The sequence below is a fragment of the Mustela lutreola genome, chromosome 8 (genome assembly GCF_030435805.1).
Source record: "Mustela lutreola isolate mMusLut2 chromosome 8, mMusLut2.pri, whole genome shotgun sequence".
Taxonomy (NCBI): Eukaryota; Metazoa; Chordata; class Mammalia; order Carnivora; family Mustelidae; genus Mustela; species Mustela lutreola.
In genome coordinates this window covers 28,949,623-29,092,875 of record NC_081297.1, presented here as the reverse complement: position 1 = coordinate 29,092,875, position 143,253 = coordinate 28,949,623, and the positions used below count along the sequence as shown (strand labels likewise).

At 49.4% G+C, this 143,253-nt stretch overlaps 3 protein-coding genes across 12 annotated transcripts; 1 reads left to right on the top strand and 2 right to left on the bottom strand.

The window, feature by feature from the left end:
• Positions 1-12,751: 12,751 nt before the first annotated feature.
• LOC131839690 (nematocyst expressed protein 3-like) lies at positions 12,752-15,798 on the bottom strand. Its single transcript, XM_059187452.1, has 4 exons — positions 15,266-15,798; positions 14,276-14,465; positions 13,643-14,012; positions 12,752-12,812 (listed from the first exon to the last, which is right to left on the bottom strand). The coding sequence occupies exons 1-4, from the start codon at positions 15,275-15,277 to the stop codon at positions 12,752-12,754; spliced, it is 633 nt and encodes a 210-aa protein (XP_059043435.1). The 5' UTR covers positions 15,278-15,798.
• Positions 15,799-28,909: 13,111 nt separating this feature from the next.
• LOC131838291 (splicing factor, proline- and glutamine-rich-like) lies at positions 28,910-106,890 on the bottom strand. 5 transcript variants are annotated; one of them, XM_059184166.1, is made up of 4 exons: positions 106,289-106,890; positions 30,262-30,365; positions 29,625-29,814; positions 28,910-29,361 (listed from the first exon to the last, which is right to left on the bottom strand). In XM_059184166.1, the coding sequence occupies exons 1-4, from the start codon at positions 106,350-106,352 to the stop codon at positions 28,925-28,927; spliced, it is 795 nt and encodes a 264-aa protein (XP_059040149.1). In that variant the 5' UTR covers positions 106,353-106,890; the 3' UTR covers positions 28,910-28,924. The 5 variants fall into 5 exon arrangements, with proteins under 5 accessions (XP_059040149.1, XP_059040152.1, XP_059040148.1 ...); XM_059184169.1 differs by lacking the exon at positions 106,289-106,890 and adding an exon at positions 30,894-31,212 and having other exon boundaries at positions 29,625-29,752; XM_059184165.1 differs by lacking the exon at positions 106,289-106,890 and adding an exon at positions 30,894-31,211.
• On the top strand, positions 48,217-98,594 carry LOC131838290 (nematocyst expressed protein 3-like). Of its 6 annotated transcripts, XM_059184163.1 has the most exons (6): positions 48,217-48,619; positions 48,859-48,962; positions 49,487-49,614; positions 49,878-49,979; positions 97,778-97,879; positions 98,143-98,594. In XM_059184163.1, the coding sequence occupies exons 2-6, from the start codon at positions 48,889-48,891 to the stop codon at positions 98,577-98,579; spliced, it is 843 nt and encodes a 280-aa protein (XP_059040146.1). In that variant the 5' UTR covers positions 48,217-48,619; positions 48,859-48,888; the 3' UTR covers positions 98,580-98,594. The 6 variants fall into 6 exon arrangements, with proteins under 6 accessions (XP_059040146.1, XP_059040144.1, XP_059040145.1 ...); XM_059184161.1 differs by lacking the exon at positions 48,859-48,962 and having other exon boundaries at positions 49,425-49,614; XM_059184162.1 differs by lacking the exon at positions 48,217-48,619 and having other exon boundaries at positions 48,682-48,962.
• Positions 106,891-143,253: the final 36,363 nt, after the last annotated feature.

Here is a 143,253-nt window from a genome sequence, read left to right as displayed (position 1 = left end):
TTTAGTCCGTCTTGTAGCCTGTGTCAGAACACCCTTTGTTGTTGGGTTTTTTTGTTAAGATTTTTATTTATTTATTTATTTATTTGACAGAGAGGGAGATCACAAGTAGGCAGAGAGGCAGGCAGAGAGAGAAGAGGAAGCAGGCTCCCCAATGTGGAGCTCAATCCCAGGACCCTGAGATCATGACCTGAGCTGAAGACAGAGGCTTTAACCCACTGAGCCACCCAGGCGCCCCAGAACACCCTTTGTTTTTAAGGCTGAATCGTGTTCCAGCGTGTATAAACCACATTTTGTTTATCCATTCATCTGTCAGTCGACGCTTGGGTGGCTTCCCCCTTTTGGCTGTTGTGAGAAAAGCTTCTCTGAATATGGTTACTTGTGCTTTAAATTGTGGGGGGGCATATAGGCTGCAGTGGAATTCTGTGTCTGATATGTTGAGGAGCCACCATTTCTTTTTTTTCCCCACTAACGAACCATTTTACTCCATTCCTTCACACGGCAGAACAAGATTGCCATTTATGGATCTTCCTCCTTTTGTTTATCCTGCTCCCCATGGAGGGATGTTTGCATAGTTCCTGGGTTTTGCCCATAGTGAACATGGCTGCTGTGAGTGTTTCTGTACATTTTTGTTTGTGGGTTTGAACCAATATTTTCATTTTGGGGGGGGTGTATAACTAGGAGTGTAATTGTTGAACCATTTGGTAATTCTGCTTTGATTTATTTGAGTAAATGCCAAGCTATTTTACATGTAGACTACACCATTTTTCACAAGCGAGGTTTAAGCATTTCAGTTTCTCAACACGTTTTTGTCATTTTTAGTTTTCTTGATCATAATGATTCTAGTGTAAAAGACATCTAACTGGTTTAAATCTTCATTTCCATAAAGACTAATGATGTTTAACATCAATTCATGTGCTAGTCACCATTTGTATGATTTCTCTACAGAAAGCGCTATCCCAATCCTTCATTTTAAAAATGGGGTTGTCTTTTTGTTGAAGAGTTCTAAAAGCTCTTTACATACCGTGGGCATCAGAGTCTTATTGGATAAATAATATACGAATATTTCCTTCCATTTGGGGGCTACCTTTTCACTTTCTGGAGAGTATCTTCTGAGGTACAAAGATTTAAAAAAAATTTTTTTTACATTTCTTTTTTAAGTGAGTGAGAGAGAGTGTGCGAGTAGACAGGGTCAGAGGGAGAAGGAAAGAGAATCTTAAGCAGGCCCCACACTCGGTGTGGAGCCTGATGTGGGGCTCGATCTCATAACCCTGAGTTCATGATCTGAGCCAAAATTAAGAGTCAGACAGTTAATCAACTGAGCCACCCAGGTGCCCAGGACAGATTTTTAATTTTGAGGATATTATTTTATCTGTTTTTTTCTTTCCGTTTATGTGCTTTGATATCAGATGTAAAAGCATTGCTAAATCCAAGGTGTTGAAGATCTATCTCCATTTGTTTCTGCTAGAGTATATAATTTTACCTCTTACATTTAAGCCTTTAACTTATTTTGAGTTAATGTTTATATGTGGTGTGAGGTAAGGGTCCAGTTCCATTCCTCTGTGCGTGGATAGTCAGTTGTCTGGCACCCTTTGTTGAAAAGACAATTCTGTCCCCCCAGTGCAATGTTGACCACCCTTGTAAAATTCAGAGGACCACAGGTGAAGGGGTTTATTTCTGGGCTCTCTATTAAATCCTGCTGATCTGTATGCATACTTTTTTTTAAAAGATTTTATTTATTTATTTGACAGAGATCGATCACAAGTAGGTGAAGAGGCAGGCAGAGAGAGAGGAAGAAGAAGGCTCCCTGCTGAGTAGAGATTCCCAATTCAGGGCTCCATCCCAGGACCCTGGGATCATGACCCCACCAAAGGCAGAGGCTTTAACTCACTGAGCCACCCAGGTGCCCCTGTATGCATACTTAAAAAAAATTATTATATTTATTATTAAATTTTTCAAATTTAAATTCAATTAATTAAAATATATGTAGTATTCTTTTCAAGGGCTATGCATACCTTTAGGACAGGATCACAATGTTTTAGTTACTGTTGCTTTGTATTAAGATTCAAACATTGGAAGTATGACCTTTCGCCTTTGATTTTCTTTTTCAAGATTGTTTCGGCTGTCCTGTGGTCCCTGAAAATTCCATATGACTGTTAGGATTAGCTTGTGTGTTTCTTCCAAAAGGCCTTTGTGAAATGTCTTGGGAACACACTGAATCTCCACATTGCGTTGTGTACTGTTGCCATCTTACCAATAGTATGTCTTTCATCACCGTGGGGAGTCCTCAGACTGATGTAGGTTTTCGTTACTTTCTCTCAGCAAAGTTTAGTACTTTCCAGTGTACAAGACATGCACGTTGATTACCTCTATTCCTAAGCATTTTGTCAATGTTGGTGTTTCCTAAAATGGAATTGTTTCCTTAAATTCCATTTTGGATGATTCATTGCGTGTGTATACATATGAGAGATTTTTGTGTATTGATATTTTCTCCTGGAACTTTGTAGAATTAGGGTATAAATTACAAAGGTGGTGGGTTGTGCACAGAGCATGAAAGTTCCGGACAGTCATTGCCTTGGCGTCCATCTCGTGGGTCTTGCTGGCATCTGGGAGTGGTTATGCTGGAGGGGTCATTTTGGTGCCCGTCGGGTCTTTGACTCTTTGACTTAAGAGATGAGCCTGAAGGAGGGAGGTCATCGGTTAGGAAGGTCAGAGTGCAGGTGGGTAAAGGCCTCTTTAGTTCAGAGAGCGGGAAGCTTCAGGCCCCTGCAACACACCTTGCCCTGTTCATTGCTTCCAGGTTCCTGGTCGTGAGTTCTGGCCTTCTAATGAACTGGTGAGGTAGTCAGTAACACGTTTCCCTGAGTTCCACGAGCCGCTATTAGAGCAGACTGCGAGCAGACTCTCAGAACTTGAGTAGCAGACTCTTAGAACCTGAGTACAGACCTACGATCTGTAGCCCATAGCTCGGAAAAATGTGTGACCTCTCTGCCCTGCCACTGTCTGACCCCTAAGGTAACAGCATAGGGATCCAGTGACCCCACACATCAAAGAACACAGACTTGACAAAGATTGCTCAGAAAAGTCACTGAGCCAACAGTAGCAACTACAGCGAGCAGCCAGAAGGAGGCCTCCTGTAAGGGAGGTCTGATTTCAGAATGCTTCCATGATAATATTCATCATCACACCCTGAATTCGTCAGTAGGGCCAAGTCCCCAAGCTGGGGTTCAGGTAGATTCCAAATGTTCCACCTACCTCTCCCTGGCTCCCCCAGCCGTGCACAGCCCTGTGTTGCTTCCCAGGAGAGGGCAGATTTAACCAAGGTCCGGAAGATGGGATGGGTTTCCTGACTCCCCGTCACCACCCCCTACCCAGGGCTGCAAGAGAGGACAGTTTCCTTCAGCTTCTCTTTAGGTCCCTGGTGGGGTCTGGAAATTGACAGAGAGAAATGAACAGGAGAAAAGCAGGCAAAGCGTATTGATTTTTTTTGGAGGGAACCTCATATGAACATGGAGACCAGCAGAGGTGACTGGAGCAGGCGGCTCTTCTCCCTTTTAGACAAAGAAGCCATGGATGTGGGAAGAACTGAGAGAGACAGGGGTTGGGACTAGGGCTGGTAAATGATGAAGAGGTAACTAGGAAGATAAAGGTTCAGTTAAGCAGGTTTGTTCCTACAGCCTTTGGGGCCCTGAATTCTTCCTTGACTCTGGTGAGAAGCATGTCCTCCCTGCGGACTTCAGAGCAAGTGCCACATGGGAGTTTTCTGACCTGCTTCAGGGAAGAAGGGCTGATGGCTGGGGATCCGAGGAACTTTTCTGCTTCTGCTCAATGCAAAATTCTTTCCGTTTCTGTGTTGCCAGGTGCCATATTTGGGGTAGTGTGTCCTGACCCTCACCGGCCTGGCACTGTGCTCCTTCTCCTCCTCGTATCCAGGACATTGGATGTGCTGCTTTGGAGATGTCCCAACCCTGGGGCCGTCCCTTGTCCAGGGAGCACCTGCCTGCAGGGTTGGGGGCGTGCCTATGACTTCCCACATGGGTGCCCTGTTGCTATGGGTGGCCACCCCTCCTTGGGGAGATAGTGTGAGAGTGTGCCGATCTTACTTCAAGAAACTGAAGTGGTGGTGGGATCATACAGGAGTTCTAATGTTAGTGTCTTGGGGAAGCTCCATTTCTTCCCACCATGGCTGTACTAACCAAGGTCAATTCTGAATGATTATACCTAAAAACCAGAGATTTTTCAAGAACCTCACCAGCAGAGAACATGAGAACATTTTCAAGACCTTGCTAAGTATACTAACCACAGGAACAAACTGGTAACTCAGAAACTATTGAAATGAAGAACTGGTTCTACTTCTCCCATGTCTGGCTAGTGCGCTGCGCTCTGGCTCGATCCCACCTCAGGCAGCTGGAAGGTTGACCTCCCAGGTCGGCTCCACTGAGATGGCTACTGTTTCCAGAAATTCTTCGGGATGTGGCCGGTGTTGCCCCACCTGTGCACGGATCATGTTGGCGACCTCTGACAGTGGAGCCACAGGTCCTCCAGGCATGGTCCCTCCCCGGCCCCCAGTGGAGCCATCACACTGAGGGTTTAATGGGACAGGAGCTGCCCCCAGGCAAAACCACCCGAGATTCCCACTGTCCCTACCTGACCTCCAGATGCTACTCAGTTACTCCTGAGCTTCTGGTGTCTTCCTGGGACCCTGACCTGGTTGTTTTCAGACAGCTCGTCCAATGGTACCCTCACTTTCTGGGATGGGGATTTGCTGGAGTCTGCAGTGTGTCAGTCTGCGTACCTGGATCGCTTCTTGAAGGTACATCGTCTGGGCCATCTATGGACCCAAGACGGTGGGTCTGTGGCCTGGAGGGTTTCTGAGCAGAGCTGGTGGGATGGGAGGGCTGTAAGGCCCAAGTCAGGTTTCCAGAAAGCTGTTTGTGGTCCCTGGCATCCTACCAGTTTTGAATCAAGCCCTGAGATCTTTAAAATGTCAGCAGTATCACAGCGTGGGCCAGAAAATCACGTCTCCGAGCGCCTAACCCCACCTAAACTATTGCCACTTTTTGCACTTGAGCTGAGTACAGAGGATTTGGAGTCGGGGTTTGAAGAGAGATTGTGGGCCAGATTCTGTGTTTGGGGACACAGGCCATCCAGAAAGCTTGTGCTGAGCCTGAGGAGGGGGCCTGTGTGGAGACCCCAGCTGCAGACACTGCTGTCTGCCGATGCCCCCTCAACCTGCCCCAGGGCACGTGCTGCTGGGGGAGCACCTGGCCCTCTCTCCCGCGTCAGGGGTGCCTCCTCCCCTAACAGTCTCCACCAGCCCGCATCCTGAGAAGGTGGATACCACAATGATGTCCAGCCCTGGGGACAGATCCCCTGTGTGTGGGACATGGTGTCCCAGCAGGGCTGAGTGCCAGGCCCCCCGGTGCTCGCTCTCCTCCAGGGGGTTCACGGTGGCACATCCCCCCTCAAGCTCCCTGGGCCCAGCTCCTCCCCTGCTCAGAGACCACCCCTGGCCCAGGCTTCATGCACTGGGACTGCATCAGGTCATCTAGACCTTCTGGACTCGTGCTCCCATGGCCGTGACATGGGCACAGGCTGGCCTCACAGACTCGTCAGAGAGGACCCAGTGCAGGAAGATGCAGGCCACTGCAAGGGAGATGCCAAGTGACCCCGGAGAGAGCACACAGGCCTGCACAAAGCATGGGGCTCTTGGAGCTCAGTGTGCAATGTGGACACCCAGCCAAGGAGCACAGGAAATCCTGGTGAGGGTGTCCCGGTGGGGGTAGATAGACCTCCAAAAGGCTACAGGAGAGGCAGGAGACAAGGAACATGACAGGACAGAGCTTCCCAAGGAGGTCGGTGGAAGGATCAGAGGCTCGCAGAGACCCTGGGAACACTCGGAGGAGCTGGAGATGTTGGTTGAAACACTGTCATTTGGTCAGAAAAATTGTGTCACAAACCCACAGTCATCACTGGATGATTTACTCTTTGTTGCTTGTAGTAATCAGGGAGTATAGAGCCATTAGCACTCATGGTGCATGAAGTCTAGGATGTATTTACTTTTCATCAATCTTGGGGACTAGATTTTCCTAGAGGAAGTGCTAAGCATGGGTCTCTCCCTTGTTTTCTTTGTGCAACGGGCCTCGTTTCAGGAGCAGATTCCTGGTGCTCATCACCACGGCTAGCCCTGAGGCCTGCCCCCTGTCACCTCCCCCAGTGGACATGACCACGTGGGCTGGGGGTGCTCCCTGATGAAGCCCCAGTGCTCCTGTGGCCCCCAGATCCTCTGCTGAATGCAGGAGGGCATGAGAGAGGGAGGGGGAGAAGGGAGGGAAAGGAGATGGAGCGGGACAACAGGGAGGGGGAGAGGAGGAAGGCAGGGGAGGGGGAGGCCGAGATGGGAGGGGGGCCGCGAGGGGGAGGGCGGAAGTGGAGAGGAGGAGGACGGTAGGGTGGGGGGGAGGAGGCTTGAGAGGGAGGGAGGAGCACAAGGGAGGAGTGTCAGAGGGAGGGAGCATGAGAGGGAGGAAGAGGAAGGGGGGAGGGGGGCAGGGTGGGTGATGCAGTGGGGAAGGGGGTGGAGGGGAAGGAGCAGGGGGTGGGGGTATGGTGAATGGGGGGGGAGTAAGTGGGGGGGGAGGGAAACCCCGAAGCCAGGTGCACACATCAGGAACCATTATTTAGGGTGAGGTCGGAGGGCATCACAGTCCGGGCCGGGATGGTGGCACTGGGCACGTCCATCCGTCCTCTCGGTGCTGTGCTTCCTTCTCCTTGGCCCTTTGTCACCCTGGATCCTCTCCACTTCCTCAACAACTCCGATGTTCCCAGGAGCAGGGTGGCAGGAGGGGGTCCCAGGAGGTGCTTTCTAGATCTCGTGCCCCCGATGACTCTGGGACAGTAGCTACAGGACATTCTGCCATAAGGACTGGGACTGAGGATCCCACCATCTCCTAGGGCGTTAGCGCTGTTCCATTCCCGGTCTCTCCCCCATCATTGCGCTGAACACGCCCGATGGTACATCCGTGAAAGTCCATGCCAGAGTGGCCGGGGGTGAGTGCCAGGCTGGGCATGGCTAGGTGTGGCTGCACCTGCTGCCCGGGATAGGTGCTGCTCACTGTTCCCAGTCACCCTTCTCTCCAGGGGACCTGCATCGACCTCCGGATCTTCACCTTCTCCCCAGGGCTGCCGGTCCCCAGACCGGAGACCTGCTATTCTGAGGGTCACTGGCGCTGCCTCCATAGGGTTTCCTTTGCCCATGTCCTTCCCCGGGAGCTCCCGAATCTCCAACACATGCCCCCACGTGCTTGTTCTCCCCCCTGGACCTGCAGCATTTGGTCTCTGTCCCAGCGGACCCCGTGACTTGGAGCCTGGTTTCGACCAGAGTCAGGTGAAAGTATTATGCATACTTATTTTTTAAGATTTTATTTATTTATTTCACAGGCAGACATTGATCACAAATAGGCGAAGAGCCAGGCAGAGAGAGAGGAAGAAGCAGTCTCCCTGTTGAGCAGAGATTCCCAATTCAGGGCTCCATCCCGGGACCCTGGGATCATGACCCCACCAAAGGCAGAGGCTTTAACTCACTGAGCCACCCAGGTGCCCCTGTATGCATACTTTAAAAATTTTTTTAAATTTATTTAAAAATTTTCAAATTTAAATTTAATTTATTAACATATATGTAGTATTCTTTTCAAGGGCTATGCATACCTTTAGGACAGGATCACAATGTTTTAGTTACTGTTGCTTTGTATTAAGATTCAAACATTGGAAGTATGACCTTTCGCCTTTGATATTCTTTTTCAAGATTGTTTCGGCTTCCTGTGGTCCCTGAAAATTCCATATGACTGTTAGGATTAGCTTGTGTGTTTCTTCCAAAAGGCCTTTGTGAAATGTCTTGGGAACACACTGAATCTCCACATTGCGTTGTGTACTGTTGCCATCTTACCAATAGTATGTCTTTCATCACCGTGGGGATTCCTCAGACTGATGTAGGTTTCCGTTACTTTCTCTCAGCAAAGTTTCGTACTTTCCAGTGTACAAGACATGCACGTTGATTACTTCTATTCCTAAGCATTTTGTCACTGTTGGTGTTTCCTAAAATGGAATTGTTTCCTTAAATTCCATTTTGGATGATTCATTGTGTGTGTATAAAAATGAGAGATTTTAGTGTATTGATATTTTATCCTGGAACTTTGTAGAATTAGGGTATAAATTACAAAGGTGGTGGGTCGTGCACAGAGCATTAAAGTTCCGGACAGTCATTGCCTTGGCGTCCATCTCGTGGGTCTTGCTGGCATCTGGAAGTGGTTATGCTGGAGGGTTCATTTTGGTGCCCGCCGGGTCTTTGACTCTTTGACTTAAGAGATGAGCCTGAAGGAGGGAGGTCGTCGGTTAGGAAGGCCAGAGTGCAGGTGGGTAAAGGCCTCTTTAGCTCAGAGAGCGGGAAGCTTCAGGCCCCTGCAACACACCTTGCCCTGTTCATTGCTTCCAGCTTCCTGGTCGTGAGTTCTGGCCTTCTAATGAACTGTTGAGGTAGTCAGTAACACGTTTCCCTGAGTTCCATGAGCCGCTATTAGAGCAGACTGCGAGCAGACTCTTAGAACCTGAGTAGGAGATTGTGGGGACCTCCGATCTGTAGCCCATAGCTCAGAAAAATGTGTGACCTCTCTGCCCAGCCACTGTCTGACCCCTAAGGTAACAGCATAGGGATCCAGTGACCCCACACAGCAAAGAACACAGACTTGACAAAGATTGCTCAGAAAAGTCACTGAGCCAACAGTAGCAACTACAGCGAGCAGCCAGAAGGAGGCCTCGTGTAAGGAAGGTCTGATTTCAGAATGCTTCCATGATAATATTCATCGTCACACCCTGAACTCATCAGTAGGGCCAAGTCCTCAAGCTGGGGTTCTGGTAGCTTCCAGGTAGCTTCAGGTTGCTTCCCAGGAGAGGGGAGATTTAACCAAGGTCCAGACGATGGGATGGGTTTCCTGAGTCCCCGTCACCACCCCCTACCCAGGGCTGCAAGAGAGGATAGTTTCCTTCAGCTTCTCTTTAGGTCCCTGGTGGGGTCTGGAAATTGACAGAGAGAGATGAACAGGAGAAAAGCAGGCAAAGCGTATTGATTTTTTTTGGTGGGAACCTCATATGAACATGGAGACCAGCAGAGGTGACTGGAGCAGGCGGCTCTTCTCCCTTTTAGACAAAGAAGCCATGGATGTGGGAAGAACTGAGAGAGACAGGGGTTGGGACTAGGGCTGGTAAATGATGAAGAGGTAACTAGGAAGATAAAGGTTCAGTTAAGCAGGTTTGTTCCTACAGCCTTTGGGGCCCTGAATTCTTCCTTGACTCTGCTTAGAAGCATGTCCTCCCTGCGGTCTTCAGAGCAAGTGCCACATGGGAGTTTTCTGACCTGCTTCAGGGAAGAAGGGCTGATGGCTGGGGATCCGAGGAACTTTACTGCTTCTGCTCAATGCAAAATTCTTTCCGTTTCTGTGTTGCCAAGGTGCCATATTTGGGGTAGTGTGTCCTGACCCTCACCGGCCTGGCACTGTGCTCCTTCTCCTCCTCGTATCCAGGACATTGGATGTGCTGCTTTGGAGATGTCCCTACCCTGGGGCCGTCCCTTGTCCAGGGAGCACCTGCCTGCAGGGTTGGGGGCGTGCCTATGACTTCCCACATGCCCTGTTGCTATGGGTGGCCACCCCTCCTTGGGGAGATAGTGTGAGAGTGTGCCGATCTTACTTCAAGAAACTGAAGTGGTGGTGGGATCATACAGGAGTTCTAATGTTAGTGTCTTGGGGAAGCTCCATTTCTTCCCACCATGGCTGTACTAACCAAAGTCAATTCTCGATGATTTTACCTAAAAACCAGAGATTTTTCAAGAACCTCACCAGCAGAGAACATGAGAACATTTTCAAGACCTTGCTAAGTATACTAACCACAGGAACAAACTGGTAACTCAGAAACTATTGAAATGAAGAACTGGTTCTACTTCTCCCATGTCTGGCTAGTGCGCTGCGCTCTGGCTCGATCCCACCTCAGGCAGCTGGAAGGTTGACCTCCCAGGTCGGCTCCACTGAGAAGGCTACTGTTTCCAGAAATTCTTTGGGATGTGGCCGGTGTTGCCCACCTGTGCACGGATCATGTTGGCGACCTCTGACAGTGGAGCCACAGGTCCTCCAGGCATGGTCCCTCCCCAGCCCCTAGTGGAGCCATCACACTGAGGGTTTAATGGGACAGGAGCTGCCCCCAGGCAAAACCACCCGAGGTTCCCACTGTCCCTACCTGACCTCCAGATGCTACTCAGTTACTCCTGAGCTTCTGGTGTCTTCCTGGGACCCTGACCTGGCTGTTTTCAGACAGCTCATCCAGTGGTACCCTCACTTTCTGGGATGGGGATTTGCTGGAGTCTGCAGTGTGTCAGGCTGCCTCACCTGAATCGCTTCTTAAAGGTACATCGTCTGTGCCATCTGAGGACCCAAGACTGTTGGTCTGTGGCCTGGAGGGTTTCTGAGCAGAGCTGGTGGGATGGGAGGGCTGTAAGGCCCATGTCAGGTTTCCAGAAAGCTGTTTGTGGTCCCTGGCATCCTACCAGTTTTGAATCAAGCCCTGAGATCTTTAAAATGTTAGCAGTATCACAGCGTGGGCCAGAAAATCACGTCTCCGAGCGCCTAACCCCACCTAAACTATTGCCACTTTTTGCACTTGAGCTGAGTACAGAGGATTTGGAGTCGGGGTTTGAGGGGAGATTGTGGGCCAGATTCTGTGTTTGGGGACACAGGCCATCCAGAAAGCTTGTGCTGAGCCTGAGGAGGGGGCCTGTGTGGAGACCCCAGCTGCAGACACTGCTGTCTGCCGATGCCCCCTCAACCTGCCCCAGGGCACCTGCTGCTGGGGGAGCACCTGGCCCTCTCTCCCGCGTGAGCGGTGCCTCCTCCCCTAACAGTCACCGCCAGCCCGCATCCTGAGAAGGTGGATACCACAATGATGTCCAGCCCTGGGGACAGATCCCCTGTGTGTGGGACATGGTGTCCCAGCAGGGCTGAGTGCCAGGCCCCCCGGTGCTCGCTCTCCTCCTGGGGGTTCACGGTGGCACATCCCCCCTCAAGCTCCCTGGGCCCAACTCCTCCCCTGCTCAGAGACCACCCCTGGCCCAGGCTTCATGCACTGGGACTGCATCAGGTCATCTAGACCTTCTGGACTCGTGCTCCCAAGGCCGTGACATGGGCACAGGCTGGCCTCACAGACTCGTCAGAGAGGACCCAGTGCAGGAAGATGCAGGCCACTGCAAGGGAGATGCCAAGTGGCCCCGGAGGGAGCACACAGGCCTGCACAAAGCATGGGGCTCTTGGAGCCCAGTATGCGATGTGGGCACCCAGCCAAGGGCCACAGAAAATCCTGGCGAGGGTGTCCCGGTGGGGGGAGATAGACCACCAGAAGGTCACAGGAAAGGCAGGAGACAAGGAACATGACAGGACAGAGCTTCCCAAGGAGGTCGGTGGAAGGATCAGAGGCTTGCAGAGACCCTGGGAACACTCGGAGGTGCTGGAAACACTGTCATTTGGTCAGAAAAATTGTGTCACAAACCCACAGTCATCGCTGGATGATTTACTCTTTGTTGCTTGTAGGAATCAGGGAGTATAGAGCCATTAGCACTCATGGTGCATGAAGTCTAGGATGTATTTACTTTTCATCAATCTTGGGGACTAGATTTTCCTAGAGGAAGTGCTAGCATGGGTCTCTCCCTTGTTTTCTTTGTGCAACGGGCCTCGTTTCAGGAGCAGATTCCTGGTGCTCATCACCACGGCTAGCCCTGAGGCCTGCCCCCTGTCACCTCCCCCAGTGGACATGACCACGTGGGCTGGGGGTGCTCCCTGATGAAGCCCCAGTGCTCCTGTGGCCCCCAGATCCTCTGCTGAATGCAGGAGGGCATGAGAGAGGGAGGGGGAGAAGGGAGGGAAAGGAGATGGAGCGGGACAACAGGGAGGGGGAGAGGAGGAAGGCAGGGGAGGGGGAGGCCGAGATGGGAGGGGGGCCGCGAGGGGGAGGGCGGAAGTGGAGAGGAGGAGGACGGTAGGGTGGGGGGGAGGAGGCTTGAGAGGGATGGATGAGCACAAGGGAGGAGTGTCAGAGGGAGGGAGGGAGCATGAGAGGGAGGTAGAGGAAGGGGGGAGGGGGGCAGGGTGGGTGATGCAGTGGGGAAGGGGGTGGAGGGGAAGGAGCAGGGGGTGGGGGGATCATGAATGGGGGGGGAGTTAGTGGGGGGGGAGGGAAACCCCGAAGCCAGGTGCACACATCAGGAACCATTATTTAGGGTGAGGTCGGAGGGCATCACAGCCCGGGCCCGGGATGGTGGCACTGGGCACGTCCATCCGTCCTCTCGGTGCTGTGCTTCCTTCTCCTTGGCCCTTTGTCACCCTGGATCCTCTCCACTTCCTCAACAACTCCGATGTTCCCAGGAGCAGGGTGGCACGAGGGGGTCCCAGGAGGTGCTTTCTAGATCTCGTGCCCCCGATGACTCTGGGACAGTAGCTACAGGACATTCTGCCATAAGGACTGGGACTGAGGATCCCACCATCTCCTAGGGCGGTAGCGCTGTTCCATTCCCGGTCTCTCCCCCACCATTGCGCTGAACACTCCCGATGGTACATCCGTGAAAGACCGCGCCAGAGTGGCCGGGGGTGAGTGCCAGGCTGGGCACGGCTAGGTGTGGCTGCACCTGCTGCCCGGGATAGGTGCTGCTCACTGTTCCCAGTCACCCTTCTCTCCAGGGGACCTGCATCGACCTCCGGATCTTCACCTTCTCCCCAGGGCTGCTGGTCCCCAGACCGGAGACCCACTATTCTGAGGGTCACTGGCGCTGCCTCCATAGGGTTTCCTTTGCCCATGTCCTTCCCCGGGAGCTCCCGAATCTCCAACACATGCCCCCACGTGCCTGTTCTCCCCCCTGGACTTGCAGCATTTGGTCTCTGTCCCTGCGGACCCCGTGACTTGGAGCCTGGTTTCGACCAGAGTCAGGTGAAAGTATTATCTGGTCTTGAGTTGTGAGCTATGTGTTTGATCTCTGTGGTGTGTCTTGCAACTTTCTGTGTTTCCTGGTTTCCGTGTGAGCCACAGAGGAGCCAGCCGTGTCCTGTCTGGGGTCAGGCGGTGGTGTCCCAGCAGGAACAAGGGTCTCACCCCGAGATTGTGCCCATAATTCCTAAAGGGGCCTCTGTGATTACATCTCATCTGTAATCCATCAGGCATGTCAATATCGAATAAAGGAAAATCTATGTTAAATTAGCACAGAAAAAAAAAAAATCCCCTTTCAAAATCGGTGGGCTGACACAAAGGCACCTGTTGTGTGATTCCCCGTATAGACATGCAGAACAGGGAATGGAAGAGAGAAAGCAGCTCAGGGGTGCAAGCATCTGGGCTGGAAGAGAAATGGCCAGGTAGGGCTTTGGGTTCAGGGTCTCCTTTGGGGAAGGAGATATCCTGCAGCAATGTTCTGTCGTGTGCTGGGTAAACGCTGGGAATGTACTTAAACTCATGATGCATTGAATTGGAAACAAGTAATTTTATTTAAAACGAATGATAAATAGTATAGAGAACACGTAAAGACAAAATCAAAATCAGTATGTAGCAGAAAGGAAAAATGTACACGTCGGGTACAAAACGTTCCTGCAGGTTGCCAGGGTCGGGGGATAGAACAAAGGGTAACTGTTCTAGGATCAGGGCTGTGGGCACCAGAAGGGGCTCTGGGCGCTCCTCAGGAGGAGGAGTAGGGGGAGGAGCAGGGGCGGATTCCAGAGCAGAGGCACAGGTGTTGTCAGGGGCAGGATCCATAGCAAAGGCAGGCCCCGGGACAGGGGCAGACCCCAGCTCTTCCCGGACAAAGTCAGCCTCGCAGTGGGCCGGTGCCCAGTCACCTGCTGGCTCAGGGTCTCCTCCTGAAGTCCCTGCAGGCACCATCCCCGCCTCTGGAGCTGTGGATGCAGGTGGGGCCGGCTCTGGCTCCTCCGACGGAGCAGCTATGACAGGAGGAAAGCGCACCGGCATGCCTGTCTCTCCATGTGATTTTGCAGAGACAGAGCTCAGCCCAGGGCCTCCCGGAGAAGCCGCAGCCACGGAGGAACCCTCACCGGGACATCTCCCTGACTGCGGTCCGCCCGCTGCGAGCTCTGAGCCCAGTCCTGGCTCCTGGCCCCACATCAGCCTCTGGGGTCTCCTGCCCTTGGGGCCCGGCACCGACCCACCCGCAGACACCCACGTGCCCCAGCCCCGGCCTTCTCACCCTCAGGCTCGGCCTGCATGGGCTCCGGCTCCTGGACCACACGGTGGTGTAGGCACACAGGCAGTGTCAGCGGTCTTCCCCCGGAGTCCCCAGTCCCTGCTCCTGCAGAGCCCGGTACGGTCACTCTCCTGGTCAGGGAGATGGAGCGGGTGTCCGCCAGCCTCCTTCCTATTTCATCGTCACTAGTGCTCTGCACAGACAGACCCCGGGAGCCAGCCCCGACCGTTAGAGCCCTGCCCAGCCGTCCTCACTGTCTTCCTGCCCACCCCCCTGCCGCTCCCAGATCAGACCCAGACAGTGTGTGCACAGCGCCACACCTGGGACAGGGACCCATACCTGCAGGACACGGGATGCACCCTGGGGGGAAGCTACTGTCCCTACTCTCACAGGAGGCAGCCTCCCAGGCCCACAACCCACCCAGCCAGCCTCGACCTGGGTGTGAACATGAACTGCCCACCGGGCATCTGACCCCTTGTCAGCCTGTTCTTGAATGGGGGGGCTCACCTCACATGAGCCTTTACACACACACACACACACACACACACACACACACACACATACTCAAGCATGGGGAGGGGACCTAGGGCTGCACTGGTTGAATCAGAGCATGTGGGGCTGGGGGCTGGCTCTGGGCCTCAAGGTGTTACCTTTCTCTTCTTTTGGCCAAATGGCCAGAGCCATCGGGGAGCCTTAAGACAACATCCCCAGTGAGGGAAAGCATGTGCAGGGCATGATTTCTTCAGCTTGCAGCCTCCAGATGTAGGAACACAACAGAAGAACATGTTGCTTATTCAAAGATCCGCAACAAAATGAGCTGGGCAGGGGGCTGTCTCTGTGTGTGGGTGCCTGGTTACCTGGGTCCCCAATTGTGTTGGGCTCTATTGTGAGGAAAGTGAGGTCACCACTGCCTGGGGTCTGCTTACCAACCACTTCCTCCCACACAAGAGCCCCGCCCGGTGGGTCCCCCTCCCCCGCGTGCTCAATGCTCACCCTCTGCTCCATGCCCCGTCCATACAGTGACAGCCACACAGCCCACCCACAGCCCCTGCGAGGCCTGGGGGCAGCCAGTGTCCCCACTGTGAGGATACAGGGCTGGGTTCGGACTGGGTTCCTGCTCGTGCCCAGGGCTATGAGCCTGGACAGACCCTGTGCTTCTCAGGGCCTCCCCGGCTCCCCGCCTGCCCAGTGGGGGCTTCTGGTTTCTACTCTTAGGGACGCATTCAGGGGTAGGACCTCCAAATATGTTCTGTCCCTGCTCTCACAGGAGGCTGGTACGCACCCGTGGGAAGGCAGGGATGAGCGGGGGCTGGGCGGGGCATAGAACACAGCTCAGAGGGGCCTGGATCTGCTCTGGGGTCCAGGCAAAGCCACCCTCCTCCTGCCTGTCTCCCAGCCCTGTGGGAAGGTTGCAGTGAACTGATTCCGACCTTGTTCTCTCGTAGCACATGGCCAAGTGTTTTCCAGTTTACCAGACTGTAAGGGCATTAGGACAGAAGAGGGTTGGTCCCTGAATTCCTTAGCTCGTTAAAAACCGTCCTCTAATTTATGAGCGATCTTCTAAATCAAGTGTATCTTAACTAGATTTTAGAGTTAGGCTCAAGGTCACATTGCATGCATCAACTATGGACAGCTTTTCGAATGTCAATCTTAACTGCCTAAGGTGTTTCATAAAATGGGAAAGGATATAGTCACCAAAGCACTGAGCACATTACCTGTCGCAGGAAATAGGTAAGGAAACACAATTATTGTTTCATCTCAGCTGAGGCAAGGGGCTGGTCCTACAGGTACTTGGCAGGTAGCATGTGTGGCCAGCTGCCCATCTCCCCCGATACCCACACCCAGCTCAGCACATCCTCTGCTGTGGTCAAGGGCAGCAAACAGATGGACCAGGTGCAACTGTGACTCCCTCCTGTCAGGCATGGCTTGCTTCCGACAGGTAGAGAAGTGGAGCAGCTCACATACACATGACATGTTCTTTGGTCCTTGCTATCAGACTCCCTTTTCTTTCACCCTGGTCCCGAACCTTTAGCTCCTGTGAGAACTTGGGTTTACAGGTTTCTGGTGACATTTCAAAGCGTAGATCTGTGTTGCCTTCGTTCCCTGTCCTTGGATCAAAGATGAAGGCAGAAAAAGTCATCATACTCTGAAAGCAACATAAAGACATATCAAGTGTACTCTGTCCCCGGCACCTCGACATGAAAGCAACGGCAAACTATGGACTTCATGTTCTACACAGTGAGCTTTAGGGACTCCTGTATGCATGTAAAATGTAATTGTACTGAAAACATATCGTTACCAATCTTTAACCTTGCAGAAGACAGTTTAGGGACACTGCACCTTGCCTACCTTTTCATTTCCGCTTTGGCCAATGCCTGGTCACACTGACACATGTAGCCATACAAGGGCACATCTGTGACATCCTCTTGGTGCAATCCCAGTCCCCCCAACCCCTTGGTCTGGCCAACTCTGCACACCCCCAGTCGTCCTGAGCATCCCCTGGAGTGACACAGCTGTGATCATCCTCCTGGATCATTCCAGGTCTCCCTGCCCCCAGGTCTGGCCAATGCTGCACACTCCCAGGCCTTCCGAGTGTCCCCTGTCATGGCATCTGTCACACAAGACTGCCATTTATTTTCTCTCGGTCTGTGCTTTCTGCATGAGGTAGATCTCTCTCACAGATGCCTGTCTGCATGACAGGTGGAGGAATGCTTTCGGGATCTTTTGTCCTGGAACAGCAGGCATCTTTCAAAACCCTGATGGCCAGGGGGAGTCTCTGTCCCTCTGTGTGTCCCCAGCCTCTGTGGAACATAGCGTCCAGGATGAGGGATTTGGGAGTCCTCACAGATGAAGTTTGTTCTATGAAGGTGGCCTCCTTCTGAGATCATCATGGAACCCCATTATGTGGCTGTTCCTGTGGGACAGGAAGCACAGAAAGTACTGTACTGTGTTCTCCTTGCACACTGTGGCTAACACGGAGGAAATATACACTCACACTCACAAGTTCACACTTACACCTCCGTTTCTGAGCATCACCATCATGTAAACTACACTGAATTCCCACTGGCAGCAGACATGTGGACGTGCCACTCAAGGTATAAATACAGGAGGATGGAGATGGAGTTCTGGCTAAAAGAATGGAAGTCCTTGCCTCTGGGGATGAAGAAATTTGATTTTACCCACAAGGCGCTACATTCCACTCAAAGAAGTGACATGACCCTAGGATCTTTGGGATCAGCACAGACTTTTCTGTAAAATCTTATGTAAAGATTTTCAGGTCAGTGTTGCAATCCATGTGGTCTCTCTGACAGTGACTCCACTCTTATATTGAGGCTTGAAAGCAGTCACATACCGTCCACACCAAATGTTCCAGCCACATTTGATTGACAGAATACAGGGGGTGGTCCCATTTGGCCCTTGGGAGTAGTTTCCCACACCCCAGATTTGCAGCATGGTGGATGGTGGGGGGAGAGGGCTCTTCTTTTCCCGTGGCAGTTGGGAGTACACTGGGATCTCTCCTGGCAGACCCGGCCCCTCCACTTGAAGGGAAAAAAAAGATGATTGTGGGATTGGCTAACAAGTCCGCAGGAATTCCCCCACATTTCTCTGTAGGCCTCGCTTGCCAAAAGATGTTTGTCTGTAGGTATTGCTTCGCTAAGTATGCCCTTATTGTCTCGCGGGTATATCTGTGGGTTATATACCACACAGATGGTCATCTTGTTCAGGCCAAGACCATGAGCACATTGAGGGTTCTCCTGAGTTAGCAGAGATTCTAGCATGTGTGGGCCTCAGGACAATTCCAGTTCAGCCCTCAGCAATGTTATGGAGCCCCTGGCTTCCTGGGTCCTCGTTGGCTCTGGCACAGGCTTGGCCTAGGCCACTTCTGTAGTTGTGATGGAAAACCCCTGGTCTGGGTGGTCCACCCCATGCCTGGCTCTGCAGGCTGACACCCGAGGTCCTCCCACCTCATTGGCTTGGACCAGGTCACATGCCCGTGGATGAGCCAATCCCTGGAGCCAGGGAGTGGAGCAGTGGAGGCTGGCACATGTTGTTAGGACCTCTGTTGTAATGATTTTTCTAATGGCTGTGGTGGTGAGATCTTCTAGGATGCATCTGTTAATAAAATGATTATTAATTTCTGATAATACATGGGTCCAAGATGCTGGCTTAGCACCTCGCACCTCAGTCCCAGCACCTCAGTACTACTGTACTACACTGCAGAGGCGATGGCTGAGAATGAGCAAGGTGGTTGGAAACTGGTCTGGAGTGCACAAGGGAAGGGGGTGTGTGTGTAGGGGATTGGGGATAATAGCTCTGGCCAAGCTGTATCTCCAACTTACCTAGGTTCAAGAAGGTGCAGGGAATCCGTGGTGTTTCACCTTCCATCCTTTTGCAGATGAAGAATATGGCTTTTCCGTGGACTATGGCAGGACTTCTTCCAAGTATCTCTAGTTGATACAGAAGTCGGGGAGAGCAGACCCCTCCATCTGGTAGGATAGGCGTGAGAGGCTGTGTGCTCTCTAGAAGGGGTCTGGCTTTCGAGGGCTCACTGTGAGCCTGCATGCAGGACTAATGAGGGCATTTCATGGTTTAGTTCTAAGGATGGAGTATTGGAAGGATGTGGTGTCCCATGTAATACTGGGAAGAGGACCGGTCTGCAGTTCACTGTAGAGTTACTTCGTGGGAGTGGTGGTGATCTGCAGTATCTGCCTCATGAGATGTCTGTCCTTTATTGGGTTCTGGGTGTGCTTTCTGGAACTGTGTTCTAATGGCTGGGATTTCCAAGGAGTGGGATTTTTTGGCATCACTGCAAGAGTTGGTCCACCAGGAGTGGGCAAGTCCCTTTCTGCTGCTGAGAATTGTGTCTCTAGCGGTTGGAGTGTGTATTACAAGCCTAGAGGTCAATGGTGAGGTGGTTACAGTGGTGAGCCTGCTATTGTTATTGATGATTTTTAAGGGTGAATTCCATAGGATGAGATGTTAGATCTTATGGTTAGGGGTCCTCATTAAGTACCCAGAAAGGTGCTTTTTCAGAATTTCATATTCGATATCTTTTTATTACTTCTAATAGTCTTCCTCGTACTTGGTGTTCCAATGAGCAGTGCATTACAACATTGCCTGCATTTTACCCGTGTGTTAATGGGGATTTGAGAAAAGAAAATGTGTCAGTGATTCTACAGATTGTACACTGGAACAGCCAAATAGTGAAATTTTTTTTTTTTTCATTTTTGACACAAGGTCGGATGTATCCTGCTGGGATTCTTAGTTTAAACCAGGAGAGAGGGTCCTCTTTTGGTACTAGTTTTGAGTACCATAGGCCTTCCCAGGGAACATTATCAGATTCTGTTGGAAATTTGGTCTTTTTATTGTGGAAGAATCAGGAGTCAACCAATTTTTGTCTCCTGTTTCATTTTCTTTCTTTCTTTCTTTCTTTTTTTTTTTTTTAAAGATCTTATTTATTTATTTGACAGACAGAGATCACAAGTAGGCAGAGAGGCAGGCAGAGAGACAGAGAGAGAGAGAGGGAAGCAGGCTTCCTGCGGAGCAGGGAGCCCGATGCGGGGCTCGATCCCAGGACCCTGAGATCATGACCCGAGCCGAAGGCAGCAGCCCAAACCACTGAGCCACCCAGGCGCCCCTCCTGTTTCATTTTCCATGAACATTTCCATGATATTTGGTTTCACACCTCTACCATTATGAAGTCATCCCAGCATTGGCACCAGCTCACCCTTCTCTGCCAAGGGGATGTTTGGGCCAAGATGAAAGCCGTTTCTGGGTGACTGGTAAACTCTAGTACCAGAATTCTGTCAGTAGGGAATTTCTGGAATCCTAAGTTCCAAACCAGCTCCTGACAGCAAATGAAATATATTTCAGATTTAGACATATCAGAGAGAAATTTTGTGTTTACAGTGAAAACTGAAGAAAATGTGTCATCACTAAACCTAATGTTAACTCCTACCATTGATGCTGAAACCTAACCTGACTCTATAACCCAAACTGGAACCCTGAATCCTAAAACTGAAATTGAGCCCAAAGCCTGGACTCTGAATCTGAGTCCTGGATCCAAGCCCTGAGCCACAGACCCTAACCCTAAACTAGAACTCTGAGTCATGAACCCTGATCTGAAATCCCAGCATGAAGCCAACCCCCAAATTTGACCTTGAACTTTTTACCATAAGCCCTGAAACTTAGACCCTAAATCATAAACCTAAAGCTCTAAACACTAACTGTTCCCTTGCCCCTCACTCTAAATCCTCACCCCAATCTTAAACCCTCTCCCTGATCTAGAATTCTGACTGAAACCTGAACCTGAACCCAAATTCCAACCCTTCACCACACTTTGCTTATGCATTCGTCATTGATAGATATTTACAGTTTCTACCTTTTGATTTTTGTGAACATTGTTTAGGTTGAGGGCTAGAGTTAGGGTCTTGGATTGGGGTGAGGGCCAGGCTTGAGAGCAAGTTTAGGTCTGATTGTGGGTTTGCTTCAGGGCCAGTGTCATGTTCGGTGTCACTGTTTGAGGGACTGTTGTCATTCCATATTGTTTCCAAGTCACTGTTCCTTAGCAATTTTTGGAGAAGCTGGGGGTATATTGGGCTCCATGCAGCTTGAATTTCCGGAATGAAGTGGCTTCAGCTGGACCCTGGGAGGGAGCAGGTGCTTCCATTGAAGGGGGAGCTCCCCTAGTCCTGCACTGCCCTCCCTCGCCAGCAGAGGGCGCAAGACCCCAGCTCCTGCCCTGAGCCTGACCTGGGCAGCTGCACTAGGGACAGGAGCCCAGCCTTGTCAGGGCCTGCTGGGAGACTTCTGGAGGCACTGGAGTCGCTCCGACCCTGACAGAGGCCACTCCCGCCCTGACAGGACTCGCTGTGGAGGATGTGGGGTCGCGTCCACACTTACAGCAGTGCAGCCTCCTCAGGACCAGCCTCTGGAGGAGAAGGTGAGGAGAAGCCACCTGAGCGGAGACAGGGAAGGCGGTGCGTGGTCTCAGGCTCCCATGGAAGAAAAGGGCAAGCTGTGTACACAATGGGGCTTCCATGGTTATGTGTGCGGTGACGTGGCCTCCCGCAGTGCTATGTGCGGCTGCGGGTTCTCCCTTTTCTCAGCTTGATGTGCGCCCCGGGTCCCACCTCTGTGTTTGGGCACATGCGGATTTGGTTCCTGGGGTTCCTCAGACTACAGTCAGGGAGCGGCCTCAGTGCTCGTCGCCCCCCACCCTGCCTTGGCCGTGCGGGGTCCTTCCCATGTCCACACCCGCTTCAGGGTTGGTCCAGAGTCTGGAAGTTCAGGAGCGACAGCGTGGACTCTGTAGACAGCTTTGGGGAGAGGATGTATATTCCCGGTGTCGGTTCCTCCCTGAGCACAGAGTGTTTCCCCAACTCCGTGAGTCTCCCTCCATGTCTGTCATCAGTGTTTCACGGCTGTCAGAAGACAGGTCTGTCACCTCTTCGTTCAGGGAACTCCTGGGTATCTTGGTCTTTTGGATACAGTCGTAAATGAGATTGTTCTCCGTAGTCTCTTTCTGATGGTTCCTTTGGAGCATGTAGAAATGCATGTGATTAGTGTATATTGATTTTGTTCCTTGCAAGTGTCTGGAATTTATGAGTTCTGTTTGCCTTGAACTCAAACTGCCAGTTATTTGACCAGCAGCAGGGGTTTATTTGGGAAGAGCAGAGAATGGCAGTCTGGGCTGAGCAAGCTCCGGTCCCATCACAGGCAAGTGCAAGAAACAAAGGAGAGGAAAGTTATTTCATGGAGGAGGAGGAAGAAGTTGGGAGGGGTGCTTGGAAGGAAGGTCCACTGAAGAGAGGCGGGGGTTCGGGGTGATGGAGGATTCTCCCCGGCTGAGCTGCAGGGATGGTGATTTCTTGTAGATGAACCTCCAGCTTCCCCTGTGGGGCCTGGAAGGGATGAGTCTCTCCTGTGGGGGATTCTGATGTGGGGTCTGTGATGGGCATTGAGCGGCAAGTGCCCCCTTCCAGCCTCCCCTTCTGGAGTGCCTAGTCCGCTTTACTGAGGCTTCCCTTCATGCTAACATGTGGCCTCCTCCAAGGGTGAGTGGCCTCTGCACGGTGGGTGACCTGGATCTGGGAGGGCTTGGCCTTCATCCCGAAGTCCGATGTCCTCTCTGCTTCTGTGACTTTGTGCTAACATGGATGTTTGGGAGAGTCATTTACTCTGCGGTGAGTTCAAAGTGCAGGCATCTTGTCACAGCTGCACACATGCACTTTATAATTTTACCTCTTACATTTAAGCCTTTAACTTATTTTGAGTTAATGTTTATATGTGGTGTGAGGTAAGGGTCCAGTTCCATTCCTCTGTGTGTGGATAGTCAGTTGTCTGGCACCCTTTGTTGAAAAGACAATTCTGTCCCCCCAGTGCAAAGTTGACCACCCTTGTCAAAATTCAGAGGACCACAGGTGAAGGGGTTTATTTCTGGGCTCTCTATTAAATCCTACTGATCTGTATGCATACTTATTTTTTAAGATTTTATTTATTTATTTGACAGGCAGACATTGATCACAAATAGGCGAAGAGGCAGGCAGAGAGAGAGGAAGAAGCAGTCTCCATGTTGAGCAGAGATTCCCAATTCAGGGCTCCATCCCAGGACCCTGGGATCATGACCCCACCAAAGGCAGAGGCTTTAACTCACTGAGCCACCCAGGTGCCCCTGTATGCATACTTTAAAAAAATTTTTAAATTTATTTAAAAATTTTCAAATTTAAATTTAATTTATTAACATATATGTAGTATTCTTTTCAAGGGCTATGCATACCTTTAGGACAGGATCACAATGTTTTAGTTACTGTTGCTTTGTATTAAGATTCAAACATTGGAAGTATGACCTTTCGCCTTTGATATTCTTTTTCAAGATTGTTTCGGCTGTCCTGTGGTCCCTGAAAATTCCATATGACTGTTAGGATTAGCTTGTGTGTTTCTTCCAAAAGGCCTTTGTGAAATGTCTTGGGAACACACTGAATCTCCACATTGCGTTGTGTACTGTTGCCATCTTACCAATAGTATGTCTTTCATCACCGTGGGGATTCCTCAGACTGATGTAGGTTTCCGTTACTTTCTCTCAGCAAAGTTTCGTACTTTCCAGTGTACAAGACATGCACGTTGATTACCTCTATTCCTAAGCATTTTGTCAATGTTGGTGTTTCCTAAAATGGAATTGTTTCCTTAAATTCCATTTTGGATGATTCATTGTGTGTGTATAAAAATGAGAGATTTTAGTGTATTGATATTTTGTCCTGGAACTTTGTAGAATTAGGGTATAAATTACAAAGGTGATGGGTCGTGCACAGAGCATTAAAGTTCCGGACAGTCATTGCCTTGGCGTCCATCTCGTGGGTCTTGCTGGCATCTGGAAGTGGTTATGCTGGAGGGATCATTTTGGTGCCCGCCGGGTCTTTGACTCTTTGACTTAAGAGATGAGCCTGAAGGAGGGAGGTCGTCGGTTAGGAAGGCCAGAGTGCAGGTGGGTAAAGGCCTCTTTAGCTCAGAGAGCGGGAAGCTTCAGGCCCCTGCAACACACCTTGCCCTGTTCATTGCTTCCAGGTTCCTGGTCGTGAGTTCTGGCCTTCTAATGAACTGGTGAGGTAGTCAGTAACACGTTTCCCTGAGTTCCACGAGCCGCTATTAGAGCAGACTGCGAGCAGACTCTTAGAACCTGAGTAGGAGATTGTGGGGACCTCCGATCTGTAGCCCATAGCTCAGAAAAATGCGTGACGTCTCTGCCCAGCCACTGTCTGACCCCTAAGGTAACAGCATAGGGATCCAGTGACCCCACACAGCAAAGAACACAGACTTGACAAAGATTGCTCAGAAAAGTCACTGAGCCAACAGTAGCAACTACAGCGAGCAGCCAGAAGGAGGCCTCGTGTAAGGAAGGTCTGATTTCAGAATGCTTCCATGATAATATTCATCGTCACACCCTGAACTCATCAGTAGGGCCAAGTCCTCAAGCTGGGGTTCTGGTAGCTTCCAGGTAGCTTCAGGTTGCTTCCCAGGAGAGGGGAGATTTAACCAAGGTCCAGACGATGGGATGGGTTTCCTGAGTCCCCGTCACCACCCCCTACCCAGGGCTGCAAGAGAGGACAGTTTCCTTCAGCTTCTCTTTAGGTCCCTGGTGGGGTCTGGAAATTGACAGAGAGAGATGAACAGGAGAAAAGCAGGCAAAGCGTATTGATTTTTTTTGGTGGGAACCTCATATGAACATGGAGACCAGCAGAGGTGACTGGAGCAGGCGGCTCTTCTCCCTTTTAGACAAAGAAGCCATGGATGTGGGAAGAACTGAGAGAGACAGGGGTTGGGACTAGGGCTGGTAAATGATGAAGAGGTAACTAGGAAGATAAAGGTTCAGTTAAGCAGGTTTGTTCCTACAGCCTTTGGGGCCCTGAATTCTTCCTTGATTCTGGTGAGAAGCATGTCCTCCCTGCGGTCTTCAGAGCAAGTGCCACATGGGAGTTTTCTGACCTGCTTCAGGGAAGAAGGGCTGATGGCTGGGGATCCGAGGAACTTTTCTGCTTCTGCTCAATGCAAAATTATTTCAGTTTCTGTGTTGCCAAGGTGCCATATTTGGGGTAGTGTGTCCTGACCCTCACCGACCTGGTTCTGTGCTCCTTCTCCTCCTCGTATCCAGGACATTGGATGTGCTGCTTTGGAGATGTCCCAACCCTGGGGCCGTCCCTTGTCCAGGGAGCACCTGCCTGCAGGGTTGGGGGCGTGCCTATGACTTCCCACATGCCCTGTTGCTATGGGTGGCCACCCCTCCTTGGGGAGATAGTGTGAGAGTGTGCCGATCTTACTTCAAGAAAGTGAAGTGGTGGTGGGATCATACAGGAGTTCTAATGTTAGTGTCTTGGGGAAGCTCCATTTCTTCCCACCATGGCTGTACTAACCAAAGTCAATTCTCGATGATTTTACCTAAAAACCAGAGATTTTTCAAGAACCTCACCAGCAGAGAACATGAGAACATTTTCAAGACCTTGCTAAGTATACTAACCACAGGAACAAACTGGTAACTCAGAAACTACTGAAATGAAGAACTGGTTCTCCTTCTCCCATGTCTAGCTAGTGCGCTGCGCTCTGGCTCGATCCCACCTCAGGCAGCTGGAAGGTTGACCTCCCAGGTCGGCTCCACTGAGAAGGCTACTGTTTCCAGAAATTCTTCGGGATGTGGCCGGTGTTGCCCACCTGTGCACGGATCATGTTGGCGACCTCTGACAGTGGAGCCACAGCTCCTCCAGGCATGGTCCCTCCCCAGCCCCTAGTGGAGCCATCACACTGAGGGTTTAATGGGACAGGAGCTGCCCCCAGGCAAAACCACCCGAGATTCCCACTGTCCCTACCTGACCTCCAGATGCTACTCAGTTACTCCTGAGCTTCTGGTGTCTTCCTGGGACCCTGACCTGGCTGTTTTCAGACAGCTCGTCCAGTGGTACCCTCACTTTCTGGGATGGGGATTTGCTGGAGTCTGCAGTGTGTCAGGCTGCCTCACCTGGATCGCTTCTTAAAGGTACATCGTCTGTGCCATCTGAGGACCCAAGACTGTGGGTCTGTGGCCTGGAGGGTTTCTGAGCAGAGCTGGTGGGATGGGAGGGATGTAAGGCCCAAGTCAGGTTTCCAGAAAGCTGTTTGTGGTCCCTGGCATCCTACCACTTTTGAATCAAGCCCTGAGATCTTTAAAATGTCAGCAGTATCACAGCGTGGGCCAGAAAATCACGTCTCCGAGCGCCTAACCCCACCTAAACTATTGCCACTTTTTGCACTTGAGCTGAGTACAGAGGATTTGGAGTCGGGGTTTGAGGGGAGATTGTGGGCCAGATTCTGTGTTTGGGGACACAGGCCATCCAGAAAGCTTGTGCTGAGCCTGAGGAGGGGGCCTGTGTGGAGACCCCAGCTGCAGACACTGCTGTCTGCCGATGCCCCCTCAACCTGCCCCAGGGCACGTGCTGCTGGGGGAGCACCTGGCCCTCTCTCCCGCGTCAGGGGTGCCTCCTCCCCTAACAGTCACCGCCAGCCCGCAGCCTGAGAAGGTGGATACCACAATGATGTCCAGCCCTGGGGACAGATCCCCTGTGTGTGGGACATGGTGTCCCAGCAGGGCTGAGTGCCAGGCCCCCCGGTGCTCGCTCTCCTCCTGGGGGTTCACGGTGGCACATCCCCCCTCAAGCTCCCTGGGCCCAACTCCTCCCCTGCTCAGAGACCACCCCTGGCCCAGGCTTCATGCACTGGGACTGCATCAGGTCATCTAGACCTTCTGGACTCGTGCTCCCAAGGCCGTGACATGGGCACAGGCTGGCCTCACAGACTCGTCAGAGAGGACCCAGTGCAGGAAGATGCAGGCCACTGCAAGGGAGATGCCAAGTGGCCCCGGAGGGAGCACACAGGCCTGCACAAAGCATGGGGCTCTTGGAGCTCAGTGTGCGATGTGGGCACCCAGCCAAGGAGCACAGGAAATCCTGGTGAGGGTGTCCCGGTGGGGGGAGATAGACCACCAAAAGGCTACAGGAGAGGCAGGAGACAAGGAACATGACAGGACAGAGCTTCCCAAGGAGGTCGGTGGAAGGATCAGAGGCTTGCAGAGACCCTGGGAACACTCGGAGGCGCTGGAGATGTTGGTTGAAACACTGGCATTTGGTCAGAAAAATTGTGTCACAAACCCACAGTTTTCGCTGGATGATTTACTCTTTGTTGCTTTTAGGAATCAGGGAGTATAGAGCCATTAGCACTCATGGTGCATGAAGTCTAGGATGTATTTACTTTTCATCAATCTTGGGGACTAGATTTTCCTAGAGGAGGTGCTAAGCATGGGTCTCTCCCTTGTTTTCTTTGTGCAACGGGCCTCGCTTCAGGTGCAGATTCCTGGTGCTCATCACCATGTCTAGCCCTGAGGCCTGCGGCCTGTCACCTCCCCCAGTGGACATGACCACGTGGGCTGGGGGTGCTCCCTGATGAAGCCCCAGTGCTCCTGTGGCCCCCAGATCCTCTGCTGAATGCAGGAGGGCATGAGAGAGGGAGGGGGAGAAGGGAGGGAAAGGAGATGGAGCGGGACAACAGGGAGGGGGAGAGGAGGAAGGCAGGGGAGGGGGAGGCCGAGATGGGAGGGGGGCCGCGAGGGGGAGGGCGGAAGTGGAGAGGAGGAGGACGGTAGGGTGGGGGGGAGGAGGCTTGAGAGGGAGGGAGGAGCACAAGGGAGGAGTGTCAGAGGGAGGGAGGGAGCATGAGAGGGAGGAAGAGGAAGGGGGGAGGGGGGCAGGGTGGGTGATGCAGTGGGGAAGGGGGTGGAGGGGAAGGAGCAGGGGGTGGGGGGATCATGAATGGGGGGGGAGTTAGTGGGGGGGGAGGGAAACCCCGAAGCCAGGTGCACACATCAGGAACCATTATTTAGGGTGAGGTCGGAGGGCATCACAGCCCGGGCCCGGGATGGTGGCACTGGGCACGTCCATCCGTCCTCTCGGTGCTGTGCTTCCTTCTCCTTGGCCCTTTGTCACCCTGGATCCTCTCCACTTCCTCAACAACTCCGATGTTCCCAGGAGCAGGGTGGCAGGAGGGGGTCCCAGGAGGTGCTTTCTAGATCTCGTGCCCCCGATGACTCTGGGACAGTAGCTACAGGACATTCTGCCATAAGGACTGGGACTGAGGATCCCACCATCTCCTAGGGCGTTAGCACTGTTCCATTCCCGGTCTTTCCCCCACCATTGCGCTGAACACTCCCGATGGTACATCCGTGAAAGACCGCGCCAGAGTGGCCGGGGGTGAGTGCCAGGCTGGGCACGGCTAGGTGTGGCTGCACCTGCTGCCCGGGATAGGTGCTGCTCACTGTTCCCAGTCACCCTTCTCTCCAGGGGACCTGCATCGACTTCCGGATCTTCACCTTCTCCCCAGGGCTGCCGGTCCCCAGACCGGAGACCTGCTATTCTGAGGGTCACTGGCGCTGCCTCCATAGGGTTTCCTTTGCCCATGTCCTTCCCCGGGAGCTCCCGAATCTCCAACACATGCCCCCACGTGCCTGTTCTCCCCCCTGGACTTGCAGCATTTGGTCTCTGTCCCTGCGGACCCCGTGACTTGGAGCCTGGTTTCGACCAGAGTCAGGTGAAAGTATTATCTGGTCTTGAGTTGTGAGCTATGTGTTTGATCTCTGTGGTGTGTCTTGCAACTTTCTGTGTTTCCTGGTTTCCGTGTGAGCCACAGAGGAGCCAGCCGTGTCCTGTCTGGGGTCAGGCTGTGGTGTCCCAGCAGGAACAAGGGTCTCACCCCGAGATTGTGCCCATAATTCCTAAAGGGGCCTCTGTGATTACATCTCATCTGTAATCCATCAGGCATGTCAATATCGAATAAAGGAAAATCTATGTTAAATTAGCACAGAAAAAAATAAATCCCCTTTCAAAATCGGTGGGCTGACACAAAGGCACCTGTTGTGTGATTCCACGTATAGACATGCAGAACAGGGAATGGAAGAGAGAAAGCAGCTCAGGGGTGCAAGCATCTGGGCTGGAAGAGAAATGGCCAGGTAGGGCTTTGGGTTCAGGGTCTCCTTTGGGGAAGGAGATATCCTGCAGCAATGTTCTGTCGTGTGGTGGGTAAACACTGGGAATGTAATTATACTCATGATGCATTGAATTGGAAACAAGTATTTTATTTTTAAAACAAATGATAAATAGTATACAGAACATGTAAAGACAAAATCAAAATCAGTATGTAGCAGAAAGGAAAAATGTACACGTCGGGCACAAAACGTTCCTGCAGGTTGCCAGGGTCGGGGGATAGAACAAAGGGTAACTGTTTGTGGAGCAAGGCTGTGGGCACCAGAAGGGGCTCTGGGCGCTCCTCAGGAGGAGGAGTAGGGGCGGATTCCAGAGCAGAGGCACAGGTGTTGTCAGGGGCAGGATCCATAGCAAAGGCAGGCCCCGGGACAGGGGCAGACCCCAGCTCTTCCCGGACAGAGTCAGCCTCGCTGTGGGCAGGTGCCCAGCCACCTGCTGGCTCCGGGTCTCCTCCTGAAGTCCCTGCAGGCACCATCCCCGCCTCTGGAGCTGTGGATGCAGGTGGGGCCGGCTCTGGCTCCTCCGACGGAGCAGCTATGACAGGAGGAAAGCGCACCGGCATGCCTGTCTCTCCATGTGCTTTTGCAGAGACAGAGCTCAGCCCAGGGCCTCCTGGAGAATCCGCAGCCACGGAGGAACCCTCACCGAGACATCTCCCTGACTGCGGTCCGCCCGCTGCGAGCTCTGAGCCCAGTCCTGGCTCCTGGCCCCACACCAGCCTCTGGGGTCTCCTGCCCTTGGGGCCCGGCACCGACCCACCCGCAGACACCCACGTGCCCCAGCCCCGGCCTTCTCACCCTCAGGCTCGGCCTGCATGGGCTCCGGCTCCTGGACCACGCGGTGGTGTAGGCACGCAGTCAGTGTCAGCGGCCTTCCCCCGGAGTCCCCAGTCCCTGCTCCTGCAGAGCCCGGTACGGTCACTCTCCTGGTCAGGGAGATGGAGCGGGTGTCCGCCAGCCTCCTTCCTATTTCATCGTCACTAGTGCTCTGCACAGACAGACCCCGGGAGCCAGCCCCGACCGTTAGAGCCCTGCCCAGCCGTCCTCACTGTCTTCCTGCCCACCCCCCTGCCGCTCCCAGATCAGACCCAGACAGTGTGTGCACAGCGCCACACCTGGGACAGGGACCCATACCTGCAGGACACGGGATGCACCCTGGGGGGAAGCTACTGTCCCTACTCTCACAGGAGGTAGCCTCCCAGGCCCACAAGCCACCCAGCCAGCCTCGACCTGGGTGTGAACATGAACTGCCCACTGGGCATCTGACCCCTTGTCAGCCTGTTCTTGAATGGGGTGTGCGCACCTCACATGAGCCTTTACACACACACACACACACACACACACACACACCCAAGCATGGGGAGGGACCTAGGGCTGCACAGGTTGAATCAGAGCATGTGGGGCTGGGGGCTGGGTCTGGGCCTCAAGGTGTTACCTTTCTCTTCTTTTGGCCAAATGGCCAGAGCCATCGGGGAGCCTTAAGACAACATCCCCAGTGAGGGAAAGCATGTGCAGGGCATGATTTCTTCAGCTTGCAGCCTCCAGATGTAGGTACACAACAGAAGAACATGTTGCTTATTCAAAGATCCGCAACAAAATGAGCTAGGCAGGGGGCTGTCTCTGTGTGTGGGTGCCTGGTTACCTGGGTCCCCAATTGTGTTGGGCTCTATTGTGAGGAAAGTGAGGTCACCACTGCCTGGGGTCTGCTTACCAACCACTTCCTCCCACACAAGAGCCCCGCCCGGTGGGTCCCCCTCCCCCGCGTGCTCAATGCTCACCCTCTGCTCCATGCCCCGTCCATACAGTGACAGCCACACAGCCCACCCACAGCCCCTGCGAGGCCTGGGGGCAGCCAGTGTCCCCACTGTGAGGATACAGGGCTGGGTTCGGACTGGGTTCCTGCTCGTGCCCAGGGCTATGAGCCTGGACAGACCCTGTGCTTCTCAGGGCCTCCCCGGCTCCCCGCCTGCCCAGTGGGGGCTTCTGGTTTCTACTCTTAGGGACGCATTCAGGGGTAGGACCTCCAAATATGTTCTGTACCTGCTCTCACAGGAGGCTGGTACGCACCCGTGGGAATGCAGGGATGAGCGGGGGCTGGGCGGGGCATAGAACACAGCTCAGAGGGGCCTGGATCTGCTCTGGGGTCCGGGCAAAGCCACCCTCCTCCTGCCTGTCTCCCAGCCCTGTGGGAAGGTTGCAGTGAACTGATTCCGACCTTGTCCTCTCGTGACTCAGACTTCCAGGGAGGGACTCCCATTCGGTTTAGGCTCAGGTCCCAGGGCCTCTTCGGCACCCATGTGCTGGGTAGTCCCCACAGTGGTTCTTGGCAATTCCCGAATCCTGGTCCCACATCCCTGTGGAATTCTCTGCCCTCCGGGGGGATGGCCTGTGTGACGGCGCTCTCAGGACTAGACTAGGGCGAAATCAGGGGCTATTGTTCCCAAGCCAGTTGAAGAAAGTCTATGACTTCTCCTGGTTCCCTCTCTTGTGTTCTTTCTCTTGTCTCTGCCTTCTCTGTGTGTCTCCCTCCGTCTCTCTCCCAAGAACAGGATCTGGGAGTTCTGGGGGTGATGTAAGAAACCTCAGAAGCCTCCCTTGTCCCTGTTTCCCTCTCCTGTCGTGTGCTTCGTTCCTTCCTAAGGCCTCCTCACCCTGACCAGAGCCCTGACTCTGGAACCTCTTCCAAATGGGGACACTGAGGCTGCAACAGTATGCAGGGGGGCGGTTCCTGAGCTTGGTCCCCAGACCAGCGGTTCAGTGCTCTGCCACATTCTGCCAAGCCAGGTCATCAGGCGGCCGAGTCCCCAGGCTGTCCTGTGCTCAGAAGGACCTCCAGGGAGTACAAAGCATTTTCCCAGGACTGGGAGCACAGTGGGTCAGGGATGGAGACCCAAGGCCAACAGACTTTTCTACAAGCCTGCGGGACCCTAGGACATGCCATCTCTGCAGCCCAATTGACAGAAGAGTAAACTGAGGCCCTTTGTGCTGAAGCCCCATCTGGACTTGGCCATGGGGGCGTTATCTCTTCCTACTTCCAGTGGCCCAGGTGGTGATGGACGCCAGAACCCAGACCCTTCTCCCAGTGCCCTGGCACCCCCCTGGCCCTTTGGGGGAACCCCCGACCATCAATCTGGCCTGTCTCCCCTCCCCATGCTATGGATCTGGGTTCTTGCCAGGGGTCCTGATGCCCCTGTCCCACGGCTCGGCTCTCTCTGCCCTCTTTTTCCTTGCCTCCTTGTCACCCACCTCACTCCCAGGATGTCTTCCCATCTGATCCCCACCTGGTCAGTCTGAGTGGTGTGTGTGTGTGTGTGTGTGTGTGTCCGTGCAGGTGTACATTTCTCCACCTGTCTGGGGATGTTGAAGTTCATGTCCCCACATGGGACAGGGTGGGTAGCTATCCTCAAGAATCTGTGGGGCTCTCACCCCCAATGCAAACCTCATGAGGGGGGGTGGTTGGGGCTGCCATGGCTGGAGAGCATCCCCGCTCCTTGGACTCTTTACCCCTCGTTTGTCCTAGGCATGTCCCTGCCTCTCTTGACCCCACGTTCCCAACTCTCCCTAAGGGCTGGACATGGAAATGCTTGAACTTGGCCACTCCTCCAGGGGTAGGTGGAGGACAGGTGCACCAGGCCTCCCTCCCGAGAGGGCCAGTTGAGCACAGGAGCCCTGCACACAGTACCTGTACCATGAGCCAGCCCTGCTGTGCACATGAAAGAGACCCATGTCCGCACCTGACCGGGTCCCCACATTTCCTCATCACCACCAGCTCTGTGGCCCCAAAGTCCTCTGAGCCCCCGAACCATGCTCATCCTGGGCAGCAAGGCTCCATGTACAAGGTCAAGGTACAAGACATCTGGGTATGCAAAGGTCACTGAATATCCCCCATCCAGGGGCCAGAAATGCATACTCAGTCCCAGGGTCCAGCTAAGTGCAGGCCTGTCCGCAGCCAGTCTTCCCTCCAGCCCCAGGAAATCCAGGCGCTCTGGGAGGCTGCAAACTCATTACGAGCTAGAGCCAAGCCAGCCCTATGGGGCCTGGTTTCGGGTCCTGGAGCCCCACAGTGAGGAAAGCTGATGCGGGACCGGAGCTGGGAGAGGACAGGGGGACTGTCCCTTGGGGCTATGGCTCCCTGGTCCCGCAGACTCTGTTGTGTGCTGGCCCCTAGGGCACCCAAACGCCAGCTCCCAGGTAGGCTTTGGGGAGGGAGACCAGAGTGTGGCTCGTACCATGTCATACGTGTCTCTCTATCCTATAGCTACAGCCTGGCCCACCAGCTGCACTCCCCCTCCTAGTCAGCCAGCAGCACTGTCAGGGCCAAGAAGAACAGGCCGTCATCAAGCTCGGGCCAGTGTGTGGCTGGACAGGCAGGGGAGGGCTCACGGTCAGCTGAGGAGCCCCTGGCTGGGCTGTTGGGGGCTCCGGAGGGCTGGTCCTCCAGCCCGTCTGCTGAGCCGCCCCGTGACCGGAACCATCTGCCTCCCCTCTCGGCCCTGTTCTCCACCTCCGGGCAGTGCGGTGATGCTGCATGATCCCTGCCATGGCAAGAGCATGTGGGGTGCTGGTGATGGACCTAAGCTGGGCACAAGCGTGGACTGCAGAGTGCAGTGGGGGATGGTGAGCCATGTCACCTGCGAGCACCCCTTCCCCAAAGGACATGCAGCCCTTCATGCAGCTGCCAGGCCCCTGGGAGACTACACTCCTGACACCAGGTCCCTGTGTGTGGCTCTTCCTCAGCAGTGGACAGGGTGGGGATCCCGGGACATGGGGCCAGATCCTCTCTCTGAGGGCACAAGAACAAGGAAGTCTTTCCCTGGGGTCCCCCAAGGCCACATTAGAGGGGAGGTGGCTGCCCCCAACAGTACATTGAATTTCTTTTTCCGTTAGCATTGGGGTTTGGTTCTTTCACTCCCGGGCAGACGAGACACACTCTTCCTGAGTCCTCCTCGAATAAAGAGCTCTTGCAGGGTCCTGGGCGTCCTGGACCTGGAGAGGGAAGAGGGGCCAGTCCTCCCCCAGTTGTTGAAGGAGACCCATCCTCCCAAAGACAGGATCATTTCAGGTCATGATCCTGGGCGAGAGTGGGAGACAGCCCCTCATGGCTCCCGACTCTGGGGCTCTGGGTGCCTTTCTCAGGCACAGCAATGCCTACTGAACTCAGAAGCTTCAGAAAGAACGCGAGCCTGGACCAGGTCCTGCCCCAGGGTGGTGGCTGCCTTCCCTACCTCCGGAGGAAGAGGGACATCCTCTGTATCTCTGGGCAGGGCGTCCTCTGACCCACGAGCAGACCCTGGAAGGGTCTAATCCATCTCTGGAAGTGCACCAGCACTGAGTGGGCCAACTGCTGTCCATACATGTACACGGACAACATGCTAAGGAAGCACCAGAGGTGATCCTGGGTAAAGGGCCTCTGGCCGGCGGGACTGGTGGCTTCAGCACCCTCCAGCAGGCCCCCTTTCCCTGGATGGGAATCCTCCTGGAGTCTCTGTCCTCAGAGCTTCCTTCCTGCTGGTTTCAGGCCCATGGTAGGGACTGTGGTGTGTCTTAGAAGGCTCCACCCCAGCCTCCCTCCTGCACACATCTCTGCTCCCCCAGAAGCAGGGGCTGCTGCTCCCACATGCCCTACACAAGGCTGGTTTAAGGCACTCGTTCTCTCCAAGGCCCAGCTCTTCTGGCTCTGTCACATACATGGTGGCCATGGCTGCCTGGCTGGGCCAGAAGTCCCAGGAAAGCTCTCCTTCCCCAGGATTAGGGTTCATATTCATGGCCAGAGAAAGAAATCCCATCTGTCCTCTGCCAGAGAAGGTGAATTCCTAGGCCGGTTGGCCCTCAGGTGCCTGAGGACATGGGTGTCCCCTAGAGAGAACGGTGATGGGAGGCCCATCTGGGTGAACAGCGCCCAGCCCAGGCCGCAGGTGCACCCATCTCCTAGCCATGCTCGTACTCAGACTCACCCCAGGAAACTCTGGCATGATTTTTCACAGATGTATTTTCAGGAGTGTTCGCCACTGTCCCCAGCAGTGCGGGAGAGAGAAGGGAATGCACCCATACTAATGCCCAAGGAGATGGGGGTTGGCTCAGTCAGTTAAGCCGCTGAATCTTGATTTTGGCTCAGGATGTGATCTCATGGTGAGGGACTGAGCCCCATGTAGGGTCTGTGTTCAGTGCAGTGTGAGCTCACAGTTCTCTCTTCCCCCCTCCTGCCTCTCCCACCAGTCTCGTGCCACACGGTCGCTCTCTCTAAAATAAATTCATGAAGTCTTTATAAAAATGGAATCATACAGAGTGTACTTTTAAAAAAATCATAAGGAATCCTAACATTGATTTTGCCATTTTAAACATTTTCAGTATAAAGCCCGGTAGTGTTACTGGGTATTTACCCTAAACATATAAATGTAGTGATCCAGAGGGGCACTTGCACCCGAATGTTTATAGCAGCAATGTCCACAATAGCCAAACTATGGAAAGAACCTAGATGTCCATCAACAGATGAATGGATAAAGAAGATGTGGTATATATACACAATGGGATACTATGCAGCCATCAAAAGAAATGAAATCTTGCCATTTGCGACGACATGGATGGAACTAGAGGGTATTATGCTGAGCGAAATAAGTCAATGGGAGAAAGACAACTATCATATGCTGTCCCTGATATGAGAAAGTGGAGATGCAATGTTGAGGGTTTGGGGGGTAGGAGAAGAATAAATGAAACAAGATGCGATTGGGAGGGAGACAAACCATAAGAGACAGACTCTTAATCTCAAAAAACAAACTGAGGGCTGCCCGGGGGAGAGGGGTGTAGGGAGAGGGTGGCTGGGTTACGGATTGGGGAGGGTATGTGCTATGGTGAGTGCTGTGAAGTGTGTAAACCTGGCAATTCACAGACCTGTACCCCTGGGGCAAACAATACATTATATTTTTATTTAAAAAAAAAAAAAAAGCTTAAGAAAAAAAAGAATGCCTTGTTCTTTCTCACCCAGGCAGCCCTGTATTACCTGTACTAATGAGAGATACCACAAGTTCAGCCCTCATATATATATTTGACCTTGTGTTTTTCCTTTTGATACGTGTACCCCAAAGTCAGTGTCTGGATTGCTTTCTTACCATCACAAGAAGAATAATGACATGGTCACGTAAAGGTCTGGGTCTCCATAACCAGACAACATGGCTCTGGTCCAGATAAGGATGAAGACACAACCTCTTCCCATGAAGCAAAGCCCACACCCTCAGGGGTCCTGACACGCCTCATGGGGGATGAGTTCCATTGCTCCATGGAGTTGTCCGAATGCAGAGGATACAGGCACCTTCCTGGGTTCATTCTGTTTTCTTCATAAATCCCCAGTTCCAGTCACAAATGATTCACTGGGTCAGTTTCAGAGGCCAGGATGGGCCACTAGGTGAGCAAGACCCCACGGAGAAGGCTAGATATCCGCTGGGAGCACAGAGAGCCACTTCCTGTTCCCTCAACAACTTACATTCCTCACAAAGGGCACTGCACCCTGTTACAGCTCTGAGGCTGTGCTTTACTTTGAAAAATACTTTCCAATATCAGAAAGTGGTTCACGGAAGAGAAAAACATGAACCCCCGCAAAGGATTCTTGGACTATTTCAGAAGACTGCTTTCCCATTGTTTAATTACAACAGGAATGAAAACAGAAAGATTGCCCCTTCCACTACTGATTCAGTCAGTGATTGCAAGAAGAGCAGCAAATAACAGAGGAACAGATGTTCTCACTTCCACCGGCTAACTTTTGAAACGTCACCCACACACAAAGAACGAAGCCCAAACCAGTGTCTCGGCCTGGCAACATGGGGAGGTCTGAACTGAGTGACAGGGACGGATGACGAGGTTGTGCACGTTGGGGGAGGCTGGTGGCACAGAAGCAGGTGTTCCGCCAGCTCTCCACCTGCACCTCACCTGTCCTCAGCCAGGAACCTGCTCCTTGCCCTGACCTGTCACAACTGTCACACGGGACACATAGCCAGCCCGGGAGCCAGCCCTGCCCACAGCCTCCTGCAGAATGCACTCCGCTCTCCTCCAGGACTCCTGTCAGCTCTACCCAGCCCTGGAGCTCCCCTGTCTGTCGCAGAGCTCCAGGATCCCCCCCCCCCTTCCAAAATTACGCTGGCCCAGGGCTTTCAGGAGAAAGACAGGAGGCTTCTTCCTGAACGGTTAACACCTCCTTTCCCCTTCTGTCGTGGTTCTCTGCACTTACCTTCCTCCCTGGGCAAACTGTAAGTCACGTTTCGATGGAACATGAACGTGCTCTGAGATCTGAGTCTTTCCCTGCAGCTGTCCAAGGGCTCCTTGTGCAATGAAGTACCATATCCTATGACAGGGGGTTTTAAAACTATTTTTTTACAGAATAATACAGCCCAAATCATGTCATTTTTAGTTGCCCTTCATTAGGCTTAACAGTTTCTGTGTAAAAAGGCTTTCCATAGATAATACCTGCCAGCAATTTCATAAAGAGGAAACAGAAACTCTGTGCAATAACCTGACTCACCCAGCACCCGGCAAGCAGTTCCAGAACTCACCCCAGGGCTCCTCTTGTCAAGACCCTTGAAGCCACCAGCATGCCTCTGTCCAGGAGAACTCCCAAAGACTCTCCTGCTGGCTCCACCAGAAATGAGACTACAGAGAAAAATACAGCATGTCCAAATATTTAGGTGATCCATTTAGCGAAACTAGAAAGTCAAGTTGAACTTTTAAATGTTAAAAGTCTGCTCTGAATAATTTTGAATTATTCCTTAATTGTAACTCTTCTGATGAAAGGACTAATCAGTTAGGAAACATCACACAAATGACAAGACATCATCCAAGTCTCTACCTGAACGCAGACAGCCACCTAACTGGATGCCGGCCATGCCACCACAACCTCAGCCCAATGAAATAAACACCATTAGATGAAGGAACACATTACATGTTAAAAACACGAACAGGAAATCTCATCTTCCCTCTCTAATCAAAGCGATTGCCTACGAAAGAGATGTTCCAAATACCTTCGTAAGCCAGAAATGAACAGAGAAAATGGGACCCCCTGCCCCGTTCTCCCTGCAGAGAAACTCAGGAACTCTGGCACCCGCTCTAGATTGCTGACAGCTGCTTCGGTTTGACTTCGTGGCTCCACTAGAGACCAGGGAAAAGCCCAGGAGGTTTGGGGTTAAAGAGAAGTTTTACCTCCCGCCCCACAATGGATGTGACGTTTCTCCCAACGTACCTGCTGCTCTCTCTGAACGCTGACGTCTGGTGACAAGCCACATGACGGACTCAGATGCTGAGTTCAAAATTGGGTCTTGTGGAGCCAGGGTGGGGAAGTGTTGTCAGGTGGAGATAAGAAGTCACCCCCGCCCCAAGGCCTGCACGCCTGCTCCAGTCCCTGGGAGGAGGGGAGACACATGCTTGTTTCTTACGTAGTAATTAGCTTCATTCTAAAGTTGAACAATGCCACCGTCCTTTCTGGAGAAGTGAAGTTACTCTTCAAAAAAAACACCCAATTCTTCGGCCCTCATCAAATTGAGTGGGATCTGGTTTCCGCTAGCCTCCAGGCCCCCACCAGGAGGACGCTCCTGCAGGATCCTGACAGCCCAACCACCACCTCCTGGAACAGGGAGGGGGCAAGTTGCTCAAGCTGGGGGAGGGCTCCAGGGTTTATTAGCGCCAAGACTGTGCCTCGGGGGCAGGAGCCTGGAGGACCCTCCTGCAGGACCCTGACAGCCCATTTCCACCAAACCGACAGACTGGGCGCAAAACGCTGAAGCTAGGGAACTGGTCTGCGGCTTGTTAGCGCCACACCTGTGGGTGAGGCGTGCAGGGGACAACTTGCTGAACTGGGGGCTGCTCAAGTTCCATTACTGGCACTGTGCCAGGAGACAGAGGCACCCCACTGAAGTTGGGGGCTGTGTGCTGTCTTTACATGCTCTCTTCCTGGGAAACACAGGGAACCCTGAAATGACCACAACCCATCCCACAAAAGCTTGGCTGAGTGGACGCCCTGGAGTTCACTGGTCTGGGGGATAGGGCCAGTTGACAGATATGGGGCGGAAAGACTTAAGGGAAAAATAAATTCCACCTGAGTCATCATGATGAACTCACTTCACCCGCCCTTTGAAGACCCTACCCGCGGAAGCACCCCCCAGGCCTGGGTACACAGCGTGAACTTAAGGACTCAGGACCTCCCCACCCAAGCCCTCTCCCCTGCCCCCTCACCTTCCCTGTGTCTGCTTTCCGTGGCAGCTCAAGCTCTGCCCACGGAAGATGTAGCTCACCCGCCATGCACTGATTGGTCAGGGAGGATGGTTCCGTGAGCCCAGTAGGTGCTGCACCTGTCTGTATCCAGCGACTCGCCCTTACATCCGCACCTCCCTGCTTTTTCAGGTGCTTCTGGAGAGGCCTCCTCACTCTAATACTAGGCTTAGTGAGGCAGACATGGGTGGGTCGTGGGCATGGCCTCCCCTCTTACAGACATCTGGCTCCTTCCGGGGACCCCTCTCCTGCAGACCACCCTCAGAGGCCTCCCCCTTCCCTTCCTGCACCAGCCCTGCCTGCAGAGCTGTTCCTGACTCCTGACAAGGTCAGCTGCTCTCAGACCTTCCCAGGCTTGGGCTTTAGGAAATGCAATAGTTTCCCACATTTTCATGGCAATTTTAAGACCCAGAAAGTAATGTTCTAAGCGGGAGGAGCCTCACCTTCTTTTGGTAAGTTTCACCTTTTTTACCCATGGAGTGGACAGTGCTTCTCAGACCTTTGGAGCACCTTTCTAGAATGAGCCCATTTGTGCTGGAATATATATATATATACACATGCTTGTTCTGCAGGGAAGCTTCAGGATGAACAAGAAACACCGCCCTACGATGCTGTTGGGAATTGTGAACCAGGAACACTGATTTTACGCTTAAAAAGAAAACATATTGTTATTGTCGACACTAAATGAATGAACCCTTTTAAACATTTGAGAAAGAAAGGAAGAGAGTTTTACTCAAACCCAAGTCAAGATAGCTGCCTGGGAGACAAATTCTTCACAAGGAAGGGAGTGCTCTGGGGAAGGAACATTTGAGGTAGGTTTCTATATTTGTTCTGTTTTGTTTTACATAGTTACGCATAATCATGAGGAAGAACATTCCATAAAGTTACAGACTTTTCCTTATGTTTCCAGTATGTGCAAGTCAGTATGACTTTAATTTTATGGGAGCAGGAGAGGTTCTTCTGTTTTTCTTATCTTTATGTTTGTAATGGCATTTTGGGGGGAGCTTTTCCTTCTTGAAGCAGATGTACAACATGTGCTTGGGGCAGAAATAGGGCCCATGGTCTGAGGTTTTGCCCAGTCATTTTGAACTTGGTAAAATGTTAAAGGATAGCTTCCCTGGGAGCCAGGATCTGGGCCCATGGATGGTAAAAGATTAAAATTTCCATTATCATTCTAAGTACTACTAAAGAGAGGACCTTGAGACAAAAGCACCTTTACAATACTACCAAGAAATCAAAATGATGCCTACAGAAGGTTCCCTGTTCCAAGTTCCTTCCACAGGTAACAGAGGTGTTCACAGAACTCCTCCCTTTTTCCTGCCCGAATCTCTGAAGCACACAGATAACTTAGTCAAAATTTGAGAACATCCCGACATTTTAGAGATGTCTGGCACCATTCCCTTATACTACAGAATGAAACAGAGTAGCTCATTGTCACAACACTAACTGAAACATGACGTCCCCCTAAAGCTTGGCTACGCTGCCTTAGTTTTTCCCATGCAGATTTTGACTCATGTAAGTCATAGTTATACCACATAAACACTATGATGGTTAGGAACTAAGTAATCACAAGTGAGGGAATAGTTTAGTGATGTTTATAAGCATTAGCACACTTTGTAGAAGAGGCTGAGCAGAGTATTTTTAAATAGTATTTCAGACCTGTCTTACAGCACACTCTGAACATACCAGAGTCTGAACCAATTTTAAAAAGATAGTTCTTTCAGGAACTTTAATGTCAGAAAAATATTCCAATGTCTCTATGCCTAGGGATCTTTGAGTATCTTACTTAGAAATCCTCCACTCTTATTGATCATGATGGGCAGAGGTGAAAAGGCTAGCTGAATTCATTTCAATGGACCAACCACACAAGAAAATCCTGAGACTTGAGTTATTTCCAGATTGAGAAGACCAAAGATAAGAAGGAAATCGTACTGTTTGGAACGAAAGGGATTTGGAGTCAGTTTGGGGATCTCACTTGGGTTTCTGATACTAAAATCCTCTGTGACTTGAATCATCTCTGAGCCCCTGCCTCACCATCTACACAATGTGCCCAATAGTATCTACATCATAGTTTGGAAGTTTATGAGAGAGAATTCCACAAAGAGCCAGCGTGATGGCTCTCAAGAGCAGGGGATCAGGAAGCCATGATTACTATTGGGGTCTCTTTCTTTTCCTGAAGAAAGAACACATGTTGAACCCATATTTCTAAGACATGACTCATGAGATGATTTTCAAACCTTAAGGAAGGTCAAGAAGCTGTTATTGTGTCCTATTTCACTCAGAAAGCATGCTGTTGGACTGGTGAGGATAAGACAATAGCACCATCATCACTAGGGGTGTGGAGCTTCCCATTTCCGTATGGCCATTCTGTCCCCCTTAGGTCAGGGCCATCAGAAAGGGCAGCTTGGGCGGGGGGCACCATCATCACTAGGAGCAGGGATCTTCCCATTTCCATATGGCCATGTTGTCCCTTTTAGCTCAGGGATACCACAAAGGGCAGTGTGGGGGGACCACAGGTCAAGGCTGCCACGTGTGGCTCAGGTAGGCAGAACCCTGACTTAATTACGGCTGAACTGTCTAGCTCCTTTTACTGCTCTTCACATATAGCGAGGCATTGTCTGTGAGCTCTGATGTAGGAAATGTTGAGAATCTCTCTTGTGATCCCTGTCTGAGCCTTAGGATATGTAGCATATTTAATTTTTAAACATTGAGGGAATTCCTGTTTTTCTTTCCTTATGACTATGTCTCAATTCCCCTGTGGTCTAAAAATCCAGTCTACTTAGTTTCAGGTTTTAAAACGTGTAGACTTGATTCATGGCCCAACATTTCATCTACTTGGGACAATATCCTAGGACCACTGGAAAAGAATGTATTCTCTACTTAACATGTAATGTTCCAGATATGTCAACTAGGTTACATTTGTTACCAATGTTTCATTTGCTTCTTCTATCAGATATGGAGAAAGGTATATTAAAATCTTCAAACAATACTACATAAGTTAACATTGCACTGGAGCATCTATCCAGTGTTATAAGGCAAGAGAAACAAAAAGAGTAAGAATTGAGGGGGTAATTATGGCTATTTACAGATAATATGAGGGTGCACATAGAAAATACAAAATCTTCTATAAATATACTATGAGAATTCAAAATGGAAAACTTGCACATCTTAGAACCAGGAAAGCAATCCAGAAAGCAGCCACGGGAAGAGGCTTCTTATGTATGGAAGGAGGAACATCAGAATAATGTCAGACTTGTTCTCAGAGACCTGACAAGCCAGAAAGGGCTAGGAAGACATATTCAGGATACTCAGTGAGAAGAACATGCAGCCAAGGATGCCTTATCCAGCAAGGCTGTCATTCAAAGAAGAAATAATACCTATGCCTTTGAAGCCCTTTCAAAAAATAGAAACAGAGGGAAAATTTCCAGACTCGTTCTATGAGACCAAAACCAGGCAAAGACCCCATCAAAAGGGAGGATTACAGAGCAATATCCCTGACGAACATGATTGCCAAAATACTCAACAAGATCCTAGCCAATAGGATCCAACAGTACATAAAAAGGATTATCCATTGCGACCAGGTGGAATTTATTCCTTACATGTCAGGGTGGTTCAACTTTCGCAAATCAATCGACACGATAGAGCACATTAATGAAAGATAAGACAAGAACCATAGCATCCTCTCAATTGATGCAGAAAAAGCACTTCACAAAATACAGCCCCTTTCCTGATTAAAAGTCTTCAGAGTATAGAGATAGAGGAGACAGTCCTCAGTTTCATAACCATCTATGAAAAGCTCACAGTGAATACCATTCTCAATGGGGAAGAGCTGAGAGCTCTTTCCTTCAGGTCAGAAATACAAGAGGGAAGCCCACTCTCACCAATATTGTTCAACATAGTACTGGAAGTCCCAGCATCAGTAATCAGACTACGAAAAGAAATAAAAGGCATTCAAATTGGCAAAGAAGTCAAACTCTGCCTCTTCACAGATGCCATGATACTTTATGTGGAAAATGCAAAATACTCCACCACCAAATTACTAGAACTCATAAACAGTTCAGTATTGTGGCAGGATATGAAACCAATGCACAGAAGTCAGTTGCTTTTCTATACACTAGCAATTTAACTATAGAAAGAGAAATTAGGGAATCAATTCCACTTAAAATAGCACCCAAAACTGTAAGATAACTTCAAATAACTGTAAGATAACTTCAAATAACCCTAACCAAAAGGTTAAGGATCTATACTCTAGAAACTACAGAACATTTATGAAAGAAAAGGAGAAAGACACAAAAAGATGGAAAACTATTCCATGCTCATGGATCTGAAAAATAAACATGGCGAAAATGTCTGTGCTGCCCAGAGCAATCTACACATTCAATGCCATCCCTATTAAAATACCATGGGCATTTTTTTCCATAGAATTGGAACAATCCTAAAACTTGTATGGAACCAGAAAAGGCCCCATATATCCAAGGAAAGGTTGATAAAGAAAACCAAAGCTGGGGGCATCACAATGCCTGACCTCAAACTATATTACAAAACTGTGACAGCATGGTATTTGCACAAAAACAGACACGTAGATCAATGTAAAAGAATAGAGACCGCAGAAATGGACCCTCAACTCTATGGTCAACTCATCTTTGACAAAGCAGGAATGAATACCCAATGGAAAAAGACAGTCTCTCCAATTGATGGTGCTGGGAAAATTGGACAGCCACATGCAGAAGATGGAAACTCAACCATTCTCTTACAAACTCAAAATGGATGAAAGACCTCAATGTGAGACAGGAATCTATCAAAATCCGAGAGAAGAACATAGGCAGTCACCTCTTGGACCAGCCACAGCAACTTCTTCCTAGACACATCACCAAAGGCAAGGGAAACAGAAGCAAAAATGCACTATTGGGACTTCAGTAAGATAAAAAGCTTCTGCACATCAAAGGAAACAGTCAACAAAATAAAGAGGCAACCCATGGAATGGGAGAAGATGTTTGCAAATGACATGTCATAGAAAGGGCTGATATCCAAGATCTATAAAGAACTTCTCAAACTCAACACCCAAAAAACAAATAACCCCATCAAGAAATGGGCAGAGACATGAACAGACATTTCTCCAAGACATGCAAACAGCTAACAGACACATGACAAAATGTTCAACATCACTTGCCTCAGGGAAATACAAGTCAAAACCACAACAAGATACCACCTTCCACCAGTTAGAATGGCCAAAAATGAACACGTCAGGAAATGACAGACGTTGGTGAGGATGAGAGCAAGCTGGTGCAGCCACTCTGACAAACAGTATGGAGGTCCCTCAAGATGTGAAAAATAGAATTACCCTTCTACCCAGCAACTTCACTACTGGGTATTTACCCCAAAGATACAGACATAGTGAAAAGGAGGGACACCTGCTCCCCAATGTTCACAGCAGCAATGTCCACAATAGCCAAACTATGGAAGGAGTCAAGATGACCTTCAACACATGAGTGGGTAAAGAAGATGTAGTTCATCTATACAATGGAATATTCCTCAGCCATTACAAAGGATGAATACCTACCATTTGCCCTGACATGCATGGAACTGGAGGGGATTATGCTGAATGAAATAAGTCAGGCGGAGATGGTTTTGTTCATATGTGGAATGTAAGAAATAGTGTGGAGGACCACAGGGGAAGGGAGGAGGAAATGAATGGGAAGAAATCAGAGAGGGAGACAAGCCATGAGAGAGTCTGGACTCTGGGCACCAAAGTGAGGGTTACAGACGGGAGTAGGACGGGGTAACAGGGTGATAGGTATTAAGGAGGGCACGTGTTGTGATTAGCACTGGGCGTTACATGCAACTAATGAATCATTGAACATTACATCAAAAACAAAAGTTGTACTGGATGATGCCTAATTGAACATAATAAATAAATAAAAATGCTTTCTACATGAAAAGCATATAAGAATGGGTACAGAATTTCAGATGTGCAAGATGAAATAATCTCAAGACACGTTCCACAGCAGTGTAAAAATACTTAACAAAACCGGACTTTATACTGAAAATGTTTAAAATGGCAAAATCAATGTTAGGATTCCTTATTATTTTTTAAAAGTACACTCTGTATGATTCCATTTTTATAAAGACTTCATGAATTTATTTTAGAGAGAGCGACCGTGTGGCACAAGACTGGTGGGAGAGGCAGGAGGGGGGAAGAGAGAACTGTGAGCTCACACTGCACTGAACACAGACCCTACATGGGGCTCAGTCCCACACCATGAGATCATATCCTGAGCCAAAATCAAGATTCAGCAGTTTAACTGACTGATCACACACACACACACCCATCTCCTTGGGCATTAGTATGGGTGCATTCCCTTCTCTTTCCCGCACTGCTGAGGACAGTGGTGAACACTCCTGAAAATACATCTGTGAAAAATCATGCCAGAGTTTCCTGGGGTGAGTCTGAGTATGAGCATGGCTAGGAGATGGGTGCACCTGCGGCCTGGGCTGGGCGCTGCTCACCCAGATGGGCCTCCCATCACCGTTCTCTCTAGGGGACACCCATGTCCTCAGGCACCTGAGGGCCAACCGGCCTAGGAATTCACCTTCTCTGGCAGAGGACAGATGGGAATTCTTTCTCTGGCCATGAATATGAACCCTAATCCGGGGGAAGGAGAGCTTTCCTGGGACTTCTGGCCCAGCCAGGCAGCCATGGCCACCATGTATGTGACAGAGCCAGAGGAGCTGGGCCTTGGAGAGAACGAGTGCCTTAAACCAGCCTTGTGTAGGGCATGTGGGAGCAGCAGCCCCTGCTTCTGGGAGAGCAGAGATGTGTGCAGGAGGGAGGCTGGGGTGGAGCCTTCTAAGACACACCACAGTCCCTACCATGGGCCTGAAACCAGCAGGAAGGAAGCTCTGAGGACAGAGACTCCAGGAGGATTCCCATCCAGGGAAAGGGGGCCTGCTGGAGGGTGCTGAAGCCACCAGTCCCACTGGCCAGAGGCCCTTTATCCAGGATCACCTCTGGTAATTCCTTAGCATGTTGTCCGTGTACATGTATGGACAGCAATTGGCCCACTCAGTGTTGCTGCACTGCCATAGATGGAGTGCAGCTGGTGGGCCAGGCTGTAGCTATAGGATAGAGAGACACATATGACATAGTACGAGCCACACTCTGGTCTCCCTACCCAAAGCCTACCTGGGAGCTGGCGTTTGGGTGCCCTAGGGGCCAGCACACAACAGAGTCTGCGGGACAAGGGAGCCATAGCCCCAAGGGACAGTCCCCCTGTCCTCTCCCAGCTCCGGTCCCGCATCAGCTTTCCTTACTGTGGGGCTCCAGGACCCGAAACCAGGCCCCATAGGGCTGGCTTGGCTCTAGCTTGTAATGAGTTTGCAGCCTCCCAGAGCGCATGGATTTCCTGGGGCTGAGTATGCATTTCTGGCCCCTGGATGGGGGATATTCAGTGACCTTTGCATACCCAGATGTCTTGTACCTTGACCTTGTACACGGAGCCTTACTGCCCAGGATGAGCATGGTTCGGGGGCTCAGAGGACTTTGGGGCCACAGAACTGGTGGTGATGAGGAAATGTGGGGACCCGGTCAGGTGCGGACATGGGTCTCTTTCATGTGCACAGCAGGGCTGGCTCATGGTACAGGTACTGTGTGCAGGGCTCCTGTGCTCAACTGGCCCTCTCGGGAGGGAGGCCTGGTGCACCTGTCCTCCACCTACCCCTGGAGGAGTGGCCAAGTTCAAGCATTTCCATGTCCAGCCCTTAGGGAGAGTTGGGAACGTGGGGTCAAGAGAGGCAGGGACATGCCTAGGACAAACGAGGGGTAAAGAGTCCAAGGAGCGGGGATGCTCTCCAGCCATGGCAGCCCCAACCCCCCCCCTTCATGAGGTTTGCATTGGGGGTGAGAGCCCCACAGATTCTTGAGGATAGCTACCCACCCTGTCCCATGTGGGGACATGAACTTCAACATCCCCAGACAGGTGGAGAAATGTACACCTGCACGGACACACACACACACACACACACACACCACTCAGACTGACCAGGTGGGGATCAGATGGGAAGACATCCTGGGAGTGAGGTGGGTGACAAGGAGGCAAGGAAAAAGAGGGCAGAGAGAGCCGAGCCGTGGGACAGGGGCATCAGGACCCCTGGCAAGAACCCAGATCCATAGCATGGGGAGGGGAGACAGGCCAGATTGATGGTCGGGGGTTCCCCCAAAGGGCCAGGGGGGTGCCAGGGCACTGGGAGAAGGGTCTGGGTTCTGGCGTCCATCACCACCTGGGCCACTGGAAGTAGGAAGAGATAACGCCCCCATGGCCAAGTCCAGATGGGGCTTCAGCACAAAGGGCCTCAGTTTACTCTTCTGTCAATTGGGCTGCAGAGATGGCATGTCCTAGGGTCCCGCAGGCTTGTAGAAAAGTCTGTTGGCCTTGGGTCTCCATCCCTGACCCACTGTGCTCCCAGTCCTGGGAAAATGCTTTGTACTCCCTGGAGGTCCTTCTGAGCACAGGACAGCCTGGGGACTCGGCCGCCTGATGACCTGGCTTGGCAGAATGTGGCAGAGCACTGAACCGCTGGTCTGGGGACCAAGCTCAGGAACCGCCCCCCTGCATACTGTTGCAGCCTCAGTGTCCCCATTGGGAAGAGGTTCCAGAGTCAGGGCTCTGGTCAGGGTGAGGAGGCCTTAGGAAGGAACGAAGCACACGACAGGAGAGGGAAACAGGGACAAGGGAGGCTTCTGAGGTTTCTTACATCACCCCCAGAACTCCCAGATCCTGTTCTTGGGAGAGAGACGGAGGGAGACACACAGAGAAGGCAGAGACAAGAGAAAGAACACAAGAGAGGGAACCAGGAGAAGTCAAAGACTTTCTTCAACTGGCTTGGGAACAATAGCCCATGATTTCGCCCTAGTCTAGTCCTGAGAGCGCCGTCACACAGGCCATCCCCCCGGAGGGCAGAGAATTCCACAGGGATGTGGGACCAGGATTCGGGAATTGCCAAGAACCACTGTGGGGACTGCCCAGCACATGGGTGCCGAAGAGGCCCTGGGACCTGAGCCTAAACCGAATGGGAGTCCCTCCCTGGAAGTCTGAGTCACGAGAAGACAAGGTCGGAATCAGTTCACTGCAACCTTCCCACAGGGCTGGGAGAGAGGCAGGAGGAGGGTGGCTTTGCCCGGACCCCAGAGCAGATCCAGGCCCCTCTGAGCTGTGTTCTATGCCCCGCCCAGCCCCCGCTCATCCCTGCATTCCCACGGGTGCGTACCAGCCTCCTGTGAGAGCAGGTACAGAACATATTTGGAGGTCCTACCCCTGAATGCGTCCCTAAGAGTAGAAACCAGAAGCCCCCACTGGGCAGGCGGGGAGCCGGGGAGGCCCTGAGAAGCACAGGGTCTGTCCAGGCTCATAGCCCTGGGCACGAGCAGGAACCCAGTCCGAACCCAGCCCTGTATCCTCACAGTGGGGACACTGGCTGCCCCCAGGCCTCGCAGGGGCTGTGGGTGGGCTGTGTGGCTGTCACTGTATGGACGGGGCATGGAGCAGAGGGTGAGCATTGAGCACGCGGGGAAGGGGGACCCACCGGGCGGGGCTCTTGTGTGGGAGGAAGTGGTTGGTAAGCAGACCCCAGGCAGTGGTGACCTCACTTTCCTCACAATAGAGCCCAACACAATTGGGGACCCAGGTAACCAGGCACCCACACACAGAGACAGCCCCCTGCCCAGCTCATTTTGTTGCGGATCTTTGAATAAGCAACATGTTCTTCTGTTGTGTTCCTACATCTGGAGGCTGCAAGCTGAAGAAATCATGCCCTGCACATGCTTTCCCTCACTGGGGATGTTGTCTTAAGGCTCCCCGATGGCTCTGGCCATTTGGCCAAAAGAAGAGAAAGGTAACACCTTGAGGCCCAGAGCCAGCCCCCAGCCCCACATGCTCTGATTCAACCAGTGCAGCCCTAGGTCCCCTCCCCATGCTTGAGTATGTGTGTGTGTGTGTGTGTGTGTGTGTGTGTGTGTGTGTGTGTAAAGGCTCATGTGAGGTGAGCCCCCCCCATTCAAGAACAGGCTGACAAGGGGTCAGATGCCCAGTGGGCAGTTCATGTTCACACCCAGGTCGAGGCTGGCTGGGTGGGTTGTGGGCCTGGGAGGCTGCCTCCTGTGAGAGTAGGGACAGTAGCTTCCCCCCAGGGTGCATCCCGTGTCCTGCAGGTATGGGTCCCTGTCCCAGGTGTGGCGCTGTGCACACACTGTCTGGGTCTGATCTGGGAGCGGCAGGGGGGTGGGCAGGAAGACAGTGAGGACGGCTGGGCAGGGCTCTAACGGTCGGGGCTGGCTCCCGGGGTCTGTCTGTGCAGAGCACTAGTGACGATGAAATAGGAAGGAGGCTGGCGGACACCCGCTCCATCTCCCTGACCAGGAGAGTGACCGTACCGGGCTCTGCAGGAGCAGGGACTGGGGACTCCGGGGGAAGACCGCTGACACTGCCTGTGTGCCTACACCACCGTGTGGTCCAGGAGCCGGAGCCCATGCAGGCCGAGCCTGAGGGTGAGAAGGCCGGGGCTGGGGCACGTGGGTGTCTGCGGGTGGGTCAGTGCCGGGCCCCAAGGGCAGGAGACCCCAGAGGCTGATGTGGGGCCAGGAGCCAGGACTGGGCTCAGAGCTCGCAGCGAGCGGACCGCAGTCAGGGAGATGTCCCGGTGAGGGTTCCTCCGTGGCTGCGGCTTCTCCGGGAGGCCCTGGGCTGAGCTCTGTCTCTGCAAAATCACATGGAGAGACAGGCATGCCGGTGCGCTTTCCTCCTGTCATAGCTGCTCCGTCGGAGGAGCCAGAGCCGGCCCCACCTGCATCCACAGCTCCAGAGGCGGGGATGGTGCCTGCAGGGACTTCAGGAGGAGACCCGGAGCCAGCAGGTGACTGGGCACCGGCCCACCGCGAGGCTGACTTTGTCCGGGAAGAGCTGGGGTCTGCCCCTGTCCCGGGGCCTGCCTTTGCTATGGATCCTGCCCCTGACAACACCTGTGCCTCTGCTCTGGAATCCGCCCCTGCTCCTCCCCCTACTCCTCCTCCTGAGGAGCGCCCAGAGCCCCTTCTGGTGCCCACAGCCCTGATCCTAGAACAGTTACCCTTTGTTCTATCCCCCGACCCTGGCAACCTGCAGGAACGTTTTGTGCCCGACGTGTACATTTTTCCTTTCTGCTACATACTGATTTTGATTTTGTCTTTACGTGTTCTCTATACTATTTATCATTCGTTTTAAATAAAATTACTTGTTTCCAATTCAATGCATCATGAGTTTAAGTACATTCCCAGCGTTTACCCAGCACACGACAGAACATTGCTGCAGGATATCTCCTTCCCCAAAGGAGACCCTGAACCCAAAGCCCTACCTGGCCATTTCTCTTCCAGCCCAGATGCTTGCACCCCTGAGCTGCTTTCTCTCTTCCATTCCCTGTTCTGCATGTCTATACGTGGAATCACACAACAGGTGCCTTTGTGTCAGCCCACCGATTTTGAAAGGGGATTTATTTTTTTCTGTGCTAATTTAACATAGATTTTCCTTTATTCGATATTGACATGCCTGATGGATTACGGATGAGATGTAATCACAGAGGCCCCTTTAGGAATTATGGGCACAATCTCGGGGTGAGACCCTTGTTCCTGCTGGGACACCACCGCCTGACCCCAGACAGGACACGGCTGGCTCCTCTGTGGCTCACACGGAAACCAGGAAACACAGAAAGTTGCAAGACACACCACAGAGATCAAACACATAGCTCACAACTCAAGACCAGATAATACTTTCACCTGACTCTGGTCGAAACCAGGCTCCAAGTCACGGGGTCCGCAGGGACAGAGACCAAATGCTGCAAGTCCAGGGGGGAGAACAGGCACGTGGGGGCATGTGTTGGAGATTCGGGAGCTCCCGGGGAAGGACATGGGCAAAGGAAACCCTATGGAGGCAGCGCCAGTGACCCTCAGAATAGCAGGTCTCCGGTCTGGGGACCGGCAGCCCTGGGGAGAAGGTGAAGATCTGGAAGTCGATGCAGGTCCCCTGGAGAGAAGGGTGACTGGGAACAGTGAGCAGCACCTATCCCGGGCAGCAGGTGCAGCCACACCTAGCCGTGCCCAGCCTGGCACTCACCCCCGGCCACTCTGGCGCGGTCTTTCACGGATGTACCATCGGGAGTGTTCAGCGCAATGGTGGGGGAAAGACCGGGAATGGAACAGCGCTACCGCCCTAGGAGATGGTGGGATCCTCAGTCCCAGTCCTTATGGCAGAATGTCCTGTAGCTACTGTCCCAGAGTCATCGGGGGCACGAGATCTAGAAAGCACCTCCTGGGACCCCCTCCTGCCACCCTGCTCCTGGGAACATCGGAGTTGTTGAGGAAGTGGAGAGGATCCAGGGTGACAAAGGGCCAAGGAGAAGGAAGCACAGCACCGAGAGGACGGATGGACGTGCCCAGTGCCACCATCCCGGGCCCGGGCTGTGATGCCCTCCGACCTCACCCTAAATAATGGTTCCTGATGTGTGCACCTGGCTTCGGGGTTTCCCTCCCCCCCCCCACTTACTCCCCCCCCATTCATCATACCCCCACACCCTGCTCCTTCCCCTCCACCCCCTTCCCCACTGCATCACCCACCCTGCCCCCCTCCCCCCTTCCTCTTCCTCCCTCTCATGCTCCCTCCCTCCCTCTGACACTCCTCCCTTGTGCTCCTCCCTCCCTCTCAAGCCTCCTCCCCCCCACCCTACCGTCCTCCTCCTCTCCACTTCCGCCCTCCCCCTCGCGGCCCCCTCCCATCTCGGCCTCCCCCTCCCCTGCCTTCCTCCTCTCCCCCTCCCTGTTGTCCCGCTCCATCTCCTTTCCCTCCCTTCTCCCCCTCCCTCTCTCATGCCCTCCTGCATTCAGCAGAGGATCTGGGGGCCACAGGAGCACTGGGGCTTCATCAGGGAGCACCCCCAGCCCACGTGGTCATGTCCACTGGGGGAGGTGACAGGGGGCAGGCCTCAGGGCTAGCCGTGGTGATGAGCACCAGGAATCTGCTCCTGAAACGAGGCCCGTTGCACAAAGAAAACAAGGGAGAGACCCATGCTTAGCACTTCCTCTAGGAAAATCTAGTCCCCAAGATTGATGAAAAGTAAATACATCCTAGACTTCATGCACCATGAGTGCTAATGGCTCTATACTCCCTGATTCCTACAAGCAACAAAGAGTAAATCATCCAGCGATGACTGTGGGTTTGTGACACAATTTTTCTGACCAAATGACAGTGTTTCAACCAACATCTCCAGCTCCTCCGAGTGTTCCCAGGGTCTCTGCGAGCCTCTGATCCTTCCACCGACCTCCTTGGGAAGCTCTGTCCTGTCATGTTCCTTGTCTCCTGCCTCTCCTGTAGCCTTTTGGTGGTCTATCTCCCCCCACCGGGACACCCTCACCAGGATTTCCTGTGCTCCTTGGCTGGGTGCCCACATCGCACACTGAGCTCCAAGAGCCCCATGCTTTGTGCAGGCCTGTGTGCTCCCTCCGGGGTCACTTGGCATCTCCCTTGCAGTGGCCTGCATCTTCCTGCACTGGGTCCTCTCTGACGAGTCTGTGAGGCCAGCCTGTGCCCATGTCACGGCCATGGGAGCACGAGTCCAGAAGGTCTAGATGACCTGATGCAGTCCCAGTGCATGAAGCCTGGGCCAGGGGTGGTCTCTGAGCAGGGGAGGAGTTGGGCCCAGGGAGCTTGAGGGGGGATGTGCCACCGTGAACCCCCAGGAGGAGAGCGAGCACCGGGGGGCCTGGCACTCAGCCCTGCTGGGACACCATGTCCCACACACAGGGGATCTGTCCCCAGGGCTGGACATCATTGTGGTATCCACCTTCTCAGGATGTGGGCTCGTGGTGACTGTTAGGGGAGGAGGCACCCCTGACGCGGTAGAGAGGGCCAGGTGCTCCCCCAGCAGCACGTGCCCTGGGGCAGGTTGAGGGGGCATCGGCAGACAGCAGTGTCTGCAGCTGGGGTCTCTCCACAGGCCCCCTCCTCAGGCTCAGCACAAGCTTTCTGGATGGCCTGTGTCCCCAAACACAGAATCTGGCCCACAATCTCCCCTCAAACCCCGACTCCAAATCCTCTGTTCTCAGCTCAAGTGCAAAAAGTGGCAATAGTTTAAGTGGGGTTAGGCGCTCGGAGACGTGATTTTCTGGCCCACGCTGTGATACTGCTGACATTTTAAAGATCTCAGGGCTTGATTCAAAAGTGGTAGGATGCCAGGGACCACAAACAGCTTTCTGGAAACCTGACTTGGGCCTTACAGCCCTCCCATCCCACCAGCTCTGCTCAGAAACCCTCCAGGCCACAGACCCACCGTCTTGGGTCCATAGATGGCCCAGACGATGTACCTTCAAGAAGCGATCCAGGTAGGCAGCCTGACACACTGCAGACTCCAGCAAATCCCCAGCCCAGAAAGTGAGGGTACCATTGGACGAGCTGTCTGAAAACAACCAGGTCAGGGTCCCAGGAAGACACCAGAAGCTCAGGAGTAACTGAGTAGCATCTGGAGGTCAGGTAGGGACAGTGGGAATCTCGGGTGGTTTTGCCTGGGGGCAGCTCCTGTCCCATTAAACCCCCAGTGTGATGGCTCCACTGGGGGCCGGGGAGGGACCATGCCTGGAGGACCTGTGGCTCCACTGTCAGAGGTCGCCAACATGATCCGTGCACAGGTGAGCAACACCGACCACACCCCGAAGAATTTCTGGAAACAGTAGCCTTCTCAGTGGAGCCGACCTGGGAGGACAACCTTCCAGCTGCCTGAGGTGGGATTGAGCCAGAGCGCAGGAGAACCAGTTCTTCATTTCAATAGTTTCTGAGTTACCAGTTTGTTCCTGTGGTTAGTATAATTAGCAAGGTCTTGAAAATGTTCTCATGTTCTCTGCCGGTGAGGTTCTAGAAAAATCTCTGGTTTTAGGTAAAATCATCGAGAATTGACTTTGGTTAGTACAGCCATGGTGGGAAGAAATGGAGCTTCCCCAAGACACTAACATTAGAACTCCTGTATGATCCCACCACCGGGTAGACATTGCAGGAATGAAGACAGTTTCTTGAAGTAAGATCAGCACACTCTCACACTATCTCCCCAAGGAGGGGTGGCCACCCATAGCAACAGGGTACCCATGTGGGAAGTCATAGGCACGCCCCCAACCCTGCAGGCAGGTGCTCCCTGGACAAGGGACGGCCCCAGGGTTGGGACATCTCCAAAGCAGCACATCCAATGTCCTGGATACGAGGAGGAGAAGGAGCACAGTGCCAGGCCGGTGAGGGTCAGGACACACTACCCCAAATATGGCACCTTGGCAACACAGAAACGGAAAGAATTTTGCATTGAGCAGAAGCAGAAAGGTTCCTTGGATCCCCAACCATCAGCCCTTCTTCCCTGAAGCAGGTCAGAAAACTCTCATGTGGCACTTGCTCTGCCTAGACCGCAGGGAGGACATGCTTCTCACCAGAATCAAGGAAGAATTCAGGGCCCCAACGGCTGTAGGAACAAACCTGCTTAACTGAACCTTTATCTTCCTAGTTACCTCTTCATCATTTACCAGCCCTAGTCCCAACCCCTGTCTCTCTCAGTTCTTCCCACATCCATGGCTTCTTTGTCTAAAAGGGAGAAGAGCCGCCTGCTCCAGTCACCTCTGCTGGTCTCCATGTTCACATGAGGTTCCCACCAAAAAAAATCAATACGCTTTGCCTGCTTTTCTCCTGTTCATCTCTCTCTGTCTATTTCCAGACACCACCAGGGACCTAAAGAGAAGCTGAAGGAAACTGTCCTCTCTTACAGCCCTGGGTAGGGGGTGGTGACGGGGAGTCAGGAAACCCATCCCATCGTCTGGACCTTGGTTAAAACTGCCCTCTCCTGGGAAGCAACCTGAAGCTACCTGGAAGCTACCAGAACCCCAGCTTGAGGACTTGGCCCTACTGATGAGTTCAGGGTGTGACGATGAATATTATCATGGAAGCATTCTGAAATCAGACCTTCCTTACACGAGGCCTCCTTCTGGCTGCTCGCTGTAGTTGCTACTGTTGGCTTAGTGACTTTTCTGAGCAATCTTTGTCAAGTCTGTGTTCTTTGCTGTGTGGGGTCACTGGATCCCTATGCTGTTACCTTAGGGGTCAGACAGTGGCTGGGCAGAGAGGTCACGCATTTTTCTGAGCTATGGGCTACAGATCGGAGGTCCCCACAATCTCCTACTCAGGTTCTAAGAGTCTGCTCGCAGTCTGCTCTAATAGCGGCTCGTGGAACTCAGGGAAACGTGTTACTGACTACCTCACCAGTTCATTAGAAGGCCAGAACTCACGACCAGGAACCTGGAAGCAATGAACAGGGCAAGGTGTGTTGTAGGGGCCTGAAGCTTCCCGCTCTCTGAGCTAAAGAGGCCTTTACCCACCTGCACTTGGCCTTCCTAACCGACGACCTCCCTCCTTCAGGCTCATCTCTTAAGTCAAAGAGTCAAAGACCCGACAGGCACCAAAATGATCCCTCCAGCATAACCACTCCCAGATGCCAGCAAGACCCACGAGATGGACCCCAAGGCAATGACTGTCCGGAACTTTCATGCTCTGTGCACGACCCACCAACCTTTGTAATTTATACCCTAATTCTACAAAGTTCCAGGACAAAATATCAATACACTAAAATCTCTCATTTTTATACACACACAATGAATCATCCAAAATGGAATTTAAGGAAAAAATTCCATTTTAGGAAACACCAACATTGACAAAATGCTTAGGAATAGAGGTAATCAACGTGCATGTCTTGTACACTGGAAAGTACGAAACTTTGCTGAGAGAAAGTAACGGAAACCTACATCAGTCTGAGGACTCCCCACGGTGATGAAAGACATACTATTGGTAAGATGGCAACAGTACACAACGCAATGTGGAGATTCAGTGTGTTCCCAAGTCATTTCACAAAGGCCTTTTGGAAGAAACACACAAGCTAATCCTAACAGTCATATGGAATTTTCAGGGACCACAGGACAGCCGAAACAATCTTGAAAAAGAATATCAAAGGTGAAAGGTCATACTTCCAATGTTTGAATCTTAACACAAAGTAACAGTAACGAAAACATTGTGATCCTGTCCTAAAGGTATGCATAGCCCTTGAAAAGAATACTACATATATGTTAAAAAATTAAATTTAAATTTGAAAAATTTTAAATAAATTTAAAAAATTTTTTAAAGTATGCATACAGGGGCACCTGGGTGGCTCAGTGAGTTAAAGCCTCTGCCTTTGGTGGGGTCATGATCCCAGGGTCCCGGGATGGAGCCCTGAATTGGGAATCGCTGCTCAACAGGGGGACTGCTTCTTCCTCTCTCTCTGCCTGGCTCTTCGCCTATTTGTGATCAATGTCTGCTTGTGAAATAAATAAATAAAATCTTAAAAAATAAGTATGCATAATACTTTCACCTGACTCTGGTCGAAACCAGGCTCCAAGTCACGGGGTCCGCTGGGACAGAGACCAAATGCTGCAGGTCCAGGGGGGAAAACAAGCACGTGGGGGCATGTGTTGGAGATTCGGGAGCTCCCGGGGAAGGACATGGGCAAAGGAAACCCTATGGAGGCAGCGCCAGTGACCCTCAGAATAGCAGGTCTCCGGTCTGGGGACCGGCAGCCCTGGGGAGAAGGTGAAGATCCGGAGGTCGATGCAGGTCCCCTGGAGAGAAGGGTGACTGGGAACAGTGAGCAGCACCTATCCCGGGCAGCAGGTGCAGCCACACCTAGCCGTGCCCAGCCTGGCCTCACCCCCGGCCACTCTGGCGCGGTCTTTCACGGATGTACCATCGGGAGTGTTCAGCGCAATGGTGGGGGAAAGACCGGGAATGGAACAGCGCTAACGCCCTAGGAGATGGTGGGATCCTCAGTCCCAGTCCTTATGGCAGAATGTCCTGTAGCTACTGTCCCAGAGTCATCGGGGGCACGAGATCTAGAAAGCACCTCCTGGGACCCCCTCGTGCCACCCTGCTCCTGGGAACATCGGAGTTGTTGAGGAAGTGGAGAGGATCCAGGGTGATAAAGGGCCAAGGAGAAGGAAGCACAGCACCGAGAGGACGGATGGACGTGCCCAGTGCCACCATCCCGGGCCCGGACTGTGATGCCCTCCGACCTCACCCTAAATAATGGTTCCTGATGTGTGCACCTGGCTTCGGGGTTTCCCTCCCCCCCCCCACTTACTCCCCCCCCATTCATCATACCCCCACCCCCTGCTCCTTCCCCTCCACCCCCTTCCCCACTGCATCACCCACCCTGCCCCCCTCCCCCCTTCCTCTTCCTCCCTCTCATGCTCCCTCCCTCCCTCTGACACTCCTCCCTTGTGCTCCTCCCTCCCTCTCAAGCCTCCTCCCCCCCACCCTACCTTCCTCCTCCTCTCCACTTCCGCCCTCCCCCTCGCGGCCCCCCTCCCATCTCGGCCTCCCCCTCCCCTGCCTTCCTCCTCTCCCCCTCCCTGTTGTCCCGCTCCATCTCCTTTCCCTCCCTTCTCCCCCTCCCTCTCTCATGCCCTCCTGCATTCAGCAGAGGATCTGGGGGCCACAGGAGCACTGGGGCTTCATCAGGGAGCACCCCCAGCCCACGTGGTCATGTCCACTGGGGGAGGTGACAGGGGGCAGGCCTCAGGGCTAGCCGTGGTGATGAGCACCAGGAATCTGCTCCTGAAATGAGGCCCGTTGCACAAAGAAAACAAGGGAGAGACCCATGCTTAGCACTTCCTCTAGGAAAATCTAGTCCCCAAGATTGATGAAAAGTAAATACATCCTAGACTTCATGCACCATGAGTGCTAATGGCTCTATACTCCCTGATTCCTACAAGCAACAAAGAGTAAATCATCCAGCGATGACTGTGGGTTTGTGACACAATTTTTCTGACCAAATGACAGTGTTTCAACCAACATCTCCAGCTCCTCCGAGTGTTCCCAGGGTCTCTGCGAGCCTCTGATCCTTCCACCGACCTCCTTGGGAAGCTCTGTCCTGTCATGTTCCTTGTCTCCTGCCTCTCCTGTAGCCTTTTGGAGGTCTATCTCCCCCCACCGGGACACCCTCACCAGGATTTCATGTGCTCCTTGGCTGGGTGCCCACATCGCACACTGAGCTCCAATAGCCCCATGCTTTGTGCAGGCCTGTGTGCTCTCTCCGGGGTCACTTGGCATCTCCCTTGCAGTGGCCTGCATCTTCCTGCACTGGGTCCTCTCTGACGAGTCTGTGAGGCCAGCCTGTGCCCATGTCACGGCCATGGGAGCACGAGTCCAGAAGGTCTAGATGACCTGATGCAGTCCCAGTGCATGAAGCCTGGGCCAGGGGTGGTCTCTGAGCAGGGGAGGAGCTGGGCCCAGGGAGCTTGAGGGGGGATGTGCCACCGTGAACCCCCTGGAGGAGAGCGAGCACCGGGGTCCTGGCACTCAGCCCTGCTGGGACACCATGTCCCACACACAGGGGATCTGTCCCCAGGGCTGGACATCATTGTGGTATCCACCTTCTCAGGATGCGGGCTGGTGGAGACTGTTAGGGGAGGAGGCACCCCTGACGCGGGAGAGAGGGCCAGGTGCTCCCCCAGCAGCACGTGCCCTGGGGCAGGTTGAGGGGGCATCGGCAGACAGCAGTGTCTGCAGCTCGGGTCTCCACACAGGCCCCCTCCTCAGGCTCAGCACAAGCTTTCTGGATGGCCTGTGTCCCCAAACACAGAATCTGGCCCACAATCTCCCTTCAAACCCCGACTCCAAATCCTCTGTACTCAGCTCAAGTGCAAAAAGTGGCAATAGTTTAGGTGGGGTTAGGCGCTCGGAGACGTGATTTTCTGGCCCACGCTGTGATACTGCTGACATTTTAAAGATCTCAGGGCTTGATTCAAAACTGGTAGGATGCCAGGGACCACAAACAGCTTTCTGGAAACCTGACTTGGGCCTTACAGCCCTCCCATCCCACCAGCTCTGCTCAGAAACCCTCCAGGCCACAGACCCACCGTCTTGGGTCCATAGATGGCCCAGACGATGTACCTTCAAGAAGCGATCCAGGTACGCAGACTGACACACTGCAGACTCCAGCAAATCCCCATCCCAGAAAGTGAGGGTACCATTGGACGAGCTGTCTGAAAACAACCAGGTCAGGATCCCAGGAAGACACCAGAAGCTCAGGAGTAACTGAGTAGCATCTGGAGGTCAGGTAGGGACAGTGGGAATCTCGGGTGGTTTTGCCTGGGGGCAGCTCCTGTCCCATTAAACCCTCAGTGTGATGGCTCCACTGGGGGCCGGGGAGGGACCATGCCTGGAGGACCTGTGGCTCCACTGTCAGAGGTCGCCAACATGATCCGTGCACAGGTGGGGCAACACCGGCCACATCCCGAAGAATTTCTGGAAACAGTAGCCATCTCAGTGGAGCCGACCTGGGAGGTCAACCTTCCAGCTGCCTGAGGTGGGATCGAGCCAGAGCGCAGCGCACTAGCCAGACATGGGAGAAGTAGAACCAGTTCTTCATTTCAATAGTTTCTGAGTTACCAGTTTGTTCCTGTGGTTAGTATACTTAGCAAGGTCTTGAAAATGTTCTCATGTTCTCTGCTGGTGAGGTTCTTGAAAAATCTCTGGTTTTTAGGTATAATCATTCAGAATTGACCTTGGTTAGTACAGCCATGGTGGGAAGAAATGGAGCTTCCCCAAGACACTAACATTAGAACTCCTGTATGATCCCACCACCACTTCAGTTTCTTGAAGTAAGATCGGCACACTCTCACACTATCTCCCCAAGGAGGGGTGGCCACCCATAGCAACAGGGCACCCATGTGGGAAGTCATAGGCACGCCCCCAACCCTGCAGGCAGGTGCTCCCTGGACAAGGGACGGCCCCAGGGTTGGGACATCTCCAAAGCAGCACATCCAATGTCCTGGATACGAGGAGGAGAAGGAGCACAGTGCCAGGCCGGTGAGGGTCAGGACACACTACCCCAAATATGGCACCTGGCAACACAGAAACGGAAAGAATTTTGCATTGAGCAGAAGCAGAAAAGTTCCTCGGATCCCCAGCCATCAGCCCTTCTTCCCTGAAGCAGGTCAGAAAACTCCCATGTGGCACTTGCTCTGAAGTCCGCAGGGAGGACATGCTTCTCACCAGAGTCAAGGAAGAATTCAGGGCCCCAAAGGCTGTAGGAACAAACCTGCTTAACTGAACCTTTATCTTCCTAGTTACCTCTTCATCATTTACCAGCCCTAGTCCCAACCCCTGTCTCTCTCAGTTCTTCCCACATCCATGGCTTCTTTGTCTAAAAGGGAGAAGAGCCGCCTGCTCCAGTCACCTCTGCTGGTCTCCATGTTCATATGAGGTTCCCTCCAAAAAAAATCAATACGCTTTGCCTGCTTTTCTCCTGTTCATTTCTCTCTGTCAATTTCCAGACCCCACCAGGGACCTAAAGAGAAGCTGAAGGAAACTGTCCTCTCTTGCAGCCCTGGGTAGGGGGTGGTGACGGGGAGTCAGGAAACCCATCCCATCTTCCGGACCTTGGTTAAATCTGCCCTCTCCTGGGAAGCAACACAGGGCTGTGCACGGCTGGGGGAGCCAGGGAGAGGTAGGTGGAACATTTGGAATCTACCTGAACCCCAGCTTGGGGACTTGGCCCTACTGACGAATTCAGGGTGTGATGATGAATATTATCATGGAAGCATTCTGAAATCAGACCTCCCTTACAGGAGGCCTCCTTCTGGCTGCTCGCTGTAGTTGCTACTGTTGGCTCAGTGACTTTTCTGAGCAATCTTTGTCAAGTCTGTGTTCTTTGATGTGTGGGGTCACTGGATCCCTATGCTGTTACCTTAGGGGTCAGACAGTGGCAGGGCAGAGAGGTCACACATTTTTCCGAGCTATGGGCTACAGATCGTAGGTCTGTACTCAGGTTCTAAGAGTCTGCTACTCAGGTTCTGAGAGTCTGCTCGCAGTCTGCTCTAATAGCGGCTCGTGGAACTCAGGGAAACGTGTTACTGACTACCTCACCAGTTCATTAGAAGGCCAGAACTCACGACCAGGAACCTGGAAGCAATGAACAGGGCAAGGTGTGTTGCAGGGGCCTGAAGCTTCCCGCTCTCTGAACTAAAGAGGCCTTTACCCACCTGCACTCTGACCTTCCTAACCGATGACCTCCCTCCTTCAGGCTCATCTCTTAAGTCAAAGAGTCAAAGACCCGACGGGCACCAAAATGACCCCTCCAGCATAACCACTCCCAGATGCCAGCAAGACCCACGAGATGGACGCCAAGGCAATGACTGTCCGGAACTTTCATGCTCTGTGCACAACCCACCACCTTTGTAATTTATACCCTAATTCTACAAAGTTCCAGGAGAAAATATCAATACACAAAAATCTCTCATATGTATACACACGCAATGAATCATCCAAAATGGAATTTAAGGAAACAATTCCATTTTAGGAAACACCAACATTGACAAAATGCTTAGGAATAGAGGTAATCAACGTGCATGTCTTGTACACTGGAAAGTACTAAACTTTGCTGAGAGAAAGTAACGAAAACCTACATCAGTCTGAGGACTCCCCACGGTGATGAAAGACATACTATTGGTAAGATGGCAACAGTACACAACGCAATGTGGAGATTCAGTGTGTTCCCAAGACATTTCACAAAGGCCTTTTGGAAGAAACACACAAGCTAATCCTAACAGTCATATGGAATTTTCAGGGACCACAGGACAGCCGAAACAATCTTGAAAAAGAAAATCAAAGGCGAAAGGTCATACTTCCAATGTTTGAATCTTAATACAAAGCAACAGTAACTAAAACATTGTGATCCTGTCCTAAAGGTATGCATAGCCCTTGAAAAGAATACTACATATATTTTAATTAATTGAATTTAAATTTGAAAAATTTAATAATAAATATAATAATTTTTTTTAAGTATGCATACAGGGGCACCTGGGCGGCTCAGTGAGTTAAAGCCTCTGCCTTTGGTGGGGTCATGATCCCAGGGTCCTGGGATGGAGCCCTGAATTGGGAATCTCTACTCAGCAGGGAGCCTTCTTCTTCCTCTCTCTCTGCCTGCCTCTTCACCTACTTGTGATCGATCTCTGTCAAATAAATAAATAAAATCTTTTAAAAAAAAGTATGCATACAGATCAGCAGGATTTAATAGAGAGCCCAGAAATAAACCCCTTCACCTGTGGTCCTCTGAATTTTACAAGGGTGGTCAACATTGCACTGGGGGGACAGAATTGTCTTTTCAACAAAGGGTGCCAGACAACTGACTATCCACGCACAGAGGAATGGAACTGGACCCTTACCTCACACCACATATAAACATTAACTCAAAATAAGTTAAAGGCTTAAATGTAAGAGGTAAAATTATATACTCTAGCAGAAACAAATGGAGATAGATCTTCAACACCTTGGATTTAGCAATGCTTTTACATCTGATATCAAAGCACATAAACGGAAAGAAAAAAACAGATAAAATAATATCCTCAAAATTAAAAATCTGTCCTGGGCACCTGGGTGGCTCAGTTGATTAACTGTCTGACTCTTAATTTTGGCTCAGATCATGAACTCAGGGTTATGAGATCGAGCCCCACATCAGGCTCCACACCGAGTGTGGGGCCTGCTTAAGATTCTCTTTCCTTCTCCCTCTGACCCTGTCTACTCGCACACTCTCTCTCACTCACTTAAAAAAGAAATGTAAAAAAAAATTTTTTTAAATCTTTGTACCTCAGAAGATACTCTCCAGAAAGTGAAAAGGTAGCCCCCAAATGGAAGGAAATATTCGTATATTATTTATCCAATAAGACTCTGATGCCCACGGTATGTAAAGAGCTTTTAGAACTCTTCAACAAAAAGACAACCCCATTTTTAAAATGAAGGATTGGGATAGCGCTTTCTGTAGAGAAATCATACAAATGGTGACTAGCACATGAATTGATGTTAAACATCATTAGTCTTTATGGAAATGAAGATTTAAACCAGTTAGATGTCTTTTACACTAGAATCATTATGATCAAGAAAACTAAAAATGACAAAAACGTGTTGAGAAACTGAAATGCTTAAACCTCGCTTGTGAAAAATGGTGTAGTCTACATGTAAAATAGCTTGGCATTTACTCAAATAAATCAAAGCAGAATTACCAAATGGTTCAACAATTACACTCCTAGTTATACACCCCCCCCAAAATGAAAATATTGGTTCAAACCCACAAACAAAAATGTACAGAAACACTCACAGCAGCCATGTTCACTATGGGCAAAACCCAGGAACTATGCAAACATCCCTCCATGGGGAGCAGGATAAACAAAAGGAGGAAGATCCATAAATGGCAATCTTGTTCTGCCGTGTGAAGGAATGGAGTAAAATGGTTCGTTAGTGGGGAAAAAAAAGAAATGGTGGCTCCTCAACATATCAGACACAGAATTCCACTGCAGCCTATATGCCCCCCCACAATTTAAAGCACAAGTAACCATATTCAGAGAAGCTTTTCTCACAACAGCCAAAAGGGGGAAGCCACCCAAGCGTCGACTGACAGATGAATGGATAAACAAAATGTGGTTTATACACGCTGGAACACGATTCAGCCTTAAAAACAAAGGGTGTTCTGGGGCGCCTGGGTGGCTCAGTGGGTTAAAGCCTCTGTCTTCAGCTCAGGTCATGATCTCAGGGTCCTGGGATTGAGCTCCACATTGGGGAGCCTGCTTCCTCTTCTCTCTCTGCCTGCCTCTCTGCCTACTTGTGATCTCCCTCTCTGTCAAATAAATAAATAAATAAATATCTTAAAAAAAAAAAAAAACAACAAAGGGTGTTCTGACACAGGCTACAAGACGGACTAAACCTGGAAGTCATTACGCTGAGTGAAATCGGCCCATCACGGAAGGACAGATACGGTATGATTTCACTCACATGAAGTACCCAGACACTCAGTGTTGAATGTGACCGTAGGGGCTGAGGGGAAAGGGGAACGGGGAGTTGGTGTTTCATGCATACGGTCTCCCTCGGGGAGAATGAGAAAGTACTGGAGAATGGTGTACAACTGTGGGAACTCAGCCAAGACCAGAGAACTGTGTCCCTGAAATATTTTAAGGGGTCAATGTTATTCTGTTTAGTCACTGTGAAAAAGTGAATGAAGGACTGATGCATGTCACAACGTAGATGGACACTGAACACAGCCCCAGTGACATAAGCCACGTAGAAATACCACTCAGATGGGAGCTGTCTGTGCTCCTTGAATCCATCAAGGTTACCCAAGTAAAGGAAAGTCCTAGGAGAAGGTCCAGAAGAAGAAAACTGGATCTGAATGGAGAAGACATTTCAGACCATCGGGCAGGTGGTGACAGCTGAAGTGGGCCTGTGGTCTGGGTTCAGATATGGAAAGTGTCACTTGGGGTTACGTGGTGTTTCCGCGGGACAGTGTCCCTGTTTGGGGTAAACTGCACCGAAGAAGGCCCTGTAAAGTGGCAAACATAATAAAGAAATGACAGCTGGGGAGATGAAGTGCATGTGTGCCGCTGTGACAAGATGCCTGCACTTTGAACTCACCGCAGAGTAAATGACTCTCCCAAACATCCATGTTAGCACAAGGTCACAGAAGCAGAGAGGACATCGGACTTCGGGATGAAGGCCAAGCCCTCCCAGATCCAGGTCACCCACCGTGCAGAGGCCACTCACCCTTGGAGGAGGCCACATGTTAGCAAGAGACTCGTGGGAGGATTAAATCAGGGGCCCCCATGTCTTGGGTGCACTAGAAGCAGTGGGATTTGGAATTCCAGTTTTCCCCAATGCTCTACACCAACCAGATTAGAACTGTGAAAAAGCATGAAGGGAAGCCTCTGTAGAGCGGACTCGGCATGCCAGAAGGGGAAGCTGGGAGGCGGCACCTGCCGCTCAGTGTCCATCAAAGATCCCACATCAGAATCCCCCACTGGAGAGACTCATCCCTTCCAGGCCCCACAGGGGAAGCTGGAGGTTCTTCTCCTACAAGAAATCACCATCCCTGCAGCTCAGCCGGGAAGAATCCTCCATCAACCCGAACCCCCGCCTCTCTTCAGTGGACCTTCATTCCAAGCACCCCTCCCAACTTCTTCCTCCTCCTCCATGAAATAACTTTCCTCTCCTTTGTTTCTTGCACTTGCCTGTGATGGAACCAGAGTTTGCTCAGCCCAGACTGCCGTTCTCTGCTCTTCCCAAATAAACTCATGCTGCTGGTCAAATAACTGGCAGTTTGAGTTCAAGGCAAACAGAACTCATAAATTCCAGACACTTGCAAGGAACAAAATCAATATACACTAATCACATGCATTTCTACATGCTCCAAAGGAACCATCAGAAAGAGACTATGGAGAACAATCTCATTTATGACTGCATTCAAAAGACCAAGACTCCTAGGAGTCCCCTGAACCAAGGAGGTGACAGACCTGTCCTCTGACAGCTGTAAGACACTGATGACAGACATGGAGGGAGGCACACGGAGTCCGGGAGACTCTATGCTCAGGGAGGAACCGACACCGGGAATATACATCCTCTCCCCAAAGCTGTCTACAGAGTCCACGCTGTCACTCCTGAACTTCCCGACTCTGGACCAACCCTGAAGTGGGTGTGGACACAGGAAGGACCCTGCAGGGCCAAGGTGGAGGAAGCACGAACCCCATGGTGGGTGGTTGTTCTCTGACTGCAGATGTCTGAGGAACCCTGGAACCAAATCTGGATGCACACAAACACAGACACGGGACCCAGGACACACCCAAGCCCAGAAAGGGGAGACCCACAGCCCCACACACAGCACCGTGGGAGGCCATGTCACCGCACACAAAACCATGGAAGGTCCAGTATCTACATGGCACACCCTTCCGTGGGATCCTGAGACCACGCACCTCCTCGCCAGTCCCTGCTCAGGTGGTTTCTTCTCACCTTCCCCTCCAGCAGCTGGTCCTGAGGAGGCTGCACTGCTGTCAGTGTGGATGCAGCTCCACGTTCTCCACAGCGGGTCCTGTCTGTGTGGATATAAACCCACATCCTCCATGGCTGGTCCTGTCAGGGTGGGAGCAGCCCCACATCCTCCAGAAGCCTCCACAGTGGGTCTTGAGGAGGCCAGGCTCCTGTCCCAGGGGTGGCTGCACATGCCAGGCTCAGGGCGGGAGCTGGGGGTATGGCGCCCTCTACAGGCAGTGGAGGGCAGTGCAGGACTAGGGGAGCTCACCCTTCAATGGAAGCACCTGCTCCCTCAGAGGGTCCAGTTGAAGCCATTTCATTCTGGAAATTCAAGCTGCATGAAGCCCAATATCCCCCAGCTTCTCCAAAACTTGCTAAAGTACAATGACTTGGAAACAATATGGAATTACAACAGTCCCTGACCCAAGGAGGAGCATCGAACATGACACTGGCCCTGAAGCAGACCCACATTCTGATCTCAACTTGCTCTCAAGCCTGGCCCTGACCCCAACCCAAGACCCTAACCCTAGCCCCCAAACCAAACAATGTTCACAAGAATCAAAAGGTAGAAACTGCAAATATCCATCAATGGAGAATGCATAAACAAAGTGTGGTGAAGGATTAGAATTCAGTTTCAGGTTCAGGTTTCAGTCAGAGTTTGAGATCAGGGTTAAGGTTTAGGGTCGGCGTGAGGAGTTAGAGCGAGGGGCAAAGGGAACAGTTACACTTTAGGGCTTTAGGTTTATGAGTTAGGTCTTAACACTCAGGGCTTATGGGATAAAGTTCAAGGTCAAATTTGGGTTTTGGGTTCATGCTGGGACTTGGGTTCAGGGTCATGACTCAGAGTTCTGGTTTAGGATTTAGGTTCAGGGTTCAGGGCTTGGATCCAGGACTCAGGTTCAGAGTCCAGGCTTCGGGTTCAATTTTAGGTTTGGCATTCAGGGTTCCTTCCAGTCTGGGCTTTAAGGTTAGGTTAGGTTTCAGCATTAAAGTTAGGGCTCAATGTTAGGTTTAGGGATGACACATTTTCTTCAGTTGTTACCAAGGACACAAAAATTTCTATCTGACCTTTCTAAATCTGCAATGTATTTCATCTGGGTGTCAGGAGCTGGTTTGGAATTTAGGATCCCAGTAATTCCCTACTGACCAAATTCTGGTCTTGCAGTCTCCCAGTCACCCAGAAGTGGCTTTTGTCTTGGCCAAAACATACCCTTGGGAGAGAAGGGTGAGCTGGTGCTAAAGTTGGGATGATTTCATAATGGTAGAGGTGTGAAACCAAATTATCATGGAAATGTCCATGGAAAATGAAACGGGAGACAAATAATTGGTTGACTCCTGATTCTTCCACAATAACAAAGACCAGGTTTACAACAGAATATGATAATGTTCCCTAGGAAGGCCTATGGTTCTCATTACCAATACCGAGAGAGGGCCTTCTCCCCTGCTTTCAACTAAGAATCACAGCAGGGTATTTCCTTTTTGTGTCAAAATGAAATTTTATTATTTGGCTGTTCCAGTGTACAATTTCTGGAAGCATTGACATCATTTTCCTTTTTCAAATCCTCATTAACACACGAGTAAAATGCAGGCAACGTTGTAATGTACTGCTCATTGGAACATCAAGTACAAGGAGAACTATTAGAAGTAAGAAAAAGAAATCAAATATGAAACTCAGAAAAAGCACCTTTCTGGGCACTTAATGAGGATCCCTGACCATAAGATCTAAGATATCATCCAATGGAATTCACCCTTAAAAATCATCAGTAACAATAGCCTGCTCACCACTGTAACCACCTCACCATTGACCTCTAGGCTTGTAATACACACTCCAACCGCTAGAGACACAATTCTCAGCAGCAGAAGGGGACTTGCCCACTCCTGGTGGACCAACTCTTACAGTGATGCCACAAAATCCCACTCCTTGGAAAGGAATCCATCAAAATCCTTGAGGAGAACACAGGCAGCAACCTCTTTGACCTCAGCCACAGCAACATCTTCCTAGGAACATCGCCAAAGGCAAGGGAAGCAAGAGCAAAAATGAACTATTGGGATTTTATCAAGATCAAAAGCTTTTGCACAGCAAAGGAAACAGTTAAGAAAACCAAAAGACAACTGACAGAATGGGAGAAGATATTTGCAAAGACATATCAGATAAAGGGCTAGTGTCTAAAATCTATAAAGAACTTAGCAAACTCAACACCTAAAGAACAAATAATCCAATCCAGAAATGGGCAGAAGACATGAACAGACATTTCTGCATAGAAGACATCCAGATGGCCAACAGACACATGAAAAAGTGCTCCATATCACTTGGCATCAGGGAAATACAAATCAAAACTACAATGAGATATCACCTCACACCAGTCAGAATGGCTAAAATTATTAAGTCAGGAAATGACAGATGCTGGCGAGGTTGTGGAGAAAGGGGAACCCTCCTACACTGTTGGTGGGAATGCAAGCTGGTGAAACCACTCTGGAAAACAACATGGAGGTTCCTCAAAATGTTGAAAATAGAATTACCCTATGACCCAGCAATTGCACTACTGGGTATTTACCCTAAAGATACAAACGTAGTGATCCAAAGGGGCACGTGCACCCGAATGTTTATAGCAGCAATGTCCACAATAGCCAAACTAAGGTAAGAACCTAGATGTTCATCAACAGATGAATGGATCAAGAAGATGTGGTATACATACACAATGGAATACTGTGCAGCCATCAAAAGAAATGAAATCTTGCCATTTGCGACAGCATGGATGGAACTAGAGCGTATCATGCTTAGCAAAATAAGTCAATGGGAGAAAGACAACTATCATATGATCTCCCTGAGATGAGGAAGTGGTGATGCAACATGGTGGCTTAAGTGGGTAGAAGAATCAATGAAACAAGATGGAATTGGGAGGGAGACAAACCATAAGTGACTCTTAATCTCACAAAACAAACTGAGGGTTGCTGGGGGGAGGGGGGTTGGGAGACGGGGGTGGGATTATGGACATTGGGGAGGGTATGTGCTTTGGTGAGTGCTGTGAAGTGTGTAAACCTGGTGATTCACAGACCTGTACCCCTGGGGATAAAAATATATCATATGTTTATAAAAAATAAAAAATTAAAATAAAAATCCCACTCCTTGGAAATCCCAGCCATTAGAACACAGTCCCAGAAAGCACACCCAGTACTCAATAAAGGACAGACATCTCATGAGACGGATGCTGCAGATCACCCCCATCCCATGAAGTAACTCAACAGTGGACTCTAGGTTTGTCCCCTTCCTGGGATTACATGGGGCACCGTATGCTTCCGATACTTCATCTTTTGAGCAAAACAGAGTCCTGTGTGCAGGGTCACAGTGAGCCCTCAAAAGCCAGCCACCTTCTTGAGAGCACACAGCTTCACATGCCTATCCGAGCAGATGGAAGGTGCTGCTCTCCCCGACTTCTGTACCAACTAGAGGTACTTGGAACAAGTCTTGTCATAGTCCATGCAAAAGACATATTCTTCTTCATCTGCAAAAGGATGGATGGTGAAACACCATGGATTCCCTGCACCTTCTTGAACCTAGGTAAGTTGGAGATACAGCTTGGCCAGAGCTATTATCCCCAATCCCCTACACACACACACACACACACACACACACACACACACACACCCTTTCCTTGTGCATTCCAGACCAATTTCCAACCACCTTGCTCATTCTCAGCCATCGCCTCTGCAGAGCAGCACAATAGTACCGAGGTGCCAGGATTGAGGTGCTAGGTGCTAAGCCAGCATCTTGGACCCACATAATATCAGAAATTAATATTCATCTTATTAACAGGTGCATCCTAGAAGACCTTACCACCATAGCCATTAGAAAAGTCATTACAACAGAGGTCCTAACAACATGTGCCAGTCTCCACTGCTCCACTCCCTGGCTCCAGGGATTGGCTCATCCATGGGCAGGTGACCTGGTCCCAGCCAAAGAAGTGGCATGAGCCTCAGGTCTCAGCCTGCAAAGCAAAGCATGGGGGGACCACCCAGTCAGGGGCTTTTCCATCATGACTGTAGAAGTGGCCTAGGCCAAGTCTGTGCCAGTGCCACCAAGGGCCCAGGAAGCCAGCGGCTCCATAACATTGCTGAGGGCTGAACTGGACTCGTCCTGAAGCCCACACATGCTAGAACCTCTGCTAACTCAAGAGAACCCTCAATGTGCTCATGGTCTTGGCCTGAACAAGATGACTGTTCAGGCCAACAGTCTGTGTGGGATATAACCCGCAAGATATACCCGACAGGCAATGGGGACACACTCAGCCAAGCAATACCTACATGGAATTCAAGCACAGACAAACATCTTGTGGCAAGCTCTAGGCCTACAGAGAAATGTGGGGGAATTCCTGAGGCCTTAATTGTTAGCCAATCCCACAATCATGTTTTTTTCCCTTCAAGTGGAGGGGCCGGGGTCTGCCAGGAGAGATCCCAGTGTACTCCCATCTGCCCTGGGAAAAGAAGAGTCCTCTCCCCCCACCATCCACCATGCTGCAAATCTGGGGTGTGGGAAACTACTCCCAAGGGCCAAATGAGACCACCCCCTGTATTGTCAATCAAGTGTGGCTGGAACATTCGGTGTGGATGGTCTGTGGCTGCTTTCAAGCCACAATACAAGAGTGGAGTCACTGTATGAGAGACCGAATGGACTGCAACACCGACCAGAAAATCTTTATAGAAGACTGTACAGAAAAGTCTGTTCCAACCTCTGGTCTCAAAGATCCTAGGGTCATGTCACTTCTTTGAGTGGAACGTAGCACCTGCTGGGTAAAACTGAATTTCTTCACCCCCAGAGGCAAGGACTTCCATCTCTTTAGCCAGAACTCCATCTCCATCCCCCTGTATTTATACCTTGAGTGGCATGTCTACATGTCTGCAGCCAGCAGGAATTCGGTGTAGTTTACGTGATGGTGATGCTCAGAAACGGAGGTGCAAGTGTGAATTTGTGAGTGTGAGATACGTTTCCTCCTTGTTAGCCACAGTGTGCAAGGAGAACACAGTACAGTACTGTGCTTTCTGTCCCACAGGAACGGCCACATAATGGGGTTCAGACATCATCATGTCCTTCTGATGATCTCAGAAGGAGGCCACCTTCATAGAACAAACTTCATCTGTGAGGACTCCCAAATCCCTCGTCCTGGACGCTATGTTCCACAGGGGCTGGGGATACACAGAGGGACAGAGACTATCCCTGGCCATCAGGGTTTTGAAGGATGCCTGCTGTTCCAGGACAAATGATCCTGAAAGCATTCCTCCACCTGTCGTGCAGTCAGGCATCTGTGAGAGAAATCTACTCCATGCAGAAAAGGCAGACCAAGAGACCAAAAATGACTGCCTTGTGTGACAGGTGCCATGACAGGGGACACTCATGACTGGGGGTGTGCAGGGTTGGCCGGACCCAGGGGCTGGGGCACCTGGAATGCATCAGGAGGGTGATCACAGCTGTGTCACTACAGGGAATGCTCAGAAGGACTGGGGGTGTGCAGCATTGGCCGGACCAGGAGGCAGGGGGACTGGGAGTGCGCCAGGAGGATGTCAGTTGTTCGCCCTGTGTGGCTACACATGTCAGTGTGACCGGGCATTGTCCAGAATGGAAATGACAGGGCAGGCAAGGGACGGTGTCCCTAAACTGTCTTCTGCAAGGCCAAAGTTTGGTACAAGATTTCTTTCAGTACAATTTCATTTTACACACATCTATGAGTCCCTGAAGCTGATTGTGTAGAACATGAAGTTCATAGTTGGGCATTGCTTTCAAGTCTGAGGTGCTGAGGGTTGAGCACACTTGATATTTCTTTTTGTTGCTTTCACAGTAAAGCAGTGACTTTTCCTGCCTTCATCTCTGACCCAAGAACAGGAACAAAGGCAACACAGATCAACACTTTGAAAAGTCAAGAGAAATCTGCAAACCCAAGTTCTCAGAGGAGCCAAAGGCTCAGGACCAGGGTGACAGAAAGGGGAGGCAGAGAGCAAGGCACCAAAGGAACATGTCATGTATGTGTGAGCTGGTCCACTTCTCTACCTGTCGGAAGCAAGCTATGCCTGACAGAAAGGAGTCACAACTGCACGTGGTCCATCTGTTTGATGCCCTTGAGCACAGCAGAGGACGTGCTGAGCTGGGTGTGGCTCTCACAGGGAGATGACACATGCTACCTGCCAAGTTCCTGTAGGACCAGCTCCTCACCCTCAGCTGAGATGGAACAATAATTATGTTTCGTTACCTATTTCCTGCGACAGGCAATGTGCTCAGTGCTTTGGTGACTATATCCTCTCTCATTTTTATTTTTTTAAAAACTCTTTAGGCAGGTAAGATTGACATACAAAAAGCTGTCCATAGTTAATGTATGGAACTTGACCCTGAACCATACTCTAATATCTAGTTAAGATATACTTGATGTAGAAGATCGCTCATGAATTAGAGGATTGTTTGTAGGAGATAAGGAATTCGGGAACCAACCTTATTGTCTTACTGCCCCTTGAATCTGATAACTTGAGACACATTTGGCCACGTGCTATCTGGAGAGTGGCCACACGGGGCAACAGTGAGTAAGCAGTGGCGCAAATCCCAGTGCAAAGCCAATACTTCCTTCATCCTGTCATACCTTGTCCATTCAATGTTTACAGATCATTTTATAGATTATGAAAAGTGGGACTCTGTTGAATTCTTTAAAAACCTAACTCATTCTTTCAACCTGTTAAAAGTAGAATATGTTTTCAGAAATCTCGGAGTTGGCCAGCAGATGAAGGCCCGGGGACCTGGGAAAAGGCTATTACTATTGAATCTATTGAGGTACTTAGGAAACGAGGATGACTTCTATTCCACTTCTTTTCAGGAAGAATTTGTGTCAACTAACAGAACTGAATCAACACAAAATAGTGCAGCTCAGAGGAAAATAACAGGAGAACCAACAGCCTCCAGAAGCTGAGAAAGAGCCACACCCAGAAGCCAAGAAGACATACCAGCAAGCCTCTGCTCAGGCCAATATCCAGTCTTCAGATCCTCTTGAGCTAGAATGCCTCCAGGGTCCCTGGGAATCATGGGTCAGGCAGAGCACACACCCTGATGCTGCACTGTTGGAACCCATGACAAGTCTCCTGGTCCCTTCCTTCACGAGACACCCCCTACCCGCTGATGACTCCAACCTGCTTCTTGGAACTCTCACAGCCCTTTCTGATCCCATCGTTCACTTTTCCCATCACTGCCATAGTATAGAGTATGTTTAACTACATACTATTCTGTCATTAAATGGTTTTTGTCATGTCTGCTTTGAAACTATACTTTGCATCATCTACCCTGAGGTAGAATCACCTGTTGCATTGCATGATTTAACTGTGGACTCCTAGTGCCCTCACAGTATCCTAGGGCTAGTGTCCTGGGCAAGGTCCTCACTAAGCTGGCTCAGTGTTGCATTAAAGGCCTGATCCAGGTACTGCTACTCTTGTGCAAGTAAGACAGCAAATGGCCAGTTAGTCAAAAACTTGGTTTTGGTTCAGAATTGCTCAAGGCCCCTCAGCCACATCGGATGGTGTGGGGGAACACCCTGAAGACACTTGTTAGTCCAATGTTGCCCATCGGAATTTCCATGGAACAGCCATTGTGTCCAATGGGAGAGCTCAATAGGAGTGGGGAGGTTGGGAGTCAGAACTCCTGAGATAGAATCCGTCTTGAAAACTGCCTAGAACTTCCAAGGAGTTCATTCTATATTCTTGAATGAACCAGTTAATCTAAAAATATTTCCTCATTTTAGAAATGATGAGCCTGAAACTCCTAGGAAGTAAGTCTCCTTGGTCATATTGGAAATCAGCGAAAGAGCCAGCCTGAGATATGAGATGGCCTCCAGCACGATCCCCACAGTGGCTTTAACTAGAGCCATAATCACACATTTTACTTTCCTGGATTCCCAGACTCTCATGGGTATCTTCATGGGGCATATTCTGGGAACAAAGGTCATGTCAGTTATCCCAACCCTAACCCTAGGTTGGACTCAGAGGGGTCTTTCCCCAGAGACCGGTCTCCAAACCCCATGAAATGGGAATATCCGAGCAATTCCAGAGGACTCCACATGCCACCCAGAAGGAAACCATGTTGTTTGAAATTCTGGAAATGATTTAGAGTGGGAGAAATCTGCATGTGCACCTGAGGCCACCCCCACATTCAGTGGCCTGCTGGACACAAGTCTGGAGCCTGACACACACCCTCAACTCAGCGCTCTGGGAGTCTTACCATACAACTGGCAGATTGAATCTAGCATGATCAAAGGCCCCAACCCCATCCCTAGAGGACTGGCTCCAAATCCCCAGGGAATGGGGATACCAGAACAAAGCAGAGGGCTCATCCTGCAACAAAGTCAGAAATCATGCCTTTTGGAGCCCTAGAAAGGATATGAGCAGAAAAAATCTGAATGAAATCTTGAACCATTTCTTAAAATATTTTACAGTGAGTAAAGGTTAGCATGTAACCCAAAGAGTTACAGAGAAGAACCAATTACTTATTTATACTTTCATACTATACTGAATGCAAAGCCTCAGCCTGATATTCTCCTTAACTCTAGTCCTTAATTCAAATGTCCTTGAAGGTCTCCACAACTAAGCAGATCACACCTTCCATGCTTCTGGGACTGCCCTTATCCAGCTTAAGGCATAGGTGTAAATATGAACACACCTTTCTATGAAAAGTGCATATAAGCACCCAAGAGACACATGAAAAAGTGCTCCACATCAATAGCCATCAGGGGAATACAAATCAAAACCACAATGAGATACCACCTTACAACTGTTGGCATGGCTAAAATTATCAAGGCAGGGAACAACAAATGTTGGCAAGGATGTGGTGAAAGGGGGACACTCTTACATTGCTGGTGGGAATGCAAGCTCGTACAGCCACTCTGCCAAATGTTATCGAGTTTCTTCGGGAACTTAAAAATACAGCTGCTGCCCTATAACCCAGCAATTGCACTACTAGTTATCTAACCCAAAGATACAGATTGAGTGAAAAGTAGTGGCACCTGCCCCTCAGTGTTGAGTTCAGTAATATCCACTTTAGCCAAACTACGGAAACAGCCCAGATGTCCACGGACACATGAATGGATAAAGGAAGATGTGGTTCATTTCTAACACGGAATATTATTCATCCATCAGACAGGATGAAGACTTACCATCACATCCACCTGGATGGAACTGGAGGGTATTATCCTGAGGGAAATTAGTCTGTTAGAGAAAGACAATCGGCACATGGGTTCACTCATTTGTAAAATAGAAGAAACACCACAGAGGATCAGAAGGGAAGAAAGGGAAAACTGAATGGGAATTCAGCAGAGAGGGAGAAAAACCATAAGAGACTCCTCATTAGAGAAACAAACTGAGGGTTGCTGGAGGGGAGGTGGATGGGGGATGGGGTAACTGGGTGATGGGCATTAAGGAGGGCACATGGTGCAATGAGCACCGGGTGTTATACACACCGGATCTGTTATTGAACACTACATCTGAAATGAATGATGTGCTATAAGTTGGCTCATTGAATAAGAAGAACTCAAGAAAACACTCCTAAACATTTGTAGGGAACCACCAAAGATACAACCGCCAATGCAATATTGAGAAAGAAATATTGAGAAAGAAAAACAAAGCTGGAGGAGTCACAATTCCAGATTTCAAGTTATACTGCAAAGCTACAGTCATCCTAATGGTATGGTACTGGCACAAAAATACACACGGCAACAAAGGGAACAGGATAGAAGCTCATATATAAGCTCACAATTATGTGGCCAATTAATCTTGCAGAAACAGGGAAGAATATTGAAAAGAAAAAGGATAGTCTCTACAACAAATGTTGGGAAAACTGGACATCCATGCACAAAAGAATGAAATTACACTACATTCTTACACCATACAGACAAATAAACTAAAAAGCTTCAAGACCTCAATGGAAGGCATGAAACCATAAAAATCCTATAAGAGGGTACAGATAGTAACTTCTTGACATGGACCAAGGCAACATTTTTCTAGACTGTCTCCTGGGGCAAAGGAAATAAAAGCAAAAATAAAACTACTGGAACCATATCAAAATAAAGTTTCTGCTCAGCAGAAGAACTATAGACAAGAAAAATAAGACAAGTTACTGAAAGGGAGAAGATATTTGCAAATATTCTATGCAATAAAGGAATAGTGTCCAAAATGTATAGAATGGATACAACTGAACACCCAAAAAACAAACAATCCAGTTAAAAAATAATCAGAAGACATGAACAGACATTTCTCCAAAGAAGAAATACGGATGGCCAACGGTCACATGAAAAGATATTCACCATCACCAAACCTCAATGAATAACAAAATCAAAGAAACATGTGGACAATAATACAATAATGGTAGGGACTTTAACACACCTTTCATTGCAATGGACAGATTAAGCAAATCAACAAGGAAATAAGGATTTTGAATGACATATGGGACCAGATGGACTTCACAGATATATGCAAAACATTCCATCCCAAAGCAACAGAATACGCATTCTCCTGTAGTGCACATGGAATGTTCTCCAGTATAGATCGTGAACTGGGTCACAAATCAGATCTCAAACAGTACCAAAAGATGGGGATCATTCCCTGCATATTTTCAGACTACAATGTTTTGAAAATGGAACTCAATCTCAAGAAGAAAGTTGGAAGGAACTCAAATACATGGGAGGCCAAAGAGCATCCTACTAAAGAATGAATGGGTCAACCAGTCAATTCAAGAAGAATTTTTTAAAATCACAGAAACAAATGAGAATGAAAACACAACTGTTTGATATCTTTGGGATACAGGAAAGGTAGACAATAAGAGGGGAGTATATAGCATTACAAGTCTTTCTCAAGAAGCAACAAAAGACAAATACACAACCTGACCCTACACTTAAAGGAACTGTAGAAAGAGCAGCATAGAAAACCTAAACCTAGAAGGAGAAGAGAAATAATAAAGATTAGAGCAGAAACCAATGAATTAGAAACCAAGAGAATTGTAGAACAGATCAACAAAACTAAAAGCTGGTTCTTTGAAAGAATAAATAAGATTGATACACCCCTGGCCAGACTTCTCCAAAAGAAAAGAGAAAGGACCCAAATCAATAAAATCTTGAATGAGTAAGGAGAAATCGCACCCAACATCAAAGAATTACAAACAATTAAAGAACACAGGGTGGTAAGTCTATGTCAACAAATCAGGCAGCCCTGAAGAAATGGATGCATTCCCAGAAACATAGAAATGACCAAAACTGAACTGGGAAGCACAGGAAACCTGAAGAGACCCATAATCAGCAAGGAAATTGAAGCAGTTATCAAAAATCCCCCAGGAAACAAGAGCCCAGCACCAGATGGCTTCCCAGGGGAATTGTACCAAACGTTTAAAGAAGATTTAATACCTCTTATTTGAAACTTTTCAAAAAAATAGAACGGGAAGGAAAACTTCCAAACCCATTTGATGAGGCCAGCATTACCTTGATCCCAAAACCAGACAAAGACCCCACTGAAAAGGAGAGTTACTGACCACCATCCCTGATGAATATGGATTCAGAAATTCTCACCAGCATAATAGCCAATAGGATCCAACAGTACATTAAAAGGATGATTCACCATGACCATATAGAATTTATTCTTGGGCTGTAAGGGTGGATCAACAACCAGAAATTAATCAGTGTAATACACTACCTTAATAGAAGAAAGAACAAGAACCACAGGTTCCTCTCAATACATGCAGAAAAAGTATTTGACAAATTACAGTATCCTTTCTTGTTCAAAACTCTTCATCATGGAGAGGTATAGGGCTCATGTATCCATATCATAAAGGACATCTATGAAAAACCCACAGCGAATATCATTCCTAATGGGGAAAAACTGAGCTTTTCCCTTCAGGTCAGGAACATGACAGGGATGCCCATTCTCATCACTGTTGTTCAAAATAGTACTAGAATTCCTAGCCTCAGCATTCAGACAACAAAAAGAAATAAAAGACATCCAGATCGGCAAGGAAGAAGTCAAACTCTCACTCTTTGAAGACAATAGGATACTTTCTGTGGAAAACCCAAAAGAGTCCACCCCAAAATTGCTAGAAATCACCCAGGAATTCCATAAAGTGGCAGAAAATAAAATGTGACATTGACATTTGTCTGCAGCAACATGCAATAGAAGAAAGAGAAATTAAGGAGTCCATCCCATGCATTACTGCACCCAAAACCACAAGGTTCTTAGGAATCCATCTAATCAAAGAGGGGAAGTATCTGTACTCCAAAAACTAAACAACAGTCATGAAAGAAATGGAGGAAGACACAAAGAAAGGGAAAAACATTCCATGCTCATGGATTGGAAGAACAAATATTGTGAAAATGTCTATGCTCCCTAGAACAATCCACAGATTCAATACAATCCCTATCAAAATACCGTCCACATTTTTCACAGAACTAAGTAAATCATCTCCAAATCTGTATGGAAGCAGAAAAGACATAGAATAGCCAAACAGATGTTGAAAAAGAAAACCAAAGTTGGTGGCATCACAATTCCAGATTTCAAGCTCTATTACACAGCTGCAATCATCAAGACTGTATGGTACCAACACAAAAACAGACACACAGATCAATGGAACAGAACAGAGAAACTGGAAATGGACCCTCAAAGCTAGGTCAACTAATGTTCCTCAAAGCAGGTAAGACTATCCAACGGGGGGGGGTGGGGGGGGAGTGTCTTCAATAAATGGTGCAGGGAACACAGGACAGCCACATGCAAAAGAATGAAACTGGACCATTTCCTTATACGATACACAAAAAATAGGCTCCGAATGGATGAAAGACCTCAAGGTGAGGCAGGATTTCATCCAAATCCTTGAGGAGAACACAGGCAGCAACCTCTTTGACCTCACCCAGAGAAATTTCTTGCTAGACAGTCTCCAAAGGCGAGGGAAACAAAAGCAAAAACGAACAGTTGGGATTTCATCAAGACAGAAAGCTTTTGCACAACTAAGGAAATAGTCAACAAAACCAAAAGGCAACGAGCACAGAAGATATTTTCAAATGACATATCAGATAAAGGGGTAGTATCCAAAATCTAGAAAGAAAGTACCAAACTCAACACCCACAGAACAAATAATTCAATCAAGACATAGGCCAAAGACATGAATGGACATTTCTCCAAAGAAGACATCCAAATGGCTAACAGACATGTAAAAAGGTGCTCAACATCCCTCCACATTACAAATTAATTACAAATCAAATCCATAATGAGACACACCTTAGACCAGTCAGAATGGCTAAAATGAACAAGTCAGGAAATTACAGGTGTTGGTGAGGATGTGGAGAAAGGGGAACCCTCTTACACTGTTGGTGGTAATGCAAGCTGGTGAAGCCACCCTGAAAAACAGTGTAAAGTTGCCCTCCTGGGTATTTACCCCAAAGATACAAATGCAGTAACCTGAAGGGGCATCGCACCCCAATGTCTATAGCAGCAATGCCCACAATAGCCAAAGTATGCAAAGAACCCAGAGGTTCATCAACAGATGAATGGATTAATACAGATATATATATATATATATATATATATATATATATATATATATATCACTGAATATTAAATAGCCATCAAAAACCACAACTTTGCCACTTGCAATGACAGGAATGGAACTAGAGGGTATTATGCTAAGTGAAATAAGTCAATCAGAGAAAGACAATTATTATATGATCTCACTGATATGTGGAACTTAAGAAACAAGGTAGAGGATCAAAGGGGAAGACAGGAAAAAAGGAAGCAAGATGAAATCAGAGAGGAAGACAAAGCATATGACACATTTAATATCAGGAAACAAACTGAGGGTTTCTGAAGGGAGGGGGGATGCGGTGGCTGGGTGATGGCCACTGGGGAGGGTATTGTACTGTGGCGAGCACTGTGTGTTGTGTAAAATGGAAGGATCTCAAACCTGTACCCCTGAAACAAATAACACAGTGAAGGAAAAAGATTTAGAATAAATATGTAAACTAGGTAAAAATAAACAAACAAATAAATAAATAATTTCACTTAAGATGAAAGAAAGAAACAAAGAAAGAAAGAGGAAGGGGGAGAGAAAGAGGCAAACAAGCAATTGAGCAACCTGGAGTCACCACACTCCAATTTCAAGCTAGATTACAAAGCTGTTGTCATCAAAACAGCACGGGACTAGAATAAAAACAGACATGTCAATGGAACACAACAGAAAGCTCAGAAACTGATAATCATAGTACTTTTGACAAAGTTTATTCATTAGTATATTAAAAGTGTATTTGTATGGAGAGGGTAGTTTGATTATGGACATAGGGAAGGGTATGTGCTATGGTGAGTGCTGTGAACTGTGTAAGCCTGACGATTCACAGACCTGTACACCTAGGCAAATAATACATTATATTTTAATAAAAATAATTAATAAAAGATACATTTACACTTAGCTGTAATAGAATTATTAACTTTGAATGGGAATTAGCAATATTTATGACCTGTTCCAACCATTGCTTCCAATAAATGCATTTCCTTAAACACACTGATTTCTATAAATATATTATAAAATAAGGATGATTTAGATTACACATTTTTAAGAGACATTAAATTCACTTTACTAAACCTATCACAGAGAAGGAAATAGAGATATCCATCATCACAACTGAGAATATCACAAAAGGAGACAATCGGACACAATCTGGTGTCTGATGGAAGAATAGAATACTACTTAAGTAGTTCTGCCCCAGTGTTCAACCTGTCAAAAGCTATAGCCAGCTTGTTATTTACAAAAACAAAATCATCAGAGAAAAGTCCTAAGAAAGAGTGTGAAGACGTCACCAATCAAGTCCACACTGCATATATTCCAACAGGAAAAATAATTTCCCAACAAGTAAACAGTAAGATGAAAGAGGTAAAGAAAGATAAAAAGGAAGAAAGAAAGAAAGAAGGAAGGAAGGAAGAAAGAAAAAGAATAGAGAAAGAAAGAAAGAGAAAGAAACTTCAGAAACTAACCCACACATGTATGGTCTTAACTTATGACACAGCAGCAGATAATATACTGTGGGGAAAGGAGTTCTCTTCACTGAACGGTATGGGGAAAACTGGACACTAAATGCAGAAAAATGTGACTGGATCACTGTCTTACACCATACATAAAAATTATGAATGGATGAATGAACTGAACATAAGAACTGAATCCATAAACCTCCAAGAAGAAAACACAGGTAGTCAATTTCTCCATATTGGTTTTGGTGAAGAGTCTTTTACATCAGACACCAAAAGCAAAGGCAGCAAAAGCAAACATAAACAAGTGGAAGGACATCAAACTAAAATTTCTGCATGACAAAAGAAAGCATCCAACCCTTAAAAGACAACCTACCCACTGAGAAAAAATATCTGCAAATCCTATGTATGAGAAGAGGCTAATATCCAAAATACACAAAACACTCCTTCAAATCTAAACAAAAACAGAATAAAAACTGGGGAGAATGTGTAAATACATACTTTCCAAAGATGGCATACAGGAGGCCAACACACATGGAAGGAGTTGTTCAACATCATTAAATGTCGTCAGGGAAACATAAATCAAAACTGCAATCAGCTGTCACCTCACAACTGTTGGAACAACAAACATCCCAGAGACAGACACCAGGTGTGGTCAAGAGTGTGTAGACAAGGGGACCCTGTGCACTGTTGGTGCAGCCACTGTGACAAATGCTATGGAGGTTCCGGGAAAAAATTAATACAACTACCACATGACCTGGTAATTGCTCTACTGAGTATTTCTCTGGAGAACACAAAAACACTCGCTCAAAAAGAGAGATGTCGCCCATGATCACTGCAGCATTGTTCACAATAACCAGACATGGAAACATTGATCTTGGGAGCATTATGCTAAGTAACTCAGACACAGAGGGACCAATACCAGAGGCTCTCATGGACATTCCACATGGAATCAAAGAAGTACTGAATGCATACATACTGACCACAGATTGGTGGTCACCAGATTCAGGGAAGGGGGGAAAGGGGTGAAGGGGGTCAAAGGTGCCATGTTTGAGTGATAAAATCCGCAAGTCATGGAATGTTCTGTGCAGCATGGAGACTAAAGCTACCCCTGCAGGATGGGGTACAGGCTCCCCAACTATTTGAAAGCACAGTGATCCTAAGAAACCTTTCACAGCAGAAATGGTGTAAACTGAAAAGGAAATTACCATTCATTACTACAGAAAAATTAGTGAGCATGCTCAGACACCAAAAGCCCCTTCTCTTTGACACCTCTTAGGCCTCAGGACACAACATCCCAATGGATACCCAAATTAAATGGAGATAGAGCCCAGCAGATGCTCACAGACCCAATTCAAAGTGCTGGTGGCTGGACGTGGAGAGCAGTGCCCTGGAAGGAGCTGGTTGGGGTGCACACCTCTGTAGTGGCTCCCCACAAAACAGATGCTGCACCCGATGTCCACTTTTTTACTTTTTTCCTAAGAGGGAAATCCTCTTTAGGTTTTGTTCCTGCTGCTGGAGCTGGGGAATAATGTAGATCTTTCCAACAGTAGAGTGTCTAACCATGAACTTTGAAAAAAGTTGGGGAGACTTGTACTTAAAAGTTGCTGAGGTGGTAGAAGTTCAACATTCTCGCAGACACAAACATCAGCATATCCACTGGGAAAGGCCCCTTCCTCAGCGGGTGGAACATGGACTACCTCCTTCCCCCAGAAACCTCCTCACTCAGGACAACCAACAAGAGCTGGGAGATACATCAGTTCCTCCTTTTTCCCATTCCTAATATCAAACCCATTAGCAAATCCTGTGAGCTCTAGCTTCCGTAGGTACCCAGAATAGGACTCACTCCTCCTTCCAAGGCCACCTGTCTGGTCCACACTGGAGCCCATCTCTTGCCCGAGTTCCTAGAAAAGCTTCATCATTGACCTCCCTTGCCCTACCTCAATCCTTTGTCATCTGTTCTCAACACTGTAGCCAGGATGGCCCAGTGAAACAGGGTCCCATGGGGTCATGGCTCTGTAATGGCTTTCAGTCACCCTAGTATCATCTCCCTTTCATCTTGTCCTAAGCTGTCTCCTGTGGCCACAGAGCCTTCTTGCTGCTCCTGGACATACCTGGTAGGTTCCTGTCCCAGGGCTTTTGCATATGCTTTCCCTTCCATTCCCTTTCCTTCCCACTCCTAACGGGACATCACTCACCTTCTTTAGAACTTGACTCAAGCGTCACTTCCTAGTGATGTCCCACCTGGCTACGATGTGAATAGCAAGACCACCACCAACTCCCCTTCAGCAACCCAGTCCTGTCACCTGGTCTCTATTTCCAGAGCAGTTATCACCGTCACCAGGCCACCTCAGTAAGGAAGAAATGGAGGCCTACTTGGATGGTTTCACCACTGACTCCCTCCGATTTCCTAGTCCAGAGCCCTGGGGGAAAAAGAGCTCTTGCACAGCCAGGATGCCTGAGACAATGGGTCCCCCTACTGCACCCTGAAGTCCATGAGGATAATGAGCCATACGAGGAATCCACTTGCACAGGAAACCTGAAACCAGATACCTTCCTTGATTCTAGGTGAGCATACATACTTCTTCCCCTTGTCTGATATGCTCATCTGAGAAAGCTGAGCAGAGAAGCATCCCAGAGTCCAAATCTCCCTCTGGCCAAGGTCCTGGGAAACAGATGTCTCTCTTCCCTGCACCAGCCACCTGTGATTGATGTGCGGCATCCTCCTGTCCTGGGGCAGAAGGGTGCACCTGTCCCTCTTTCCTCGGACGTCATCACAAACCAGACTTTGCTGCAGTTTTCAGGAAGGAACCACCAGCAGCAGCAGGGCACCAGGGTTGGTCTCAGTCTTGCATGTCAGGCCCATGTGGAACTAGAGCTTCAAGGACACTGGTGTGCTGTGTGGCCTTGGAACCAAACGGCAGGAGCTGAGCTTTCAGTTTCAAATGAAAAGTGGCCTCTTCCACACACCACAGGAAAGGGGAGGATTTCTCAGGGCTGTGGCTCTGGAAGAAGTGCTGCTGCTGGCTGAATTCACAGATGCCAGGCAGAGGACACCTGCGGTGCCTCAGCCAAGGAAGCAAGGGGCAAGAATCCATAATGCTGCCTGTGGGCTGCTTCCCACCAGGCCCCCTGCTGAGACCAGGGCCCGAGAGCCCAACAGGAAGCAAGTTTCCTATCACATCTGCAGCAGGAGGGATGGCCAGGGACAAGAGTCCTGTCGCTGGAGCAGGCTGGTCTTCCCATAAAGAGTGATGGCCCACTGCCACAGCCTCAGAGTCTCCCAGCTATCTGGTCAGACCAACCTGCCAGGCTCACGCCTGCTGACCTAGTGACTCCTACGGCCAGAGACTGCTTTCCTCCCCAGCTCAGTGCTGCTCACACAGAAGCCAACTCCAGTCTCAGAAACGTGTTCCTGGTTAGCTCTGGAATTGCCTGGGTTTGCCTACATGGGCCCACCCAGGTGTGCCTTCCAGATCATTCCTCAAGTGCCCTAGGGTTCCAAGCCAACTTCAAGCTGCCCTTCAAAAGGCAGGAGCGGGTCCAATGAGACAGACCAGTTCATCTACTCTGCGTGCGGGAAACTCGGACCACATCCCCCCTGAACACCAATGCTCCCAAGTCCAAGCTTTAAATCCTCACTCACTGGGCACTGGGCACCACGTCAGCATGAACCCTGCTCTTTCAAATCTCGTCTCCCATTCCTTCAAGTCAGAAACCAAGCTCCAGTCACCACTCCTTTTTCCCTTCAGAGAACTAAGGAAAAGTGAGCACAGCACACTTCTATCCAAATAGAATGCCTTGTTCTTTCTCATACAGGCAGCCCTGCATTGCCCGTACTAATGAGAGATACCACAAGTTCGGCCCTCATCTATATTTTTGACCTTATGTTGTTCCATTTGACATTTGTATCTCAAAGTCAGTGTCTAGATTTCTTTGTTACCATCACAAGAAGAATAATGATACGGTCACGTAAAGGTCTGGGTCTCCATAACCAGACAACATGGCTCTGGTCCAGATAAAGATGAAGATGCAACCTCTTCCCATGAGCAAAGCCCACACCCTCGGGGATCTTGACACATCTCATGGGGGAGGAGTTCCTTTGCTCGGTGGAGTTGCCCTAGTGCACAGGATACAGGCCCCCCCCTGGGTTCATTCTGTTTTCTTCATGAATTCCCCAGTTCAAGTCGCAACTGATTCACCGGGTCAGGTTTTAGAGCCCAGGATGGGCACCAGGTGTGCAGCACCTACCCGCCCTCCCATACCCCATCCCCCCCACCCCTGCTGCCAGGGAAGGCTAACAGGGGCCTGTGCTCCATTGGGAGCACAGTGAGCCACTGTTTCTCCCCCTCGCAAAGGGCACCGCACCCTGTTAGAACTTTGAGGCTCTGCTTTACTTAAAAAAATAATTTCTCTTTTTTGAAGATTTTATTTACTTATTTGGCATAGAAAGACACACACCAAGAGAGGGAAGACGGCAGTGGGAGTGAGAGAGGGAGAAGCAGGCTTCCCACCCAGCTGGGGGCCCAATGCGGGGATCCATCCCAGGACCCCGGAATCACGACTTGAGCTGAAGGCAGATGCTGAACAACTGAGCCACCCAGGCGCCCCTCAAAAATAATCTCCAATATCAGAAAGTGGTTCATGGAAGAGAAAAACATGAACCCCCACAAAGGATCCTTGGACTATTTCAGAAGACTGCTTTCCCATTGTTTAATTAAAACAGGAAAGAAAAACACAGACTGACCCTTCCAGTGGCAGGTCTGATTTAGGTAGCAATTGAAAGAAGAGCAGGAAATAAAAGAGAAACAGATGTTCTGATGACCCATCATTTCTACCATCCAACTTTTGAAACATCACCCACATGAAAAGAAAGAAGCCCAAACCAATGTCTCTGGCTGGCAGCCTTGACCTGTGGTCCCCCCACACTGCCCTTTGTGGTATCCCTGAGCTAAAAGGGACAACATGGCCATATGGAAATGGGAAGATCCCTGCTCCTAGTGATGATGGTGCCCCCCGCCCAAGCTGCCCTTTCTGATGGCCCTGACCTAAGGGGGACAGAATGGCCATACGGAAATGGGAAGCTCCACACCCCTAGTGATGATGGTGCTATTGTCTTATCCTCACCAGTCCAACAGCATGCTTTCTGAGTGAAATAGGACACAATAACAGCTTCTTGACCTTCCTTAAGGTTTGAAAATCATCTCATGAGTCATGTCTTAGAAATATGGGTTCAACATGTGTTCTTTCTTCAGGAAAAGAAAGAGACCCCAATAGTAATCATGGCTTCCTGATCCCCTGCTCTTGAGAGCCATCATGCTGGCTCTTTGTGGAATTCTCTCTCATAAACTTCCTAACTATGATGTAGATACTATTGGGCACATTGTGTAGATGGTGAGGCAGGGGCTCAGAGATTATTCAAGTCACAGAGGATTTTAGTATCAGAAACCCAAGTGAGATCCCCAAACTGACTCCAAATCCCTTTCGTTCCAAACAGTACGATTTCCTTCTTATCTTTGGTCTTCTCAATCTGGAAATAACTCAAGTCTCAGGATTTTCTTGTGTGGTTGGTCCACTGAAATGAATTCAGCTAGCCTTTTCACCTCTGCCCATCATGATCAATAAGAGTGGAGGATTTCTAAGTAAGATACTCAAAGATCCCTAGGCATAGAGACATTGGAATATTTTTCTGACATTAAAGTTCCTGAAAGAACTATCTTTTTAAAATTGGTTCAGACTCTGGTATGTTCAGAGTGTGCTGTAAGACAGGTCTGAAATACTATTTAAAAATACTCTGCTCAGCCTCTTCTACAAAGTGTGCTAATGCTTATAAACATCACTAAACTATTCCCTCACTTGTGATTACTTAGTTCCTAACCATCATAGTGTTTATGTGGTATAACTATGACTTACATGAGTCAAAATCTGCATGGGAAAAACTAAGGCAGCGTAGCCAAGCTTTAGGGGGACGTCATGTTTCAGTTAGTGTTGTGACAATGAGCTACTCTGTTTCATTCTGTAGTATAAGGGAATGGTGCCAGACATCTCTAAAATGTCGGGATGTTCTCAAATTTTGACTAAGTTATCTGTGTGCTTCAGAGATTCGGGCAGGAAAAAGGGAGGAGTTCTGTGAACACCTCTGTTACCTGTGGAAGGAACTTGGAACAGGGAACCTTCTGTAGGCATCATTTTGATTTCTTGGTAGTATTGTAAAGGTGCTTTTGTCTCAAGGTCCTCTCTTTAGTAGTACTTAGAATGATAATGGAAATTTTAATCTTTTACCATCCATGGGCCCAGATCCTGGCTCCCAGGGAAGCTATCCTTTAACATTTTACCAAGTTCAAAATGACTGGGCAAAACCTCAGACCATGGGCCCTATTTCTGCCCCAAGCACATGTTGTACATCTGCTTCAAGAAGGAAAAGCTCCCCCCAAAATGCCATTACAAACATAAAGATAAGAAAAACAGAAGAACCTCTCCTGCTCCCATAAAATTAAAGTCATACTGACTTGCACATACTGGAAACATAAGGAAAAGTCTGTAACTTTATGGAATGTTCTTCCTCATGATTATGCGTAACTATGTAAAACAAAACAGAACAAATATAGAAACCTACCTCAAATGTTCCTTCCCCAGAGCACTCCCTTCCTTGTGAAGAATTTGTCTCCCAGGCAGCTATCTTGACTTGGGTTTGAGTAAAACTCTCTTCCTTTCTTTCTCAAATGTTTAAAAGGGTTCATTCATTTAGTGTCGACAATAACAATATGTTTTCTTTTTAAGCGTAAAATCAGTGTTCCTGGTTCACAATTCCCAACAGCATCGTAGGGCGGTGTTTCTTGTTCATCCTGAAGCTTCCCTGCAGAACAAGCATGTGTATATATATATATATTCCAGCACAAATGGGCTCATTCTAGAAAGGTGCTCCAAAGGTCTGAGAAGCACTGTCCACTCCATGGGTAAAAAAGGTGAAACTTACCAAAAGAAGGTGAGGCTCCTCCCGCTTAGAACATTACTTTCTGGGTCTTAAAATTGCCATGAAAATGTGGGAAACTATTGCATTTCCTAAAGCCCAAGCCTGGGAAGGTCTGAGAGCAGCTGACCTTGTCAGGAGTCAGGAACAGCTCTGCAGGCAGGGCTGGTGCAGGAAGGGAAGGGGGAGGCCTCTGAGGGTGGTCTGCAGGAGAGGGGTCCCCGGAAGGAGCCAGATGTCTGTAAGAGGGGAGGCCATGCCCACGACCCACCCATGTCTGCCTCACTAAGCCTAGTATTAGAGTGAGGAGGCCTCTCCAGAAGCACCTGAAAAAGCAGGGAGGTGCGGATGTAAGGGCGAGTCGCTGGATACAGACAGGTGCAGCACCTACTGGGCTCACGGAACCATCCTCCCTGACCAATCAGTGCATGGCGGGTGAGCTACATCTTCCGTGGGCAGAGCTTGAGCTGCCACGGAAAGCAGACACAGGGAAGGTGAGGGGGCAGGGGAGAGGGCTTGGGTGGGGAGGTCCTGAGTCCTTAAGTTCACGCTGTGTACCCAGGCCTGGGGGGTGCTTCCGCGGGTAGGGTCTTCAAAGGGCGGGTGAAGTGAGTTCATCATGATGACTCAGGTGGAATTTATTTTTCCCTTAAGTCTTTCCGCCCCATATCTGTCAACTGGCCCTATCCCCCAGACCAGTGAACTCCAGGGCGTCCACTCAGCCAAGCTTTTGTGGGATGGGTTGTGGTCATTTCAGGGTTCCCTGTGTTTCCCAGGAAGAGAGCATGTAAAGACAGCACACAGCCCCCAACTTCAGTGGGGTGCCTCTGTCTCCTGGCACAGTGCCAGTAATGGAACTTGAGCAGCCCCCAGTTCAGCAAGTTGTCCCCTGCACGCCTCACCCACAGGTGTGGCGCTAACAAGCCGCAGACCAGTTCCCTAGCTTCAGCGTTTTGCGCCCAGTCTGTCGGTTTGGTGGAAATGGGCTGTCAGGGTCCTGCAGGAGGGTCCTCCAGGCTCCTGCCCCCGAGGCACAGTCTTGGCGCTAATAAACCCTGGAGCCCTCCCCCAGCTTGAGCAACTTGCCCCCTCCCTGTTCCAGGAGGTGGTGGTTGGGCTGTCAGGATCCTGCAGGAGCGTCCTCCTGGTGGGGGCCTGGAGGCTAGCGGAAACCAGATCCCACTCAATTTGATGAGGGCCGAAGAATTGGGTGTTTTTTTTGAAGAGTAACTTCACTTCTCCAGAAAGGACGGTGGCATTGTTCAACTTTAGAATGAAGCTAATTACTACGTAAGAAACAAGCATGTGTCTCCCCTCCTCCCAGGGACTGGAGCAGGCGTGCAGGCCTTGGGGCGGGGGTGACTTCTTATCTCCACCTGACAACACTTCCCCACCCTGGCTCCACAAGACCCAATTTTGAACTCAGCATCTGAGTCCGTCATGTGGCTTGTCACCAGACGTCAGCGTTCAGAGAGAGCAGCAGGTACGTTGGGAGAAACGTCACATCCATTGTGGGGCGGGAGGTAAAACTTCTCTTTAACCCCAAACCTCCTGGGCTTTTCCCTGGTCTCTAGTGGAGCCACGAAGTCAAACCGAAGCAGCTGTCAGCAATCTAGAGCGGGTGCCAGAGTTCCTGAGTTTCTCTGCAGGGAGAACGGGGCAGGGGGTCCCATTTTCTCTGTTCATTTCTGGCTTACGAAGGTATTTGGAACATCTCTTTCGTAGGCAATCGCTTTGATTAGAGAGGGAAGATGAGATTTCCTGTTCGTGTTTTTAACATGTAATGTGTTCCTTCATCTAATGGTGTTTATTTCATTGGGCTGAGGTTGTGGTGGCATGGCCGGCATCCAGTTAGGTGGCTGTCTGCGTTCAGGTAGAGACTTGGATGATGTCTTGTCATTTGTGTGATGTTTCCTAACTGATTAGTCCTTTCATCAGAAGAGTTACAATTAAGGAATAATTCAAAATTATTCAGAGCAGACTTTTAACATTTAAAAGTTCAACTTGACTTTCTAGTTTCGCTAAATGGATCACCTAAATATTTGGACATGCTGTATTTTTCTCTGTAGTCTCATTTCTGGTGGAGCCAGCAGGAGAGTCTTTGGGAGTTCTCCTGGACAGAGGCATGCTGGTGGCTTCAAGGGTCTTGACAAGAGGAGCCCTGGGGTGAGTTCTGGAACTGCTTGCCGGGTGCTGGGTGAGTCAGGTTATTGCACAGAGTTTCTGTTTCCTCTTTATGAAATTGCTGGCAGGTATTATCTATGGAAAGCCTTTTTACACAGAAACTGTTAAGCCTAATGAAGGGCAACTAAAAATGACATGATTTGGGCTGTATTATTCTGTAAAAAAATAGTTTTAAAACCCCCTGTCATAGGATATGGTACTTCATTGCACAAGGAGCCCTTGGACAGCTGCAGGGAAAGACTCAGATCTCAGAGCACGTTCATGTTCCATCGAAACGTGACTTACAGTTTGCCCAGGGAGGAAGGTAAGTGCAGAGAACCACGACAGAAGGGGAAAGGAGGTGTTAACCGTTCAGGAAGAAGCCTCCTGTCTTTCTCCTGAAAGCCCTGGGCCAGTGTAATTTTGGAAGGGGGGGGGATCCTGGAGCTCTGCGACAGACAGGGGAGCTCCAGGGCTGGGTAGAGCTGACAGGAGTCCTGGAGGAGAGCGGAGTGCATTCTGCAGGAGGCTGTGGGCAGGGCTGGCTCCCGGGCTGGCTATGTGTCCCGTGTGACAGTTGTGACAGGTCAGGGCAAGGAGCAGGTTCCTGGCTGAGGACAGGTGAGGTGCAGGTGGAGAGCTGGCGGAACACCTGCTTCTGTGCCACCAGCCTCCCCCAACGTGCACAACCTCGTCATCCGTCCCTGTCACTCAGTTCAGACCTCCCCATGTTGCCAGGCCGAGACACTGGTTTGGGCTTCGTTCTTTGTGTGTGGGTGACGTTTCAAAAGTTAGCCGGTGGAAGTGAGAACATCTGTTCCTCTGTTATTTGCTGCTCTTCTTGCAATCACTGACTGAATCAGTAGTGGAAGGGGCAATCTTTCTGTTTTCATTCCTGTTGTAATTAAACAATGGGAAAGCAGTCTTCTGAAATAGTCCAAGAATCCTTTGCGGGGGTTCATGTTTTTCTCTTCCGTGAACCACTTTCTGATATTGGAAAGTATTTTTCAAAGTAAAGCACAGCCTCAGAGCTGTAACAGGGTGCAGTGCCCTTTGTGAGGAATGTAAGTTGTTGAGGGAACAGGAAGTGGCTCTCTGTGCTCCCAGCGGATATCTAGCCTTCTCCGTGGGGTCTTGCTCACCTAGTGGCCCATCCTGGCCTCTGAAACTGACCCAGTGAATCATTTGTGACTGGAACTGGGGATTTATGAAGAAAACAGAATGAACCCAGGAAGGTGCCTGTATCCTCTGCATTCGGACAACTCCATGGAGCAATGGAACTCATCCCCCATGAGGCGTGTCAGGACCCCTGAGGGTGTGGGCTTTGCTTCATGGGAAGAGGTTGTGTCTTCATCCTTATCTGGACCAGAGCCATGTTGTCTGGTTATGGAGACCCAGACCTTTACGTGACCATGTCATTATTCTTCTTGTGATGGTAAGAAAGCAATCCAGACACTGACTTTGGGGTACACGTATCAAAAGGAAAAACACAAGGTCAAATATATATATGAGGGCTGAACTTGTGGTATCTCTCATTAGTACAGGTAATGCAGGGCTGCCTGGGTGAGAAAAAACAAGGCATTCTTTTTTTTTTTAAGCTTTTTTTTTTTTTTAAATAAAAATATAATGTATTGTTTGCCCCAGGGGTACAGGTCTGTGAATTGCCAGGTTTACACACTTCACAGCACTCACCATAGCACATACCCTCCCCAATCCGTAACCCAGCCACCCTCTCCCTACACCCCTCTCCCCCGGACAGCCCTCAGTTTGTTTTTTGAGATTAAGAGTCTGTCTCTTATGGTTTGTCTCCCTCCCAATCGCATCTTGTTTCATTTATTCTTCTCCTACCCCCCAAACCCTCAACATTGCATCTCCACTTTCTCATATCAGGGACAGCATATGATAGTTGTCTTTCTCCCATTGACTTATTTCGCTCAGCATAATACCCTCTAGTTCCATCCATGTCGTCGCAAATGGCAAGATTTCATTTCTTTTGATGGCTGCATAGTATCCCATTGTGTATATATACCACATCTTCTTTATCCATTCATCTGTTGATGGACATCTAGGTTCTTTCCATAGTTTGGCTATTGTGGACATTGCTGCTATAAACATTCGGGTGCAAGTGCCCCTCTGGATCACTACATTTATATGTTTAGGGTAAATACCCAGTAACACTACCGGACTTTATACTGAAAATGTTTAAAATGGCAAAATCAATGTTAGGATTCCTTATGATTTTTTTAAAAGTACACTCTGTATGATTCCATTTTTATAAAGACTTCATGAATTTATTTTAGAGAGAGCGACCGTGTGGCACGAGACTGGTGGGAGAGGCAGGAGGGGGGAAGAGAGAACTGTGAGCTCACACTGCACTGAACACAGACCCTACATGGGGCTCAGTCCCTCACCATGAGATCACATCCTGAGCCAAAATCAAGATTCAGCGGCTTAACTGACTGAGCCAACCCCCATCTCCTTGGGCATTAGTATGGGTGCATTCCCTTCTCTCTCCCGCACTGCTGGGGACAGTGGCGAACACTCCTGAAAATACATCTGTGAAAAATCATGCCAGAGTTTCCTGGGGTGAGTCTGAGTACGAGCATGGCTAGGAGATGGGTGCACCTGCGGCCTGGGCTGGGCGCTGTTCACCCAGATGGGCCTCCCATCACCGTTCTCTCTAGGGGACACCCATGTCCTCAGGCACCTGAGGGCCAACCGGCCTAGGAATTCACCTTCTCTGGCAGAGGACAGATGGGATTTCTTTCTCTGGCCATGAATATGAACCCTAATCCTGGGGAAGGAGAGCTTTCCTGGGACTTCTGGCCCAGCCAGGCAGCCATGGCCACCATGTATGTGACAGAGCCAGAAGAGCTGGGCCTTGGAGAGAACGAGTGCCTTAAACCAGCCTTGTGTAGGGCATGTGGGAGCAGCAGCCCCTGCTTCTGGGGGAGCAGAGATGTGTGCAGGAGGGAGGCTGGGGTGGAGCCTTCTAAGACACACCACAGTCCCTACCATGGGCCTGAAACCAGCAGGAAGGAAGCTCTGAGGACAGAGACTCCAGGAGGATTCCCATCCAGGGAAAGGGGGCCTGCTGGAGGGTGCTGAAGCCACCAGTCCCGCCGGCCAGAGGCCCTTTACCCAGGATCACCTCTGGTGCTTCCTTAGCATGTTGTCCGTGTACATGTATGGACAGCAGTTGGCCCACTCAGTGCTGGTGCACTTCCAGAGATGGATTAGACCCTTCCAGGGTCTGCTCGTGGGTCAGAGGACGCCCTGCCCAGAGATACAGAGGATGTCCCTCTTCCTCCGGAGGTAGGGAAGGCAGCCACCACCCTGGGGCAGGACCTGGTCCAGGCTCGCGTTCTTTCTGAAGCTTCTGAGTTCAGTAGGCATTGCTGTGCCTGAGAAAGGCACCCAGAGCCCCAGAGTCGGGAGCCATGAGGGGCTGTCTCCCACTCTCGCCCAGGATCATGACCTGAAATGATCCTGTCTTTGGGAGGATGGGTCTCCTTCAACAACTGGGGGAGGACTGGCCCCTCTTCCCTCTCCAGGTCCAGGACGCCCAGGACCCTGCAAGAGCTCTTTATTCGAGGAGGACTCAGGAAGAGTGTGTCTCGTCTGCCCGGGAGTGAAAGAACCAAACCCCAATGCTAACGGAAAAAGAAATTCAATGTACTGTTGGGGGCAGCCACCTCCCCTCTAATGTGGCCTTGGGGGACCCCAGGGAAAGACTTCCTTGTTCTTGTGCCCTCAGAGAGAGGATCTGGCCCCATGTCCCGGGATCCCCACCCTGTCCACTGCTGAGGAAGAGCCACACACAGGGACCTGGTGTCAGGAGTGTAGTCTCCCAGGGGCCTGGCAGCTGCATGAAGGGCTGCATGTCCTTTGGGGAAGGGGTGCTCGCAGGTGACATGGCTCACCATCCCCCACTGCACTCTGCAGTCCACGCTTGTGCCCAGCTTAGGTCCATCACCAGCACCCCACATGCTCTTGCCATGGCAGGGATCATGCAGCATCACCGCACTGCCCGGAGGTGGAGAACAGGGCCGAGAGGGGAGGCAGATGGTTCCGGTCACGGGGCGGCTCAGCAGACGGGCTGGAGGACCAGCCCTCCGGAGCCCCCAACAGCCCAGCCAGGGGCTCCTCAGCTGACCGTGAGCCCTCCCCTGCCTGTCCAGCCACACACTGGCCCGAGCTTGATGACGGCCTGTTCTTCTTGGCCCTGACAGTGCTGCTGGCTGACTAGGAGGGGGAGTGCAGCTGGTGGGCCAGGCTGTAGCTATAGGATAGAGAGACACGTATGACATGGTACGAGCCACACTCTGGTCTCCCTCCCCAAAGCCTACCTGGGAGCTGGCGTTTGGGTGCCCTAGGGGCCAGCACACAACAGAGTCTGCGGGACCAGGGAGCCATAGCCCCAAGGGACAGTCCCCCTGTCCTCTCCCAGCTCCGGTCCCGCATCAGCTTTCCTCACTGTGGGGCTCCAGGACCCGAAACCAGGCCCCATAGGGCTGGCTTGGCTCTAGCTCGTAATGAGTTTGCAGCCTCCCAGAGCGCCTGGATTTCCTGGGGCTGGAGGGAAGACTGGCTGCGGACAGGCCTGCACTTAGCTGGACCCTGGGACTGAGTATGCATTTCTGGCCCCTGGATGGGGGATATTCAGTGACCTTTGCATACCCAGATGTCTTGTACCTTGACCTTGTACATGGAGCCTTGCTGCCCAGGATGAGCATGGTTCGGGGGCTCAGAGGACTTTGGGGCCACAGAGCTGGTGGTGATGAGGAAATGTGGGGACCCGGTCAGGTGCGGACATGGGTCTCTTTCATGTGCACAGCAGGGCTGGCTCATGGTACAGGTACTGTGTGCAGGGCTCCTGTGCTCAACTGGCCCTCTCGGGAGGGAGGCCTGGTGCACCTGTCCTCCACCTACCCCTGGAGGAGTGGCCAAGTTCAAGCATTTCCATGTCCAGCCCTTAGGGAGAGTTGGGAACGTGGGGTCAAGAGAGGCAGGGACATGCCTAGGACAAACGAGGGGTAAAGAGTCCAAGGAGCGGGGATGCTCTCCAGCCATGGCAGCCCCAACCACCCCCCCTCATGAGGTTTGCATTGGGGGTGAGAGCCCCACAGATTCTTGAGGATAGCTACCCACCCTGTCCCATGTGGGGACATGAACTTCAACATCCCCAGACAGGTGGAGAAATGTACACCTGCACGGACACACACACACACACACACACACACACCACTCAGACTGACCAGGTGGGGATCAGATGGGAAGACATCCTGGGAGTGAGGTGGGTGACAAGGAGGCAAGGAAAAAGAGGGCAGAGAGAGCCGAGCCGTGGGACAGGGGCATCAGGACCCCTGGCAAGAACCCAGATCCATAGCATGGGGAGGGGAGACAGGCCAGATTGATGGTCGGGGGTTCCCCCAAAGGGCCAGGGGGGTGCCAGGGCACTGGGAGAAGGGTCTGGGTTCTGGCGTCCATCACCACCTGGGCCACTGGAAGTAGGAAGAGATAACGCCCCCATGGCCAAGTCCAGATGGGGCTTCAGCACAAAGGGCCTCAGTTTACTCTTCTGTCAATTGGGCTGCAGAGATGGCATGTCCTAGGGTCCCGCAGGCTTGTAGAAAAGTCTGTTGGCCTTGGGTCTCCATCCCTGACCCACTGTGCTCCCAGTCCTGGGAAAATGCTTTGTACTCCCTGGAGGTCCTTCTGAGCACAGGACAGCCTGGGGACTCGGCCGCCTGATGACCTGGCTTGGCAGAATGTGGCAGAGCACTGAACCGCTGGTCTGGGGACCAAGCTCAGGAACCGCCCCCCTGCATACTGTTGCAGCCTCAGTGTCCCCATTTGGAAGAGGTTCCAGAGTCAGGGCTCTGGTCAGGGTGAGGAGGCCTTAGGAAGGAACGAAGCACACGACAGGAGAGGGAAACAGGGACAAGGGAGGCTTCTGAGGTTTCTTACATCACCCCCAGAACTCCCAGATCCTGTTCTTGGGAGAGAGACGGAGGGAGACACACAGAGAAGGCAGAGACAAGAGAAAGAACACAAGAGAGGGAACCAGGAGAAGTCATAGACTTTCTTCAACTGGCTTGGGAACAATAGCCCCTGATTTCGCCCTAGTCTAGTCCTGAGAGCGCCGTCACACAGGCCATCCCCCCGGAGGGCAGAGAATTCCACAGGGATGTGGGACCAGGATTCGGGAATTGCCAAGAACCACTGTGGGGACTACCCAGCACATGGGTGCCGAAGAGGCCCTGGGACCTGAGCCTAAACCGAATGGGAGTCCCTCCCTGGAAGTCTGAGTCACGAGAGGACAAGGTCGGAATCAGTTCACTGCAACCTTCCCACAGGGCTGGGAGACAGGCAGGAGGAGGGTGGCTTTGCCCGGACCCCAGAGCAGATCCAGGCCCCTCTGAGCTGTGTTCTATGCCCCGCCCAGCCCCCGCTCATCCCTGCATTCCCACGGGTGCGTACCAGCCTCCTGTGAGAGCAGGTACAGAACATATTTGGAGGTCCTACCCCTGAATGCGTCCCTAAGAGTAGAAACCAGAAGCCCCCACTGGGCAGGCGGGGAGCCGGGGAGGCCCTGAGAAGCACAGGGTCTGTCCAGGCTCATAGCCCTGGGCACGAGCAGGAACCCAGTCCGAACCCAGCCCTGTATCCTCACAGTGGGGACACTGGCTGCCCCCAGGCCTCGCAGGGGCTGTGGGTGGGCTGTGTGGCTGTCACTGTATGGACGGGGCATGGAGCAGAGGGTGAGCATTGAGCACGCGGGGGAGGGGGACCCACCGGGCGGGGCTCTTGTGTGGGAGGAAGTGGTTGGTAAGCAGACCCCAGGCAGTGGTGACCTCACTTTCCTCACAATAGAGCCCAACACAATTGGGGACCCAGGTAACCAGGCACCCACACACAGAGACAGCCCCCTGCCTAGCTCATTTTGTTGCGGATCTTTGAATAAGCAACATGTTCTTCTGTTGTGTACCTACATCTGGAGGCTGCAAGCTGAAGAAATCATGCCCTGCACATGCTTTCCCTCACTGGGGATGTTGTCTTAAGGCTCCCCGATGGCTCTGGCCATTTGGCCAAAAGAAGAGAAAGGTAACACCTTGAGGCCCAGAGCCAGCCCCCAGCCCCACATGCTCTGATTCAACCTGTGCAGCCCTAGGTCCCTCCCCATGCTTGGGTGTGTGTGTGTGTGTGTGTGTGTGTGTGTAAAGGCTCATGTGAGGTGCGCACACCCCATTCAAGAACAGGCTGACAAGGGGTCAGATGCCCAGTGGGCAGTTCATGTTCACACCCAGGTCGAGGCTGGCTGGGTGGGTTGTGGGCCTGGGAGGCTACCTCCTGTGAGAGTAGGGACAGTAGCTTCCCCCCAGGGTGCATCCCGTGTCCTGCAGGTATGGGTCCCTGTCCCAGGTGTGGCGCTGTGCACACACTGTCTGGGTCTGATCTGGGAGCGGCAGGGGGGTGGGCAGGAAGACAGTGAGGACGGCTGGGCAGGGCTCTAACGGTCGGGGCTGGCTCCCGGGGTCTGTCTGTGCAGAGCACTAGTGACGATGAAATAGGAAGGAGGCTGGCGGACACCCGCTCCATCTCCCTGACCAGGAGAGTGACCGTACCGGGCTCTGCAGGAGCAGGGACTGGGGACTCCGGGGGAAGGCCGCTGACACTGACTGCGTGCCTACACCACCGCGTGGTCCAGGAGCCGGAGCCCATGCAGGCCGAGCCTGAGGGTGAGAAGGCCGGGGCTGGGGCACGTGGGTGTCTGCGGGTGGGTCGGTGCCGGGCCCCAAGGGCAGGAGACCCCAGAGGCTGGTGTGGGGCCAGGAGCCAGGACTGGGCTCAGAGCTCGCAGCGGGCGGACCGCAGTCAGGGAGATGTCTCGGTGAGGGTTCCTCCGTGGCTGCGGCTTCTCCAGGAGGCCCTGGGCTGAGCTCTGTCTCTGCAAAAGCACATGGAGAGACAGGCATGCCGGTGCGCTTTCCTCCTGTCATAGCTGCTCCGTCGGAGGAGCCAGAGCCGGCCCCACCTGCATCCACAGCTCCAGAGGCGGGGATGGTGCCTGCAGGGACTTCAGGAGGAGACCCGGAGCCAGCAGGTGGCTGGGCACCTGCCCACAGCGAGGCTGACTCTGTCCGGGAAGAGCTGGGGTCTGCCCCTGTCCCGGGGCCTGCCTTTGCTATGGATCCTGCCCCTGACAACACCTGTGCCTCTGCTCTGGAATCCGCCCCTACTCCTCCTCCTGAGGAGCGCCCAGAGCCCCTTCTGGTGCCCACAGCCTTGCTCCACAAACAGTTACCCTTTGTTCTATCCCCCGACCCTGGCAACCTGCAGGAACGTTTTGTGCCCGACGTGTACATTTTTCCTTTCTGCTACATACTGATTTTGATTTTGTCTTTACATGTTCTGTATACTATTTATCATTTGTTTTAAAAATAAAATACTTGTTTCCAATTCAATGCATCATGAGTATAATTACATTCCCAGTGTTTACCCACCACACGACAGAACATTGCTGCAGGATATCTCCTTCCCCAAAGGAGACCCTGAACCCAAAGCCCTACCTGGCCATTTCTCTTCCAGCCCAGATGCTTGCACCCCTGAGCTGCTTTCTCTCTTCCATTCCCTGTTCTGCATGTCTATACGTGGAATCACACAACAGGTGCCTTTGTGTCAGCCCACCGATTTTGAAAGGGGATTTATTTTTTTCTGTGCTAATTTAACATAGATTTTCCTTTATTCGATATTGACATGCCTGATGGATTACAGATGAGATGTAATCACAGAGGCCCCTTTAGGAATTATGGGCACAATCTCGGGGTGAGACCCTTGTTCCTGCTGGGACACCACAGCCTGACCCCAGACAGGACACGGCTGGCTCCTCTGTGGCTCACACGGAAACCAGGAAACACAGAAAGTTGCAAGACACACCACAGAGATCAAACACATAGCTCACAACTCAAGACCAGATAATACTTTCACCTGACTCTGGTCGAAACCAGGCTCCAAGTCACGGGGTCCGCAGGGACAGAGACCAAATGCTGCAGGTCCAGGGGGGAGAACAGGCACGTGGGGGCATGTGTTGGAGATTCGGGAGCTCCCGGGGAAGGACATGGGCAAAGGAAACCCTATGGAGGCAGCGCCAGTGACCCTCAGAATAGCAGGTCTCCGGTCTGGGGACCGGCAGCCCTGGGGAGAAGGTGAAGATCCGGAGGTCGATGCAGGTCCCCTGGAGAGAAGGGTGACTGGGAACAGTGAGCAGCACCTATCCCGGGCAGCAGGTGCAGCCACACCTAGCCGTGCCCAGCCTGGCACTCACCCCCCGGCCACTCTGGCATGGACTTTCACGGATGTACCATCGGGAGTGTTCAGCGCAATGGTGGGGGAGAGACCGGGAATGGAACAGCGCTAACGCCCTAGGAGATGGTGGGATCCTCAGTCCCAGTCCTTATGGCAGAATGTCCTGTAGCTACTGTCCCAGAGTCATCGGGGGCACGAGATCTAGAAAGCACCTCCTGGGACCCCCTCCTGCCACCCTGCTCCTGGGAACATCGGAGTTGTTGAGGAAGTGGAGAGGATCCAGGGTGACAAAGGGCCAAGGAGAAGGAAGCACAGCACCGAGAGGACGGATGGACGTGCCCAGTGCCACCATCCCGGGCCCGGGCTGTGATGCCCTCCGACCTCACCCTAAATAATGGTTCCTGATGTGTGCACCTGGCTTCGGGGTTTCCCTCCCCCCCCACTAACTCCCCCCCCATTCATGATCCCCCCACCCCCTGCTCCTTCCCCTCCACCCCCTTCCCCACTGCATCACCCACCCTGCCCCCCTCCCCCCTTCCTCTTCCTCCCTCTCATGCTCCCTCCCTCCCTCTGACACTCCTCCCTTGTGCTCCTCCCTCCCTCTCAAGCCTCCTCCCCCCCACCCTACCGTCCTCCTCCTCTCCACTTCCGCCCTCCCCCTCGCGGCCCCCCTCCCATCTCGGCCTCCCCCTCCCCTGCCTTCCTCCTCTCCCCCTCCCTGTTGTCCCGCTCCATCTCCTTTCCCTCCCTTCTCCCCCTCCCTCTCTCAAGCCCTCCTGCATTCAGCAGAGGATCTGGGGGCCACAGGAGCACTGGGGCTTCATCAGGGAGCACCCCCAGCCCACGTGGTCATGTCCACTGGGGGAGGTGACAGGCCGCAGGCCTCAGGGCTAGACATGGTGATGAGCACCAGGAATCTGCACCTGAAGCGAGGCCCGTTGCACAAAGAAAACAAGGGAGAGACCCATGCTTAGCACCTCCTCTAGGAAAATCTAGTCCCCAAGATTGATGAAAAGTAAATACATCCTAGACTTCATGCACCATGAGTGCTAATGGCTCTATACTCCCTGATTCCTAAAAGCAACAAAGAGTAAATCATCCAGCGAAAACTGTGGGTTTGTGACACAATTTTTCTGACCAAATGCCAGTGTTTCAACCAACATCTCCAGCGCCTCCGAGTGTTCCCAGGGTCTCTGCAAGCCTCTGATCCTTCCACCGACCTCCTTGGGAAGCTCTGTCCTGTCATGTTCCTTGTCTCCTGCCTCTCCTGTAGCCTTTTGGTGGTCTATCTCCCCCCACCGGGACACCCTCACCAGGATTTCCTGTGCTCCTTGGCTGGGTGCCCACATCGCACACTGAGCTCCAAGAGCCCCATGCTTTGTGCAGGCCTGTGTGCTCCCTCCGGGGCCACTTGGCATCTCCCTTGCAGTGGCCTGCATCTTCCTGCACTGGGTCCTCTCTGACGAGTCTGTGAGGCCAGCCTGTGCCCATGTCACGGCCTTGGGAGCACGAGTCCAGAAGGTCTAGATGACCTGATGCAGTCCCAGTGCATGAAGCCTGGGCCACGGGTGGTCTCTGAGCAGGGGAGGAGTTGGGCCCAGGGAGCTTGAGGGGGGATGTGCCACCGTGAACCCCCAGGAGGAGAGCGAGCACCGGGGGGCCTGGCACTCAGCCCTGCTGGGACACCATGTCCCACACACAGGGGATCTGTCCCCAGGGCTGGACATCATTGTGGTATCCACCTTCTCAGGCTGCGGGCTGGCGGTGACTGTTAGGGGAGGAGGCACCCCTGACGCGGGAGAGAGGGCCAGGTGCTCCCCCAGCAGCACGTGCCCTGGGGCAGGTTGAGGGGGCATCGGCAGACAGCAGTGTCTGCAGCTGGGGTCTCCACACAGGCCCCCTCCTCAGGCTCAGCACAAGCTTTCTGGATGGCCTGTGTCCCCAAACACAGAATCTGGCGCACAATCTCCCCTCAAACCCCGACTCCAAATCCTCTGTACTCAGCTCAAGTGCAAAAAGTGGCAATAGTTTAGGTGGGGTTAGGCGCTCGGAGACGTGATTTTCTGGCCCACGCTGTGATACTGCTGACATTTTAAAGATCTCAGGGCTTGATTCAAAAGTGGTAGGATGCCAGGGACCACAAACAGCTTTCTGGAAACCTGACTTGGGCCTTACAGCCCTCCCATCCCACCAGCTCTGCTCAGAAACCCTCCAGGCCACAGACCCACAGTCTTGGGTCCTCAGATGGCACAGACGATGTACCTTTAAGAAGCGATCCAGGTGAGGCAGCCTGACACACTGCAGACTCCAGCAAATCCCCATCCCAGAAAGTGAGGGTACCACTGGACGAGCTGTCTGAAAACAGCCAGGTCAGGGTCCCAGGAAGACACCAGAAGCTCAGGAGTAACTGAGTAGCATCTGGAGGTCAGGTAGGGACAGTGGGAATCTCGGGTGGTTTTGCCTGGGGGCAGCTCCTGTCCCATTAAACCCTCAGTGTGATGGCTCCACTAGGGGCTGGGGAGGGACCATGCCTGGAGGAGCTGTGGCTCCACTGTCAGAGGTCGCCAAAATGATCCGTGCACAGGTGGGCAACACCGGCCACATCCCGAAGAATTTCTGGAAACAGTAGCCTTCTCAGTGGAGCCGACCTGGGAGGTCAACCTTCCAGCTGCCTGAGGTGGGATCGAGCCAGAGCGCAGCGCACTAGCTAGACATGGGAGAAGGAGAACCAGTTCTTCATTTCAGTAGTTTCTGAGTTACCAGTTTGTTCCTGTGGTTAGTATACTTAGCAAGGTCTTGAAAATGTTCTCATGTTCTCTGCTGGTGAGGTTCTTGAAAAATCTCTGGTTTTTAGGTAAAATCATCGAGAATTGACTTTGGTTAGTACAGCCATGGTGGGAAGAAATGGAGCTTCCCCAAGACACTAACATTAGAACTCCTGTATGATCCCACCACCACTTCACTTTCTTGAAGTAAGATCGGCACACTCTCACACTATCTCCCCAAGGAGGGGTGGCCACCCATAGCAACAGGGCATGTGGGAAGTCATAGGCACGCCCCCAACCCTGCAGGCAGGTGCTCCCTGGACAAGGGACGGCCCCAGGGTTGGGACATCTCCAAAGCAGCACATCCAATGTCCTGGATACGAGGAGGAGAAGGAGCACAGAACCAGGTCGGTGAGGGTCAGGACACACTACCCCAAATATGGCACCTTGGCAACACAGAAACTGAAATAATTTTGCATTGAGCAGAAGCAGAAAAGTTCCTCGGATCCCCAGCCATCAGCCCTTCTTCCCTGAAGCAGGTCAGAAAACTCCCATGTGGCACTTGCTCTGAAGACCGCAGGGAGGACATGCTTCTCACCAGAATCAAGGAAGAATTCAGGGCCCCAAAGGCTGTAGGAACAAACCTGCTTAACTGAACCTTTATCTTCCTAGTTACCTCTTCATCATTTACCAGCCCTAGTCCCAACCCCTGTCTCTCTCAGTTCTTCCCACATCCATGGCTTCTTTGTCTAAAAGGGAGAAGAGCCGCCTGCTCCAGTCACCTCTGCTGGTCTCCATGTTCATATGAGGTTCCCACCAAAAAAAATCAATACGCTTTGCCTGCTTTTCTCCTGTTCATCTCTCTCTGTCAATTTCCAGACCCCACCAGGGACCTAAAGAGAAGCTGAAGGAAACTGTCCTCTCTTGCAGCCCTGGGTAGGGGGTGGTGACGGGGACTCAGGAAACCCATCCCATCGTCTGGACCTTGGTTAAATCTCCCCTCTCCTGGGAAGCAACCTGAAGCTACCTGGAAGCTACCAGAACCCCAGCTTGAGGACTTGGCCCTACTGATGAGTTCAGGGTGTGACGATGAATATTATCATGGAAGCATTCTGAAATCAGACCTTCCTTACACGAGGCCTCCTTCTGGCTGCTCGCTGTAGTTGCTACTGTTGGCTCAGTGACTTTTCTGAGCAATCTTTGTCAAGTCTGTGTTCTTTGCTGTGTGGGGTCACTGGATCCCTATGCTGTTACCTTAGGGGTCAGACAGTGGCTGGGCAGAGACGTCACGCATTTTTCTGAGCTATGGGCTACAGATCGGAGGTCCCCACAATCTCCTACTCAGGTTCTAAGAGTCTGCTCGCAGTCTGCTCTAATAGCGGCTCGTGGAACTCAGGGAAACGTGTTACTGACTACCTCACCAGTTCATTAGAAGGCCAGAACTCACGACCAGGAACCTGGAAGCAATGAACAGGGCAAGGTGTGTTGCAGGGGCCTGAAGCTTCCCGCTCTCTGAGCTAAAGAGGCCTTTACCCACCTGCACTCTGGCCTTCCTAACCGACGACCTCCCTCCTTCAGGCTCATCTCTTAAGTCAAAGAGTCAAAGACCCGGCGGGCACCAAAATGATCCCTCCAGCATAACCACTTCCAGATGCCAGCAAGACCCACGAGATGGACGCCAAGGCAATGACTGTCCGGAACTTTAATGCTCTGTGCACGACCCATCACCTTTGTAATTTATACCCTAATTCTACAAAGTTCCAGGACAAAATATCAATACACTAAAATCTCTCATTTTTATACACACACAATGAATCATCCAAAATGGAATTTAAGGAAACAATTCCATTTTAGGAAAACCAACATTGACAAAATGCTTAGGAATAGAGGTAATCAACGTGCATGTCTTGTACACTGGAAAGTACGAAACTTTGCTGAGAGAAAGTAACGGAAACCTACATCAGTCTGAGGAATCCCCACGGTGATGAAAGACATACTATTGGTAAGATGGCAACAGTACACAACGCAATGTGGAGATTCAGTGTGTTCCCAAGACATTTCACAAAGGCCTTTTGGAAGAAACACACAAGCTAATCCTAACAGTCATATGGAATTTTCAGGGACCACAGGACAGCCGAAACAATCTTGAAAAAGAATATCAAAGGCGAAAGGTCATACTTCCAATGTTTGAATCTTAATACAAAGCAACAGTAACTAAAACATTGTGATCCTGTCCTAAAGGTATGCATAGCCCTTGAAAAGAATACTACATATATGTTAATAAATTAAATTTAAATTTGAAAATTTTTAAATAAATTTAAAAATTTTTTTAAAGTATGCATACAGGGGCACCTGGGTGGCTCAGTGAGTTAAAGCCTCTGCCTTTGGTGGGGTCATGATCCCAGGGTCCTGTGATGGAGCCCTGAATTGGGAATCTCTGCTCAACAGGGAGACTGCTTCTTCCTCTCTCTCTGCCTGCCTCTTCGCCTATTTGTGATCAATGTCTGCCTGTCAAATAAATAAATAAAATCTTAAAAAATAAGTATGCATACAGATCAGTAGGATTTAATAGAGAGCCCAGAAATAAACCCCTTCACCTGTGGTCCTCTGAATTTTGACAAGGGTGGTCAACTTTGCACTGGGGGGACAGAATTGTCTTTTCAACAAAGGGTGCCAGACAACTGACTATCCACACACAGAGGAATGGAACTGGACCCTTACCTCACACCACATATAAACATTAACTCAAAATAAGTTAAAGGCTTAAATGTAAGAGGTAAAATTATAAAGTGCATGTGTGCAGCTGTGACAAGATGCCTGCACTTTGAACTCACCGCAGAGTAAATGACTCTCCCAAACATCCATGTTAGCACAAAGTCACAGAAGCAGAGAGGACATCGGACTTCGGGATGAAGGCCAAGCCCTCCCAGATCCAGGTCACCCACCGTGCAGAGGCCACTCACCCTTGGAGGAGGCCACATGTTAGCATGAAGGGAAGCCTCAGTAAAGCGGACTAGGCACTCCAGAAGGGGAGGCTGGAAGGGGGCACTTGCCGCTCAATGCCCATCACAGACCCCACATCAGAATCCCCCACAGGAGAGACTCATCCCTTCCAGGCCCCACAGGGGAAGCTGGAGGTTCATCTACAAGAAATCACCATCCCTGCAGCTCAGCCGGGGAGAATCCTCCATCACCCCGAACCCCCGCCTCTCTTCAGTGGACCTTCCTTCCAAGCACCCCTCCCAACTTCTTCCTCCTCCTCCATGAAATAACTTTCCTCTCCTTTGTTTCTTGCACTTGCCTGTGATGGGACCGGAGCTTGCTCAGCCCAGACTGCCATTCTCTGCTCTTCCCAAATAAACCCCTGCTGCTGGTCAAATAACTGGCAGTTTGAGTTCAAGGCAAACAGAACTCATAAATTCCAGACACTTGCAAGGAACAAAATCAATATACACTAATCACATGCATTTCTACATGCTCCAAAGGAACCATCAGAAAGAGACTACGGAGAACAATCTCATTTACGACTGTATCCAAAAGACCAAGATACCCAGGAGTTCCCTGAACGAAGAGGTGACAGACCTGTCTTCTGACAGCCGTGAAACACTGATGACAGACATGGAGGGAGACTCACGGAGTTGGGGAAACACTCTGTGCTCAGGGAGGAACCGACACCGGGAATATACATCCTCTCCCCAAAGCTGTCTACAGAGTCCACGCTGTCGCTCCTGAACTTCCAGACTCTGGACCAACCCTGAAGCGGGTGTGGACATGGGAAGGACCCCGCACGGCCAAGGCAGGGTGGGGGGCGACGAGCACTGAGGCCGCTCCCTGACTGTAGTCTGAGGAACCCCAGGAACCAAATCCGCATGTGCCCAAACACAGAGGTGGGACCCGGGGCGCACATCAAGCTGAGAAAAGGGAGAACCCGCAGCCGCACATAGCACTGCGGGAGGCCACGTCACCGCACACATAACCATGGAAGCCCCATTGTGTACACAGCTTGCCCTTTTCTTCCATGGGAGCCTGAGACCACGCACCGCCTTCCCTGTCTCCGCTCAGGTGGCTTCTCCTCACCTTCTCCTCCAGAGGCTGGTCCTGAGGAGGCTGCACTGCTGTAAGTGTGGACGCGACCCCACATCCTCCACAGCGAGTCCTGTCAGGGCGGGAGTGGCCTCTGTCAGGGTCGGAGCGACTCCAGTGCCTCCAGAAGTCTCCCAGCAGGCCCTGACAAGGCTGGGCTCCTGTCCCTAGTGCAGCTGCCCAGGTCAGGCTCAGGGCAGGAGCTGGGGTCTTGCGCCCTCTGCTGGCGAGGGAGGGCAGTGCAGGACTAGGGGAGCTCCCCCTTCAATGGAAGCACCTGCTCCCTCCCAGGGTCCAGCTGAAGCCACTTCATTCCGGAAATTCAAGCTGCATGGAGCCCAATATACCCCCAGCTTCTCCAAAAATTGCTAAGGAACAGTGACTTGGAAACAATATGGAATGACAACAGTCCCTCAAACAGTGACACCGAACATGACACTGGCCCTGAAGCAAACCCACAATCAGACCTAAACTTGCTCTCAAGCCTGGCCCTCACCCCAATCCAAGACCCTAACTCTAGCCCTCAACCTAAACAATGTTCACAAAAATCAAAAGGTAGAAACTGTAAATATCTATCAATGACGAATGCATAAGCAAAGTGTGGTGAAGGGTTGGAATTTGGGTTCAGGTTCAGGTTTCAGTCAGAATTCTAGATCAGGGAGAGGGTTTAAGATTGGGGTGAGGATTTAGAGTGAGGGGCAAGGGAACAGTTAGTGTTTAGAGCTTTAGGTTTATGATTTAGGGTCTAAGTTTCAGGGCTTATGGTAAAAAGTTCAAGGTCAAATTTGGGGGTTGGCTTCATGCTGGGATTTCAGATCAGGGTTCATGACTCAGAGTTCTAGTTTAGGGTTAGGGTCTGTGGCTCAGGGCTTGGATCCAGGACTCAGATTCAGAGTCCAGGCTTTGGGCTCAATTTCAGTTTTAGGATTCAGGGTTCCAGTTTGGGTTATAGAGTCAGGTTAGGTTTCAGCATCAATGGTAGGAGTTAACATTAGGTTTAGTGATGACACATTTTCTTCAGTTTTCACTGTAAACACAAAATTTCTCTCTGATATGTCTAAATCTGAAATATATTTCATTTGCTGTCAGGAGCTGGTTTGGAACTTAGGATTCCAGAAATTCCCTACTGACAGAATTCTGGTACTAGAGTTTACCAGTCACCCAGAAACGGCTTTCATCTTGGCCCAAACATCCCCTTGGCAGAGAAGGGTGAGCTGGTGCCAATGCTGGGATGACTTCATAATGGTAGAGGTGTGAAACCAAATATCATGGAAATGTTCATGGAAAATGAAACAGGAGGGGCGCCTGGGTGGCTCAGTGGTTTGGGCTGCTGCCTTCGGCTCGGGTCATGATCTCAGGGTCCTGGGATCGAGCCCCGCATCGGGCTCCCTGCTCCGCAGGAAGCCTGCTTCCCTCTCTCTCTCTCTGTCTCTCTGCCTGCCTCTCTGCCTACTTGTGATCTCTGTCTGTCAAATAAATAAATAAGATCTTTAAAAAAAAAAAAAGAAAGAAAGAAAGAAAGAAAATGAAACAGGAGACAAAAATTGGTTGACTCCTGATTCTTCCACAATAAAAAGACCAAATTTCCAACAGAATCTGATAATGTTCCCTGGGAAGGCCTATGGTACTCAAAACTAGTACCAAAAGAGGACCCTCTCTCCTGGTTTAAACTAAGAATCCCAGCAGGATACATCCGACCTTGTGTCAAAAATGAAAAAAAAAAAAATTTCACTATTTGGCTGTTCCAGTGTACAATCTGTAGAATCACTGACACATTTTCTTTTCTCAAATCCCCATTAACACACGGGTAAAATGCAGGCAATGTTGTAATGCACTGCTCATTGGAACACCAAGTACGAGGAAGACTATTAGAAGTAATAAAAAGATATCGAATATGAAATTCTGAAAAAGCACCTTTCTGGGTACTTAATGAGGACCCCTAACCATAAGATCTAACATCTCATCCTATGGAATTCACCCTTAAAAATCATCAATAACAATAGCAGGCTCACCACTGTAACCACCTCACCATTGACCTCTAGGCTTGTAATACACACTCCAACCGCTAGAGACACAATTCTCAGCAGCAGAAAGGGACTTGCCCACTCCTGGTGGACCAACTCTTGCAGTGATGCCAAAAAATCCCACTCCTTGGAAATCCCAGCCATTAGAACACAGTTCCAGAAAGCACACCCAGAACCCAATAAAGGACAGACATCTCATGAGGCAGATACTGCAGATCACCACCACTCCCACGAAGTAACTCTACAGTGAACTGCAGACCGGTCCTCTTCCCAGTATTACATGGGACACCACATCCTTCCAATACTCCATCCTTAGAACTAAACCATGAAATGCCCTCATTAGTCCTGCATGCAGGCTCACAGTGAGCCCTCGAAAGCCAGACCCCTTCTAGAGAGCACACAGCCTCTCACGCCTATCCTACCAGATGGAGGGGTCTGCTCTCCCCGACTTCTGTATCAACTAGAGATACTTGGAAGAAGTCCTGCCATAGTCCACGGAAAAGCCATATTCTTCATCTGCAAAAGGATGGAAGGTGAAACACCACGGATTCCCTGCACCTTCTTGAACCTAGGTAAGTTGGAGATACAGCTTGGCCAGAGCTATTATCCCCAATCCCCTACACACACACCCCCTTCCCTTGTGCACTCCAGACCAGTTTCCAACCACCTTGCTCATTCTCAGCCATCGCCTCTGCAGTGTAGTACAGTAGTACTGAGGTGCTGGGACTGAGGTGCGAGGTGCTAAGCCAGCATCTTGGACCCATGTATTATCAGAAATTAATAATCATTTTATTAACAGATGCATCCTAGAAGATCTCACCACCACAGCCATTAGAAAAATCATTACAACAGAGGTCCTAACAACATGTGCCAGCCTCCACTGCTCCACTCCCTGGCTCCAGGGATTGGCTCATCCACGGGCATGTGACCTGGTCCAAGCCAATGAGGTGGGAGGACCTCGGGTGTCAGCCTGCAGAGCCAGGCATGGGGTGGACCACCCAGACCAGGGGTTTTCCATCACAACTACAGAAGTGGCCTAGGCCAAGCCTGTGCCAGAGCCAACGAGGACCCAGGAAGCCAGGGGCTCCATAACATTGCTGAGGGCTGAACTGGAATTGTCCTGAGGCCCACACATGCTAGAATCTCTGCTAACTCAGGAGAACCCTCAATGTGCTCATGGTCTTGGCCTGAACAAGATGACCATCTGTGTGGTATATAACCCACAGATATACCCGCGAGACAATAAGGGCATACTTAGCGAAGCAATACCTACAGACAAACATCTTTTGGCAAGCGAGGCCTACAGAGAAATGTGGGGGAATTCCTGCGGACTTGTTAGCCAATCCCACAATCATCTTTTTTTTCCCTTCAAGTGGAGGGGCCGGGTCTGCCAGGAGAGATCCCAGTGTACTCCCAACTGCCACGGGAAAAGAAGAGCCCTCTCCCCCCACCATCCACCATGCTGCAAATCTGGGGTGTGGGAAACTACTCCCAAGGGCCAAATGGGACCACCCCCTGTATTCTGTCAATCAAATGTGGCTGGAACATTTGGTGTGGACGGTATGTGACTGCTTTCAAGCCTCAATATAAGAGTGGAGTCACTGTCAGAGAGACCACATGGATTGCAACACTGACCTGAAAATCTTTACATAAGATTTTACAGAAAAGTCTGTGCTGATCCCAAAGATCCTAGGGTCATGTCACTTCTTTGAGTGGAATGTAGCGCCTTGTGGGTAAAATCAAATTTCTTCATCCCCAGAGGCAAGGACTTCCATTCTTTTAGCCAGAACTCCATCTCCATCCTCCTGTATTTATACCTTGAGTGGCACGTCCACATGTCTGCTGCCAGTGGGAATTCAGTGTAGTTTACATGATGGTGATGCTCAGAAACGGAGGTGTAAGTGTGAACTTGTGAGTGTGAGTGTATATTTCCTCCGTGTTAGCCACAGTGTGCAAGGAGAACACAGTACAGTACTTTCTGTGCTTCCTGTCCCACAGGAACAGCCACATAATGGGGTTCCATGATGATCTCAGAAGGAGGCCACCTTCATAGAACAAACTTCATCTGTGAGGACTCCCAAATCCCTCATCCTGGACGCTATGTTCCACAGAGGCTGGGGACACACAGAGGGACAGAGACTCCCCCTGGCCATCAGGGTTTTGAAAGATGCCTGCTGTTCCAGGACAAAAGATCCCGAAAGCATTCCTCCACCTGTCATGCAGACAGGCATCTGTGAGAGAGATCTACCTCATGCAGAAAGCACAGACCGAGAGAAAATAAATGGCAGTCTTGTGTGACAGATGCCATGACAGGGGACACTCGGAAGGCCTGGGAGTGTGCAGCATTGGCCAGACCTGGGGGCAGGGAGACCTGGAATGATCCAGGAGGATGATCACAGCTGTGTCACTCCAGGGGATGCTCAGGACGACTGGGGGTGTGCAGAGTTGGCCAGACCAAGGGGTTGGGGGGACTGGGATTGCACCAAGAGGATGTCACAGATGTGCCCTTGTATGGCTACATGTGTCAGTGTGACCAGGCATTGGCCAAAGCGGAAATGAAAAGGTAGGCAAGGTGCAGTGTCCCTAAACTGTCTTCTGCAAGGTTAAAGATTGGTAACGATATGTTTTCAGTACAATTACATTTTACATGCATACAGGAGTCCCTAAAGCTCACTGTGTAGAACATGAAGTCCATAGTTTGCCGTTGCTTTCATGTCGAGGTGCCGGGGACAGAGTACACTTGATATGTCTTTATGTTGCTTTCAGAGTATGATGACTTTTTCTGCCTTCATCTTTGATCCAAGGACAGGGAACGAAGGCAACACAGATCTACGCTTTGAAATGTCACCAGAAACCTGTAAACCCAAGTTCTCACAGGAGCTAAAGGTTCGGGACCAGGGTGAAAGAAAAGGGAGTCTGATAGCAAGGACCAAAGAACATGTCATGTGTATGTGAGCTGCTCCACTTCTCTACCTGTCGGAAGCAAGCCATGCCTGACAGGAGGGAGTCACAGTTGCACCTGGTCCATCTGTTTGCTGCCCTTGACCACAGCAGAGGATGTGCTGAGCTGGGTGTGGGTATCGGGGGAGATGGGCAGCTGGCCACACATGCTACCTGCCAAGTACCTGTAGGACCAGCCCCTTGCCTCAGCTGAGATGAAACAATAATTGTGTTTCCTTACCTATTTCCTGCGACAGGTAATGTGCTCAGTGCTTTGGTGACTATATCCTTTCCCATTTTATGAAACACCTTAGGCAGTTAAGATTGACATTCGAAAAGCTGTCCATAGTTGATGCATGCAATGTGACCTTGAGCCTAACTCTAAAATCTAGTTAAGATACACTTGATTTAGAAGATCGCTCATAAATTAGAGGACGGTTTTTAACGAGCTAAGGAATTCAGGGACCAACCCTCTTCTGTCCTAATGCCCTTACAGTCTGGTAAACTGGAAAACATTTGGCCATGTGCTATCTGGAGAGTGGCCACACGGGAGCAACAGTGAGTAAACAGCGGCACAAACCCCAGTACAAAGCCAATTCTTCCTTCATTCTGTCAGACCTTGTCCATTCAATGTTTACACATCATTTTATAGATTATGAAAAGTGGGACTTTGCTGAATTCTTTAAAAACCAAACTCATTCTTTCAATCTGTTAAAAATAGAAAAATGTTTTCTAAAGTCTTGGAGTTGGCGAGCAGATGAAGCCCCAGTGGCCTGGGAAAAGGCCCATCCTGTGGAAACTATTCAGGTCTACTTAGGAAACAAGGATGACTTCTACTCCACTTGGTTTCAGGAAGAACTCATGTCAACTAACAGTACTGAATCCACACAAAATAGTGCAGCTCAGAGGAACATAAAAGCACCAACAGCTTCCAGAAGCACAGAAAGAGCCACACCCAAAAACCAAGAAGACATAACACTGAGGGTCTGCTCAGGCCAATATGCAGTCTGTAGATCCTCTGGAGCTAGAATGCCCCCCAGTGGCCTTAGGAGTCGTGGGTCAGGCAGAGCACACACCCTGAAGCTCCACTGCTGGAACCCATGACTAGCCTCCTGGTCCCTTCCTCCACGAGACAGCCCCTCCCCGCTGACCACCTCAACCTGCTTCTTGGAACTCCCATCCCCCTTTCAGTCCTCTTCGTTCACTTTTCCCGTCACTGCAATACCATACGGTACATTTAACTACATACTATTCTGTCACTGAAATTTTTTTTCATGTTTGCTGTGAAACTATACTCTGCATCATCTACCCCAATGTAGAATTACTTGTCGCATTGCATGACTTAACTGTGGACTCCGAGTGCCCTCACAGTGTCATGGGACTAGTGTCCTGGGCAAAGTCCTCGTTAAGCCAGCTCAGCTGTTGCAGTGAAGCCGTGATCCAGGCACTGCGATTTCATGCAAGTAAGACAGCACAGCCAAAACTTTGGTTTGGGTTCAGAATTGCTCACGACCCCTCAGCCACATCAGATGGCCTGGGGGGCGCACCCTGAACTACCTGCCAGTCCAATGCTGCCCTGCAGAATTTCCATGGAACAGCTATTATGTCCAGTGGGGGAAGTCAGTGGGAGCAGGGAGGTTGGGAGTCAGAACTCCTGAGATAGAATCCATCTTGGAGACTGCCAAGAACTTCCAAGGAGTTCATTCCATAGTCTTGAATGAGTCAGTTAATCTAAAAACATTTCCTTGTTTTAGAAATGATGAGCCTGAAACTCCAAGGAAGTGACTCTCCCAAGTCATATTGCAAATCAGCAAAAGAGCCAGCCTGCGGTGTTGGTGGCCTCCAGCATGATCCCCATAGTGGCTTTAGCTAGAGCCACAGTCACCCATTTATCTTTCCTGGACTCCCAGAATCTCATCGGACTCTTCGTGGAGCATATTCTGCAAACAAATGTCACGTCAGTGCCACAAAACCCTCTGAACTGGTTATAACAGGACTCTGTGATGTCAATGGAGTCCCAAGCCATAGGCCATCTCAAAGTCTGTCTGCAAAGATATGGTGGGTAGAAACCCACATGATGACACAGGGTAGACGAAGATGGGAAAAGCTAGTGAAATAGGGGGTGCTCACATCCCATCTGGCCCCAGATGACACGGTGGTGTCCAGCAGCACAAGTCCCCCAGATGCCCCCCCAGGCCCTTCACAGAACTCACCCCTAAGGATTGAAGCTGAGCTTCATGCATGGGCCATGAGTGCCCCAGCTAGCTCAGGGAAGCATGACACAGAGCATAAGGATGCCACAGCCTTGACAGATGTGTATTCATGGAGCAACAGATTTCTCCAAATATATTCTGAAACAGTAAAAATTCACTAATAAAACATGGATATTTTTGATTAAAAAGAAAATCACACTTTTTCAATTAATAAATATACTCTGGAGTATCTACTCAGTGCAAATGTACAGGTTTAGTCCTAGCGTGGGATATAATGAATAGATTAACGATAGGAAGGAATGCAGGCTAAGGGCTAAGAGAGCCATGCTATTCAGAGAGAACCATTAAGGAAGCCTATTAAGAAGATGTTTTTCAGCCAAGACTAGAAAGACAGGGCCAGTGAACCCATATGTGAAAAAAGTGACAAGCAACTCTATTTTCAATTATCTATATTCAATTATCTTGCCATATAAATGGCAAGAAATATTGTCTTAAGAGTTGCTTTCAAACATTTAGTTCTTCTCCCTAACTATCTGGGTTTCATGCTAACCTTTACTCACTGTAAAATACTCTAAAATGTCTTATTTAAACATGGACATCTTGTATTAAAAGGCAAGTAAATTTACCCTAGCAAACTCCTAAACCTACCCCTACCCCTAACCCCTGATCCTAACATGTGACCATAAAACCTGACCCTAAATGTGACCCCAACCTTGACCCTAGGTTGGGCTTGGAGGGGTGCGTCCCCAGAGACCTCTGCCAAAGCACCAGGTACTGCGGACACCTGAGCAATTCAGAAGACTCTGCGTGCCACCCAGAAGGAAACCATGTAGTTTGGAACTCTGGAAGTGATTCAGAGCATGAGGAATCAGCATGCGCACCTGAGGCTACTCCATACCAGCCTGGAGCCTGACACTCCCCCTGACCTAAGCCCTCAACACAGCGCTCTGGGAGTCTTGCCATACAGTTGGCAGACTGAATTTGCCATGATCCTAGGCCACAACCCTAACCCTAGGTTGGCTTTTTTAAAGGACCACGTACAGAGGACTGCCTCGAATTCCCCAGAGAATCTGGCCAAAGCAGGTGTTCCTACAACAAAGTTATCAATCATACCTTTTGGGACCCTAGAATGGATTTAGAACAGGAGAAATCTGAATGAAATCTTGAACCATTTCTTAGAGTATTTTACAGAGAAGAACCAATTATTTATTTATACTTTCATACTATACTGAATGCAAAGCCTGAGCCTGATACTCTCCTTAACTCTACCCTTAATTCAAATGTCCTTGAATTAATTGTCCTTGAATCAATTGTGCTTAATTCAAATTTCCTTGAAGGTCTCCACAACTAAGCAGATCACATCTTCCATGCTTCTGGGACTAATTCTATCCAGCTTAAGGCATAGGTGTAAACATGAACACAACTTTCTACCAAAAGGACATACAAGCACCCAAGAGACACACAAAAAAGTGCTCCACATCAAAAGCCATCATGGAAATACAAATCAAAACCACAATGAGATACCACCTTAAAACAGTTGGCGTGGTTAAAATTATCAAGGCAGGCAATAACAAATGTTGGCAACGATGTGGCAAATGGGGAACACTCTTACACTGCTGGTGGGAATGCAAGCTCAGACAGCCACTCTGCCAAATGTCACCAAGTTTCTTCAATAACTTAAAAATACAGCTGCCCTATGGCCCAGCAATTGCACTACTAGGTATTTACCGCAAAGATACAGATTGAGTGAAAAGTAGTCACACCTCTCCCGCAATGTTCAAAGCAGCGATATCCACTCCAGTGAAACTAAGGAAAGAGCCCAGATTCCACAGAGAGATGAATGGATAAAGAAGATGTGGCTCATATCTACAATGGAATATTATTCACCCATCTGAGAGGATGAAGACTTAGCATCACATCCACCTGGATGGAACTGGAGGGTGTTATCCTGAGCGAAATTAGTCTATCAGAGAAAGACAATCGGCACGTGTAAAATAGAAGAAACACCACACAGGATCAGAGGGGAAGGAAGGGAAAACTGAATGGGAAGTCACTAGAGAGGGAAAAAAACCATAAGAGACTCCTCTTAGAGAAACAAACTGAGGGTTGCTGGAGGCGAGGTGGATGGGGGATAGGGTAACTGGGTGATGGGCATTAAGGAGGGCACATGGTGCAACGAGCACTGGGTGTTATACACACCGGATCTATTATTGAACACTACATCTGAAACTAATGATGTGCTATATGTTGGTGACATGTTATTATATGCTGAATTTAAGTTAAACAAAAAGGACTTAAGGAAACACTCCTAAAAATTTGAATGGAACCACCAAAGATACTGAACAGCCAATGCAATCTTGAGAAAGAAAAACAAAGCTGGAGGAGTCACAATTCCAGATTTCAAGTTATACTACAAAGCTGTAGTTATCCTAACAGTATGGTACTGGCACAAAAATACACAGTGACAAAAGGAACAGGATAGGAGCACAAATATAAAGCCACAATATTGTGGCCAATTAATCTTCCACAAAGTAGGCAATATCGAAAAGAAAAAGGACAGTCTCTACATCAGTGTTGGGAAAACTGGACAGCTATGCACAAAAGAATGAAATTACTCTGCTTCCTTACACCATACAGACAAATAAACTTAAAAGTTTCAGGATCTCAGTGGAAGATCTGAAACCATAAAAATCTTATAAGAAGGCATAGACAATAACTTCTTGACATGGACCAAAGCAACATTTTTCTAGACTGTCTCCTGAGGCAAAGGAAATAAAAGCAAAAATAAACTACTGGGACATATCAAAATAAAAAGTTTCTGCTCAGCAGAAGAACTATGAAGAAGTAATTATAATAAGATGACAGGTTACTGAAAGGGAGAAGATATTTGCAAATATTCTATGCAATAAAGGAATAGTGTCCAAAATGTATAGAATGGATACAACTCAACACCCAAAAAAACAAACAATCCAGTTAAAAAATAGAAGACATGAACAGACACTTCTCCAAGGAAGAAATACTGATGGCCAATGGTTCCATGAAAAGATATTTACCATCACCAAACCTCAATGAATAACAGAATCAAAGAAACATGTGGACAATAATACAATAGTAGGGACTTTAACACACATTTCACTGAAATGGACAGATTATCTAAGCAAAGGATCAACAAGGAAATAAAGGTTTTGAATGACATAAGGGACCAGATGGACTTCACAGATGTATGTAAAACATTCCATCCCAAAGCAACATAATACACATTCTTCTATAGTGCACATGGAATGTTCTCCAGAATAGATCACATACTGGGTCACAAATCAGATCTCAAACAGTACCAAGAGATAGGGATCATTCCTTGCATATTTTCAGACTACAATGCTTTGAGAATGGAACTCAGTCTCAGAGGAAAGTTGGAAGGAACTCAAATATATGGAGGTTAAAGAGCATCCTACTAAAGAATGAATGGGCCCACCAGTCAATTCAAGAAGAATTTTTAAAAATTACAGAAACAAATGAGAAAACACAACTGTTCGATATCTGGGATGCAGGAAAGGCAGACATAAGAGGGGAGTATATAGCATTACAAGTCTTTCTCAAGAAGCAACAAAAGACAAATACACAACAACCTACACCCAAAGGAACTGTAGAAAGAACAGCATAGAAAGCTAAACCTAGAAGGAGAAGAGAAATAATAAAGATTAGAGCAGAAATCAATGAAGTAGGAACCAAGAGAATTGTAGAACAGATCAACAAAACTAGAAGCTGGTTCTTTGAAAGAATTAATAAGATTAATACACCCTTGGCCAGACTTCTCCAAAAGAAAAGAGAAAGGACCCAAATTAATAAAATATCAAATGAATGAAGAGAAATCACACCCAACACCAAAGAAATACAAACAAACATAAGAACATAGGATGGCAAGTCTATGTCAACAAATCAGGCAGTCTTGAAGAAGTGGATGCATCCCCAGAAACCCAGAAATGACTAAAACTGTACCGGGAAGAAAAGGAAACCTGAAGAGACCCATAATCAGCAAGGAAATTGAAGCAATCATCAAAAATCCCCCAGGAGGGCGCCTGGGTGGCTCAGTGGGTTAAGCCGCTGCCTTCGGCTCAGGTCATGATCTCAGGGTCCTGGGATCGAGTCCCGTATCGGGCTCTCTGCTCAGCAGGGAGCCTGCTTCCTTCTCTCTCTCTCTCTCTGCCTGCCTCTCAGTGTACTTGTGATTTCTCTCTGTCAAATAAATAAATAAAATCTTTAAAAAAAAAAATCCCCCAGGAAACAAGAGCCCAGTGCCAGATGGCTTCTCAGAGGAATTGTAACAAACATTTAAAGAAGATTTAATACCTCTTCTTTTGAAGCTTTTCCAAAAAATAGAACTGGAAGGATAACTTCCAAACCCTTTTGATGAGGCCAGCATTACCTTGATCCCAAAACCAGACAAAGACCCCACCGAAAAGGAGAATTACTGACCACCATCCCTCATAAATATGGATGCAAAAATTTTCACCAGGATACTAGCCAATAGGATCCAACAGTACATTAAAAGGATGATTCACCATGACCATATCGAATTTTTCTTGGGCTGTAAGGGTGGTTCGACAACCGGAAATCAATCAATGTAATACACTATCTTAATAGAAGAAAGATCAAGAACCATAGCATCCTCCCAATAGATGCAGAAAAAGCATTTGACAAATTATAACATCCTTTCTTGTTCAAAACTCTTCATCAGGGAGGGATAGAGGGTACATACCTCCACAACATAAAGGCCATCTATGAGAACCCCACAGAGAATATCATTCCCAATGGGGAAAAACTGAGAGCTTTTCCCTTCAGGTCTAGAACACAACAGGAATACCCATTTTCTCATCACTATTGTTCAACATAGTACTAGAATCTCTAGCCTCAGCCATCAGACAACAACAAAGAAATAAAAGGCATCCAAACTGGCAAAGAAGTCAAACTATCACCATCTGCAGACAATAGGACACTTTCTGTGGAAAACCCAAAAGACTCCACCCCAAAATTGCTAGAACTCATCCAGAAATTCTATAAAGTGACAAGATATAAAATCAATGCACTGAAATCACTGGCATTTGCCCACAGCAACAATATAACAGAAAAAAGAGAAATTAAGGAGTCCTTCCCATGCATAATTGCACCCCAAACCACAAGATACTTAGGAACCCATCAAACCAAAGAGGGAAAGGATCTGTACTCAAAAAAACTATAGAACAGTCATGAAAGAAATGGAGAAAGACCAAAAAAAAAAAAAAAAAAAAAAAAAGAGGAGAGGAATGTTCCATGCTCATGGATTGGAAGAAGAAATATTGTGAAAATGTCTATGCCCCCTAGAACAATCCACAGATTCAATGCAATCCCTATCAAAGTACCATCCACATTTTTCACAGAACTTGAATAAATAATCCCCAATATTCTATGGAAGCAGAAAAGACATAGAATAGCCAAACGGATGTTGAAAACCAAAGCTGGCAGTATCACAATTCCAGACTTCAAGATCTATTATACAGCTTCAATCCTCAAGACAGTATGGTACTGGCACAAAAACAGACACATAGATCAATGGAACAGAATAGAGAAACCAGAAATGGACCCTCAACTCTAGGGTCAACTAATCTTCCTCAAAGCAAGATAGACTCTCCAGTGGGGGAAAAAAGTGTCTTCAATAAATGGTGCTGGGAACATGGAGCAGTCACGTGCAAAAGAATTAAACCGGGCCATTTCCTTATACCATACACAAAAAATAGACACAAAATAGATGAAAGATCTCAAGGTGAGACAGGAATTCATCCAAATCCTTGAGGAGAACACAGGCAGCAACCTCTTTGACCTCAGCCAGAGCAACTTCTTGCTAGACACATCTCCAAAGGCGAGGGAAACCAAAGCAAAAATGAACTGTTGGGATTTCATCAAGATTGAAAGCTTTTGCACAGCAAAGGAAACAGTCAACAAAACCAAAAGACAATAAACAAAACGACCAAAGAAGATATTTTCAAATGACATATCAGATAAAGGGCTAGTATCCAAAATCTAGAAAGAACTTACCAAACTCAACAACCACAGAACAAATAAGACAATCAAGACATAGGCCAAAGACATGAACAGATATTTCTCCAAAAAGACATCCAAATGGCCAGCAGACACATAAAAAAGTGTTCAATATCCCATGACATTAGAGAAATACAAATCAAATACAAATACAAATACAAATCAAATCCATAATGAGATACACCTTACCCCAGTCAGAATGCCTAAAATGAACAAGTCAGGAAATGACAGATGTTGGTGACGATGTGGAGAAACAGGAACCCTTTTACAGTATTGGTGAGAATGCAAGCTGGTGAAGCCACCCTGGAAGATAGTGTGGAGGTTCCTCAAGAAGTTGAAAATAGAGCAACCTTACAACCCTTCAAATGCACTCCTGGGTATTTACCCCAAAGATACAAATGCAGTGCTCTGAAGGGGCACCTGCACCCCAGTATCTATAGAGCAATGCCACAAAAGCCAAAGTATGCAAAGAACCCAGACATCCATCGACAGATGGATGGTATAGCACTGAATGATATGCGACTATCAAAAAAAGAAATCTTGGAGCACCTGGGTGGCTCAGTGGGTTAAGCCTCTGCCTTTGGCTCAGGTCATGATCTCGTGATCCTGGGATTGAGCCCCACATCGGGCTCTCTGCTCGTCCCCCTCTCCCTCTGCCTGCCTCTCTGCCTGCTTGTGATCACTCTTTCTGTCAAATAAATAAATAAAATCTTAAAAAAAAAAAAAACACACGAAATCTTGCCATTTGCAATGACATCGATGAAAGTAGAGGGTAATTATGCTAAGCAAAATAAGTCAATCATAGGAGGACAATTATCATATGATCCCTCTGATATGTGGAATTTAGGAAACAAGGCAGAGGATCATAGGGGGAACAGAGGAGAAAAGGACGCAAGATGAAACCAGAGAGGGAGGCAAAGCATAAGAGACACTTAATCTCAGGAAACAAACTGAGGGTTTCTGAAGGGGAGTTGGGTTGGGGGAATGGGGTGGCTGGGGGATGGGCACTGGGGAAGGTATGTGCTGTGGTGAACACTGTGTGTTGTGTAAAACTGAAGGACTTCAAACCTGTACCCCTGAAACAAATGTCACATTATATGATCATAATACAAAAGAAATGAAAGAAAAATATTAATAATGAATAAGTAAACTAAGTAAAAACAAATAAATAAATAATCTTACTGAAGAAAGAAAGGGAGAAAGGAAGAAAGAAAGAAGACAAACAAGCGATTGAGCGACCTAGAGTCACCACACTCCAATTTCGAGCTACATTACAAAGCTGTTGTCATCAAAACAGTATGGGATTGGCATAAAAACAGACACACAGGTCAATGGAACACAACAGAAAGCTCAGAAGCTGATAATCATAGTACTTTTGGCAAAGTTTATTCATTAGTATATTAAAAGTATATTTATATGGAGAGGGTGGTTGGGGAGGGTATGTGCTATGGTGAGTGCTGTGAACTGTGTAAGCCTGACGATTCACAGACCTGTACCCCAGGGACAAATAATACATTATATTTTAATAAAAATAATTAATTTTAACTGTGATAGAATTATTAACTCTGAATGGGAATTAGTAACATTTATGTCCTGTGCCAACCGTTGCTTCCAATAAATGCATTTCCTTAAACACACTGTTTTCTATAAATATATTATAGAATAAGGATGATTTAGAATCACATTTTTAAGAGACATTAAATTCACTTTACTAAACCTACCACAGAAAAGGAAATATAGATATCCATCATCACAACTGAGAACATCACAAAAGGAGACAACCAGACACAATCTGGTGTCTGATGGAAGAATAGAATACTACTTAAGTAGTTCTGCTCCAATGTTCAACCTGTTGAAAGCTATAGAGCCAGCTAGTCAGTTACAAAAACACAGACATCAGAGAAAAGTCCTAAGAAAGAGTGTGAAGATGTCACCAATGAAGTCCACACTGCATATATTCTGACAGGAAAAATAATTTCCCAACAAATAAACTGTAAAATGAAAGAAGAAAAGAAAGGTAAAGAATGATACAAAGGAAGAAAGAAACCAGGAAAGGGAGAGAGAGAGAGAGAAAGAAAGAAAAGAAAAGAAAGACAGACCAGGAAAGAAATCTCAGAAACTAATCCACACATGTATGGTCTTAACTTATGACATAGCAGCAGAAAATATACAGTGGGGAAAGGAGTGTGTCTTCAGTAAACGGTACAGGGAAAAGTGGACACTAAATGCAGAAGAATGTGACTGGATCACTGTCTTAAACCACACACAAAAATTATGAATGGATGAATGACCTGAACATAAGAGCTGAATCCATAAACCTCCAAGAAGAAAACACAAGTAGTAAGTTTCTCCATATTGGTTTTAGTGAAGAGTCTTTTACATCAGACACCAAAAGCCAAAAGTAAAAATAAACAAGTGTAAGGACATAAAACTGAAATTTCTGCATGGCAAAAGAAACTATCAAACCCTTAAAAGGCAACCTACCCACTGAGAAAAAGTATCTGCAAATCCTACGTGTGAGAAGAGGCTAATATCCAAAATACACAAAACACTCCTTCAAATCTAAACAAAAACTGAATAAAAACTGGGGAGAAATGTGAATAGATACTTTCCAAAAACGGCACACAGGTGGCCAACAGACACGGGAAAAGTTGTTCAACATTGCTAATTGTCGTCAGGGAAACATGAGTCAAAACCGCAATCAGCTGTCACCTCACAACTGTTAGAACAACAATCATCCCAGAGACAGACACCAGGTGTGGTCAAGAGGGTGTAGACAAGGGGACCCTGTGCACTGTTGGTGGGAATGGATACAGGTGCAATATCCATTAATTAATTCAAATTAATACAACTACCACATGACCTGGTAATTGCTCTACTGAGTATTTCTCTGGAGAACACAAAAACACTCACTCAAAAAGAGAGATTCTGCCCATGATCACTGCAGCATTATTCACAATAACCAGACATGGAAACATTGACCTTGGGAGCATTATGCTAAGTAACTCAGATAGAGAAAGACCAACACCCGAGGCCCTTCATGGACTTTCCACATGGAATCAAAGAAGTACTGAACGCATACATACTGACAACAGACTGGTGGTCACCAGATTCAGGGAAGCGGGGAAAGGGGTGAAGGTGGTCAAAGGTGCCATGTTTGAGTGATAAAATCCGCAAGTCATGGAATGTTCTGTGCAGCATGGAAACTAAAGCTACCCCCGCAGGATGGCGTACAGACTCCCAGGCTATTTGAAAGTACAAGGTTCCTAGTAAGCCCTTCACAGCAGAAATGGTGTAAACTGAAAAGGGAATTACCATTCATTTCTATAGAAAAATGAGTGAGCGTGCTCAGACTCCAAAAATTCCTTCTCTTTGACTCTTAGGCCTCAGCACACAACATCCTAACCTGAAATAAATGGAGATAAAGCCCAGCAGATGCTCACAGACCCAATTCAAAGTGCTGGTGGCTGGATGCGGAGAGCAGTGCCCAGGAAGGAGCTGATTGGGGTACAGGCCGCCTCTGTAGTGGCTTCTCACAAAACAGATGCTGAATGCGATGCCCACTTTTTGACTTTTTCATAAGAGGGAAATCCTCTTTAGGTTTTTTCCTGCTACTGGAGCTGGGGAATAATGTAAGCCAAGTATCTTACCATGAACTTTGAGAAAAGTGGGAGAGACTTGCTTGAATGTTGTTGAGAGGGTAGAGGTTCAAAGTTCTCCCAGACACAAACATCAGCAGAACCACTGTGAAAGGCACTTTCCTCAGCAGGTGGAACATGGACTACCTCCTTCCCCCAGAAATCTCCTTCACCTTGCTCAGGACAACCAACAAGAGCTGGGAGTTACCCCAATTCCTCCTTTCTCCTGTTCCCAATATCGTACCCATTGGCAAATCCTGTGAGCTCCATCTTCAATAGGTACCATGAATGGGACTAACCATTCCTTCCAAGGCCACCTGTCTGGTCCACACCAAAGCCCATATCTTGCCTAAGTTCCTAGAAAACCATCACTGATCTCACTTGCCCATCCTCAACCCTATGTCATCTGTTCTCAATACTGTAGCCAGGATGGCCCAGTGAAACAGAGTCCCATGGGGTCATGGTCCTGTAATGGATTTTTGTCATCCTACTGTCACCTCCATTTGGTCATGTCCTAAGCTGTCTCCTGTGGCCACAGAGCCTTCTTGCTGGTCCTGGACATACCAGGCATACTCCTGCCCCAGGGCCTTTGAATATGCTTTCCTTTCCATTTAGAAGGCTCCTGATGAGATGTCACTCACCTTCTTTAGAACTTGACTCAAGCATCACCTTCGTAGTGATGTCTGCCCGACCCCTAAGGAATAGCAAGCAACATTTTCCTCCAGCCCTGTCTCCTGCTTTCTATCTCCAGAACAGTTATCACAGTCACCAGGCCATCTTGGCAAGGGAGAAACAAAGGCCTACTCGGATGGTTTCCTAGTCCAGAACCCTGGGAGAAAAGGTGACCAGAGCTCTTGCACAGCCAAGATGCCCGGGAGAATGGGTCCCCCTACTGCGCCCTGAAGACCATCAGGAAAATGAGCCATAAGAGGATCCACTTGCGCATGAAACCTGAAGGCAGATACCTTCCTCGATCCCAGGTGACTACACACTTCCTCCCCTTGCCTGATGTGCTCAGCTGAGAAAGCTGAGCAGAGAAGCATCCCAGGGTCCAAATCTCCCTCTGGCAGAGGTCCTGGAAACAGACATCTCTCCTCCCTGCACCAGCCACCTGTGATTGACGTCTGGCATCCTCCTGTGCTGGGGCAGAATGGTGTACCTGTCCCTCTTTCCTGGAACGTCATCACAAACCAGGTTTTGCTGCAGTTTTCATGAAGGAACCAGCAGCAGGCCCCCTATGTTCAGTCTCAGCCCTGCACGTCAGGCCCATGTGGAAGTAGAGCATCAAGGACACTGGTGTGCTGCGTGGCTTGGAACCTAATGGCAGGAGCTGAGCTTTCAGTTCCAAATGAAAACTGGCCTCTTGCACACAGCACAGGAAAGGGGAGCATTTCTCAGGGCTGTGGCTCTGGAAGAAGTGCCGCTGCTGGCTGAATTCACAGATGCCAGGCAGAGGACCTGCAGTGCCTCAGCTAAGGAAGCAAGGGGCACACTGAGCAAGAGTCCATAATGCTGCCTGTGGGCTGCTTCCCACCAGCCCCTCTGCTGAGATGAAGGCCTGAAAAGCCAACAGGAAGCAATTTTTGTATCACATCTGCAGCAGGAGGGATGGTCAGGGAGCAGAGTCCTGTTCTTGGAGCAGGCTGGTCCGCCCACCACAAGCAAAGGTCCACCGCCAGGCCTCACAACCTCCCATCTATCCAGTCTGACCACCCTGCCGGGCTCACACCTGCTGACCTAGTGACTCCTATGACCCAGAGACTGCTTTCCTCCCCAGCTCAGTGCTGCTTACAGAGAAGCACAGAGAAACTCCAGTCTCAGAAACGTGTTCATCATCAGCTACAGAATTCCCTGGGATTGTCTACACAGGCCCGCCCAGGTGTGCCTTCCAGATCACTCCTCAGATACTTCAAAAGGCAGGAACGGGTCCGATGAGGCAGAGCAGCTGAGTGACTCTGGGTATGGGAAATTCAGACAATATACCCCTGAACACCAATGCTCCCCAGTCCAAGCTTCAAACCCTCACTCACTGGGCATGGAGCACCAAGTCAGGATGAACCCTGCTCTTTCAAATCTCTTGTCTCCCATTTCTTCATGTCAGAAACCAAGCTCCAATCACCACTCTATTTTCCCTTCAGAGAAGTAAGGAAAAGTGGGCACAGCACACTTCTATCCAAATAGAATGCCTCGTTCATTCTCACACGGGCAGCCCTGCATTGCCCGTACTAATGAGAGATACCACAAATTCAGCCCTCATATATACATATTTGACCTAATATTTTTCCTTTTGATATTTGTATCTCAAAGTCATTATCTGGATTGCTTTCTTAACATCACAAGAATAATAATGACATGGTCACGTAAAGGTCTGGGTCTCTATAACCAGACAACATGGCTCCGGTTCAGATCAGGATGAAGACAGAAACTCTTCCCATGAAGCAAAGCCCAGAGGAGAGCAGATCATGACATGCCGGATCCTGACATGCCTCATGGGGGATACGTTCCTTTGCTCCATGGACTTGTCCAAGTGCAGAGATACAGGCATCCTCTGGGTTCATTCTGCCTCTGGGTTCATTCTGTTTTCTTCATAAATTCACAGTTCAAGTCAAAAGTGATTCAATCAGGTTTCAGAGCCCGGGATGGGCCACCAGGTGAGCAGCAACCGCCCCCTCCCCGCCATGGCCCTGCCACCAGAGAAGGCTAACAGGGGCCTGTGTTCCATTGGGAGCACAATTAGCCACTCCCGAGGCTCCTAAACAACCTACACTGCTCCTCCATTTCTCCCTGTCACAAAAGGCACTGAACCTGGCTACACCCCTGAGGCTGTGCTTCACTTTAAAAAATAATTTCCTATTTTTTTTTAAGATTTTTAAAATTTATTTGACAGACAAAGATACAGAAAGAGAGGGAATGAAGCAGGGGGAGTGACAGAGGAAGAAGCAGGCTTCCCGCCTAGCAGGAGCCCCCTGCCTGGCTCAAACCCAGGACCCTGGAATCATCACCTGAGCCAAAGGCAGATGCTGAATGACTGAGCCACCCAGACGCCCCTGAAAAATAATTTCCAATATCAGACGTGTTTCACGGAAGAGGAAAAACATGGACCCCCACAAAGGATTCTTGGACTATTTCAGAAGACTGCTTTCCCATTGTTTAATTAAAACGGGAACGAAAACATAAAGATTGCTCCTTCCACTGGTAGGTCTGATTCACACAGTGATTGAAAGAAGAGCAGGAAATAATAGAGAAACAGATGTTCTGATGACCCATCATTTCTACCATCCGACTTTTGAAATGTCACCCACATGCAAAGAACAAAGCCCAAACCAGCGTCTCGGCCTGGCAATGCAGAGAGGTCTGAACTGAAGTGACAGGGACAGACGAGGTTGTGCACGTTGGGGGAGGCTGGAGGCACAGAAGCAGGTGTTCTGCCAGCTCTCCGCCTGTGCCTCACCTGTCCTCAGCCAGGAACCTGCTCCCCGCCCTGACCTGTCAGGGGACACACAGCCAGTTCTGCCCATAGCCTCCTGCAGAATGCACTCCGCTCTCCTCCGGGACCCCTGTCAGCTCTACCCAGCCCTGGAGCTCCCCTGTCTGCCGCAGGGCTCCAGGATCCCCCCCTTCCAAAATTACACTGGCCCAAGGCTTTCAGGAGAAAGACAGGAGGCTCCTTCCTGAACGGTTAACACCTCCTTTCCCCTTCTGTCGTGGTTCTCTGCACTTACCTTCCTCCCTGGGCAAACTGTAAGTCACATTTCGATGGAACATGAACGTGCTCTGAGATCTGAGTCTTTCCCTGCAGCTGTCTGAGGGCTCCTTGTGCAATAAGAAACCAGCGTGTCCCACCACAGTGGGTTTGAAAACTATCGTCTACAGAATAGGAGAGTGAAAATCACTCCATTTTTACCTCACTCTTCATGAAGCAGAACACGGTCTTTTCTTTTCTTCACTGACTTCAATTCCAGGTAGTTTCCATGCAGCGGTCATTCCTTTGCTTCGGGGCTCGGGTTTAGTGATTCCTCACCTGCAGACAACAGCCGGTGCCGTCACAAGTGCCCTCCCTCATAGCATCGCCCCTTTGACCCTTCCCCACACACACCTGCCCTCTAGCGACCCTCAGTTTGTGCTCTAAGGTGAGTGTGTTTCCTCATTTGCCTATCTTCCTGCCCGCACGGTGTGCATCTGTGCTCTTTCTGAAATTCCACAGGACTGAAGTCAGTGGGGATTTGTCTTCCTTACAGAGTTTGCTTAGCTTAGTCCACTCCGGGTCCAACCGCATCCTTGCAGATGCTAAGATTTCATTCTTTGGGAAGCTGGGTCCTGATCCATTGCATATCATCTCCCATGTCTTCTCTGCCCATTCATCAGTGAATGGTCACTGGGACTCCCTCCACAGTTTCGCTATTGCTGATAATGCTGCGATAAACATCCCGGTGCTCGTACCCCACTGAATGTGCATTCTCGTGTCCTATGGGTAAATACCTAGGAGTGCGATTGCTGCATCCTAGGGTTGTTCGATTCTGAGCTTTTGGAGGAACTACCACACTGTGTTCCAGAGTGGCTGCCTCAGCCCACATGTCCCCCAACAGTGCAGGAGGTTCCGCTTTAAGCACATTACCTGCCAGCAATTTCCTAAGGAGGAAACGGAAAACCCGTAGAGTAGCCTGACTCACGCAGCGTCAGGGAAGCAGTTCCCAAAATTCACCCCAGGGTTCCTGATCCCTTGAAGCCACCAGCATGCCTCTATCCAGGAGAATTCCCAAAGTTTCTCCTTCTGACTTCTCCAGAAGTCAGAGAAAATACGGCATGTCCAAATATCTAGATGATCCATTAGTGAAACTAGAAAGTCAACTTTAACTTTTAAATTGTAAAAGGCTCCTTGGAATCATTCAGAATTTTCCCTCTGCCCTCACTGTAACTCTTTAGATGAAAAGACTAATCAATAAGGAAAAATCACCTTTGACAAATGACATCATCCAAGTCTCTATCTGACTGCAGGCAGCCACCTAACTCTAGATGCCGGCCATTCCTCTACAACCTCGGCCCAATGAAATAAACACCATTAGATGAAGGAACACATTACATGTTAAAAACACGAACAGGAAATCTCATCTTCCCTTTCTAATCAAAGCGATTGCCTAGGAAAGAGATGTTCCAAATACCTTTGTAAGCCAGAAATGAACAGAGAAAATGGGACCCCCTGCCCCGTTCTCCCTGCAGAGAAACTCAGGAACTCTGGCACCCGCTCTAGATTGTTGACAGCTCCTTAGTTTGACTTTGTGGCTCCATTAGAGAAGGGGAAAGCCCAGGAGGTTTGGGGTTAAAAAAAGTTTTACCTCCCGTCCTGACATGGATGTGACATTGCACCCAATGTACCTGCTGCTTTCTCTGATCGCTGACATCCGGTGACAAACCGCAAGACTGACTCAGACGCTGACTTCAAAACTTCGGGTCTGGTGGAGCGAGAGTGGGGAAGTGCTGTCAGGTGGAGATAAGAAGGCACCTCTGACCAAACACCTGCTCCAGTTCCTGCAAGGAGGGGAGACACGTGCTTGTTTCTTAAGTAGTAATTAGCTTCATTCTAAAGTTGACCAATGCTATTTTCCTTTCTGGAAAAGCGAAGTTGCTCTTCCAAAAAAACGCTCAATTCATCTTTTCCAAATGCGACATGAGTCAGGTCTGGTTTCCTCCAGGCTCCACACCCCCACCAGGAGGCCCACTCCAGAATCCTGACAGCCTATTACCACCAGCCCCAGGGACATGGGGCTCAATGCTGAGTTGGTAGACAGCTCTTGGGGTTGTTACCGCCACTCTTGAGCCTGGGGAACCAGAGACTATACAGCTCACCACTGCCTCCTGGACAAACAAGCTGCAGTGTGACTCCTCTCAGGGTCTCTCACCCAGCACCTCACCACTGGCCTCAGTGCCGACAGGCTGCACTGACGCATCCTCTAGCGTCTTTTGCACTGTAGCTCGCCACTGCCTGCAGTGGTGTGAACCTGCATTGCTGGGCCTTCCACTGTCTCGCAATGCAGCTCACAGCTGTCTCCAGCGGTCTCAAGCCCCACTGGGACATCTTCCACCAACACCCAGACTGCAACTCAACACTGCCTCCAGTGGTGGAAATCCTTTCCATGCCTTGCACTGTATCTGTCCACTGAACCCATTGTCAGGAAGTGCCAGTGTCATCTTCCAGCGTCTCGCCCACTGCAGCTCAGCACTGCCTCCCTTGGCGGCAAACTGAACTGCCCTATCTTTCAGCATCTGTTGCATTGGAGTTCAGCATTGCCTCCAGTGTTGGAATGCTAAATTATGAGAGCTGCTTGATGGCATGGCAGTGCAGAATTCTGTCACTGGAGGCAGTGTTGAGCTGCACTGTGAGTGCTGCTGGGAAACATGCCAGCGCAGCTTACAGCCACTGGAGACAGTGGTAAGCTCCAGTGCGAGGTGCTGGAAGAAACTGCAATGCACGTTCATGCCACTGGATGCAGTGCAGAGCTTCAGTGCAAAATGCTGGAAGGAGTGGCAGTGTTGGTTCCCGACACTGGAGGTATGAGATCTCAGTCCAAATCTCATGAGAACGCAGGTAGTTCTCATGAGATTTTTACCCAAATATCGTCAGAACTCATTGCACATACCATGAGATGAGAACTTATTCCAAATCTCGAGACATCTAATGCAAAATTGCCAGAGAACTCAGTCTAAGTCTTACGAGAACTCGGGCACTTCTCACGGCATTTGTCTTCAAATCTCGAGAGAGCTTATTCCAAACCTCATAAGATCTCAATCCATATCTTGTGAGATCTCAGTCCAAATCTCGTGACACCTCTGTCCAAGTCTCCGGAGAGCTTAGTCCAAATCTTGTGAGAAATTGTTCCAAATCTCATGAGATCTCGGTCCAAATCTCATGAGAGTTCAGTCAAATCCCATGAGATCTCAGTCCAGATCTCAAGAGATCTTGGTGTAAATCTCATGAGAACTTATTCTAAATCTCGAGAGATCTCAGTCTAACACTCCTGGGAATTCGGGCAATTCTCACGAGATTTCTACCCAAATCTGGAAATCTCCTGAGAACTCATATACTGTGTGAACTTTTTCCAAATCTGGAGAGATCTCAGTTCAAATCTCCTGAAAATTTGGGCTGTTCTGCTGAGATTTCTACCCAATTGAATCTCAGCTCTCAGTTACCACAAACTGGAACATCACACAACAAGGTCTAAAGGGCTGGAAAGGTACAGACCTAGCCAGTTGCTCATACCCAAGACAGGATCGTCTGGCCAGATGACAAAGTGGCTGCCCTGCGGACATGCCCTCAAAGCTATCAGGGTGAGCCTCCAAAAACGTTGTAAGCTTTCTGGGAGTTGATTTAGCAACATCTAGGAAAAAGGCAGAGCCAGTGTGTGGTCCCCAAACTCCCCTCCAGAGGCCCCTGGAGAGAGAATTTATGGGCTACTGCATCTCCAGTCCCATCCTTCACATTTATTGGCTTTTTGATGAATGTGACAGCAATTTTTCTGTCAACAGGTTCTCATTAGGGGCCTGGCAATGTTCTTTCTGACCATTATTTTACTCAGCATCATGCCTGGTCACTGGGAGGAGAAGAGTTTCCATTTCGCTTCAGTCTTTGTAGCAGCTGAGAGCTGGGGTAGGTTGGGGAACTGGGCAGATCACACGGACACTCCCCTATGCTAACAGTCACCCAGCGGGCATGCAGAGAATTGGGACAAATGGCCAGTCTTTAATGAACGGCCCCTTCCCTGGTACCATGCCTCTTCATTCCTTTAAGGGCATATTTTAGGTTTGATTCTGTTTCTTTTTGAAATAAAGTATTGGGGGGGGGGGCACCTGGTTGGCTCAGTGGGTTAAAGCCTCTGCCTTTGGCTCAGTGATCCCAGAGTCCTGGGATCAAGCCCTGCTGAGCAGAGAGCCTGCTTCCTCCTCTCTCTCTGCCTGCTTCTCTGTGATCTCCATCTGTCAAATAAATAAATAAAATCTTTAAAAATAAATAAATAAAATAAAAAATAAAATAAATTATGGGGCTTCTGGGTGGCTCAGTCATTAAGAATCTGCCTTCAGTTTAGGTCATGATCCCAGGGTCCTGGAATCCATCTCTGCATTGGGCTCCCTGCTCAGCAGGAAGGCTGATTTCCCTCTCCCGCTCCTCCTGTTTGTGTTGCTTCTCTCACAGTGTCTCTGTCCAATAAATAAATAAAATCTTTAAAAATAAATAAAAATAAAATAAATTATGGAGAACTTATTGGTGAAATAATTGCTAAGACTTACTTCTGAGAGGTGACAAATTCTCACCACAAATCACAAGTCTGCCTTAGCAAAGTCTGGAACTTGCAGGCATTGAAAGAAGGCATTCCATTTCCTTCACGGACAGTTTATTTCACCCCTCAAATACACAGTCTTAACGAGACACGATGGTACAGGAAAGCACATGGAGGCATCTCCCCTTCTCATCGCTTGTCAGCAACCATGTCAACCTCCACCTGCCCGCTCCATCTTCCCTGCCCCCCAGATGCGCAAGTCTAACCCGGAAGAGCACCTTTTTTAAAAAAGGCTTTTAATTATGAACAATTTCAAACACATGGGAAAGTTGAGAGAAAGTGTAATACACTACCATGTACTCAGATTTTCTCTTTTTTTAAGATTTGTATTTATTTTGAGAGAGAGCACAAGCGAGGTGGAAGGGCAGAGGGAGAGGAAGAAGCAGGCTCCCCGCTGAGCAAGGAGCCTGATGGACAGATGTTGGGCTCTGGACAGATGTTGGGCTTGATCCCAGGACCCCAGGATCACAACCTGAACTTAAGGTGCTTAACTGACTGAGCCACCCAGACACCCCAAACGTGTACTCCGCTTTAACAGCTAATACTCAGCTTTATAACAATTATCGATGGATAACACACTAATTGTCATTGCCAATCTTCTCTCATCCTCCCGTCCCCAGACTATTTTGAAAGGAACCGCAGAGCTGGCTCAGTAGAACAAAAGACGCTGCTATCACCTAGGAAATTCTAGGCCATTTAGGAGCTCAGTGTCAGGAACCAAGGTCAAAGACCAAATATTAAAACAAAAGATGCTCCTAGTGCTCTTGTCAGGAAATCACAAGGGTCTCAGGAGCTCTGTGCCAAGAACCAGGGCAGAGAATAACACATATGTTTTCTATGATCTGTTAGCAAAACTTATCATATACCTTCCCTCCTCTGTTTCAGTCCCCTGCTCCTGCTCCCTAAGATCACCTTCCAAAGTAAACCACCTGTTTGTCGACTTGGGGCTTGGATTCTGCTTTCTCCAGGAAATCCAGGCTAAGACATCAACCCAGGAGAGGGGCAAAGGGAGTTCTAAGAATGACAGCAAAGGGAAGTCCCAACATGATGTCCAGGCAGGAGGCCTGGAGAGGAAACAGCCCCAAAAGAAGGAGACTAGAAGCTTCCGGAAGGATGTGTCCACGAGATCCACTGAAAGTCTTATGTCTGACTTTAGACATGACCCACATGTGGAAAGCTGTCCTGAGAGGCCAGAAAGAGGGAGTTGGAACAGCATGAACCTGTTTAGGTCATCGCTGTTGACCAAAGAGCAGTGTAAAGGTAAGAGAAAGTTAGTCAAATTAGTCGACATCCTTAAAAAATGGCCATACCCTATACCCTTTACCCTCAGGAAAGAATCATAAATTGACAAGAAGCTTTATTTCTTTTATTTATTTATTTGAGAGAAAGAGAGAAAGAGCATGAGTAGGGAGAAAGGGTGGGGAAGCAGAGGAAGAGGGAGAAGCAGGCTCCCCGAGAAGCAGAGAGCCTGATGTGGGGCTCGATTCCAGGACCCTGGGATCATGACCTGAGCCAAAAGCGGATGCTTAACCAACTGAGCTACCCAGGCACCTGAAAAAAAGCCTTATGAAGAACTGTAAGCAAGGGTAACAGTGAGTTATAGTCACGGCATATACCACTATTGATTTCCCAGTTGTGAACACGGTGCTCTAAGATGGTAACATTAGATGCTGGAAGAAATTACAGGAGTTCTGCATTATCCTTGAAATTCATCAGTAAATCTAGAGTTATTTCAAAATAAAAAGTTCTTTTAAAAAATTTTAAAAAGATGTTATTTATTTGAGAGAGAGAGAATGAAAGAGAGAGAGAGAGAGCATGAGAAGGGGGAGGGTCAGAGAGAGAAGCAGAGCCCAATGCAGGACCGGATCCTGGCACTCCAGAATCATGACCTGAGCCAAAAGCAGTCACTTAACCAACTAAGCCATCCAGGCACCCTAAAACTTTTTTTTTTTTAAGTGATATCCAGTTGTAAACATCTGCCTTCAGCTCAGGTCATGATCCCAGGGTCCTGGAATCAAGTCCCCAGTCGGGTTCCCTGCTCAGTGAGGAGTCTGCTTCTCCCTCTGTCTGCTCTTGACCCCTTGCTCACTCTCTGACTCTCTCAAATGAATAAAATCTTTTTTAAAAAATAAAGGGATTTGGCACCTGGGTGGCTCAGTGGGTTAAAGCCTCTGCCTTCAGCTCAGGTCATGATCCCAGGGTCCTGGGATCGAGCCCCACATCAGGCTCTCTCCTCAGCAAGGAACCTGCTTCCTCCTCTCTCTCTGCCTGCCTCTCTGACTACTTGTAATCTCTATCAAATAAATAAATAAAATCTTTTTTAAAAATAAAAAAAAGGGATATGCAGTTGTATTAGGATTCTTTGAGAACCAGAACCAACAGGACAGTGTGACAGAGATCTCTAGAAAGAGATTAATTATGCAGAATTGGCTCACACAGTTATGGAGTCTGAGTGGTCCCACCATCTGCAGTGGGCAAACTGAAGACCCAAAGAGCTAGAGCTAGTGGTGACATTCAAAGGTGTGGAGCCACGTCGCAAGACCCGAGACCCAAGTGCTCTAAGGGCAGGAGAAGATGTGTCCAAGGTCAGGCAGACAGGGAGTGTGGGAATCTTGCCCTCCTCCAGCTTATACGGAAGGAAGAGGAATATTTTAATCATCAAATAATGTCTAAATTTGGGGGTACTACGTAAGAAAGGCATTGATCCTATAAACCAATATAAGCCCCGCCCTTTTAGGTCATCGCAAGCTCAGTAAAAACTCAGTGGCCCCAGACACTCGCTGAATTAGAACGACTGGTATCTATTTCTTGTTCTCCATACAAAGCAGCAGTTACAAACTTCTCCAGAAGAGGGCGATGGTGCCTTACCTCTAGACAGAAATCCCAGCGGCCTAACTTGCTCAGTTACCTGGATGGCAATACCACGTTTCCTTCTTAGTCCTGAGAATGAATGTAACTTATTTAGCAGGTTGTATGGTAAACTTAGTTAGATGTTAGATCAGGACAGGCAGTGGAAAGGAAGAAGTTCATAAACAGATTATGTGTTGTCATTGTTGTTGCTGTTTAAATAATATACAGTTGGCGAACTCACAGTGTGCTGTAAAGATTGTTCCTGACTATTTATGCAGGGGTCCCCCTTAGAGGAATGGCACCATATCAGGGTTTCTCAGGCGCAGCACTATGGACACTGCGAGCCAGCTCCTCCTTGTTTGGGGCCCTCCTGTGCCTTGCGGGATGTTAAACACCCCAGCCTCCCCCGACTAGAGGCCGGCAGCACCCTTCCCCCGCAGGTGTGACCACCAAAACTGTCTCCAGACTTTGGCAAATGTGCCTCCCAGGAGGATGAGGAGGTACAAAGTCACTCCCAGCTGAGAACCGGTGCCGTAGGTAATCATCAGTCCACTTACCCATCACAGTTTCTACGGTGCTAATGGGGCCTGCCCTTTGCACCCTGTCCAGGGCCGAGAATGTGAAAAGGAATCATTGGTTTCTTGAGAGCTTTCACGCATCATAACTTGGGGCAGCTGCTTCCTGTAAACCCAACCCCACTTTGGAGCAGAACTCAGCACCTTCCACTTCCCCCAAGTACACTCAGAGAGCTGTACGGGAAAATGGAAGTATCACCATAAGGCATCCCAAGGACGCGAAGGAGAGAAGCCCCTTCATAAGTTTCTCCCTGTGACATTTCTGCTCCTGCCCCACGCCCCCCACAATTTCTGGGTGGAGTTCCAGTCTGGCTTCAGCTCCAGCTCACCCTGCAGCACACTCCACCCCCAGATGCTATCAAAGTATCCCAACCAATAAGATGTCCCCCCTTCTTGTGATGCCTTCATCCACCTCCGTGTGTAGATGAGCATACACATGATGGTCCCCAAGCCTCCCAGCTATGAGTGATGGGAGCAGGGCTCTGACTCCAGCCATGGAGATGGCTCCCCTGTCAGGACACAGAGGAATAGTGCCCCCAGCTCACGACACTTTCATGGTTTTCATGTTCATTTCTTTTCATGTTCGTTTTTCATGTTTTTGTGTTCATTTGTTTTAAAATCAGAAAAGGGCCACTGTAAAATAGAATTTTTTTTTTCCTTTGGGCAAAGGGACCTATGAAGACAAATGTACATATGGTCCCCCAAATCATCCTACAGCCCCGATGCTGTTAACATTTTTGGTGAGGGTGTCACTGGGTCCACTGATCTGCGCCCCGTCTCACTCCAACAGAAAACTAACCTCAGCTCTGGGGGTGGGGAGGGTATAAAGGTACACATCTTCTCTATGACAGAGTCAGTGGTATCCTCTTCAAATACTCATTTATCTACTCAACAAACATTTCGAATGGCCTGCTATGAATGAAAAAAATAAGAAATTCCAAAATAGTAATAAACTTTTGGTTTAAAGAACATATTAATTCCAAGTTATAAAATATTAAATTCTACACTCAATCCTTGAGTCACCAGGATCTTACTAGCTACTTTCCCAACACTGCGGGGGGGCAAGGGTGGGGGAGGGGAGGGGGAGGGTCACGTGTCACACATTTTACTGCTGCCATCTCTTCCCTTATTGTTGGAGTGGGGGAGCAATGGGAGTTTTATGTCTGTCTCAGGCCAGGCGAGATGTGGGGTGGGATTTGGCCTCTCGGTTTGGGTCTGATTGGTTTCGTTTGCTTCATTCTTCTTCCCTACTCTGAGAACAAGAAGAAGTAAAGAGATTCCTGCCTAGGAAAGAAATTCTATCAAAACTGACTATGCTCCTTGGCCGTTCACAGGTCTCAGGCAGGGTCTGGGTGTTTGCTGCAAGGCTGTATTGTTCCCTGGGGGACTCTGATTCGAAACAGTACATTTTAAGAAAATTAGGGTTTGTTTTTTTTTAATGTGTGTAGTGGGTGCACACAATGGCTCACTAATTCTATTTTGTTCTGTTTGACTTTAAGTTCACATTCCCTGAGCACATAGCCCCTCATGCCTCAGTACCCCTCCTACAACTATTTTCATTAGCAGCTTCTTGATATTCTGACGTTTAACATAAGACTGCCCCCCCAAACCAGCCACCCAACCCCTCCTCACCCCACGCCAAGACCCATCAGGCCAGCTACCATCTCACTCTAATTCTCAGCACCTGCAGCTCGGATTTTCTTTCTTTCCTTTCCCCTCCCCCGCTGCCTTGCACATTTTCTCACACTCCAGTATAAGCTGCACGTGGGCAGGGACCTGGTCTGTCTCCTTCACATCTGTATCCCTCCTCAAGAGGACACGCCTGGCACAACATAGGCGCCCAACCATTATTTGTGGAATGAACAAATGTATGAATGAAAGAATGAATGAATGAGCTCTCTGTAAAGAGAAGACTTTTTTAAAGGTTTTATTTATTTATTTATTTATTTGACAGAGAGAAATCACAAGTAGATGGAGAGGCAGACAGAGAGAGACAGAGGGAAGCAGGCTCCCCGCTGAGCAGAGAGCCCGATGCGGGACTCGATCCCAGCACCCTGGGATCATGACCTGAGCCGAAGGCAGCGGCTTAAACCACTGAGCCACCCAGGCGCCCCAAGAGAAGACTTTTTATCAGCAGCTTCTGTCTTTGCCCAGAGAGCTCTTCACAGTCAGCTGGAGGACTGCAAAAGGAATGGAGGCCAATGAGAAAGAATTCTTAACACAAGAAAGAGAATAAAGAAACAGAGAAGTAAGGATTCCCCCATGATGAAAATTCAAAAACCTCTTCCATGTAGTAATTTCATCTGTTTGTGGCAAGGATTTGTATCATATATCTCCATACATTCCCATGCCTTGCACAACTGGGTGTGTGATTAAGAATTTACAAATCTTCAGCACTCTCAGCCACTAGGCGTGAAAGTGGGCTGCCACTGAGCTCAGGGCTGGGCTTTGGCGGTTGTGGGGGGTGCTCCCCAGGACAGGCGCAGGGCCACTGAGTCTCTGAGAAGATACTCACTGCAATGATCAGTCAGGTCCAGGCTGAGCACGAAAAGCAGAAAGTCCAGGTAGGAGCTAACATGTCACAAGAAATTGGGACATTCTGGACAAAGGCATTTTCTGTAAGGTCAGAGACCACCCACATGAGGCCTGAGAGCCAGCATGATGAAACCACAGGACCACAGAGCAGGGTGTGGTGGATTTGAATTCCTCACCGGAGGAATTCAAGAAGGTGCAGGCGATCATAAGATCCCGCTGTGAGTGGGAAGTGGGGTGGACATGAAGGTCACTGGAGGCAGGAGGTCAGGACGGGGGTGGGGGGTAGTGTACCGCTGGGCTGTCTTTGCAGACACGGCAGGACCTTGGCAGGAACAGAAGTGGACGGGGCTCCCCCTGCAGAGACCAGCACAGGGCTTGGAGATAGAGACTGAAGGGTAGCAGAATACACCGCCCGAAACATGAACAGGGGTTTAGGACATGCCACCCCAAAATACGCCACTTGGCTCTATGGATTATTTTAAGCCATAGGCACTTGAAAAACAGCGTAAGCAGGGAGAGGCTTTCTCTGAGCTCCCCTTATCTGTCCAAGAACAGATCCTCCAACAGGAAGTCTGAGTCCTTGATGCTCCCTCCCTGGGAGTTTCATCCCTCACGAAGAGTGGCTTTCACCCCAGCGGACGGCACCAGAAGTCAAAGCCACACCCAGACTTAGTCACAAACTGTCGCACTCCCCTCTGTTCTTCTAGAACCCCTCATCCTTCCAGGTAATCACTTCCTCGCCCCGAAGAGACCTACCTCCCTTCCCCTCTCCCTATGTGGATTGTATCTGAGCCTGAGTTCCATGTCACCCCAGAGGGGTATTCAGCTCTCCCCAGGTGTGTCCCATGTATATCCAAGGTCTAGATGTTCATAAATCTGTTTTTCCCTTGTTAATTCCTCTTTCATTACAGAGGTCTCAGCCACAAACACAGAAAGTAGATGTTTATCCGAGACCTACCAGGCCATCACCTAATAAAATATTTTAGAGAAAAGGCAGTACAAAGAAATAAAAAGAAGTATGCATGTGGGTCCCTGTTAACAAGTTTGCAAGAGTGGGCTTAAATGCATGGACCACCTCCTATCTGCACGTTCCTTGTTGGTGGCTGTCACAATCTCCTCCTGGATCACCATTTAGAGTCACCAGGAATGTGTCACATCAGATGTACTGATACAGAATCTCTGTGTTTGGAGGAGCAAAGGCATTTCCATATATATCCCTACCCCAGGAGATAAATACATATTCCTTCCATCTTGCGCTATGGAGTCATGGAGTGACCAAGTAGAAAATTTTCCTGAGGAGCACAGTCTCCCATTAATTACCCTCCTCTAGTTTCGTGTTTGCTTTCTCAAGTCCTAAAGTTGCTTTTTAATAAGGGAGTAGTAATCTTAGCCCATTGAGCTCCCATTTGTTTGTTGTTTAAATGACGCCTGGATTTCACAGTCGGGCTATGTTTATATGGCCCTTGGCGTCCTCCCAGAGAAATTTAGTGCCAGTAAGAAAACGTGTCTCGCTGCTCTCCTTGCTTATCATTTCCACTGCTCAAGAATGATGTCCTACGATGTCCCCATGTGAGGCATGAGAGCCACAGAGAAGGGCAAGAGACCCTGGCTAGGCTTCAAGAGCAACAGAAGCAAGTCAAAACAAAATACCAGAGAAGAAGGACCTTCCCCAAGGACAGTTTGAGGATGCTGGCAGGCTGCAGAGTTTATTTCAGTAATAGTGAAATACTTAGTGTGATACTTTCTGAATGGCCACCACCTCCCTGCTTAAGTTCCTGGAAGGGCAGGGATTTAAAATGAGGTCCCTGGAAGAACTGGAAATGCCTTGAAGATGAACTCTATTCTTTGGAGTTGTATACAACACCCAAAATGAAATGCATGTGTAAAGCCTCACTAATATCAACAGTAAGTTTAAATTCTACTCAATTCCAGTGAGTTTTGTTTTGATGTGTATGTGTCAGAAGTTGGCAACCAGTCCAGTATACAGAATGCCCGACCTCCCCACCCGAGACCCAACCCCAGTGCCATTCCAACCAGTGCTCTACTCAATGGGTCCCGAACTTCACCAAGAAGATCCATCTGCATCTGATTTATGTTGGCCTTCCACATATTATTTCAATTGCTAAAAGTAATCCTTTCCTTTCCTTTAAATTTTCTATTAAATATTTGAAAACCATTGTCCCTAAAGTACAGTATCTGAGACCAAGGAATGACCTTCCCAAGAATGAAGGAGCCCATTAATGGCAGATTAAGACACATTCATTTCCTGTTCTGCTGTAACAAGTTACGACATCCTAGTGACTTTAAACAATTCAAATGCATTACCTCATAGTTCTAGAGGTCAGAAGTCCAAAATGAGTCTCACTGGGCTAGAATCAAGGTGTTGGCAAGACTGCATTCCTTCTGAAGCTCCAGGGGAGAACCAATTGTCTTGCCTTTTCCAACTTGTGGAGGCCACCCACATTTTTTGGATTGTGACAGCAGCCGCAACCACAACACTTCAACCTCTGCTTCCCTCATCATACCTCCTTCTGTGGCTCTGACCCTCCTACCTCCCTCTTATAAAGACCCTTGGGATCATACTGGACCCCCCTGGGTAATCTAGGCATCCCTTCCCATCTCACAATCCTTTACTGCATATGCAGTAAAGGAATTTTGCCTTTTGCCACGTGAAGTAACATTCACAGTTTTAGGGAACTGGATATCTTTCGGGGACTGTTCTTCTGCCTACCACATGGGACCCGAACTCTCATCTATTGACTTCTGGCCTAGGAATCCCTATGGATCTCAGGTCCTCACTGCACCCTCCATCCTCTTGGGCTCCTCAGAGTCAAGGTCATCTCTGAGGGTCAGAGACAGCAGCTGGGTTATACAGAGCAGAGGATTTTTCTCTTGGAGTGCTGGTTTACCATTGTGCACACCCCATAAATCCCTGGTACTACATACACCCCGATACACACACACTATCTAACTTTTTAGAAGGAAGGGGGTGCCCTGTGGATCAATTTATATCTCGGTGGTTCACTGGAAAGGGTTAGGGAGTAGACTCCTCCTCCAGGAATGACAACAGTTTGCCTACCTTCTGGTGTAGCTCTTACGAGCCTGAGTATGGTGGAATGAAACACCCCAATATTGACAAGTCCCTGGGAGTGACCCAAGGGCCAGTACAAATGTGCATTGCCCATATTGATCAAAAACCAACAAACGAGGGAATCAGAAGAGGAGGAAAGGAAAGGCAAGCTGCACAGGCAGCATGGGACAGTCCCTGTGAGGCCAGGACATGAGAGCCAGTGCCCACAGGGACAGGGAAGGGCCAGCACCTGGCACTGCCTGACAGCTGAGCCACCTTGACCTATCACTCAGAACTCTTTAGCCAAGACATCTTGGCTAGAGAAGAAACAGAAGGGCCATATGACCAGAAAACACACACCAGACATCCTGCGAGCCCCAGGGGTCTTGCCTAGGGCTCCTCTCCCCTTCCCACTGCAGGAATGAGAGAATTCCAGTGGCATTAGCCCTTTGCTCCTAGACAAGCTGTGGGCCTCAGAGGGGAGGAGCCAGTCCACAGAAGGAGACAGAGAGGCGCTGCCTATGATCAGGAATTCAAACCTCACCCCTGCCTCCCCAGCACCAAGCCAACCAACAGGAGGAACCGTGAAGCCGAAGGCCAGATTTCCCTGATAGCGTGGAGTCTTCCGAGCAACCCAGCTGAGAAAGATCTAATGATAACTGGAAATGAATGATGCAGATTCTCCAAATGAAGACAAGTGATCTTCTAATCTAGGAGGGGGAGAATAATCAACAGAAAGGCCCTCCTTGTTCCCAGGGCTGGTTTCATGGACGTGTGAGGGGAGCAGTCCCCCAGGGCCCATGCTTAGAAGGACCTCACATTTGGTTTAAGGCTCTGCCATCACCCTTTTGCACTTGTTAATCATTTCTGAACAGAGGCACCTCATTTCTGTCTTGCACTGGGCCTGCAAATCATGTAGCAGGTCCTACAAGTATACAGTACATGTGATTATATAGGACTAAGGATTAAGACAACAGCAAAATGCTCTAAGTCTCAACTTACAGGGCAGATATCTAATCTAGACATTAGACAAAAAAATCTAGACATCTAGACAAATCAGACAAAACTCGGCAGAGAATTCTCCGTCTTATCCAGGTGGGGACAGGCTGTCCTTTAGAGAAACTGCAGGGTATTTCACTGCATTTCAGAGAAATAATTGAGGACTCAGCTGACAGGCTTATATACATTTTTGACCATGGTTCAGGCAACTCAAGAGAAGAGCCAAACACCAAAATGAGTCTGAATATTTGGAAGTTAGGTTCTTTAACAGACTCAACCACCACCATCAGAATAAGATTTTAAAATCTAAGAGGAGGGATGCCTGAGTGGCTTAGTCAGTTAAGTGTCTGCCTCCAGCTCAGGTCATGATTCCCAGGGTCCTGGGATTGAGCCCCTATTTGAGCTCCCTGCTCAGCAGGGAGCCTGCTTCTCCCTCTCCTTCTGCTGTGCCCCCAACTTGTGCATGCTCTCTCTGTCAAATAAATAAATAATACCCTTTTTTTTAAACTTTAAAAAAATCAAAGAGGAAAGGCACACCACAGTACACAAGAAGGTGAAGAGAACTTTTCTGATATGGTGGCTGTCTGGGCAAGATTCAAGGAAGTTTAAGAGAGGCTTGACTAAGCAGAGCATCGAGGACATGGCCCACCCATACTAGATGCTAAATAAATAACTGTAATCCTCCTTTTCTCTTCAAAAAACCCTCTTTGTACACTCTTAGCTTCTCCCAATCGGGCCAAGTAAATCACGACTTTAAGTGACATCTGCCTTTCTGTGTACCTCAACATCCCAAATTGTTATGTTGGAGTCCTAACTCCCAGGACCTCAGAATGGGCCTGTATTTGGAGACAGGACTTTTAAAGAGGTATTTATAATAAAATAAGGCCCTATGGTGGGTCCTCATCTGACAAGACTGGAGTTCTTACAAGAAGAGGAGATGAGGACATAGGAAAAGAGAGAAGACCCGGTCAGGACACAGGGAGAAGCCACTGTCTAAAGCCAAGGAGAAGAAGAGGCCTAAGAAGAAAGAAATGTTGTCAAACCTTGATCTTGGACTTCCAGCTCTCAGAATTGCAGGAAAATAAAAATCTGTTGTTTAAGACACCCAGTATGAGGTACTTTGCCATGGCAGCCTGAGTAGAATCATACAGCTAACATCACCAGAATTGTGGGTTTTGCACAGAGGCAAGCCTAGTCTGCCCAGAACAAGAAGATACCTGAACAAGGGTAGCACTGCTCTCCCAGAATCTGTGACCTGGACACCTCCCACAGATACTCGGACAGTGGGGATTCACTACCTCCTGGGAGACAGAAGCCACTGAACTCTGTGGAAGGAAGGAGGGTGTGTATTTGGGTATCATCAGTTACATATGCTCGCCCAGTGTACCCAAATCTTCACATACTTCTGGGCCCTGTTCCAACCTCAAGAGAAGACTTTCCTTAGTTGTTTTCTTCATCTTTGCCCTGAGCAGCAAAACACACATGGAGTTAGTCTTCCACCCAACATCCGGGCTGACTTAGCACCCAAAGTCTGAGTGAACTGCTGGCCTAATGGGCTTTACTTGCATTCCCCTAAGGAAACTACAGGCCAAGAGTTGGAGATGGAGGATGTGTGTTACAATTCTAATTTCTGGAAGAATTACGTGGGGCCATGAAATTGGAGTTGGGTGGGAATAACCAGAAGACCTTATTATACCCTCCCTAATAACATTT

Bases quoted from the DNA above. Each gene is read 5' to 3' on its own strand.
- LOC131839690 (XM_059187452.1), bottom strand. The intron at 14,013-14,275 runs GTGAGAAGGCCG...CTCCTGTCATAG, and splicing joins CATGCAGGCCGAGCCTGAGG to CTGCTCCGTCGGAGGAGCCA. The intron at 12,813-13,642 runs GTACATTTTTCC...TCTGGGGACCAG, and splicing joins GAACGTTTTGTACCCGACGT to CAGCCCTGGGGAGAAGGTGA.
- LOC131838291 (XM_059184165.1), bottom strand. From the start codon at position 31,083: ATGGGAGTCCCTCCCTGGAAGTCTGAGTCACGAGAGGACAAGGTCGGA. The intron at 30,366-30,893 runs GTGCGTACCAGC...CTACATCTGGAG, and splicing joins TCATCCCTGCATTCCCACGG to GCTGCAAGCTGAAGAAATCA. The intron at 29,362-29,624 runs GTGAGAAGGCCG...CTCCTGTCATAG, and splicing joins CATGCAGGCCGAGCCTGAGG to CTGCTCCGTCGGAGGAGCCA.
- LOC131838290 (XM_059184158.1), top strand. From the start codon at position 48,828: ATGTTCTTCTGTTGTGTTCCTACATCTGGAGGCTGCAAGCTGAAGAAA. The intron at 49,980-97,777 runs GTGACTGGGCAC...CGGGCTCTGCAG, and splicing joins AGGAGACCCGGAGCCAGCAG to GAGCAGGGACTGGGGACTCC. The intron at 97,880-98,142 runs GTGAGAAGGCCG...CTCCTGTCATAG, and splicing joins CATGCAGGCCGAGCCTGAGG to CTGCTCCGTCGGAGGAGCCA.